Below are 144179 nucleotides of genomic sequence, written 5' to 3'. Positions count from 1 at the left end.
AGATACTCGAACAAAGGAGCATTATTATGAATAGTTTCTTTGAGGAGGGGCGAAATCATGGGAATATCGAAATTCGTTTTGCATAACAGGATGACGTCATAATTGCGCAAGTTTAAAATAAGTGGGATGCCAAATGTCATACAGATGCTGAATAAGCAGAGACATAGATAGTACTTTTATAGATCAATTTAAGGTTCGTAAGTTTGCAAAATTAATAAAAGCAGGACTTCGGAGTCGAAGTCATGGAGGCGGACCAAGGACGGATCCAGAAAATATTCAAGGAGGGGGCGATTGATTTCAGAAACTTACCCTTTTATAAATTTCAAAACCTCCGCCTCCCTAATATCATGGAAGATCGTCTCAAATTACGGTTTTTTTTTATTAGTTTGGAACTTCCATTTAAAAAAAAAAGTCATCAAAGTTAGCCTATAATTTCTCTTTTTGGACTTCAATTTCAAAAGCTTTCTAGGCGAATGCCCCCGAAACCCATCGTATGTCATCTAAGATAGTCAAAAATTGAGTTTTTGAGACTTCAAAAAACTTTCTGTGCAAAGTTCCAATCACCGTCACTTAAGTATTAAGAGATGTGCCACAACTACGTTTTCAGGACTACAATTCTGAAGAAATTCAGAGGGAGAGCCTTTTTTTACGTAACATTATAGAGTCCATTTATAGATCACTAAGATCGTGTCTAAAACTACGTTTTTCGAACTTCATATGCCAAAAGAAAGTTCCTACATCTCGGCTCAAGGTGGGGACGATCGCCCCTCTCTTGTATACGGCCTTGAGTCGGACTGATTTAGAGGTAAAGAAATCGGAGTCGGGAGTCAATGGCTTTAAAATTCCAAGAGTCAGAGTCTGTCATTTTTCCTCAGACTCAATTGCCCTGAAAAAAAGTACATTTTTACTGAAAAACTGATAAAATACAACGAAGTGATAAATAAGGATAGAGATTAGCGGTCGCCGCTCGCCACGTTGTCGGTGACTAAATAAAAAAGTGGCGACTAAAACTTTTTGTATCATTTCACCACCTCTTTCTCCAACACCACGTGTGCAACCGCATAATGTTTGTGCCGTTAATTAGTTATATTAATCTTTATTTAAACTGGTGATTTTTATGTTTTAGTAGCAAGTTAAAAGCTAATACGTTGCTTAGTTGCTTTTATGTTATGGTTGTCTTACGAAAAAATCTGGCAACTAATAAATTTGCTTTAATTTCTACTGGCGACCAGAAAGTTTTCTCAAGCTTGAGCTTCTGTCATAAACTCTTAATTTACGCATTATAATGTAAAAAAAAGTAGATAGATTCAATAATAAATAAATATCATATAAGTTTTAGTCTAGATACATAGAAGCTAGCATTGTACACTTATAGAGAACTAAGTTAAAAATGTAGCTCTCCCATGACGCTGTATATTTTGCAGTCGCCATGCCCACTTTGAGTTTTTCCGATGCCCCAAATAATTCTGAAACATTAAAATCCTCCAATGACATATTTAGCCCCCCCCCCCCCCCCTCTACTTTATGTCGAGCATCTATCCTGCAGAAACTCATTTCCCTAGGAGCAACATGCAGCTGCCTGCATTCGAAAAGCAATCATTGTTACTTTCTTTTCCAAGTACACTTCAGTCTCCAATTTGATTATTGGTGCTCACGATATTGCAGGGCTACCGGACATCCCGCGATCTGAGCACGTGACTCTTACTCTGTGGCACGTGGCAGGGGCGTGACGTCACTTCCAGTTGACCGACTTTCATTTTGATAAAAATTAAGTATATCGTTTGCAAAACTACATGCTAAAATAGGAAGCCATTTTTTGATCAGGACGGATAGTATGCTAAATTCTAAATGAGGTCATCCTTTCATCGACTTTCACTGAATTTCCTTTCCCATGAAGTTTCTATAGTAATCCAACTATCAAAAAGAAGAAGAAGTAGAAGAAACGCTTCATTTTGTTGTTATATTCAATGCTTTTGATTTTTTTGGGGCTGGTGGAGTCGGAGTGGGACCAGTTTTGAGGTAAAGGAGTCGGAGTCAAATGCTCTAATTTTTGTCGGAGTCGGACTAATTTTGAGGTAAAAGAGTCGGAGTAAAAATGCTCTAATCTTGTCGTAGTTGCACTAATTTTGGGGATAAAGGAGTCGAAGTAGAATACTCTAATTTTGTCGGAGTCGGACTAATTTTGGGTAAAGGAGTCGAAGTAGAATACTCTAATTTTTGTCGGAGTCGGACTAATTTTTGGGGTAAAGGAGTCGGAGTTAAAATGCTCTAATCTTGTTGTAGTTGCACTAATTTTGGGGTAAAGGAGTCGGAGTAAAATGCTCTAATCTTGTCGTAGTTGCACTAATTTTGAGGTAAAGGAGTCAGAGTAAAATGCTCGAATTTTGTCATAGTTGGACTAACTTTGGGATAAAGGAGTCGGAGTAAAATGCTCTAGTCTTGTCGTAGCTGCACTACTTTTGGGGTAAAGAAGGTTGGAGTACAATGCTCTAATTTTGTCGTATTAGCACTAATTTTGGGGTAAAGAAGTCGGAGTAAAATGCTCTACCATCTTGTCGGAGCCGCACTAATTTTGGGGCAAAGAAGTTGGAGTAAAATGCTCTAATTTAATCGGAGTAGGACTAATTTTAGGTAAAGGAGTTTGACTCAAATATTCTAATTTTGTGGGTGCCGGTCTGATTTTGGGGGCACAGGAATCGGAGTCACATGCTTTAATTTTGTCAAAGTCGCTCTGATTTTACTTTCGTCCTTTCCACTGCACAGCTCTGTTTTTACTAATTTAAATTTCCAGTAAACATTTGAATTAAAGCAAAGTAAATACTAATATATAATAAAAAACCCCATAAAAAGTGAAAATATTTACCAGAGACTCCGGTGCTGAGTAGGAAATGAGATTTTTTGCAAGCAATATATATTTCTGAAATTTAATGTTTTCTTTAAATAAATCATAAGAAACTTTCCGATCGAGAAAAATGTCATTACTGTTGACATTTCTCGTGCATTATATCAAATCTTGTGAAAAGCTTCAGGATTAGTCAAATGCTTTATTTACATCTCCTTCTCTTTCGAATCAGATAGCACGACTTTTGGGGGATTTTTCAAGGAAACCTTTGGCACAATTGACAAAATCCTGGCATGAACGAAATATGTTTGGGTGCTGTTCTTCTGCATCAAAACATTTAGCGTTAGTTACAAACCGCCAAGAATATCAGTTTATCGAAATCATTCTGCATTTTGTTTTAATAACGAAGCGTTCAAAGCCTGGTATTAACCGTAGACTAGACTTCTGAAGTGTTGTTTGGCTTTGCTCTAGGTTGTCCAGACAACACTGAAAAGGGGCAAATGCAAAATTGCGACTATGACAGATGATTTTAGAAGAACATTTTCACGTAGACTGCAACTATACTGTCTCAAACCCTTGATAGCTAATCACTTTATCAGGAGTTGCCCATGCCCCCCCCCTTCCTCCAAGATCAAGGTCGCACCCTCCCTAAAACACCATAAAATCCCCAAGAGCCAGACTCCTTCACCAAAAAATACCCCTCAAAGAAACCTCCTTAAAAACTTTATTGGCGCAGTCTGCGCCATGGTCCTGTGCCCCTCGGTGGGCACTCCTATCATATGGCTAAAGGTTGCTATATTCTTCCGGATTTTATATAATATGATTTCTTTCCTTCTTTTTGGGAGGAAGTAAACAAGTCGTTTTTAAGCTGATGTTTTGACGCTTCTGAACATTTGTTATGGTAAGTTTGTCAAACTTTAGGAACTATAATTTTTCTGAAATCAATTTTAATAATTGTGCATTCAATGTCATACCAAAGTTACCCGAAATTATAGGTACTCTAGAAAATACTTTGATCCAAAAATGAATACTTCAATAAAGAAATGATTTCAGTGGCGTTTCTAGAAATTTGGCAGCTTTGCTTAAATCGCCTGCCCCTGTAACTTCGTTTTTTATTTCTTTTTTTTTTCAATTTGACTAACATTCGTGTATATATTTTCCCTTTAGAACGCCTAAGAGTACCCCCTCTTTTTCCCTCTGCAATTGCTTTACCCATTTGCGTGTCAGAAAGCAGTCATTTCACTTCAACTCTCTAAAAGCAATAAATAGTTCAGAATGTTGGCATCACCGAAACTAAAATTAACCCATAAGAGAGAAATGTTCTTTCTTTACAGCCTGAAATAAGCAAAACTGAATTATTTATCTACTTCTGGCTAACCGCAAATCCGGTCGGCGCCGGATAAATTGCGGGGCATTATGGGTAGGCGGCACGTGGCTAGTAGACTGTATGCACAGGTGCTTAATAGAGTTCCTGTGCTAAATCTATTAGAAGGAGGGGAGAGATTATATAGAGTGCGATATGGGGCAAGTGCAGGGGCCGATTAGGGGTCGACTCCGGGGAAATCTCGACTTACCGACTTGACGAGACGAAGTATAAGTTGGTGTCTCGCGGCTCATGTGGTCTGAATAATTGAGTTCAAACATTTCTAAAGTAATATTGAGGTCTATAAATATTTAATTTTTAAGGTGTTGTTTATGGTTTTGTCAATGGTGTTTTTTTTTTCTTAATGTCCATTTGCGTTTTATGTATGAATCAATTAAAAGTAGGATTTTAGTGAAACTCTCTGCATCAGGGTACTATTAACCTATGCACGGTTGTTTTCTGGGGATCGGGGAGAGTTAAACTACACCTGGTTTCTGCTACGCTTTGATAAAGTATTCTAAATTGTCTAATTAGCTGAATGGAGTAACTGTTTTTCACTGAACAATCAAAAGTTTTGCTCTTGATAAACTTCTAAAACATATTATTTATAATGTCACATATTAGCTTTAAAAAAAAAAAAAAAAAAAAAAAAAAAAAACTCAAGAGCGAAATTTCTCTGGCATTCGATAGAAATCAGACGCGTGAAATTTCCCAACAGTCCTTTGTTTATAGAAGTCAGGAAAAGGTCTTTTCAATCTTGGGCCGCCGCACGCTGATGGTTCACTAACACATTCAGAAAGTCAAAAATCTAAGAAAAAATGCAATCACAACAGAAGAATCATTTTATATTGAAAATTTTTGTACACTTTCTGTAATAAAACACATCATTATCTGAGAAAACATTGCGTAAAAGCACAGCTTTTGATACAGTATCGCAATTAGCTGTGTGATTCGACCTAGAACGACTATTGGATACTCGACAGCAGAAAAGTGCCGCCATTTTCATTTTGGCAAAGCATCAAGATGTTTTATTGAATGGAAATTGCATAAAACGAACGATATCCACAAGTTTTTCGATTGACCAAGATTATTGTAGCACTAGCCATAGTTTTGATATTTCTTAATCTAGAATTATTAGTCAATGCTATTCGGCCCATGACCTACATTCTAGGAAGCTTCCAAAATTTGGAAAAATCTAAATCTCTATATCTTGCCTGATGCCTGGAACCGATTTGATGATAGTTTTTTTTTTTTTTTTTTGCACATTTTCTTTTGTTTATTTATTTATTTTTTCTATCCTCATCTTCTGATTGGCTATTTTCATCTATGTATTGTGATCACATCGGTTCGCTTCTATCCCGAAGCTTTCAGAACAAATCTTGAGGCTAGGTGTTCTGCAGGATACACACAATTAAATGCAGTAAGGAGGTTTCGTATCGTTAGTAGCAAAATTGTTAAAAAACATATTTACAAAGAGAGGCTTGAGGATTTGTGCTTTGCAGGATGCGCACACTTAAACGCAGTAAGATGGTTTCACAGCATCAGCAGCAATATGATTAAAAAAACATATTTACAGGGAAAGTGTATTCTGCGGGATACGCGCGCTTCAATACAGTGAGATGGTTTCACAGCATCAGCAGCAATATGATTAAAAAAACATATTTACAGGATGAGGGTATTCTGCGGGATACGCGCGCTTCAACGCAGTGAGATAATTTCACAGCATCAGCAGCAATATGATTAAAATAACATATTTACAGGGAGAGGGCAAAACATATTTACATGATACCCACGCTTCAATGCAGTGAGATGGTTTCACAGCGTCAGCAGCAATATGATTAAAAAAACAGATTTACAGGGAGAGGGTATTTTTTGGCATACGCGCACTTTAATGCAGTAAGATAATTTTACGGCATTTCGCAACAATATTACTAAAAAAGGGCTATTTACAGTAGGGAGAGTTCCAATCCAGAGCTTCAATACAGAAAGACAGTTTCATGGCATTAGCAACAGTATTACTAAAAAAACATATTTACAGGGAGGGGGTACTCTGCGGGATACGCACATCGCACATTTCAATGCAATAAAATGGTTTCACAGCATTAAATTTGAGACTCAGACAAATTAATGACGTCATTGACGGCAAATTTTTTTTATTATTTTATTTTAATAAATTAATTTTTGAAATAATTAATCAAAAAGTGTCTCATTTTAAAATCGAAACACGTTTTTGCAATTTTTAGTGCTATTTGGGTATTTAACGTAAATCTTGAAATTTTTAATTTTCTGCACTTTTTTTTACCTTATTTGTAACTGACAAGTTTTTCAGATGGAAATATTAATATAGTTTTTTGCTTGGCAACGAGGCTGCTGAAATTTCGCACAAACAATAATAATTTTAATAGCTTCAAAAATCTAGCCTTAAAAAAAAGTTGTTAGTGAAAAAAAAAAAAGAAGAAGAAGAAGAAAGAAAGAAAAAATGACTTTGTAAGAACGATTACACAAAAGTTCTCATACGAAATTCGTCATTCAAAAGAGAAACCGTTTCTCCTGAAACTCACTTCCCTTTTCTTTCGAGACGAACCGGGTAATAAATGCAAATGAATGACTAATATTTTAGTAATACGGTTCATTAGGTTACATTTGCTTTTTTAATTCTAAACGCCTTAAATCCGTAACCTTGTAGGGCGTTTCTTGACTCGAAGATGGTTGCAAGGAAATAGTGGAATAGAAGGAAATAGTGTAGGTGTCTCATGAATGAGAATGGCCCCTTTTTATGAATGAGAGGCCAAATATGTGTAGAGTAAGGAAGGCCATATTTGGGAACGTGAAACTACAACGTAGGCGTTTCATACTTACCGTGTTTAAACGTCACTGAATTTCGGTTTCGATTTGATCGAACAGCTGTTCAATATATAACTAATTTAAAATGTCTGAAGCCCATATACTGCTATAAAATACAAGTAATTTGAGAAGTCTTAAGCTCAAATATTCTGCCGTGGGAAGGTAAACGGCAGTATCTGCAAAAACGAGTTTTCGAGACATTTTAAGATCTAAGAAACGTGTTTTGGATTCAAAATGAACAATTGGAAAATGTTGGAATTAGACGGTAGCCCTCCCCCCTCCCCCCGTCCCTTTTTTCCGTGGAAACCAAATAAGAAAGTTTGTACAATAAAGTTAACGTACAATAGATGAAAAAATGCAAAAAAAAAAAAAAAGATAAATTTGCAGTTACTTCCCTTTTCTTGCCCAAGGCAGTATTGTTGTAAAATATAGGTCACTAATTTAAAAAGACTTGCACACTTTCGGACTCTGTGATTTCGGTAGGAATCACTGGGTCCCAAATGGTTAAATGCTTTTTTAACATATATCTTCCTTTAAATATAAGTAATGTAAAAAGTTTTGAACCCTTTTTAGACCTTGCAATTTCAATTGAAATTATTGAATATGCACTAAGAATATGCATGCCCGACTATAACACTTGACGAAACCGAGCACGAACCGTATTTCGGGCTCCCCCCCCCCTCCCCCTTATGCTATGCAGTCAAGTTTTAAACTATTTTGGCTTTGAAATTTGCAAAAAGGGTTAAAATTTTAAAGATACTTCTTTTTTTTTTAAATATGTTCACTTTGCTGTAGTTTAGTATGAAATTACTAGATTTTTTAATGATCATAGCTACAGATTCTGTACGAATAATAATAATTTGAATTGAGCTGGTTTTGAATAAAATCAATCTGTTTCTTCTCCTTTCTCCTTCCAAATTCTGTTAAGTTCAGGTAGTATTGAAGCAGAATATAGTCTTCACAGTAGGCTTCAGTGAAAACATGGATTCAGCTAGTTCTGAAGCAAACCAATCTTCTCTTTCTCACTTTTCGTTTCAAATGCGGTTAAGTAAGGGTAGTATTGCTACAGAGTACAGTCTTCACAGTAGACTTCAACGAAAACATGAATTGAGCTGGTTTTGGTGTAAACCGGGTTTTTAGCACCAGTTTCGATGTGACGAATCTCAATTCCCTCCAAGTCGCTTTGAAGCTGAATGGTAAAAACTACGTGTTCCAAAATGGATGTCGCATCACCCTGGAGGTACCGCAGAGAGAAGGTAAGGGTGTTACGAAGTGTTCATTGTATCAATATATAGCATTATAATAGAGAGGCTAGGGTGCCTTGAAAAAATTATATTTCTTCAAAGGGTACCACCATTGGGGAAAGTTTGGGAACCCCTGGTATAGATAAAGGTCGATCAAATAATGAAAACAAAATCGAAACATCATGCATTGAGCTAGTTTTGGCACAAAACACCTCAGATAAATATAAATATATTCACCCCAGGGGTGCAGCCAAGGAGGTTATTTTGACGGGCAGCTTCCCCCCCCCCCCCTCAGAACCCTTGATTTTAACTCATTACCAATATTAATATGGTAGTTTTTCACATGTAAGGACTGTTATGCCTCCCTGGGCTGCGGTGTCGGAGAGAAAATGACCAACTCCAGCTCCGACTCCGGCAAATTTTAAAGTTTCTGACTCCGACTCCGCAGCACTGGTCGAGTCGTAGATTCTCAGAGAAAACCAGACCGATTCCTTTTAAACCAGACACAGTCTGACTCCGACTCCGCAGCCCAGATGCATCTCCCTTTCCCCCCCCCCCCCCCAAGAAAAATTACAGCGGCGCCATTGATACTCCATTTTTGCTGCAGCCCAAATAGATTGTCTCTGCTCTAAGACTAATCCAGATTACATCATGGCGAAACATTTATTCCTCCTCCGTCGAGGCAGCTTGTGGTTGGGTGTCGACAGCCCAAACGATCCCGAGGCGACATTTACCGCTTGCGTGTTTCCTGAACGCGTTCTTTTTCGGACGCCCCCTCTGGAAGCCACTTGTCCGGCGGAAGTGAGTTCGCGGGATTGAGTGGGCGTTGACGTCCGAGTAGGCGCCGACATTCATGGAATAAGTGAATGAATGAACGTTGGAGTCCTCTGCCCACGCTACTGCTTCATCATCGAGGTTGTACATTTTGGGGCGAGTGACTCAACCGGCGGGTTTGTCAACAAACATCAGCTGATGTCGCCTTCTCCCCCGTAAATACCCTTTGACGTCAGATCTTGGACCGTCTTGCCACGCAAAACTCTTCTTTTCCTTTCAGGATGTGCTTTCGCAGAATGCCCTGCGGTGACAGATGATCGCGTTTTTTAAATCTGTTACCAAACAACTGGTTAATCTTGATATTTTCAAAAGGTTGGCGAACTAAGTGTTGCTTGGTAGATTTTTTTTTCCCCTTCTCCTTTAAAGTAAATCTATAAAAGCACTGAAGTTCAACCTTTTTTGCTCGAAAACCGCATCTCAAAGTAAGAGGAATCTCGCAAACCAAAGCAAATGAACTACAGTGGCCGCCGCTTACATGAATCACATTTGTTGTATGCAATTTTGATTCCATAAAGCGGCTTCTTTATCTTTACTAATAATAAAGCTGAAAGTCTCTCTGTCCGGAGGATGTCTGGATGTCTGAATCTCTGTGACGCGCATAGCGCCTAGACCGTTCGGCCGATTTTCATGAAATTTGGCACAAAGTTAGTTTGTAGCATGGGGGTGTGCACTTCGAAGCGATTTTTCGAAAATTCGATGTGGTTCTTTTTCTATTCCAATTTTTAGAACAAAAATATCATAAGATGGACGAGTAAATCACGAAATTATCATAACGTGGAACCGTAACATGGGCATAGACCAATTGGCGAGATACGAAATTATCATAACGTGGAACCGTAACATGGGTACAAGTCAATTGGCGAGAAAATTCACCATACATTATTTGTAAATATACGGGCGAACCAAAAGATCTTTTAAATTTTCTATTACGGGCAAAGCCGTGCAGGTACCACTAGTGTTCAATAAGGTAGTACTATTTTATTCTGTTTTTGACGATTTGATTCATTAAAGCGGCGAATTCAATTAACCGGCGTCCATTGTATAAATAATTTAACTTTTTTTTTTTAATTTAAATTTTTTACAGATAGCAAGGAAAATAGCAAGGTTCCCTAAATTTTGAACTACACCGATGGGAGACCTAAGAGTATCAAAAATGTCGACGGTGGATTAGTGGACCATGTGCAAATGCTTTTATTTTTATCTGTAGATTGATGGAAAGCTGCTGACGACAGTAATGCTATGGGGCAATGTATGAAAATTCAAGACTTCATGCTTAAATATTGATTGTTGGAGAAAAAAGTCGGTTTATTCTATGGAAATATTTTACGCATGAAGTTATTGAATGGTGACTTAAATTACATTTCCTGGCAACACACTTCGTTGCATAAAGATTGAAAAATGTTTGTTAACGTTCTCGCAACCATTTTAAAACGTTTACGAAACGTTTAACCATTACATGTTCCAGCCCAGGTACTATTCCGTTTTCTTTCTTTCCTGTAATTTTAAATTTTGACTTCCAATTTCTGTATTTGAATACAAGGAACTATTATGTGTCTTTATATGAAGTATCCACTTTCCAAAATTTTCTATTCAACTTTCAATTCATACGAGATGCAGGCCTGATCGTACGGTCACACCCGCAACACGTACATTATTTTTGAGACACGTACACACGTACATATTTTGTTGTAATTTTTTTGAAGCGCATTTTTTTTTTTTTTTAGGAAATTAATTCTTTATATTATAGTGAAACACCGAATTTAGATTCAGTGGCTAAGGCATGACTTAAAGACATAGAAATCAAAATCAAACACCAAATTACAGAAATCAGTACCAATAGAACCCTCACCAGTACATTAACAAGACTCAGGACGGGACATCTCAGGGATAAATATATAAAGACAGGACCAGGACGTACTGATATGCAGAAATTGCGCAGACACAGAAGTAACCACCCAACACCTTTTTAACTGTCCTGGCTCAATTGCAGCAAATAAGTGACAATCCGTGAGCAGACTTATACAGTAAAACCTGTATAAGTTGACCACTTGCGGTGCAGTACTTTGGTGGTCAACTTAGACAGGTGGTCAACTTATGAAAGGGGAAATGTTTTTTTTTTTTTTTTTTTTCATTTCTTGCACCATGTATTCATTTTTTGACTAATTGACACTTACTCTTTCTGTTCAACTCATTTTTATTGTTTAACAGTACTTTGAAACAAAAATTTTAAAATGTTACTCAAATATTTTTAGAGATAATTTTCCCAGAATGACGTATAATGTGTTAAAAAGTTACTTATTTGATATTAATAGTTTCTAAAAATTTATAGCTATTCAAAAAAAAAAAACAAGTTTTTTGCTTTATTTTTTTCTAATATTCATTTATAACCATGATGATCTATTGTTCAACAAAATAATTCCTTATTGAAGTTTGGTGCACTTATTAGACACTAGTTTTAGAATTTCCATATGTGTCAGCAAATTTTCTCTGGATTTCTCCCATTTCAATTAATTTTAATATTTCATACTTTTTATCGATCTCAAGTTCAGCTAACTTTCTTTTTGAAGCCATTTTATGTAAAACTAGAGCACAAAGAACATCAAGATGGACTCTCATAGTTCAAAAAGGCAGTTGAAAATGAAATGCAACTGGAAAAAAAAATGCTTTGTACTTTTCTACTGATACCTGTTTTCATTGAACAGAGAGTACAAGGCTGGTTATCTCAAATAGAACAACAAATGAAAAATAAGTTTGGAGAATAAAAGGGTTCTTAGTAGTTTTCATATGTGGTTGAGGTTTAGGTTTAGTTATGCTGCTGTTTTATTTAGTTGGTAAAATGCTGGTCTGGCATGGAAAATATTCTTGGAAAGCTATAAAATAAATAATAATATAAAATAAAATCATTTTGTGCATTAAGTTTAAAAAAATAAACCAAGTGGTCAACTTACAAAGGGTTTTTTACAATACTCCAAACCAAATTTGGTGTACATTAGTGGTCAAGATAGACAGGTGGTCAAGATAGAGAGGTGGTCAAGTTACAGAGGTTTTCCTTCATTATATAAGATATGATAAGTTCCGTTCCTGACAAAAGCAGTCAACATAGACAGGTGGTCAACTTACAAAGGTGGTCAACTTTACAGGTTTTACTGTACAAAGCAAATTGTCTTTACAACGCTGATGCTGTACACGGGACCATCGGTACTATTTAATTTTTTATCCATGACACGAAACCAACCAACCAACGAATCCCGATTTTACGTTCTCAAGGGACGGGGTTAAATAAGCGTAAAATATGGGATATACATAGCATCAAAACTGATGATGGGACCGGATGAAAAAACTTTAAATGCGGGGAAAATGTTGATTCGGTGGACGTAAAATCAAGGTTTCATTGTACTATACATAATATATTTTTTCTCCAAATATACAACAATTAAAAGCCAAAGTTTAAAAATTCCGAACACACAGTGCAAATATATGCTTAAAAATATCACACCCCAGCGAATGGATTGAGCAAGCATACAGATCCAACTGCTAATCAACAGTTTTCACAGTTAAAATTAGTAACTGTTGAATTGTTAATATATTATGTTCTATGAAAGATTAAAATAGAATGCTATGAACGAGATCACACGGGAGTTTGAGAAATGTCAGAGGGAAAAACAATTTGGAAGGCAAATCTTCGAATAAATCCCAAGTACACACCATCTTCATGAAAGAAAACCATCCGAGCGTTTTATTGATCCTTTTCTAAGCGTTAGTTGTAAGTAGCAAATTTACGTGTGAATGATTAAGATTCCTTTGCTGAACATAATATTTATTTAATCGATATATCCTGTGTTTCAAACTTTCGAAATCCGCATTTTTGTTCCGCCTTCGTGCTTTTCCGGGTCGCATTCCCGACAAGGTCGTTCGAAATCACTTCACTGAAGTAGCGAAAAAAAAAAAAGTCGTCTGCTGTGGGAAAAGGATCATAATTGCGAAGAAACAAATCTGGCAACAGAAATAAACGGAGAAGAATCCAGAGACGAATCGCGTGTTCGACTTTCCCACGATTCCCGAAGATGATTTAAGGAGATCAAAACGGGAAAACGTTTAGCGTAATTCCAAAAACAACTCCAGGCAATCTGTATCAGTAGTTTTGCACGAAAGGTTAGAAGTACGCGTAACCCAGTTTATTTACAATAACCTGCGGCTTCAGGAAAACACCGAACGCGCCGCTCATTGCAATTCAAAGTAGCTATGAATAGAACTCTGATACTGAGAATTGTTTATGAATGACTGTCAAAAATTACTCGCTTTTAGAAATCTCTTTCGGAAACATTATCATATTCAATCATCTTTTCCCTGCATTGAACTATATATTAAATCGTCTTAAATATCTGCTAGAATATGAAATGCAAATATTCGTTGTCTGAAAACAAAATTCTACGTAAGGGGCTTTCTACAAATGATGTCCCGCTTAAAAGGGGGGGGGGCAGGAAATTTCGACAGTTAGTGAGAAGAGGGAGGGAGGGGTAACAAGAAGGTCATTACCCCCCTCCCTCCTTTACCCTCTACGTCTTTTTTACAGAAATATGCTTTAGAAAAAAAGCGTGACATGTGACAAGGGGAGGAGTAAAGTGAAGTGTGACACTTTAAGACAAATGGGGGGGGGAGGAGGTTCAAGAAATGTTGGCAGTTAGTGAGAAGAAGGAGAGAGGGGATCAGGAAGTGTGCCATTACGTCTTTTTTACAGAAATAGGCTTTAGAAAAATAGCGTGACATGTGACAAGGGGAGCGGTAAACTGAAGTGTGTCATTTTAAGACAAATGGGGGAAGAGGTCCATGAAATTTCGAAAGTTAGTGAGAAGAAGGAGAAAGGGGGTCAGAAAGTGTGCCATTACGTCTTTTTTACAGAAATATGAAAAATAGTGTGACATGTGACAAGGAGAGGGTAAATTGAAGTATGACACTTTAAGACAAATGGGGGAGGGGTCAAATAGAGATTCAAAACAAGTGTTCCATCGTTTATGCATAGCTGCTGGTTCGTTTACAAATGATGTCACGCTTTGACTGTGGAAGGCGTTCTTGAAGTTGTGACAAAGGGGATGGATAGAGTAACAATAAATGTGACATCACGCATTTTTCATGACAATATGCTTGTGAAAAACAACGTGATGTGCGACAGAGGGGGGGGGGAGTAAGGTGAAGCATGTAACTTTGTGACACAGGGGGAAGGGGTCAAATTTTGTTGAAGAAAGTGTGACATCATTTATAGTTAGCCCCAAAGTTGAATTCTGATGTACACATGTGTGGGGGTGGGTCACTTGAACTGCTGCCCTGGACTAATGATATAGCACTTGCGAATACCTTAGAACAGTAGTGCCCAACCTGCGGTTCACTGGCGAGTTGTGGCCCGGGAAACGGATTCATGTGGTTGGTTGTTATATTCAATGTTTCCAATATGTTACGAAAAAAAATATTCTGGAACCTCTCAAAACAATAGATAATCTTCATTCGGTATTAAGAATGATTGTTCCAACAGAATGATTGTTTCAGCAAGGCAACAATACCCGACCTTCACTGCCCAAGCAACCTCTCTTCTACAATAGCTAGGCTACGCACTGGACATTTCAAGGACATGAAGACATTACCAACTAATAATAAATCCTATCCCATCTGCAAGCACTGTCCCCATTTACAACTCATCCCGGATTATGTTTTTAATTGTCAGGCCATTATTCGCTCCCTCCTCCAACTTGGAGCACCACCAATTGAAATCCTGTGCAGCCATCGGGCTCCAGAATTAGCAGATCTTGTTATCAAGACTTTTGGAAGCATCTAAACCTTTCGCACTCTGCACGTCGTTAGACACGACAACAACAACAACGATTGTTTCAAATTTGATTCCAAATACAGCCAAACTAGCTTATAACGAGCCCTGATTTAACGAGAATAACAAGAAAACCAGACATACTTATTTAGCACAATGTTAAATCTATGGGGACAGAACTTTCTTTTAACGAACCCTGGTAAAAGCGAGAAATATTTTTGTGATTGATTACATTTCCATTGGTTTCCACCTCTGAAGCGAAGCTAATCTTTTACAAAAATATATTCATCTTTCTAAAGCCAACAAAAAGTTTGTATCAAGTCGTAAATCCTGCAGAAAGTAATGATGGTCGATTTTTTTTTTTTTTTTTTTATTACTATGTAGTGCACTATTCTCGAGCCTATTGCATCTGAAATTCAAGCTGAAGCAGTTGAATAATACAATGAAGGAAACTCCTTTGGTTAAGTGCAGAATTAAAAAAAGTAATAATAATAGACTAACTATGTATGATATTTTCTGTTATTTTATCGAACCCGTTTTTACGAGCACTCGGTTATACCGAACAAATATCATGGTCTCTTCACGCTCATTATAAAAGAGTTCAACTGTAATTACGAACTGCTTTCTAAAAACCAGACGGAAAGTTTGTATATCAATAAAATAAGCATGTGGTAATTATAACAACAGTTCTTGACTTGTAATTTTCTTTTCGTTTTCTCGTTTTCCCATATTATCTGTAAAAAACATTTAAATGCATTAAAATTTTATTTTTAGGTTCTTCTTACTTTGTGCGTCCTTTAAGAAAAGAAATTAAGTACACCACTGCCTTAGAAAGCTAAGCATAACTGTTTTATGTGTGTTTTTCAACTGTATTGGGCATCAGTGTCACAGAGTGGTCATGCCAAGATCTGGAGCCGGTTGGAAAAAAAAAGGGAAAGAAACTTTTTACAGATCATTGGATGAAACAAAATTTACCTCTTGCAGTTGGAGGTTTTAATCAATTCATCTGTGTGCTTGTAAAGGTTATCTGACAAGCTTCCGGCAATAAAATTAACCTAATTAGAAATTGACGTAACATACGTTAAGGATAAAGTTAGTCCACTTAGTACTTCTCAAGAACATTACACGAAAAGGATTTTTTTTTTTGGAAGCGAGGGGGGGGGGGGATTAAAGGATCAAATTAACTGAAGTATCTAAAAAATATACTACATCAATAACCAGTGGCGTCCCTAGCACGGTGACACCCGGGACACCCGGGGCGATAATTTGCGGTTTCACCCCCTCCCGGCTACAAACGCAAAAAAAAAAAAAAAAAAAAAAAAAAAAAAAAAAAAGATTTTAGTGTTCTATGAAAACGTGAAATTCAAACAATTTTCAGAAACAACTATATTTGTGTTATGAAGACATTTTAAGTGGGTTAATGTACATAAGACAAATAAAAACTATGAATGCTTTCTGTATAACTTACCCTAGATGGATAAGTGCAGAGCCATTGCGATGTCTAAAAAATTCGGGGGCGCATGAAATTGATGGCCCTTAATTATAGTTTCTCAAACACAGGGGGGAAATAATGGTTTTCACTTCTTTGGTTCAACGGGAAGTAACTACTAGGTCTAAGTTTTATAATATGAACCTAATACTGAGTATAATATTCGTTCCATGATGTGGGATTCCTTCCCCCATTGGTTCCGGGGGCTCATCCCCGGCAAATTTTCATATTTGTAATCTTAAAAATGCATTTAAGTTTTATATTTTTCATAAACTTGCAATTAAACTTCGGGTGTCACCCCCGCTCCAGACGGGTGACATCCAGGGTGGACCGCCCCCACCCCCGTAATGACGTCACTGCAATAACTAATAGCCTTTTTTTTCCAATATATGATAATAAACTTCCTCATGACCTTATCAGTTTTCATATAAAAAGAAATATTGTTCCCTGAAATTAGCTGCTTGTGATTGCAAGCACCATGGAATACTCAACAGAGCATTTCGTCAAGATCTTTAACATCATCGTTTGTCCTTTGGAATGCTGAAGCGTGAAGGAATGTGGAGTCTTGACTACAGCTTTTTGTTTCAAATTGTTTTAGATATGGAGGTTTGTGTTGTCCCGAATTGTTCAAATACTTTAGCTGTGCGGAGCGCTGATCTGAAACAAAAGGAATTATTTACTGTTTAACTGAGACGGTCGTTTTTTGAAAGAATGTTTCTTTCGAAATCCTTGAAGCGGGGTTTCTTGTACATCGTCTGCGAATTATTCGAATCGGAAGTGACAGGATTCGGAGAGCTCTTTGAATCCACGAATTGACGAGGCACGGATTAAACCCGAGCGTCCCACTCGCATATTAGTGGCATTAGTGATGAGAAGTTTTTTTTTAATGAAATTAGTCGAACGTTAAGTGAAATTAATCGAACTCGCTTTGAACACTTTGTTGAATGATTGGAAAATATTCTACGCTGTCGAATATTAGTAGAGTTAGTGGTGAGAAAAGATACATTTTTATGAAGTTAGTAAAATGCGTTGTCAAATTAATGGATTCAGTTTAAAAACAATGCCGACGTATATTAGTGGTATTAGCCATAAGAAAAAGTAAAAATTTTATGAAACTAGTTAAACGTGTTGTGAGAATAATAGATTCTCGTTTCAAACCAAAACATTCTACGCAGAAGTATACAGTGGATTCCAAATATCCAATCAGAGTTTTTAAAATCACCCACAGTTTTTGCGTAATCACAGGTTTTAAGTGATTTTTTCCCATGTTTTCCTATATCACGTAATCATAAAAACTCATAATTAACAACTAAAATCTTCTCATATAGACTAGAAATGTGGAGATAGATAGTCAGGTTTGCTAGCACTGCATTGGTAACAGCGTGGTCAGTCTTAATGGCACCCATTTTCGTAATATACGCTACCTCAGTTGAATAGTCTTTTGTGTTTTTACAATTGAATGCAAATATAAAGAACTTATAGATTTTTACTCTAGGGAAAATGCTTTAGTATGCAGCAATAGTGTTCACTCTATGATGGATATGTTCGTATTTTAATATCAAACAGATGAGACAGGGTATTTACTCTTCCGAAACTAATTTAAAAACTATACTATTGCATGATTGAAACACGTTGCCTTCGGTATCACTAGCATATTCAGTCAAAGATTTGTAAGTTTTTTTAGATAAAAATTTTGTGTAACACATATCATAGGACAATTATTTCTGGCCAAAAACTGAATTAAATAAATTTTATGAACTGTTTGGTTTTGAAACAATGCTGCTTTTTCCTTTGCAAATGGGAAAGCAACGGCAAGAAGAATTTAAAAAGAAAAAAAGACTGGACCTATTATTCTACAGGCTTTTTACATTAAATTTTTACTTTTTACTTTAAGGCTTTTAAAATCTTCGTACAGACTTTGCAACGCTGGTGCTGTAATTTGATGAATTAAAAGCGGAATTTCTATGTATTGTATTGCTGTAATGTTAAATAAACGTATCTTTGAAGGACCCCCCCCCCCGCCTCCCCCCCCCCCCATTGTCCAAGGGAATAAATTATTGCTGATTAATGCTAGACAATTAAAAGGAATGTTTCTGATGCCAAATACAGAAAGAAATGAACAATTGCTAAGCTTTTGATCATCATTTTAAGGTTAATCATGCATGTGAATATGTGCATTTCTTTCAAACTTCAGTCTAGTGTTACAAAAAACCCGTGGGTGAAGTAAAAAAACTGTTTGCACATTTGAATTCAGAGCATCATTTGACACTAAGATCAAGTATTTTTCTCTATATAACAAAAAAAAAAGTTCTTTTTTGTAGACTAGTGTAATTAAAGCCATAGCGGAACAACTCGGAGAGAATAAGATAATTACAACATTAACGTCTTCAGTGGATAGGATACTTTTACTGTATACACAACATAAGTCGATTTTACATAGCGATTCCTGGCTACAGGTCCAGTTTCAAACGCTGACTCGAAAAATAAAAGTATTTCATGAGCATTTTTTGTGTGATTTTATGATGTAAGAAATGAATGTTAAAATAATATTTGTTTTATTGCAAGATAACTATTATTTTCTAACTCATTCATTTCATTTTTTATTCTTACTATTTTGCATATGTTTTTCACTTATTCACGAATATTTTACCTGCTGTTTTGCATTATGTTTCACAAGAATGATTCTGAAGATGTTCAAAAGTTTTTTTTTTTTTTTTTTTTTTTAGAAATACATTTTTTTAAAATTTAAAACGAGTGATAACTTTCGAAACAGGAATTGATCAATCAGTTGCAGTTTCCGTTTGAAATATGCAGTTGATTTTTCGGTCTACTATCGCCATCTATCGGGGGTACAAGAAGATTAAAGATTTTTCCTATTGGAATTTTTTAGCATCGTTTCAAAGATTTCGCTACTGTTAGAAACATGGAGAGATCCAGAAAGTATTTAAGGAAGGGGCGATTGGATTGAGAGAGCGAGAGAGAGAGATTTCAGATGCTTAAAACCACTTTATGAATTCCAAAACTCCGGTCCCTAACATCACTGAAGATTGTCTCAAATTAAGTTTTTTTTTTTTACTTCCATTTCTAAAAGAATCCGGACGGGTTCCTCACCCCTTATCTCAACGCCATTAAAGGTACCCTACAATTGCTGTTTTTTGGACTTCAATTGAAAAAACTTTCCAGAGCAGAGTCCACAAAATCCATCTGAAATCGTCTGAAATTGCGTTTTTGGAACTTCGAAAAACTTTCTAAACAAAGGTTCTATCACTATCACCAGTGGCGGCTCGTGCCTTGAAAAAGTGAGGGGGCCAGATCATGGGTGCACTTGTCCCCCCCCCCCCCTCGGTTTTTGAAAAGAAAAAACAATTTTTTTTTGAAATATTTTTTTAATATTGTAACTTTCTTAAAATAAATATTTGTGTTAAAATATTTGTGTTAAATAGAGAAAATTAAATTTATTTTAAACTCTATTTTGTCATTTTAGTACGTTAATTACTTGAAGACAAACTGTCAAGAAAAGAGCAAACTTTCTAACCTTGTGCAAATGAAGGCTTCTTTTTTATTGTATGTTGTTTATTTTACATAGCTTGAACATTCAAACTATGTAAAATAAACAGCATACAGGCAGGGTAACGGTCTCTGTGAATCCTGCTGTAAATATTGAGGTTCAATGCGTTGGTATTGATGAAGAAAAAAGAACAGATAATCCGCGGTAGCGTATGATCCGTACCTCATTAATTTTATACTTTTTTAACACATAATCCGCGGATTATGCGCACGAAAAGAGTACAATCCATTTTTTTTTAATTTCAAGCATGTACGCACAAAAAAAGGGAGGGGAATATATAAAAGTATAAATTATTGTCTGAAAATAGTGAGGGGGCCCAGGCACCCTCCGGCCCCTCCCAGGAGTCGCCACTGACTATCACGAAAGTGTTAAGAGAATTGATACAATTGCGTTTTCAAGACCAAAATTCAGAAAAAAAAAATTCCCCAGATCCCTTTTTTTTCGTAACATAAGCTAGAAATATAAGCTATACTTTTAATACGCACAACACGATCGTGGCTGGCTCTTGTAGTTTTGCCGCCCTAGGCGATGTTGACAAATGCCGCCCCCTGGTCTTAATAATATAGGAACATATTCCGTATTCAAACAGTGGAACAACGCAACATTTTGCAGTCTATGAAAATAAGTTCTTTTGAGGTTTCTCCTACCCTGTACTATTTGTTTCATACTTTCATCTTTTTGCATTATATCCTCTTTTATTTTCATTGCTTTTTGGTTTATTTTCGTTTTTATTATTATTTTATTTCTATTTATTTATTTCCACTTTTCTATATTTTGTACTTCCATATATCTTTTAAGATCTTTTTTCCTTTATCGACTTTTATCAGTTCTAGCAGAGGAAAATAAAAACAAAAAAAACTTTTGAAACTTAGTTTAAAAAAAATTAATTATTCATTTACTCGGTTGTATTTTTTCTCTCATCGGGTTACCCTATTCATTATTTGCGTTCACTTCGAGAGGAGATTTTGTCCGCCAGCCACCTCCGTTGGTTTTAGCACATATTGTTGATACAATACATAGACTGATTATTTGCACCTTGTCCCCTCCCTGAAACCTTAAAAATGACTCCTCCCCCCCCTCCCCCCGCGCGGAAAACTTTGAAATGCCGGGTCTGGTCGCAACATTGCAGTCGATTTTTTCTATCATTAACCATGTTACCAAAGAAGTAGCACTTTATGTTCTTAAAAGGACCGTGATCTCAAATGTTCGATCGCAAAAAATCGCCTGCCCTTTCTCAATCTTTTCCCTCAAGAGAGGGATTGTTTGCGTCTCGGCCAAGCAAGCGCGACGAACCTTGCTTGGAATTCGGTCAATCGAGCGCAAGCATGCGTAACCAGGCGATATTTTGCTCTGCAAAAAAAAAAAATGGCGAGTTGAGATTAAAACCTCCTACGAAATGGGCAGAAAATCAAATATGTTAATAATGATGCATCTTTCGGAAATCTAATACTTCCGGTCTTAATTTCAGAGGGCATTAAAGTCAAATAAAGTATACTTCTACTTTTAATTTCTTACTGAAACTTGTCAGTCTCTTTCCTTTTTCACTCCTGTAAAAAGGCTGATCTTAAAATTTCAATAATTGCCCGTAATAAATGCCGATTTTGTTAAAGATATTTAATTTTTAAAATATTTGCCGACTTCATTCAAAGCTTTTGAAATTGCACAGAATGGACACAACAGTATTAAAAAGGAAACGTTGAAAAAAAAAATGTCAGAAATTCATCCATACGTTTTAATCTCTCTCTCTCTCTCTCTCTCTCTGCCTCTCTGCTTTCCTCTTTTCTTTCAGTGGATCTCAATGTGTGTCGCATTTTTCGTCAACATAGCTCATATTTCAAAACCGTTTGAGGCAGGGAGAAGCAAAAGGATGTAAGTGGACATTTTCAAGTTTTGAGTAAAACGCGTTTAAAGATAACTTCCTAGGTAGGCTTCCATTGATTTTTTTTCTCTAAATCATGTTGTACAGCAGCACCTACCAGGGCTGCTAATACTATCTCTTGCCCCAAGACAGCGGAGAGGTTCCAGTACTATTTGTACTGGTTATCTCCAAATTTTTAATTTTGCCACTTACATCCCTTTGCTTCTCACTACCTCATACATAATTAATAAATGTGAGTTATAATGCGGCTGCCGGCTGCGCATTTGCTTCTCACTGTTTGTACACTTAAATTGCGTTCACCGAGAAGTGATAATGGAAGTATGGAAAGCAACATGAAACTTGGCGGTAAACGTTGTCTGCTTGACACTGTAATGTTGAAAACAGTGCCAATTCATGAATAGAATCGCCAATACAATGAGTATTTGATGAAGGTTGCAAATGTTTGCGCGAAACAACAACCCTTTTTGTTTTTTTCCGCTATAAATTCTTCCTGAATGCACTATAGCGCATTCCGCAACAGCTGTCATCCATTCTTTCATGTGGCGCCTCTATCGACGGATAGCCATTACCACGAGAACTTCAACCCCTGTTTCCCACCGATTGAATGCACCTGGGTTCTCTTTGATTCGAAATCGGACTAGGAATTTAATTTTGCCAAGAGTATTCAAGACAAAACGAATGATCAAGGGATTTTACGGCATAAACGATAACGATTTTCTGCATTCGGAAAACCCATTGTCTGGAGTCGGGTTTTGAACCCGCACCTTTGGGCATAAGAGCCCAACGCTTAACCACTATGCCATTATGTGAAATAAAATGATTTTCGTTGTTTATTACTGATACTAGTGGTACCCGCACGGCTTTGCCCGTAATAGAAAAATTAAAAGGTCTGTTGGTTCACCTGTATATTTACAAATAATGTATCGTGAATTTTCTCGCCAATTGACTTGTACCCATGTTACAGTTCCACGTCATGATAATTTCGTATATCGTCAATTGGCTTGTGCCCATGTTACGGTTCCACGTTATGATAATTTCGTAATTTACTCGTCCATCTTATGATAATTTTGTTCTTAAAATTGGAATAGAAGAAGAACCACATCGAATTTTCGAAGTGCACACCCCCATGCTACAAACTAACTTTATGCCAAATTTCATGAAAATCGGCCGAATGGTCTAGGTGCTATACGCGTCACAGAACTCCAGATATCCTACAGACATCCAGACATCCTCCGGACATCCAGGCAGAGAGACTTTCAGCTTTATTATTAGTAAAGACTACAAGAAATAAAGTGTTTTCCTTTGCAATCGTTTGCTACTGGTAATAAAAACCAAACAGCCAAGCGTGAAATACTACTTTTGGATCAAAGAAAAAAAATCATATTTTCAGTTTATTTTTCTAATTCTCAATTCGAAAGGAAAAAAGAATTTCTTTTTCTTATTTAATATTAAACCAAACAAATTTCAAAAAAAAAAAAAACAAGTTCACATTTTGTTGTATTTCTGAGTAAAGCCTGGAAAAAATGCATGTTTTCTTTTTCAATTTAACAGAGTCATTTTATTCTAGCTATATAGATAGGAGATGCTAAGCACGTTAACTTTCCACTTATTTTTATGTAGTCATGTAGCGCCATCTATTGATTAAATACTAAAATAAGGCGGGATTTGCGTGAACTTCCACTCAGGGGTGGCCAAAGCCCTTTTTTGGGAGGGGGGGGGAGGATTCTTAATTTCGGAAACTAGACCCTTTTTTTCCCCTTCCCCGTAAAAACTCATCAAACATGCATACAATTATTGATAAAAACCATTTTAAAGTTTTTTTTTTCAAATATAATTTTTTAGTTTTAGAATGTTGACAGATCAAAATTTTCCGAAACAGTAATCCAAAATTTTCGGAAATGTCGGAAATTTCGGATCACAAACACCCCTGATTAGCATACAATCCGGGCTTTTATTGAAAAATAAAAAAAAAATAGAATAAAAAATTAAAAATAAAATAAAATAAAAGAATAAAAAATAAACTTTTCATTCACAGGTTGAACTTCTATTTCAGGTTATTTCAGAAAATAGCGTTCAATAGCAATAAATAGAGGAAGGGGGGGGGGGCATTCACTGAAGCAAAGTTCCGATCATTGAATTCGCGACAAATGCCTCATTAAAAAACACACACGAATATCATTTTTAATAATGTTAAAAGAATTCCTCCGAAACTGTCTTTTTATTCTCGGAAGTCTTCATGATTCACGCGCCCTCCACCGGAAGTATCAGAACTTTGGAACATTCAAATGCTCGTCTTCCGGCAACTAATGATCGACATTAAAGTTCTGTTTGATTTCCATCTCACATTTTCCTGCAGGTATCGGCAGACCACGTGCAGACTGGTTGTGAGGAACTTTCGAAAACTGGGAGTTTAATTCTTGCCATTAAGAGCCGCCAACGTGTCCATTAAAATTTAACTGGGAGAAGATATGATTATTTTCTCCTAATGGCACTTATTATACCGCTGGAGAGCACCGTTCAGCGAATTCTATCAGCCTAATGGTTAGCAGTATTAGTAAAGTAAGTGCTTCAGAGAAGAGTCGCTTGGCTAAGTTAATAGATAAGTGTGCGATGAAATTTAATTAGGAATGGTTAGTTAGATTAGTTAACTAATGTATTGTTAGGGCATTTCTAAAAAGAGAAATAATAGCGATTTGGTTTCGAGAAAATGGCACAAATACACCCAAACCTGTTTTTATGCAGTGGATAGGGATGGCATAAAAAAATTGCACAAAAAAAAATCGAAACTTCACCAGTAGCTTTAAAAAGTTGTTATCGCAACAAAGTTAAAAAGTATTTTTTTTTTTTTAATGCGGTAGATAGGGACCGCATAAAGCAAGTCTCACGTGGAAAATAACTCCAAAACTTATCTTTAAACGAAATCAAAATAAATTATGTGATGTTAATTTTACCGTCTCCCAAAAAATTTCCCGAATAAGGAAATTTTTGTGAGGTCACATAGACTACCTATCGGGATGCCCCTGTCGTCACTCTAAGATACTACCTCGCACTCGTTTTATTACTAATTTCTAATTTCCGCTCGTTTTATAAATAATTTTCATGTACGGCACACACACAAAAAAAAAAAAAAAAAAAAAAAAAAAAATCGCTCAAAAAATCGCACAAAAAAGACAGCACAAATACAGGTTTATGTGTACTTACCGAGATTTTTTATATCAGTTTTACTAATTACAACTAATTAATCAGTTTTTTTTGCACTATTAAAAAAAATGCAAACAGTTTTCCGCTAAAAGTCTTCCTGCCTGAAATTACCCTAGAATCTTTCTGAATAATTCAGTCACTATCCGAGTAAAGCCAGTTGTGTCTCTGGAACCTTCTAAGAAAACTTTGTTAGGTTTAATAAAATGTCTCGGAACCTTTCTGATTTGCCTAGAAAGCTACAAAAGCATTATTGCGATCACGGCTAAAGCTAAGACAGAATTGCAAGCAAGTACCGTGAATCTAACTCGCCTGCATTGCTTGCAAAGGTACGGAATCTACAAACTCATTCGCTTTCATTTTTAGCTTTGTCAATTTGAACCGGCCGTAATCGAGCTGAAGCCGGTACATTAATTAAATATGCTCAGTTAATCTTTAAACTAGTAGTTAAAAATATTTTTCACAATAGCGAAGAGTACGCATTCGTGCAACTTGTAGAAATTCAGGAAACCTTTTGACAAAGATACTACTTGATTTGACCGAATTTTGAGTGAAAATTTTTTCGCGAATACAATGCTTCCTTTTTTGTAAAAGGAAGTAAAATACATTCTAAACGAATTCGTTTAAATGTCTTTATTTTAAGAAATGATTAAGTCAAATATGATTTAAAGAGTCACCATGCGTAATTACCGTGTCTAAGCGTTTGAAGCTAATTAGTAAAATAATATCGTATGCAGGACATCCAATCCGAAAGAAATTGCAAAAGAAGGAAAAAGTATTAAATAAAATGATTTGAAGAAATATCCATCATAATTAACTTTGACAAAAGGGGGAGCGGGAGAAAGGAAGTAACAAGGTGTGTGTGGCATCTCGCATTTCTATAGTTACATATGTTTATGAAAAGTAGAGTGACATGTAATAAGGGAAAGGGAGAGGGTTGGGTGAAGTGTGACACTTTGTGACAAAGAACGGGACGAGGTCGAAAATGTTGAAAAAAAGTGTGATATAGTCCGACCGCGAACAAATGAGGGGTTAAGCAGCATTTTGACGATTTGGGGGAAAAAAAATCTACTCTTAGTATATTTTTGTTAAGTGACTCGTTAGACCTGAAGCAGCCAGTGGCGGATCCAGACGATCCACTTGGGAGGGGTGAATGGCTAATAAACTATGGGGAGGGGAGTGACAAACTTTTTTTTAGTTTAAAAATTAATGTATGTCTTTTTTCATAATTTCTATTTTTTTTTTTTTTATATTTGTGATTAAAAGAAATGAATTGAATGTTACTAGTGCTTTGAGAATACAAAGAATGAAAAGTTAAAACTGCAAAAAAAAAGGGGGGGAAGGGGTAAAGGCGGCAGTATCAAGTTTTTGCTCGGTCTCATAAGAATCGAAGATCCGCCACTGGGCTCTGCCCCTAAAATTGTATTCTAAAAACGCAGTTTTCGACCGTCTTTGGTGTTATAAGAAAGAAGGAAGACCGTGAAGCTCTTCTCCAGAATTTGTTTTTGAAATTGAAGCTTCAACAATGCGATTGTTGGTCGTCTTTGGTGACTCAAAGGGAAGAGATGATAGTCAGTTACATTTCGATATTATAGTTCAGAAATATGATTGAAGAGGATCTTTAATAATGCTTAGGAAATTGAGGTTCGGAGACTTTTCCCAGAAAAAAAATGAAGGAAATGAAGTCTTGAATTGGGGGTAATGTGGGTCATGTATAGAGACATTAGGGAAAAGCATGGGTTTTAAAACTTTTCCTTTGAAATCTTTTGATTTTAAAGGACAAAAAACGCAGCAGTAGACAATTCGTTCTTAATTGAAAATTTCCCTCTTCCTATAAGTTTAAGCTTGAGGCGCCCTTTATGTCCTTTGCAACATCAAATTTCAACTTTTCAAGAGTCTGTTTTATCAAAGTTGTACGTATTTCATTTTCAAACTTTGGACACCTGGAGGAAGTTCCGATTTGTTCTTCATTTTCCCAGTGGAAAGTCGAAGAAAAGGTGCTGCCATCTAATGGTGTAAATTAAACTAAAGCTCAAAATAGAGGGAAGCACACTCCGAAGTTCTGAAGAACGTCATTAATCCTGACTAATAGGGGATCCAGAGGGTCTGAATTAATGAAAATGCTGATTAAACAAAAGAAAACTGTAAATTGGATCAAGGTAAGGTAAATAAACAAGCTACTGCACACAGTACAAACTTTTTTTTGCTGAGACTAGTGAGATTGACGTCATTCGATATCACCGACGCAGCATAACTTTTCTTTTCCTACCGTGTGCAAACACAGGCCTACCAAATACATTATTTAGGTATCTCACCTGTTATTTATGCCGTTTGTTTATCGAAACGGTTGTCCGGATTTAGGGAAGTCAGTTTTGATAGGGTCCTGATTTAATGGGATTTCACTGTATTAGAGAAAAAAAGGTATAAATGGTAACAATTGTCACAAAAAGATTTTTGCGAAAAATTTTTATTTATAAAAACAATTGTTAAAAACTCCTTTATATAGTGAGGAATTTTTTTATATTTCTTTATTGCACTAACGTTTGTCACCAACAATAATTTTTAACAACCACTTTCATATCCGTCAGATTTTTTATTTAAAAATCTTTGCTGCTTTGTAAAAGCAAGAGGTGCCCACGTTGGGGGGGGGGGGTACCTTAGAGCAGAGTAACCAATTGAAAAATTTGAGGAGGTGATTATTCATTGCTTTTGGTCTCATTTTAGGGGCCCCGTTCCTGGGGGACTCTCCACAGTGCATAAGAGAGTGCGCCATCGTCCTTCGGGGAGGGGAGACACGGAACAAATCTGGCTTTGCACACTCATTACAATTACACCCCTCCCCCCACCTCCCAAAGAGAGAGAGAGAGAAAAAAAAACACTTCAAAATAATCTTTTTCATTCTAAAAGTTTAAATTCGAGCTTGGTGTGTTGAGAACGAAATGTTCCGAGGAAAATAAAAGATGCTGCCATCTAGTAGTAAAAGTTAGGACTAGTGGTAAAAATTGAACGAAATCTATGGAAGAAATATGCTTAAAAATAAAAGAAAACAGTTGCAGTTTTTACAAAAAGATTCCATTCCAAACGAATAAAAGCCAATCTGTGACGTTAAAATATGTTTTGATTTTCTACAAAAAATTATAGCAACCGCTTTACTTTTACCCCGTTTTGTTTGATAAAAAATGTTTAAAATGATTACTAAATCACAACGTCGTGTTGTTATTTTGAACTTGACAAAACAATTAAGCCAGTGAAAAGCAAAATGATGTAAATGGACTTCTTTAAAGTTTAAACCTGGGATCATCAAAACGGTTGATATCGACCCCTTGGAGCAGGGCTTAATTTCTAGCAAAAAAAGTGTAGGAGCTCTGTAGTCTTCAGCCCGGTAGCAGAAATAGCGCGACGTGCAACGTGCGTTATAGATTCTTGAAAAAGTCTGCAGACTATTTCTTATCTGGGGGAGAAATAAAACTTTTGAATTTCAGCTAATGAAGATTCCTACCGGATCTAGGATAAAATCCACAGCAGCATGCACGTGAATTAGCACTTTTTTAAAAGCATTTCTCGGTGCCAATTTAGATTTTACGAGTATTCTTATGTCGGTTTAACTTGCAGACTATTTTTGTGTAGATGATCAGCCTCGCAGACGGTTGAAAAAAATTTTGCTACCAGGGTCTTCAGATATTATTTTTGCACGTTAATAGACTGAATTTCGTCTGAAATGTTTAAATTTTCATATAATTGAAAATAAGTGTCGGAATACAGCTGCTGCGAGCTCTCGCGCGTCAGTTTTTTAAACTTTTGTTAAAATTTAAGTATTTTTCGTTTTAACTTGTAATACGACAATAAAAAAAACGAGTGTTATAATAGCGTGAGTAATACACACTTAACAACCATGCATTTTAGTGTTGATATATAAGAATGATAAATTAAATTATAATGTTATTATATCAAAATGATAGAGAATTTTAATTATAAAAAAAATGATGTAACTTAATAAGACTATAATAGTAATCAACCCCTAACTTGTTTCTTACCTGTTGGTGTTTTTCCCGTGGTCAGGTTAAAAATTTTAACATATTTATTTTAAATTCGCGTTAAAAAAATGAAATCAGTTAATATCGGGGTTTACGAAGTAAAATCGATTTCTCCTATTGTTGAAGTCGGTTAAAATGTAGCCTTTGTTAATGTATGTCTATGATATGGGTCATAGTAACTATTGATTGACACATTATTCAGCAACATCAGATGAATAATTTAGGTACTAAGGTGGAATATACGTAAATACAAGCCTGTCGTACATAGACTGCTAAAATCATAACCCTTCCTTTTGGCTTCGCAGTAGTCGGATAAAAAAAGAAAGAAAGAAATTCTGTTGGTTGTGTTTATGAAAATACATTCAAAACCTACATCAGCGATCTCGTTATCCATCACATGGGGAAGAATTTTTTATAGTTAGAGCCAGGGCCCTCCCCCCCCGCCCCCAAGTTTAATGGCACAAATTCCCCCTCAAAATTTTTCTCAACATTCTTTCCTCTTTTTATATTTTAGCTCTCTTTTTTATTTTATTTATTTTTTAAAAATATTTTTAATTAATTAATTAATTTATTTATTTATTTTTAATTATTATTATTATTATTATTATTTTATTGAAAAATTTTGTGCTATGTCAATGATATATATACACACACACATTAAATCTTTACTAATAATAAAGCTGAAAGTCTGTATGGATCTCTGTGACGCTCATAGCACCCCGACCGTTCGGCCGATTTTCTTGAAGTTTGGTACAAAATTAGTTTGTAGCATGAGAGTGTGCACCTCGAAGCGATTTTTCGAAAATTCTATTTTGTTCTTTTTATATTCCAATTTTAAGAAAATTTTATCGAGCAAATTATCTCAACGTGGACGAATAAATTACGGAATTATCATAACGTGGAAAAGTAACATGGGCAAGCAAATGAATATAGCTAATTGGCGAGAAATTCATCATCTATTAATTGTAAATATTCAGCCGAACCAAATGATCTTTTAATTTTCTACCACGGGCAAAGCCGTGCGGATACCACTAGTAAATGAATAAAATACAGACAGAATAAAATAAAATAAATAATTCAAATTAAAAAAATGATAATAAAAAAATAAAATAAATAATAAAATAAATAAATTTAAAAAATCCCCCAAAAAAATTTTGATGGCACAACTTGCGCCATAATCCTCTCTGTGGGCACTCTTGGTTAGTGCTCTTCTGAAGCAGTGGTTCCGAAACTGCTCCGCTGAAGCCCAGGGTTCCACGATAGTTTGTTAAATTCAAAATAGTCACTCAAAAAATTAGTTAAAATATTTTTAGAATGAAGCATTCAATCAATATTTTCCGAATGAACAGCAGAGAAAATATCACAACGAATTGTGAGTTATAAACTCAATTCTTGTAAAATGTATATGACTTGTGATTATGTGAGTACGAGAACTCGAAATTTTTTACTGGAACGACATTTAATAAGATTAAAAAAAAATGATGGCAATAAGGATTGTTTAGATTACTCATTTTTTCCGTAAGTAAGCCATTTTTGAACGTTGCAATCAAACTATACCTACTATTAAAGATAGACCAGTGGTTTCGAGAAAAAAAAATGGATTGTAAAAAGGATTCTACTTCTCAAAGAAATTAAGATACGCTGGTCTAAAGAAATTGGAGAAAAGTTAACAATCCTTTTTTCACTTCCCTGGTATTGAGAGTTATTATTCCTTCAAGAAGCAGTTGATTTAAAAAGTTAAATACTTAAAATAAAAACATTTAAAAGTGGCAGATAAAAACCTTTATATATATTTTTTCATGTTCAAGTCCCCCCCCCCCCAACCAATTAAAAGCGTTTTATTTTGTCCTCCAGGTGTATGATAAACTTGTGCAAGAAGGGGAAAGGAGTCAATAGTATAGGAAGCAAAAAAAAGAGACATCAATTCACGGACAGCCATTATACAGATATGAGCTACTATTAGTTTTGTATAAAGCCAAATTAATGAATATAACGACAATTTAAAAGGTTAAAAATGAAACTTACCTTCGTTTTAGGAAATCCATATTCTTCAATTTGCAGTCATCTGAGAATTTCAATTGTGCATTTCTAAAATCCCAAACGTGATCACTGTAATAACACTAGTCACTTACACTAGAACCACTCTAGAACACAGGTCTGACTTGTCCGACATCTTGGTTCTCAAATAGAATTTTAGTTCACTTAAACCAGCTTTCTTTCAAGTTATTTGAAAACTATGTTACTATAGTAGTTATTTTGCTACGTCGTAAAGACAACTGATAAGAAGTGAAGTAAAACGCCACTTTGAGAATTCCTTAAATTTAATAATAGCTTGTTGGAAAATGTTTTCAGTTAAGAAAAACATACATTTTCGTTCCTCATTCGTTTTTAATTAGAATAAATGAAATCTTCTGCTTTTGTCGACTAAAATAGTCAAACATCAATCAAGCCACAGATGTGTACACTAAAAGAAAATTTACCCGTTTCCAAGAAAATATCTAGAAAACTGGACTTTCATTAAGGTTTCTAGTAACAGTACTGCAACTTCTCATTTTTTTAAACAGTCTGCAACGTTGATCAGAAATAAAAAAAAAATTGTCTGCTAGGTAACCGACATTAGAGTGGATTATATCTTGGAGAATACGGAACAAATCTTCATTAGGTGATATTCTTATTTCAGCAAAAATTTTAGATTTTATTTTCTCCCGCAAGTAAAATAAATAGTCTGCAACTTTCTCAAGAATCTGCGACGCACTTCACAACTTCACACTGTTTCTGCTACCGGGTCCTCTAGTCGCGCCATTTAAGATTAGTGGCACCCGCACGGCTTTGCCCGTAATAGAAAAATTAAAAGGTCTTTTGGTTCGCCTGTATATTTACAAATAATGTATGGTGAATTTTCTCGCCAATTGGCTTGTACCCATGTTACGGTTCCACGTTATGATAATTTCGTATCTCGCCAATTGGCTTGTGCCCATGTTACGGTTCCACGTTATGATAATTTCGTAGTTTACTCGTCCATCTTATGATAGTTTTGTTCTTAAAATTGAAATAGGAAAAGAACCACATCGAATTTTCGAAAAATCGCTTCGAGGAGCTCATCCCCATGCTACAAACTAACTTTGTGCCAAATTTCATGACAATCGGCAGAACGGTCTAGGCGCTATGCGCGTCACAGAGATCCAGACATCCAAACATCCTCCGGACATCTAGACAGAGAGACTTTCAGCTTTATTATTAGTAAAGAAGAAGCTATATTCAAGGTCGGATTCAGCTTCTGGTTTTGGAGGGGGTCATTATCGGAAAGAGGATCAAATTCTTCGAAATATGAATCCCCAAAATGCAGGCAATTAGGCAATACTTGATCGCTTTAGAGGGGAGAGGGTCATAACCTCCCTTACCCTCTTTCTGGATCCACGTCTGGTTGTACCGTTACTAGAAACCTTTATGGTAGCCCAGTTTACAATAGATATTCTAGTTTACGAACAGTTCTTTTTCTACACTGTAGCTAAGATACCAGAATATTCCAAAACGGCTCGGATGCACATATTAGTGGTGTCACGCGTTCTCTCTTGGAGCCATAATGTCGGATGAGTCTAGCCTCGAACGCTATCTGATCGAAATAAATTCCAATTGAATAGGATTCCATTTAACATAATTATACATATTGTGCACAAAAAGAATATATTCATCTTCAGCAAGAAATATCTATGAAATTGTAGCATCGCACTCCATAAAAGATTAGTTCTAAACTTCCATGTAGCTGTAGACAGTTCATTTTCTACTTTAACATTCGTAGTTAAACAATCCTTTTGAAGCTTTAAAAATCTTGCAAATTACCTGAAATTAAAAATAATTATTAATGCTCGACCCCTACAAACAGTTGCGAACGCACGCGCTCATTCACAGCCTGACCAAGTAGTTTCCTAGAGACATATCGCACACAGGCAAAAAAAGTGACTCAACTCAAAAAAAAAAAAAAAAAAAAAAAAAACAGCGTTATAGAGAGAAGAAAATCAAGGTTTTACGCTATAAGTAGTTTCATGTGATTTAGTCTCAAATATCTAAGCAGAAAAAAATTATATTGTGATGTTTACTGGTTAGTTTTTGTTGTCTTAATTAATAACGTATACTTAAAGTTTGTACATTTTTCTTCTAAATTCTGAAATGTTTATGATATGCCACAATTAATTATATCGTTTGTACGCCATAGCGCACCAGTTATGTAAGCTAGTTTTGTCCAAGTTTTGTGGCAGGAAAAGCATTACATTTAGATTTTATGGGGTCACAGTACCTGAAAAATGATCAAACGATCGAAAAATATTTTATAGCTTTTTTCAAAACTACAAATTATTCCAAACACAGGGAAAAAGTTTCATCGCTTTAGTTCAAATATTTAAAAAGTTATGAGTAGTTTTAGGTCATGCTCGCTATGTGTTCTTATACAAAAGAAAAATTTTAAATTGCTTTTTCTCGGTGATCGTTTTTTTTTTTTGTGTGTGTGTGTGTGTTCTCATGTCATTAGAATTCCTAAGGATTTTTTTCTATTAAAGATACAGCTTTAAAGTAATACTTTTTGCAGTCAGGATAATATATTAAACAAAACTGTGCATTGGATAAGCATTTTATAAATTACTCAAATGTTTAGAGCATGTTATACCTTTAAAAACAACATTTAAAAAAAAATACGATTTTTTACATAATTAATCACCGAAAATGTTCCAATACATATATAAACAAACGAATGCGCAGATTTTTAGAGATGAATATTGTGATTGCTTAGCAAAAATCTTTTTTTAAATAAGTGCAAAAACAAAAAAGCCTTAGGGCTTTTAAAAACTTTAAATTTCCCTAATTTCTTTGATTTTTTAAAAAATGTGGCCAATATATTAAGATTTGGAAAATAAATTATTGGTTCTGAAATGAGTGTGTATGTTATGGTTTCAAAGAAAAACACAATATTCATAATTTTAATAAAATGTTCAAAGGGTACTGTGATCCCTTAAACAAATAGTTAGTTTGTTTTCCCCAAATTTTGAGTCTTGTCCCTTTCCTTACCAAGGTGTGATATAGGGTAGTCCGCAAATGATGTCAAGCTTTGAGGGGAGAGGGGTTCTTGAAATTGTGACAGTTTTTGACAAGAGGAGGAAGGAGGTAACAAGAAGAGTGACATCACGCATTTTCTATAAGAATATGTTAAGTTAAATATAACGTGACATGTGAAAAGAGGGGTCGGGGGACCAAGAATGTTGAAGAAACGTGTACCATCATTTATGGACACTGGACAGCCCCATAGTGAGCAATTTATTATGGAAAATAAATAGTTTAAACTCGATTTATCTTTGTAAACAATTCTCAACAATTTTATTGTTCTTTCGTTTAAGCTCGCTTACATTAAATGCTGGATTCAGCTCTAAATTGAAATAGCTATAACCTATGGTAACGCTCTGTTAGGGACTACTAGCTCCTTAAAAATTGCATGGTTCATTCCTTAATTTAAAAAATAATAATAATAAGAGGAAAAAAACATGAAAAATACATTAAAAAATGCAGTTTATTTTGAAGGGTTCGAACAAAAAAAAGAAAGAAAGAAAGAAATAAAAAAGAAAACTACTCCGGGAGTGCCGACAGAAATGAAAAGTTCGACAATAACTTGTGTATTTTTTTAATCGTCAGGAAATATTTTATTGTGCAGGAAATACTTATAAATGAAGTGTTTTCTTATTCATTATTATAAACTAGTACTACAAAAACTACGTTACAATTTTCATGTAATGCGCTATAGTACATGAAAAATAATACAGGTTATTTAACATACAAAAAATGGCAATCTATTGCTTAAAATGTAAATTTACAAATACATGAAATATGAAATTTTATTATTTGGTATTCCTTGAAATGAATACCAATAAAACTTATGAATTTTCATCCACAATTTCAACAACTCTTCTATCATCATCATTATCTCGTCATCATTATCGTCATTATATTGTAAAACTGTTACTATAGGTTTATGGTAACTAAAATAGGAAACGAACAATTTTGCTTCGAATCGATTTAAATATCTTGTAAAGACTGCTTCAATTGTAGTTTTATATCTCGTCGTGCTAAGATTGTGATAATTGGACATTGTTAAATCAAATTCTCTATTTAAAAATTCAATTGATTGTAGATTTTTATCATCTGCACGGTTGATGTTGAAATCCCCATTCAAAATCATTGGCAAATCATCAAATATCTTCCCAATTTTAACTTGAAGTAATGCAGAAGCGTTTTTAGAATGTATAAATTAATTTATAAAATTTCTTGTATTGCGGTTATAAGACTTAGCCGATGAAATATAAACGGCAATTACATAGCTAGAAAATGTCTACAAACTTTGAGAAGGACTTGAGAAAGTAAAAGAGGAATGACTGAATGTTTTTTTTTTTCATCTCTTCACGCCTCCCCTGAAATTCCTTTACAGCCCCCGGGGGGGGGGGCACCCCCCCCCTAGGTTTACAATCACTCTAATATTATAGCAAGCTATTAAAATTGATTTGATGTATGAACACATTTACAAAACATCTGAGCGGACTTGGCACCTCTTAAATTGCGAAAATAGATGAAAACGTCGATTTTTCGATTTTTTGCTTGAAATGTAAATTGAAACTTTTTGACAAGGAAAAGTTTTGGAAGAATGCGATATAATACTAATATATAGCAAAAATGCTTTTAAATACTTCTACTGTCCCTTTTTCCTGACAGTTTTGTGTTCTTTAAGCAAATATTTTTTCAGATTGAATTTTTTCATAAAGTCATAGTCGAGTAAAATCTCGTTACAACGAATTTTATGGGCTAACCAATTTTATTTGTTGGAAAGAGAATTTCATTGCAATGAAATTCAAGCAGTGTAATAGTAATTAAAAATTAATTTTAAATAAAAAAAACCGCCTTCAAAAAATACCTACGAACTAAAAAGTAAAAAATAACTGATTACACTTACATACTATTTCCTACCCAAAACTAGAAAGGATTTTATTTCAGAATTCTAATACAAAAATCAACTAAACTAAACGCCCAATATAAAATTAACGCTGATTTCAATTAATATACGATGAATGATTTTAAATACCTAACTAATTATATGGGATCTCTAAATTTTTAATAACCTTTTGAAGTCGGGGTCTCCTATAAGCTGCTATCTAACGTAACTGACAACCCGCCGAATCTGGAATTAAACATTAATTTAACTAAACGCGAAATTAGTCCTTAAAACTAAACCTACTCAGTCTACCAGTTCACTAAGTGAGACGATATACTAAGTTAATGAAGTACAAATCGCTTTAAATGTGAGTATGATATTTGAAGAGTGCCCTCGATTTCATTAAACCTTGATTACCATTAGACCACCGGGGAAGTATACCGTTTCGAGCAAAAAAAGAATTCTCCTAATCGGTACAGATGTCTTCGAGTATTTATGGAACATTATACAAAGAAAAAAAAAAATCCGTCGAGTTCAGAACATCCTCCTTTTTTGAAGCCCGCTAATTAGTGTAACTCTTATTTCTAATTAAACTGGCGACATCGTGAAATAGTAAATCTAGAATACTAGTCAAACTTCAGAAATCAGACACCAGTTGCAATATATTATTAAGGAATATAAATTAAATCATCTGTGGAGGGGTGTTCTGTATTCAATTACCCTTAAATTGAACACTAAATATATTTGAAAACTGAAATATTGAAAAAAAAATTACACTGATGTGACTAAATAAAGTTATTATTTATTAGTAAAAAAAAAACTACGCTAATTGATACAACTATTAAAGTAACAAAATATATTTAACAAACTGCTTTGCTATGTAGTAACACCCATGATTAAAAATTAACAGGTGTCGCGAAAATTAATCATCCACATGTCGCGAGAATTAAATATCGTTCAAGACGAAGGCAAACCTTAGCTGTGAAAAATACACCGGTCACGGCAAAACCACGTGACCTGTGACGTAACCCGCCCGTGGCGTAAGCTGGATTTCGAAGCCACAACGAGTGAAATTTAAAGTTTCTTGGATTTCTCTGGGACCCCTAATCAGACCCAGACCAAATTACCATAGGACCATCTGGGAAGTATACCCTTCCAAATAAAAAAAGAATTTTTCAAATCGGTCCAGTAGTCTCGGAATAATCCGAAAACATACATAAAAAGCCGCAAGGCGGAATCATAACTTCCTTTTTTGAAGTCGGTTAAAATGGGACCGAACATTTATTCTGTTGTAACGGATATTTCGTTGTATTAATACTCGCTGTAAATAAATTCTACTGTACTCTCAAACCTGTTTTTGTGCGGTTGATAGCATAAAAAATCGCCCAAATTTACACTAAAGCACTCGTTTTATAGATAAACTAGTGGCACCCGCACGGCTTTACTCGTAGTAGAAAATTAAAAGGTCTTTTGGTTCGCCTATATAATTAAATAATGTATGATGAATTTCTCGCCAACTGGCTCGCTCATGTTACGGTTCCACGCTATGATAATTTGGTAATTTACTCGTCCATCTTACGATAGTTTTGCTCGGTAAAATGTTCTTAAAATTGGAATAGAAAAAGAACAAAATCGAATTTTCAAAAAATCGCTTCGAGATGCACACCCCATGCTACAAACTAATTCTGTGCTAAATTTCATGAAAATCGGCCGAACCGTCTAGGCGCTATGCGCGTCACAGAGATCCTGACAGACAGAGATCCGGACAGATAACCAGACAGAGAAACTTTCAGCTTTATTATTCAGTTGAGATCAGATTTGATTGAAATTTTCATATACCGCCAAAAAAAAAAAAAAAAGTGCGCAAAAACAGGTTTGAGTGTATTTAAAGTGCTAAAACTCCAAAATGAAGGAATTGAAAAAAGAAATAAATTGGGAGTTCGATACAATCTCCTCAACAGAATTTGATATGGCTTTAGCTTTATTTACGTTCTCCCACTAATGTAAACTTTTTGTTTGCTTCTTTATTTTTTCAAAAACTAATTCATTTATAGCTAAGTTCATCCATAAAGTTGTAAAGAAGGCTGTTATGTTCCTTTTGTTAAGTTTAAAACCTTTGGTAACAAAATCTGAATAAATGAATCGGGCTGAAGTGTTTCAAGTCGTCCATGTACTTGAACCACTATGGCGCTGAACACCTCAAATGAAAAACCAAAAAGAGTTTTGGAATCCTAAAATTTTAACCAAATTAAATTTTAATTTTCTGTTTAATTAATTTTTGTTTCTCACGTGAAAACTATGATCTTTAATAGTAACATTTAGTAACATAAACTTAACATCCAGGCCCGTTATTTCGAATTTTTTTCTGGGGGTAGGGGGGCAAAGGGTACTCAATGCAAATTTTATCGGAGAAAAAACAAAAACCACGCCCACTTATTTGTTAACAGATTCCTTTTTCAAAGTCGGGGGGAAAGGGCAATTCACCCCCCTGATCCCCGAAAATTGACGGGCCTGTTGGCATCAATAAATATTTCTATATAAAAAAAAAGAAAAAAAAAAGGTCAAACTTTAACAATTATCATTAACGTTAATAGAAGTAGAGAAAATTCAGTTTCAAAATGCATGATTTAAAAGAATCTCAAGAACATCATGGAAGCAATTTCTGCTTTATATGAGTACAGAGATATAAATATTCGAAATTGATCAATATTTTATATGTTTTTTGCACAAGATCAAAGCAAAATGGAAAATATTAAAATGTAATTTTAAATCAAGCATTAATGATTGCACAAAAGCATGTTACATATAGTAATTGAGATAAAAATATTTTTATACTTACACAAACGATTTATCCGTAGCGATCATTTGCACAGTTTTGCTTGTTTTTCTCTTTAGATCTTAGTATAAAAATGTGCTGAATTTCAAAGAGTTATATCATTAAAGTTTATAAAATTTATACTGCAGTCAACTCCACATTCAAACTCCCCCTTTTCAAGTACTTTTAGCACAAATTCGACCTTGACCATGAAACCCACTAGGTGCTTTGACAGTGGGTCAGTAGAGCTGATTACCATGACAACATCCCACAACAAACATCCCCACACTGCTGGCCCCTGATAGAATGCTTATTGCTATTCTGCGCAGCGATTTATGCGCAGGGGGTATGAAAGGGTTGAGTTGCATTGTTTTACTGCTCTCCCCTGAAATTCTAGGAACAATTAGACACGCTACAACATCGTGATGCCAAGGCCAAGGCCATGTTTTGCACAGGGTGGAGCTAGAGGTGGGTTTCAGACAGAACAAGGAAGTAGATTTTTTGATGGTTTTATACACATTCACTTCCTTTTTCGAATTTGTCTCTTGTTTTCAGGTTCCGACTATGACTTTTGAGAACACTAAGAAAGAATTTTATTTGGTGCCCCCCCCCCTCCCGACTTTTCTTTAGTCCTATATAGTGAGGTTTTCAATATTTCGCCTTCACTTGAAATCTGAAAAAAAAAAAAGGAAAAAATATTTTAAAAACATTTTTTGTTAAGATTTAATGGTTGCATTTTGCTATTGTTCAATATGAAATATATTCATTTTTTAAAAATGAAAGCAACAGATTTGGTACCCCCCTTGGTGCCTTAATCTGGTCCTGCTTGTTTCTTTTAAAGTAAAAAATAGAAGGTGCAGAGCATTTGGGAAGCTTGTGGCGTTTTAAAAAATTAGCTCATGCAGCATTCAAGGGCGTCCCGATGCAGGGGCGTACACAGAAATTTTGGTGCCCGTCACAAATGACTCTTATGGGCCCCTTCCATATTGTTTACCCCTACATCCCTACATATATTTCACCTATCATTTTAAAAATATTGGGCCTCTTGAAGCTCGGGCCCGGGCCAACAGGTGTTCCTTCTCCCCCTCTTGTACACGCCGCTTCTCCGATGGGAGGTCACGGAAGGTCACTGTGACCTCCCAAAAATTGCCTTATTCGGCAATTTTGTCTGACGATTCGGCGAAATTATCATCTTTCGGCAAGGCTTGGAGTTCTATTTGGTAAAATTATCATCATTCGGCAAGACTTGGAGTTCTATTTGGCAAAATTATCATCATTCGGTAAGACTTAAAGCTCTATTTGGCAAAACTATCATCATTCGGCAAGGCTTGGAGTTCTATTTGGCAAAATTATCATCATTCGGTAAGACTTGGAGTTCTATTTGGCACAATTATCATCATTCGGCGAAACGCGGATTTCCATTCGGCAAAATTATCATCGTTCGACAAAATTTAGAGTTTCATTCGGCAAATAGAGAATTTTTGCCCTCCCAAAAATTTAAGTTCGGGGCGCCCATGGCAGTATTTAATCTTTATTCCTTATTTTGTTCAAAATTATTTACTTATGCAAATACAACTGAAATAATGCCCTAAGTGATATACAGTTGGTTCTCTGTATAACGGCGCTCTATTTAACGACTTTCTCTATTTAACGACGGCTTTTCACGGTCCCAGATGGTCCACTATAATGTTAAAAGCATTCTATTTAAGGACGCTTTCTACTTAAGGACGTTTTTTGTGGTCCCTTGAAAGTCGTTAAACAGAGAGCCAACTGTACTTACAAAACCCGTATGAAGGGCAGCCGAACCTCGTTAAAAAGAACCCGAAGAGACCTCTGAAGTTAATTCATTTTAATGCTACAGGGGAACTAAAAATGCTGAAAATTAAGCAAAAGATCGAAAAAAAGAAGCTTTTTTTTTATTGCTATATCAGCCACTGTATTCAGGGCAACAAGATTTTTTTTTCATTCCATGCATTATTTAATGAAGTATTTGTTAGTTTTGTTTTGCGCATCCGTGATCGCATCCCTTAGTTTACATTTTGCAGCACGTATACGCTGCTGTCATTATTTGTATAAAAACATAATCTTAAAATGTTCCGTGCACCACAATAATTTTCGGATTATAATGAAACTTTGAGGAGACATTCGGATAATATCTAGTTATAGTTGTACGCATGAATTTCAGAAATGATGTTGATGTAAAATTAGAAATTCAACTCTTTTTTGTTGTTAAAATCCCCTATTTGCTGAAAATTCCATATAAATTCTCCTTTTCAGCCGTTTTTAGCCTACTTTCTAAGCAAAAGTCAGAAAAAGGAGAAAAAAGCATGAAAGAAGGCTTAATGCATCTTAAAAATATCGCGAAAAACAAAAAAAAGTCAAAAATAAATAAAATAATTAAATATCGAAAAAATTAAAAATTGGAAAGTAGGGTATTGAGATGGGGGAAAATGTCTGTCTGTCTGTCTGCCCCCCCCCCCCCCCCCAATAACTTTTGAATGAATAGTCCGATTCGAACAAACTTTTTTTTGTTCGAAAAATCTCGGCGAGGACATATCATTCCTATATTTCACTTTTTGATTTGAAGAATTTTTCGTTAAATTTTGAACAGTTCAAAAAAACTTAACATTAGCGCCTACGGGGAAATTCAATGTAATTCCGAACTGTGAGGCGAATTTGCTTCAAACAAACTTTGTAGGAAAAAATTTTTGATGAAAAACTTGTATATAAAATATCTTTTTGTTTGAACAATGTTCCGTTCAATTTTGAACAGTTCAAATCACTTAATATTAACGCCTACGGGGAAACTGAAAGTCAATGTAAATTCCGTACTTGAAGGCGGATTTACTTCAAACAAATTTTGATGGAAATAGCTCTTGACGCCAAACTCCAGACTCCGACTCCGAGAATTTGGGGTCACCTGACTCCGACTCCGACTCCTGTGCTCGACAATTTATCGGACTCCGACTCCCCAACTTCGACTCTGACGTCGTAGCTTTGGCAGAAATTTATACATGGAGGACAAATGACTGACTCCGATTCTTGGATATTCGACTCTGACTCCTTTATCTCAAAATGAGACTGACTCCGACTCCGACTCCACAGCTATGGTTTTAACTGTGAAATAATTATTGCTGATATGACTTGTTTTTATTTTCACACTAAAGTTTTAATTTAGATATTCAGTTTTCGGCAAAAAAACTCGAAGTCATTTATGTTTTTACATAAAGATATGCGCAGACGATTTTCTTTCTTTTTTTTGAGCAATCACGATTGCTTATTGTTCTCACTTGACAGTCCTTGATGTTCCGGTTCCTTTTTCAGCTTGGACCAGGCTTACAGCACCACCGTCCACCGGCGGCGGCGCAGCTGGTCCTGAGCACTGTCCCCCGGAATCCACTTTTGCTGGGCGGTGGCGTTCATGTCCTACACACGCATGCTCATACACAGTCGTCTACGCGCGCACGCCTTTACCCACATACACACGCCTACGTGCACACACGTAAGCCTACACACACACGCACACAACTATATACACGTAAGCACCCAGGAGGAGGGACATGCTTGGGCGGGGGAGCCATTTCTAGAAACAATAACTCTAACCAGTAGGGTCTTGTCGCAACTCGTGATTGCGAAAAACATAATTTGAATTCAAAGTTTCGGAATTCAAATTAGAGTTAATTTTTTTTTTTTTTTGACAATGAAAATTATTTCTTTAAGTTGACATTTTATTGTTTTTATTTATTTTGGTAAGTGCATACATTCATTAAAAAAATTATTTTTGGCAACAGGGGAAAAATAAACGATTTTTTTTTTTTTTGATATGATGTATTCATTTTAATGAGCTTATTAATTTTAATAATTATTTTTTCGTTGTGAAAGTTGTTAAAGTTTTTTTTTAATTTAAAAAAGTGTATTAGCTGCTTTGTTTAAAAGGTGCTGCTATTTTATTTGTTCGTTTTTTTCTCATAAAACATTATCTGTAATGCGTACATTAATGTATAAGATTAATAATTTCAACACAAGGGGAAATACAAAGTTTGAAAAAAAAAAATGGGGCACATGGAACAATTTAAAATTTGTGAATTGCTTGTTCATCCCCCCCCCCCCCCCCCCCGCCTTAAAAAAAGTATTGTATTCGCGAAAAAAACTCACTCAAAATCGACCTTAATTTCCATTTTGCTCGCCCCTGAATGAATATTGAGTTTTTTTTTTCAACCCGACCACACGTGGATATATGCCTAACAGCGTGTAGACACACGAAATACGCATTTTGACAATACCCGAGTTAATTACAAGGAGTTTTCTCGTGACGTCGTATGGTACGTACTATGTGCGTATGTATCTCGCATAGCTCAAGAACGGTATGTCCTAGAAAGGTGAAATTTGGTACGTAGACTCTTCGTGGGGTCTAGTTGTATATCTCCTTTTCTGATTGCATTCGGATGCTCTTTTGCACCTTTTTGGGGGAGAAATCATTGTTAATTTCAATGCAAACTCAAGTGGTGTTGTAATTTAGATAACACTTGGCAATACATCACCAAGCGTTCGGTCGCCAAGTTTTGTCGCCAACTTGGCGACAAATTTGGCGACAATAAAATTCAAGTCATCTTAATATTAAATAAATAGATTCTACATCGAATATTAGTAGGTCTCAATTAATATTTAAAATGTTAACTACTACAGCATTATAATTTTATAATAACAAAAATGATTTTTGACTCACTACAAAATATAACAATATGAGTGTCCATTTTTGAAAATTCCTTGTATTATGCTTTGACTTCTAGAAGTAACTTTTTCCTTGATTAAATTAACGAATGAATTAAATTAATAGATAATGAAATAATAAATGAGCAAAATAGTCTATTAATGTAGGATAAAAAAGAAATGAATGAATAAAGTAGTCAATGGATAAGAAACTTAGTGAATGAATGAATATATGATTGGATTATTAAACAAAGGAGTGTAAATGACTTAATCAACGCTTAAGTGATTTAGTTAATGATTGAATAAAAAAACGAAATGAAATATTTGACTTTGTCCCATCCAATTTCCCCGAATGCACTTGACTAATTGTACAAAACATTTAAAATTCAAGTCAGCTTAATATTAAATAAATAAATTCTACATTAACTGTACGTAGGTCTCAATTGATATTTAAAATATTAAAAACGAGCTGTATAATTTAAAAATAACAAAAAACAATTTTTAACTCAAAACAAATAATTAAAAATTGAGTACCATTTTTTGAAAACCGTTTGTATTATCAAATGCTTTGGCTTTCAGCTGCTTTTTTTTTTCCTGGCTGGAATTGTCTACATATGTTACTACATAGTAGAAATATTGCCAGATAGGTGGTGCTAAAAACAGACTAAATATTCCACCATTTCACTTTACTCCACATTCCCCTCCTAAGAAGCACTGAGAAATTACAGATTGAAACATAATCCTATTAGATATGAGGGTTTAAATAGGAAATTTATTTAATTTTTAAAATCAAACATTTCATATCAAGCGAATAAAACATGATTAACTTACTTTTGTCTTTGATTTCTTTGGTACTAATAAGACTGTTCCGAACATTCATTCCTTGTCCTCCAGAAGTTCTGTCCATATTAATCGGGAGTTACGCTATGAGAGATGAATAGGAATGAAAATCATACTCGCATAGGTAACCTTAAATTAACATGGACAATTCTGATTCGTTGCTAATCGCTATGGGCTATGGTTATGCAATTGATCTAGAAAAGACGAAAAAATGCGTTAAACCTTCTCCAAAAGTACTTATTTCTTGTAAAACGTATCAAAATTTTCACTTTTCACGTGAAAATATTTGCTTTTTTTTCCGCGGGACAAAGTGAAAAATAAAATATTTTTGTACTGAAATATCTTCTATTCAACTGTTAAGAATATTTTTTGTCAAATGAATGATTAAATGAAAGGTTAAATTAGTAAATGGAAAAAAATGAAATAATAAATAAACAAATTAGTTCGTATGATAAAAAATAAATGAAAAAATAAAATAGTGAATGGATAAGAAACTTAGTGAATGAATAAATATATATGATTGGATTATTAAACAAAGGAGTGTAAATGACTTAATTAATAAATCAACGCTTAAGTGATTTAATTAATGAATGAATAAGTAAACGAAATGAAATTTTTGACTTCGTCCGATGCAGTTTCCCCGAATGTACTTGACTAATTGTACAAAACATTGAAAATACAAGTCAGCTTAATATTAAATAAAAAAATTCTACATCAAACATTAGTAGGTCTCAATTGATATTTAAAATATTAAAAACAAAAGCTTTATAATTTTAAAATAACTAAAATAATTTTAACTTAAAACAAATTATTACAAATTGAATACCAATTTTTGAAAATTGTTCGTATTATCAAATGCTTTGGCCTTCAGATGCATTTTTTTTCTGGCTGGAATAGTCTACATGTGTTACTATATAGTAGAAATGTTGCCAGATAGGAGGTGCTAAAAACAGTAAATATTCCACCATTTACCTTTACCCCACATTCTCCTCCTAAGAAGCACTGAGAAATTACAGATTGAAACATAATCCCATTATATATGTGGGTTTAAATACGAAATTTATTTAATTTTTAAAATCAAACATTTCATATCAAGCGAATAAAACATGATTAACTTACTTTTGTCTTTGATTTCTTTGGTAGTAATAAGACTGTTCCGAACATTCATTCCTTGTTCTCCAGAAGTTCTGTCCATATTAATCGGGAGTTACGCTATGAGAGATGAATAGGAATGAAAATCATACTCGCATAGGTAACTGCAAATTAACATGGACAATTCTGAGTCGTTGCTAATCGATATTTGCTACGGCTATGCAATTGATCTAGAAAAGACGAAAAATTGCGTTAAACTTGCTTCAAAAGTACTTATTTCTTGTAAAACGTATCAAAATTTTCACTTTTCACGTGAAAATATTTGCATTTTTTTCCGCGAGGCAAAGTGAAAAATAAAATATTTTTGTGCTGAAATATTTTCTATTCGACTGTTAAATATATTTTGGTGAAATGAATGATTAAATAAAAGACTGAATAAGTAAATGGAAAAAAAAAGGAAAATGAAATAATAAATAATAATCAAATTAATTCGTATGATAAAAAAATAAATTAATGAATAAAATAGTGAATGTACTATAAGAAACTTATTGAATTAATGAATAAATTATTGAATTATTAAGCAAAGGAATGTAAGTGACTTACTTAATCAATCAACACATAAGTGATTCAATTAATAATTGAATAAGTAAACGAAATGAAATATTTGACTTTTGTCCCATCCACTTTCCCTGAATGCACTTGGCTAACTGTACAAAATATTTAAAATTCAAGTCAGCTTAATATAAAATAAATAAATTCTACATCGAATATTAGTAGGTATCAATTGATATTTAAAATGTTAACTACTAGAGCATTATAATTTTATAATAACAAAAATGATTTTTGACCCACTACAAAATGTTACAATATGAGTATCCATTTTTGAAAATTCATAGCTTTATGCTTTGACCTTTAGAGGTAACTTTTTCCTGGCTAGAATAGATGACATGTGTTACTACAAAGTTAGGTGGCGCTGAAAACAGAATGAATTTTTTACCATTTCACCTTGCCCCAACACCTATTTTAAAACTTACATACAATTATATGGGTTAAAAATTTAATATGCTACTTTCTGTCACGTTACTTGTGCATTTGTAAATAAAATTGTAGATTTTAACTAATTTATTATACATTTGCTCTACATTGCGTTATTTTTATATTCCTTTTATTCATTTTAGGGAATTTCAATGGTGTGGTTTTGAATTTATAGTCCCTGTCGTGTGGTCAATAGCGAGGAGCATTTTTTTTTTTTTTTTAATTCCAAATCAGCCAGGGTGAGAAAAGTTGTCCACCAAGACTTAACAATTACATAGGAAACCGAAAGTTGGTTAAATAAAATTTCTATGCTCTGCACGGCAGTCAAAGTTCGGAAATTGAGCCAAAAATGTAATCATTTCTTTAGAAATTAATTTATTTTTAACAATTTTTAAAATTGCCTAGAATGAAAAAAGTTACATAATGGGGTCAAATACTATGATGTAAAATTACGTCACAGTTCGATGACATCTTCATGCTCCTCATACGAGTCGAATTTCCCGTATTGAACCCAGAAATATTTTTTTTTTTTTTGTCATGAATGAAGAAATTTATCTTAACATTTGAAAACGACCACAGGTTGAAATGTTGCTTTGCCAGATCAAAGTAATTTGCACAAACACACAGGCCCCTTTAATTAACGGTGGTTAGGGGACGTTATTTTCCCCTCCTCTCCCCTCAGGTGCTTTGCGTGGCTAATTTTGAATTATTGTTTCACATGCTAAAACGAACTGATGTATTCATCACATGACTTCCATTTACTCCAATTTTAATGTCATTTTCAAACTATTGGCAATTTCAATGTGATTCAATAGTTTACTTTCTAAATATCACCACCAGTGGCCAAATTGAAACCAGATTTTTAAAAAAAATCGCCAAATTTGTCGCCAAGTTGACGACAAAACTGGGCGACCAAAAGACTGGCAATATATCGCCAAGTGTCCGCCAAATTATAACACCACTTGAGTATACATTGAAATTAACAATGATTTTACCCCAAAAAGAGGCAAAAGACCCCTTTAGAAACACCCGAATGCAACAAAAAGGGAGGTGCACAGCTAGACCCCACTAGAAGTCTGCGTACCAAATTTCAACTTTCTAGGACATACCGTTCTTGAGTTATGCGACATACATACGCATATACGCACATCCATACATACACTGGTGTGCAAAAATTAAGGACGAAGTCGAAAAATTAGCATATCAGCTGAACGAAGAGGCAGAACGGACAGAAAGACCAATCAGGAGATTAAGTAAGGTTATGTACGGTAGCACATGCGCAGATATGCAGGCACACGTAATGGGGGGGTGTCTGAGTAGTATAAAGCATGTTGTCTGTGTAAGATCAGTATTTCTGGCAAAGAGATTGCACGCCGTATAGCAGTTAAAATGTCTTACAGGCCAGAAGAAACAGGCGGCAGACAGTGGGAGAAATCGCTAGACACACGACACAGGCGACTGGACGACCGATATCGCGTTTTACCGTGGCCAGAAGACTGCACGGTGGTGGTCTGTTTGCACGACGCTCTATACAGTGTGTAACTCTAACGCCTGCCCATCGGAGAAGGCGTTCTCTGTGGTGCCGGGAACACCGGAATTGGAGAGACAATGAATGGGGACGAGTACTCTTTACAGATGAGAGCAGATTCAGTCTGAGTAGCGATTCTCATCGCATACTCATCTGGAGAGAGCGGGGAAGCCGCAATCATCCCTCGAACATTTTTGAAAGGGACAGGTATGGAGGTCGCGGTGTTCTCGTTTGGGGAGGCATCATGCTTGGTAGTCGTACAGACCTTCACATCTTCGACGCAGGTTCAGTCAACGGGACCCGTTATTATAACGAGATTCTTCTTCCATATGTACGTCTTTTTAGAGGTGCTATGGGTCCGCAGTTGTTTTTCATGGACGACAAAACACCATGTCATCGCGCAGTAGCTGCAGAACAGCTCTTAGAGAGTGAGGATATTGAACGTATGGATTGGCCGGCACGACCTCCGGATCTCAATCCCATCGAGCATGTATGGGATTTTCTAGGCAGACGCTTGGCAGCTCGTACAACGCCACAAGTAACGATTCGGGAGCTTCGATTGGCGCTGCAAGACGAATGGGCAGCAATGCCTCAACAACTCTTTGACACCCTCATTCTCAGCATGGGTAGACGCTGTGAAACCTGCCTAGCAGTCGGGGGAGATCATATCCCCTACAAAAGACCGGATGTTTCTTGCTGGACACCCATCACAGAGATGTTTCGGCCTTCAGTCGCATTGCGCTCCATGCTACTTTTTCAATAAAGCTTATTTTTGTCACTCTGATTTCTCTTTTAGTAACTGTTGCTTACATTACACATGTCCTTACGTATTGGGTATCTTACGGTATTAAATGTGTTGATTTGGAAAGCTTTTGTACAAAGTTATATTGAAAAAAACCGTCTCGTCCTTAATTTTTGCACACCAGTGTGCGGACGTACGGACGTCACGAGAAAAGTCGTTGTAATTAACTCGGGGAATGTCAAAATGGATATTTCGAGTGTTTATACGTTCTTAGGCACTTATCCGCGTGTGGTCGGGTTAAAAAAAAAACTCAACATTCATTCGGGGGTGAGTGAAATGGAAATTAAGGCCGAATTAAAAGTGAAATTTTTTTCGCGAATACAATACTTCCTTTTTTGTAAAAGGATGTAAAAATCAGAAAGGTCGTAGTTACATGATAAATATTACAGCTCTGTGCAGTTAAGTACGCAAAATTCAACCCCTCAGCCTTTATACTTTTTTTTGGGGCATTAAGGTAAAGGTAAAATTGCAGATTACTGCAGACACGTGTTTCGGAGTTGAAAGAAACCCTTTTTCAATGCAAAATAAGTGAGTTTATGGATGAAAAGACATCCGACAAAGGCAACCAAATTCATCCTTGCAACTACAGTGCTGGCCAAATTATTAGACTAAGACTTTTTTAAAAGCAAATTCTTTATTGATTATATAACTATAGACACATAACGAACAGTGAAATAATTATCTAATATTTAGTATGCATTCCCTTGTTCTTGATGAGCATTTTAAATCTTTTTGGCATACTTTTCACAAGGTTTACACCATTTCTTAACTTTTCCAAAAAGGAGGTAAAAAATTGTTTGTACTCACTATTATATATACTCACATACACATACTCACTAATTACCTAAAACTAACTTTAAATATAACAGAACACACTAATAAAAAGAACTAGTGAACTGTTTAAGCTGATTGAGGTTATATTCCTGTAGGTAGATGAACAAAGAACGTAAACAAAGCAGACAGTGCTTCCACCTGCAAACATTAAATTATGCTTAAATAACGTAATAATCAGTGTACAGTATGTACTGTACTTTAACAGAAAAATAAATAGTATTTTAGTACAAATAGTATACAAAAAAAAAACTCTTTACACTAATAATTTGGTCAGCACTGTAATAAACATATGCCGACAGTAAACTGCAATTATACGTCATTATTTCTTATTTTTACAATGCAAAGAAATGTTTATTCACTTTTAGAGCTTTTTCCTGTATTTCAAATTTTTTCTGAAATCTAAATACTATACCTCAGAGATAGAATGACGTTAAGTCCAAAAATTGGGATTTTCCGTTTATTAATGCATTGTATGTAGCAGTTTATTCCTCATCGAGCCATGTGAACGTAATTCCTTTAAAAAAGTCCTTTTCAATTTTTTACCTCGGTAAAAAGAGCGCGAGTCTCATTCTTTGCAAGCGCGAGAAAAAATAAACTTTCCTCTCTCCTGTAAAATTATCACAATGTGACTTACGTTTCTGCCTCTGAGGTACAGATATAGCGAATAATATCTATTGTTCTTGTATTTTAGATTGCAACCTGGTTTACATTCTCATTTTTGCATATGCTTACCAAAAAAAAAAAAAAAAACATAGTTTAAATGCGTATTTTTTACCATTTTTGTTTTAGTTTAAGGAACGTATTTATAGTTAACTTTTCTGTCAGTGGTCGATTTGAAAAGTTAAAAACCTAATGCCTTCGAGATGAAAAAAAATGTAATTTTTTTGTTCAATTTGTAAATTTTGACCGCCATCCGGCGCGTGAAGATTTTTTCTGACTCCGATATAATTTTGCATAAAGGTATCCCATTGGATATATTTCCCCCACCTTGACCTATTTAAAAAATTACTAAAAATTATTGTATAGGTTAGGGCAAAAAATAGCATTTTTGGATTCACTCCGTGAACTCTGACGTCATGCGGAGCATGAAGATCTTAACTTTCTAATTTGGAAATTTGATACCAAATTATTTAGTCACGATGGGCAACATTTCTCATCCTGCCCGATTTCGAATTTGAGAAAAAAAAACTGTTTTCTAGTAAATTTTGCTCCGTCTTAATGGACATTTAAGAGCAACAAGTCAAGAGTTTTTCAGATCTTCGTCATTTCTCTTTTTGTCAACGTCACAAGTGTCTATTAGCCCAGTTTACAACTCATTTGTGTTGATATTCTAATCAAATATATTAGCAGAAACACAGATAAACTAGTTAAAATACAATGACAACAGCATTCTTATTTTTAATATAAAAATTAACCTTTTTGTAACTTGTTCCAAATTTTAGAACTTTTGAGGTCTAATTGAGAACGATGAAACTTGGCGTAATTTTTATTAAAACAAAAAGCAATGGGAAAAATTCCAAAAAACCAATATTTTCCCCATTTTTTCTTTTTTTTTTTCTTTCGCGTCACTCGAATGCATGCATTAATACAGTTGAGCTCAAAACTTTTGGTACGCTTTGATAATAAAAACTTCATTTGAATTAAATACTATATTTTTTGCAAAGATGTGACTTTGTTTCACCCTTCTTTACACAGGGTGAAGCAAAAATTTTACACAGAAAAAAGTGTAAATTGAAGTTAGGTTTACTTGGAAATAATACGGCTTAAAACTAGCACATGGGGATAATGTAATGTAAAATAGGCGCATAATAAAGGGTGTCTTTTTTAGAGGTGTAGAACTTTAATTCGACAACATTGTTTGATATGTGTGCCAATTTGATAGCTCTCACTTGTTTTATGTTCAGTTTGGTTTGCTATTTCATCATGAATAGACAACAAGGCGGTGCAACATGCCACACAGCGCGTGTCACAATTGATTTATTGAAAGAAACGTTCGGTGAACGAATAATTTCACGTAATGGACCCGTGAATTGGCCTGCAAGATCATGCGATTTAACACCGCTGGACTACTTTTTGTGGGGCTTATGTGGAGTCTTTGGTCGTCACCGATAAGCCACAGACGATTGACGCCTTGAAAGAGAACATTCGCCACCTCATTACTGACATACGGCATCCGTTGCTGCAAAAAGTGAAAAAATTGGACTTTCCGATTGGACTTTCTCCGAGCCTGCCGAGGTGGCCATATGCCAGAAATCATATTTAAATAAAAATGGCAAAGAATCATCTTGCGAATAAAGCAACATTCATAACAATTAACAACATTTAACTGTGTTTTATTTGAACATAAAGTTCTCTACCTCTAAAAAAAACACCCTTTATTACAACATGTGAGATTTTTGTTCTATCTATAAACAACTATATTAATTTCTTCCAGAAAATAAAAAATAAATAAATAATCATAAGAGATATGCTGTTATCTTTTATTTAAGGTTTTAGGGCAGAATCTTTTAATTTATGTCTAATATTAGTTTATAGATTAATTTTTACAGCGAATCTTCAAACTGAACTAAATAAGAATACTTTTATTAACTGTCTTTTGTCCATCCCAGTTTTCATGCGGCCCAGTTTTCGATAAAACCACTTGTTAGATAAAAAAAAAAAAAAAGCAAGTGGGAAAAGTTATTCCTTCCCTTTCTGGTGTCTTTGTTCAGCTGATGTATTGTTGGTTTCCTGGGAGAGTTATTAACAAAAGGAGCAAAAAGCAAAACAGTAGTTTCAGATTTAATGGCTAACTTATGACGAACAGTCATACGGAAACCCTTTTTTTTTCTGCAACTTTTTACAAAAGGTGGATTCGGTTGCTCTTTTTCCCTCTCTCTTACGGATGTTTATTTTCTCCTGATTAAATGACATTTTCTAAATTGTTCTCTAAAATTTTTTAAACCTTAAGGGGAGTCAGTATCCCCCTATGCTGTCAATGTTAATTTGCACAGGTTCATGTACATTTTTCTGAAAATCTATTACAGATACAATTCTGAAATTTGTTCTGTACCTTAAGTGGACACTTTTCTCTATACTGAAATAAAATTTTGCAGTAAGAAACCTTAAGTTTTTTTTTTTTTTAATTCTGATGTGTATGTCACTATTTTTTTCAAAAAATGCAGCTCAAAAAATGCACGAAATCAGCTCCATAAAAAATATTTTTGGAGTATTAGAAAAATTTTACTTCAGTATATGCAATTAGATGTATGAAATTGGTGGTAAAAATTTCAAATCCTAGCACAATTTATTTTCTAAGAAAAAAGAACATTTAGTTTCAAAAATACCATTTCTAGATATCGCAATTTAAAGGGGAAAATCATACCTCATCAAATCATGTTCACATTTTTTTTAAAGCTTATTTTAACTTACTTCTAATATGAGCAAGATCAAGAAGTTTGTATCATTAAAAAGGTATTGAAATGGATTTTCAAAATATATCAAAATCAAAAAATCGAATTTTTGAAAGGATTTAGGGTACTGACTCCTCTTAAGGGGTCTCAGAACTTTTTTACCTAAAAAAAATCTATTTTCTGAGAGAAAAAAATATATTACTGTTCCTTCTTTTCTGAACAGTTTGGTACCAAACTTTTAAAGACTGTCAAGCTACTTCCGAAGTTTTTGAAAAAAATAGTAGAAGCTGTTCACAATGTGATCACACGTGAGTTTTAACTTTAAACTTGTTTTTCTCAAAACGTAAAAGTTTTACTGTTTGCATATTATATTTTGGGAAAATACTGTTCTATTGCTCTAAAATTGTGTGTATATATTTTTCAAGACCTATTCTAGGACTTGTATATCAATTTAAGAAAAAAATTAATAGAAAAATATTTTTCTAAGGACAAGTTTTAACATCACAACTATGATTTTTTATACAAAATTTTGATATTTATAGCTGTAAAAAATATTTACCACTTTTTGAACTTAAAAAAAAAATTGTGTAGCATTTTACTGTGACACTTAGCTGTAATTTAATGCCAATTTAGGAAAATAAGTCAATATTTAATTCAGAATGATGCGTGGAGCAAAATGTTAAATTCGTGATTTGGAGGAAATTCATATTAAGTATTACATCATAGTCTTAATTATTTTAAATGAAAAATCAATTTGAAGGTACTACATTATACTTATGATAGGTTTATTTGTAGTCATAAAAAAATCAACATGAGAAAATGTTTCCTTAATCAGATAAAAAATACTTGATAACTGAGCCGTTATCGCATGATCGTAAACGTAGAAAAGTACTAAGGCCCCTTGAAAAAATTCCTTCAATAATATCTTAAGCCAGAAATCTTTCTCAAGTTTCGCGGTAAGCTGTGAATATGTATGCTGCAACTTAAATACCTTGAATAATCTAGAAATTACCTTTATATCATTTGTTTAATTCCTGTGATCAAGATCAAGGTTGAGAATTTTTTCTGGTTGCCAATGGTAGAAGCAAAAGTTATTTTATTTATCCAAGGCCACAATGAAGTCGTTTGGCCATTAGGCCTTTTAAACTACAGGTTCTCCAGTATTTCTTCACATTTCTATACAATTTTTCTCTTGCCAAGAAATTGGAAATCTCTGGAAATTAAATTAACACCTCAAAACCGTGTCGTAAAACTAATTATGAGATTCACCATTACAAAAGCTATGACTTCTATTAGTGATGGGCATAATCGAGATCTTTTGATAATCGAGATCTCGGGAATCGAGTACTTCTGATAATCGAGTGATTGATAATCGAGACCTTTTTAAGTCGATCACTCGAGTGATTGATAATCGAGATCTTTTGAAATCGAGAACTCGAGCGATTGACTTCTCGAGATCTTCCGAATCGAGTACTCGAGCGATTGACTTCTCGAGATCTTTGAAATCGAGTACTCGAGCGATTGACTTCTCGAGATCTTTTGAATCGAGTACTCGAGCGATTGACTTCTCGAGATCTTTGAAATCGAGTACTCGAGCGATTGACTTCTCGAGATCTTTTGAATCGAGATCTCGAGATGTTTTAAATCGAGATCTCGAGATGTTTTAAATCGAGATCTCGAGATGTTTTAAATCGAGATCTCGAGACGTTTGAATCGAGTACTCGAGTAGTTCATTTTCTGAGCTTTTCCAAAATTGAGTTGACTGCTACGGGGGTGCCCACTAAAAGAGGGTGGGGCATGGCCCAGCCTGTGCAACTAAAATTTTTAGAGCCGGTTTTTTAAGAGGGTTTTTTAAATCTCATTTTCGGAAGTGGGGGAGGGGGTCCATGGCGCAGCCTGCGAAACCGAAATTTTTAGAAGCGGTTTTTTGAGATTTTTTTTTAAATCTCATTTCGGGAGGGGGGGGGGAGATCTGTTTTTAGACGGATGCTCCGTAACATTTGAGAGGGTGCGTCATCGCCTTGCGAAAGGGGGGAGGTGGACTCCCTTGACATCAGTTGAATTCCCGAGTTGTTTTGGCAGGGGTGCGCTCGAGATAGGAATGTGACATTTAGCCTACCATTTAGGGGTATAATAAGGGGTGAACCCTCCTGGCTTTTAGAAGTTTTAGGTTAAGTTGGGGGGGGTATTGACACCCCCCATTTAGAAGGGGGATCAATACCACTCCCTCCAAATTCCATGAAAAATTCTAGTTTTTACATTTAAGTGGGTTTAGTTTTTTGTTGTTTTCCGATAAAATGAGCAGATACACCTTTTGTCCCCTTACCCTCCGGTAAAGTTCGAAATGCAAGCTTGTTTTAGGGGGTCGTTTCGATAGATTTTAGTCTTCATTTTGGGGTCGCAATCCTTGGGGGATGCATGTTCGACTAGATTCCCTGTTAGCTTGTCAGAAACTAGGAGCTCGGCATTTGGGCGACTGAGTGATTTATTCGAACGGTTATGCATTTAAACTAATGATTTTCAGTTATCACGTGATTATTTCGAATGGTTTCGGACTCGCAAACACGAAGTTAATAATGTAAACAAGTAGGGGAATAAGTTGCTCTGCGCAAAAGTACTCATTCTTTCCTAGTTTATAGCTTTGCTTTTTTTTTTTTTTTTTTGATGTTCTTGTTAAGAGTAATTAAGTATATTTATCTGGCTAATATATGAAGAGGGAGGGTAAAATATTTCTGATTACGTTTTCCAGAGGATTGGGATTCCCGACTCATTGAAAAGTGTACAAGTGTGGCTTGAAGTGCATTGAAGTTCATGATTATTTTTTTTTCTTTCTTGATCCGCTCTTTTTTATTTTTATTTTTCATTCGTCGACTTTAGGAATATGCAATAACAGTAAAAGTGTTGGGAGTGAAGTTGAAATGTTTCTGAGTGCATTAAAAGGAAATATTGAAGCTTGTCGTGTGGGATTAATTTTATCTTCCACTCTTCGGCCCAATTTTTAAATAAAAACTACATTTTATACAGATTGTTTTTTTTTTTTTTTTGAAATTCCATACGCAAGATATTTGTGTCTTCTTGTGTGCGCAGCATTTATTTTCGCGTGGGTAGTTAAATTTAAGTATTTTGCTTGTTTTACTTGCTTCTGTTTATGTCATATTCCTTATAGTTTCGTAAATGTTGATTAGTATATTATTTACTCAACTTAAAAATTTTCAGTCAATTAATGTGCTGATTTTATGGGGTTTTTTTTTTTTTTGTAAAGTTGAGGCAATACTGCTGAAAATGCTTAGGCTCGCAATGGTCCATTTCGGAACTTAAGGTTCCGTAGCTACGTTTCATTTTCCGTACGCTGGTCCTCAAAAAGGTTAAAATTGATTGTCAAGTTTCTCTAAAAAGCAGATTACGTATTCTGTTTTCAAATCATCCGAGATGCTCGATAACCGAGCATACCACAACAAACAACATATTATACAAGAGAGAGCGCGGGAGAGGGGGGTAAATGGCGCAGACCGCGCCATTGAAGTTTTGAAGAGGAGAGGGTAACTTAAGCGGGCTTTAATTTATTTTAGGGGGGTTCAATGTCGCATTTGAAGGATGAGTGTCATCGCCATGGGGGGGGGGGCACCACTGCATTATAAACACCTTGCGTTTAAACATTTCATAAACGTTTTAACATAGCTGCCACAGCGTTAACAATCGCTTTAAAACGTTTACTCAACGAAGTGTGCTCTCTGAGTAACCCCATTCGAAAAAAAGCAGAAGCAATTATTAACCTTATAGAATGACAGGGATGACACATTTGAGAAGCAATTATTTGATTTTAAAACCTTATAGAATGACAGGGGTGTCCGTCCGTCCCTGTGAGCAATGGCGCGCTTTTTATGACAATCCCCCCTCCCCCAAGAAACGATAATCCGAAAAAGGGCTAAGACTACATTAAATTTGCACCCATAGGAATGAATTACACGAGAAGTTAACCACTTGTTTTATTAAGAAATAACTAAGTACCTTTGTGCCGAGAAGTAACATGAAATAATAAACGTTTTGTATCCCAAATGTACAGAGTACTGCAGAAACGTGTTTTGGAGTTTTAAAGTACCCTTTTTTCAACAAAATAGTAAGCTTTTACATATAGGGGGCCATTCCTTTGTTACGTATGGATGATTTTGTCCATTTTTGACCCTTTCCCCCCATGTAAGGGTACGTAAGGTTTTCCAAACCCCTCCCCGTATTCTTACGTAAGATTTCATTTCGTTTTTCGAAATAATGAAATAACTAATCTAATATCACTGGAATCGAAATTTAATTCACTATTATTAAATTAAACCTTTTTGTGTGAAGCAATATTTACTAAAAAGTTGGAATCTAGACTGAATGTGTTTTCGACATTTTTTTGTATATGATGCGATAGTAGTTAAAAATAAAACATGCCATACAATAGTGCAATTCTTTTATTATGTTTTACATAATTAATTCTTCGTAAAACAAATAAAAAAGTCATCCTAATACGTTTTTATTTTCCAGACGCAAATGAAACATCGGCTTGGAAAATACTGCGTAAGAATGCGTTTGAACCCCTCCCCCCCTCAAAGTATGTAGACATTTTTCCAACCCCACCCCCTTACGTAATTAATGAATGGTTCGTAAAGACATCCAGTAATGTCCTTACATCCACAATCTCACTATTTTGCGTTGAAAAAAGGGTTCCTTGAAACCCCGAAACACGTGTCTGCAGTGATCTGTATATTTGGGCTCTAAAACGTTTGTTATTGCCTAAAACACTTGTATCATTACCCAATCGTATAGTCGAAGGTGAACGTAAGGGGGAAGACGTCCCCTCAGGTTTTCAACTTTAGTATTCCCCCTTTTTACCTGAACTATAATTTTAATGGCTCTCAAGTTAGAACCTTATAAGCGCCTCCAACCTTTACTTCCAGCACCGGGACACACGACACATGTCTCCCACAGACCCGTCCATGTGTTCATTCATTAACACCTTTCGCTCAAAACATATCATTAGACTACCAAGCATCCCCAAAGAATCATTTGATAATCAAGCATTCAACAGTATACATTCAATTATAACACTATTCGAATGAAACATTAGAAAGGCAATTATTTGATTGTAATACCATTTAGATCGCAAGGGTATCTATTCCTCAAGTGTGCTGGCACACTTTTTAAAATTAGGGATCCTCTTTCCCCCTCAAGAAGGACACTCCATAAAAAAGTCTAACGTCCATTAGGAATTTCAATGGCGCAGTCTGCGCAATGACCCACCTCCCCTGTGGGCTCCTCAGCGCAGCCCGTCTTTCTGGGGGAAGGGTTAAAAGGTTTCAATGCAAATTTTTTCGGAAGACAGAAAAAAACCATGCTCATTCATAAGTAAAATCATTAACTTTAACCGCCTAAATGACGTATCCGCCCCTGTAACTAAAACACTTCAGAAGCAAGGTTGCCCACCCGCCCTGAGGTCAAGCCCCCCACCCTCAATATCGCAGAGACCTCCACCCAACAAATGAGAAAAATACCCCTTAAAACACCCCCTCCCCAAATGTCAATAGCACAGTCTGCGCCATGACCCCCCCCCCCCCCCCCCTCCATAGGTGGGCACCCTTGTCAGAAGTCAACTATATTGAGAGGTTCATTCGATTATCAAATCGATCGAAGATTACACTGCTCGAGTGATTGACATCTCGAGAACTCAATATCTCGAGAACTCAACATCTCGAGAACTCAACATCTCGAGAAGTTCAAAGCGAGAACTCGAGAAGTTCATCGCTCGAGAACTCGAAAAGTGATAATCGAGTACTCGAGAAGTTCATCGCTCGAGAACTCGAGAAGTGATAATCGAGAACTCGTGGTAATCGAGTTCTCGAATGATCTTGAATAATCGAGTGATTCGATTATGAGAACTCGATTATGCCCATCACTAACTTCTATGGATGTGTGTGAAACAAATAAACATTAAAAACTTTCTGACGTGTAAAAAAAACCGTGTCGTAAAACTAATCATGAGATTCACCAGTACAAAAGCTATGACTTCTAATGAATGTGTGTGAAACAAATAAACATTACAAACTTTCTGACGTGTAAATAAACCGTGTCGTAAAACTAATCATGAGATTCACCATTACAAAAGCTATGACCTCTATGAATGTGTGCAAAACTAATCTGGATCTCTGTGACGCGCAAAGCGCCTAGACCATTCGACCAATTTTCATGAAATTTGGCACAAAATTAATTTGTAGCGTAAGGGTGTGCACCTCGAAGCGATTTTTCAAAAATTCGATGTTTTTTTTTAATTCCAATTTTAAGAACATTTTACCGAGCAAATTACATGGGCGTTATATCTTGGGCGAGCAAATGAACATAGCGAATTGGCGAGAAATTTGTCATCCATTATTTGTAAACATACAGGCGAACCAAATGAGCTTTTAATTTTCTGCTACGGGTAAAACCGAGCGGGTACCACAATTAGAGTATAAAATTTAATTTGCATTTTTTTATTTGTTTGTTTATGTATTTATTTTTAAATTTTTAGCGTTCTGGGGAGTAAACTACTATTACGAATAATTTTAGCCACATTGTATTAAAAGCACAACATCTTAATTTTTTGGGCATGTAACAAAATATCAAAATCTCAGAAACTCAATTTCCATGCTACGATAGTTTGGATGAACATGATTTTTTTAAAGTAAAAATGTGTTTCATAAATGTCAGCTACACTTTATGAGAAAAAGAAATAAAACTCGTAAAACATTAAACAAGGTATTGGCTACATAAATACAAAAATTTTTCACCGATTTCTCAGTATTACCTGCGTTGTGCAAAAGCTACTAAGCACCAAACGTTTGAAACAGCGCAAATCTATCTGCGTAAACCAAATATCTTAGTCAAAAATATGTAAAATAGTCCAAAAAAAAAAGCTTTAGACTTAAAAATTTACTTTAAACTACTTGTTGTTTTGTGTTTTTTGTTTTAAAATACGTTCAGTTTTGCCATTCTGCGTTTTATATTTAAATGAAAATTAAATAATATAAAATAAAGAATCGTTTGGCGCAGTATAATCCCCAAGGGCTCTTGCGCCATTAAAATCAAATAAACCAACAAAAATATATAAATTCAGTTTGTTCGGAGCTTATGAATTTTTTGTCCTAATATTTTCACAATTAAATAACATCATTTTGCTGAAAATATATTTTAATCTTTGATCAAAAATAGCAGTTCAAGTGAGTCTACTATGTTACAAACTAAAAAAAATGTAATACTTCAAAAGACTTAAAGCGTCAAAAACAGTAACCAATGTTAATCGTAATTTTCAATAGTTAAAGCATAATTATTCAAAATGTAATATCGGCGACTATGAGCGATTGTGGTTTGTTTTTAAGGGCACTTAGCACCGAAACCACAAAATATATTTCTTCATGTTTCTTTTATTTTATTTATTTTATTATTATTATTATTATTATTATTATTTATGTTGAGTGACAGGTACTTTTCTTTAAGCAATTTCCATCAAAAATGACAGAAAAGAATTTCTTTACAAAACATTGAAAAAATTTGAAACAGCATCAAATCTATCTGCGAAACCAAATATCTTAGAGTCAAAAATATGTAAAATAGTTCAAAAAAAAGCTTTAGACTTAAAAATTTACTTTAAACAACTTGTGGTTTTGTGTTTTTTATTTTAAAATACGTTCAGTTTTGCCATTCTGAGTTTTATATTTAATAATATAAAATAAAGAATCGTTTGGCGCAGTATAGCCCCCAAGGACTGTTGCGCCATTAAAATCAAATAAACCAACCAAAAAATACAAATTCAGTTTGCTCGGAGCTTATGTATTTTTTGTCCTAATATTTTCGCCATTAAATAAAATCATTTTGCTAAAAAATTTATTTAATCTTCGACAAAAATTGCAATTAAATTGAGTCTACTATGTTACAAACTAAGATAAAAATGTAATACTTCAAAAAACTTAGTGCGTCAAAAATAGCAAGACACTGTTAAGCGTAATTTTCAATGGTTAAAGCACAATTATTCAAAATGTACTTCGGCAGCTATGAACGACCATGATTTGTTTTTAAGGGCACTTTGCACCAAAATTATAAAATATATTTCGTCATGTTTATTTTTTTTTTAAATGGGGTGTGACAGGTTCTTTGTATTAGGATGGGATAATCTAATTTTCATCTAAAATGACAGAAAAGAATTATCCGGAGCAACAAGTACAAAAGGTGTTTTTAAATTGGGAGTGACAGGTATTTTTATTTAAACATTATGATGGGACTAATTTTCATCTGAAATGACAGAAAAGAATGGGGTGGTTTCCTTCAGTCAAAAGTACTACTTTTAGTCATTGAAATGGATACAATGAGCAGAAAACATAATAACAAGGGCCCAGAAAATATTTTCATTTTCCTAGCAGTTTTTTTAAAATTATTTTTTTTAAATGTCCGATTTTTCAAACAAGGCGTGGTCTTTATGACGTCACAAATGATGCTTTTTGGCACATCTTTCTACTACGTTTCCACGTTATGATAATCAAGCAGCGAATTAAAATTGCACTCTACGCTTGTTATCAACAATATCGTTGCCAATACCATAAGTAAAGATGCGAATTAAATATTTAGCTCTTTGAGTGGCAACACAGAATGGCATTTCATCATTTGTGATGTCATCGCCAAGAAATGTAAACAATGAAAGCTCACTGATTTAAGTAACTTTTTAAAAATATTAAACTTAAACAAATTATTTAAAAAATGGTCAGATCCTATGTTTTTAAGCATACTGTTTCAGAAAAAAATACTTTCGAAATTTTGGAAACGACCCCATTTCTCTACTACACATTTAAAAACTTAAAAACAACAAGTTGGAACTACTTTTTAAACCTTACCGGTAAATGACTTAACCGATTGTCAACAGCAGGCGAAGCAACAAACACGAGATTTGACAGCATGAGCCACGACTATCGAAAGCACGAAACCAACTGAGTTTAAATAGTATTTGATGATCGACTTGATTCAGTTCTTAAAAAAACAATTTCCATGAAACTAAAGGTTATTGAACAAGCTATTTAATGGGGCAAAATTATATATCATTCAATGTAGGAATGAATTCTTTCTTCTGATATTTTCAAAGTTACCACACGGACTACTTATTAGTTTTCTTAGAAATACATTAAATACATCAATGTGGGCATGAATTCTTTACTCTGATATTTACGAAGATACAAAACGGACAACTTAATAGTTTTCTGAGAAATACATTATATACAACAAACAAACTTATGAGATTTCCGGTCCAGGCTGTATCATGACCGCAGCTTGTATAGCTTTCAGTTATAACAAATTAGAATATTCACCAATGTTTGAGTTTAAGGCCAAGGGTACTAAGTGATTCAAGGAAGTAGGGAGTAAACGTTTTGTTTCCTTGCATTGTGATGTTCTACGAAGTGACCTCCAGTCACAACTAGGTTTTAGCACTGACCCATTTTTTAATGTTAAGTGTGTGATGTTGAGCACGAGAATTGTGAGTAATTGATGGTTTTGCACAAAACTGAGATTGGTTATTGTTTCTCTCTTTTTTTTTTAATGCTGGAAACCCTCTCTAAAGAGTTTTTGATGCATTTCAGGAAATACTTTTATATTAGCTCTTTCAGACGTGGCGTCCGGTATACCGGACATGAACTTTAAACAGCTGCTAATCATTTATTAATTGAATAAATTTCTCGATTTCTTTTTTTTTTTTTTTTTTTGTAGTTAACTCTTTAGAGTCTGCTTATTATTATATGTGCCAGAATTTTTCATTTTGGGATTGACAACATTAAGAAATAGGGATTAGGAGAATGGGATTGGCTCATTTTCCCAAATACGGATTCTCGTCGCAAAAGTGAGGGGATTTTTTTTCTTATTTTTTAAAAATATATAATATTTTATTAATCAGTTCAAATGCTTATATTATGTTTTATTATTGTTTAGAGAATATTTTACAATGAAGTTTGTTTTATATTTCATCGTTTTTTAATCTGAAATATGTATTTCAATAATATTTGTCCGGTTTATTGGACGTGTCATAACTCTTTTAATTTTTGACCTATGGACTTGAAATTTTGTCTATAAGATGCTCTTTACCATAGTACACTGTCTACCAAATAAAAAGATTTTTGGTTAAGTATTTCAAAATTCCGTCTGAAAGGATTAGGATACAACAAAAAAGTTCGATCGATAATGAAAGATAAGGTATAGTTTCCAACCTTCATTTATGGACTTATCTTTATCAAAATTATATTTTTGAAAATTGATTCGGTTCCTCTTACAGCAATAATGCCAAAAGCACAATCCATGCAGGAAGGGAAACGAAGGGGGTTTGACCCGCTTTTTACAAATACATTTTTTTATTTTTTTTCTGACCGTTAGAAAATTTCCAAATAGACTTTTTTGTTTCCTTATGATGTCTTAAACTTGTTATATTATTTTCTTTATTTAAATATTACATTATTTTTTTTCTTTTGTAATTTTTTAAGAGTAATTTTTCAAACATCTACACTTAAGGGAGGTCGGACAAATCACGATTTAACCCACGGAAATTAAAAGAAAAATGCTGCTGAATTAATTACATGTCTAATGAGATGCTATTACAGGGTATCGGTAATAATTACATCCAAGGAAATACCATAAATTATCAAACGAATTAAATGTGAATCAGTAAAGATTATTACTGCTAGAAATGTCACAGTCAAATTTCATTTTCAAGCAATTCTTTCTGTACCTCTACTGATCATTGTATAAGAAAGTTTAATGACATCTGTTTTAGACATTGTTGCCATGCCTTTTTCTCCAGGACAAATAAAACAAAAGCTGCATGCAGCAGATTTTCTCAGAAAATTTACAGAAAAGTTTTATTTAGGAACCAATAAAATCCACGTAAGTTAAAATGGTTAAACATTTCACAAAAAATATCTTATTTCAATAATGCAATAGTTCTTTGGAAGTACTTGAAATAATCACATACATCACTTGAGATGTGAAATTATGTGATGACAAACCTAATCTTCTATTTTGTTTGTATCCTGCTCTTTTTATTAATGTTTTGGAGATGATTTTTTTTTTTTTTCATATTATGCATATATTCGATATTAGTTTTGGCAGGGGTATTCAAAAATTGATTCGGTATGTTTTCTACCACATTTGCCTTTTAAATGTCCTTATTTTATTGATTTTTATATTTTAAAATAAAAAGCACTTTAGTTACGATAAAATAAAAGACTAGCTATTAACACTGTGCGGAAGAAATACCATCAAAATTCTTCTAATATGTCTTGCTGATTCTTATGTAAAACAACCCCCTGAATCCAATTATGACCACCATTTTCCCCCTACACGTACCACTTTTCCGAAAATCTTTTCGGACATGGGGCTCATAGGAGTGAGTCCTATACTCTGGTTTAAAAAAATAAGTGAAAAAATTGTTAAACAAACCCCTAGGGAAAAAAGATCGGTTTTGATGATTTTCTAAATATTTAAGGGGGGAATACCCCCAGGAGTCTCCCAACTTGCTCGAAATGGTCATGCTTTTAAACTTTGTACTTCTTTAGTCCTTCAGAAGAGTGCTGATGGCTAATATAATTCTAATTTTCCCTCAAAATAATAATAATAATAATAATAATAATGGCTATGAAACTATCGAAAACTGAAAAACATTGGGGGACGCTGTTTCCAAAAAATGGTACGTGTTTGGGGAAAACGCTGTTCATATTTGGATTTAGGAGATCATTTTAAATAAGAATCAGCGGGAATTATGTCAAAAGCATTTTGAAAGTTTTTTTTTTTTTTTTTTTTTTTTTGCCGCACGATGTAATTAAAGAAAGGGTTGAGTATCCAAATGAGGTTTACTAACAAATCAAAAAACCAAGTTTCAGTTGTGTTTAGTTTGATCAGAATAACGGTAGAGCATCAAATAACTATCGAGGGACTGATTACAAGGTGAAAATAAAAATACTTTTTCATTTGAATTAAAAAATATTTCTTTTCAATAATTATTAAATTTTGTTAACAGTTTACAAGTTGTTTCAACATCAAATGAAACTAAATGGGGAGGTCTGACTCCTGTCAAACCTTTCAGAACCAATGTGAGTCAAACCTGGCCTTAATAGTTATTTCATCAATAATAATAATAATAATAATAATAATAATAAACACATTAATTAAAAAGTGGAATCGAATATTAAGTAGGCATACTTTTAGTATATTAATCTAAGTACAGAAAAAATTGAATTTACTTTTCTGTACGTTAATGACGAATAGTGCAAGAGAGATGAACTTGTAGTAAAAAAAAAGAAAACAATCTATAAAAAAACTGTTTTAAGTTTATAATTAATTTGAATTCTGAAATTTTGAATTCAAATTATGTTTTTCGCAATCACGAGTTGTGACAGGACCCTACTTATTGGTTACTACCCTACTCACTTGTTTCTAGAAACGGCTCCTGCACTCCTCTTGGGCGGTTACGTGTGTACAGTTGTGTATGTATGTGTGTATGCTTGTGTGTGTGCGTAGACCTGTGTGTAGTCACGTTGGCGTGTGTTTATGTGTATGAGCGTGTGTGTATGCGTGTGAATGTGCATGTGTATGTGTGTAAAAGTGCGTGGGTGTATGCGTGTGAGTGTGTATGTGTGTAAAAGTGCGTGTGTGTATGTGTGTGAGTGTGTATGTGTATGAGTGTGCGTGTCGTGTGCGCAGGACATGGACGCCACCGACCAGGAGAAGCGGCTACCGGGAGGAGTCGCGCCTGCAGAAAACGGTGGAGTTGAAAAAGGAACCAAACATCAAGGACGGTCAAGTGAAAACAATTAGCAATCGTGATTGCTCAAAAAAAAAAAAAAAAAAACTTTTTTCCTGAAAGAGACATTACATATGATCACTCTGTTTTTTTTTTTTATGTGTAGAAAATATAATCTACTAAAACTCTACTCGATGTCATGCTACCATATGATGCTCATCAGTTAAAAAAATATTTTAATATGAAAAAGAGAAGGTGGGTCAAACCTCCCTAGTTTCCCCTACACTTTTCTAGCTAAACAAAGAACTAAAAAGTTAATTTTTATCAGACTGAACTGGCCGCTAATGTTATTTAACTTTTTATCTCATTTTTAAAAATCCTTGAAAACATTTAGAATACGAAATATGGCTGGCTAAAACAATTTTAAATGCTGTAGTTTAAGTACACGTAGGTAATATGAGGCATAGATTGAAGAGTAAGATTTTCCTTAAATGGTACAGGAACTGCACAAATCGTAATCCGGCAAGGAAAATGACAGAGCCCTAACGCTACTGAATAAAGCGTAATGAGTGAAATAGTTCATAAAATTATTCCAATAAATTTAATGAAAAGAAAATTATTTTTTGAAAAATTGGTCATTGCTAGGGTTTACCAATCGATTTCGCTCGCCTTCTCTAGTGGTCAGAGGAGTCTGACCTCGATGAGGAGGTCCTAAGTTCAAATCCCGGCTCGGGTATGAATGCACTTTCTCTCTCCTGTCCTTGTTCTTTCTATGTGTAAAAGTGTTGCTGTGCTGTGAATAGTGCCTACCCTAGAGTAAGTTCGGCGATCTTGCCCCACCTAAGCAGAAACGTTTTTAAAAAAAAAAATATGTTAACGAAAATTAAAAGATAATACCTCCCGCCTCTCTTAATGTAGGTCCAGATGCTGTGTAAAATTTATCGTGGCCAAAAACTACGAATAAAAGTTTTTATTGCAAAAAAACAAAACTGCAGCTTTGGGGCATATTACCTTGACAGTCAGACAATTCGCCCCACTACACCAGGTAAAATGCCCCACTTGATCAGTGCGAAGTTCTTCTCCATTTTCATTCCATTCTATTTGTAGAAACAAGAAACCCAACTAGTACGGTTCTATAGCTATTCGTGATTGCGAAAAACTTAGTTTGAATTGAAGACTCCAAAATTCAAACGAATGCCAGAGGCTGGGTTCATTATACTTCTTTTTTTTTTTTTTCAATTGAAGATATCATGTCTTTAATAAACGTTTTAATCCATAAAATAATGCATTTGAACAAAGAAAAGAATGTAACAAAAAAATAAAATTTTAGATATTGATTAAAGTCAGTTTTGTTTCGCTCTTACCGTGTCTTAGAGTGGAAAATATTTATTGGTTCTTTTCTATGAAGTTAAAAAACAGACTCACAAAATACTAATGAACACATTTATTTCCGGTAAGATACATTTTTTTACAGACATGAAAGGGAAGATTTCGATAAATTGGAGTTTGGCGAACTTTATCCGATGCCATGAAATTTTTGGCATCAAACAGAAATTATCTCGAACTCGCATTAATGTTTCCATAAAGCAATATAGAGGTTATAAAAATAAAACTTTCATAGTGGCCAAAAATTTGATGACCGTACCAAACTCCTAGTTACCGAAATATCCCCGCATGAATCAAATGACTGAAACAAATATCCAAACCACTTACAAGAGCAAATTTTAAAAATTGATGACCAGAAATTAGAAGCATATAATAAGGTTTAGCTGTTAACTTTAATGTGACCAAAGAGGACCTAGCAAGAGGTAAGGTAGGGAAAAAAACGGTTTATTCTGTAGCTAATTATGTTACAGGTAAAGAAACTCATAAACATTTCAGTGATGGGTCACAGAGCGACACATAGTGCACAAGATTCGAATATATTTTGTCATTTTGGGTGCAATTTTGCTTTTTTTCTCAGTTTCAATATCAGCACTACATATTCATGTTATTTAAATGAGTTAATTTATTACTAAACGAATTGAGAATTTCTTTAATAAAATCAGCAAGTTAGGCAAATTGGTTTAATCTTCCAAAAAATAGTTTAAACCACAAGTCTTTGTACTGCGTTCACATCAATTTTTAACCATCAAGTAACTAATTTAACATGAAAAGCTTTAAAATATAGTGAAAGAAATGTGAAACGTATTAGGATTGAATCTGTACCTTATGTATGCTTTGACGATAGTAATAAATTAAAAAACTCCAGGTAACAAGTATCATCTGGATTACCGCTGGATCTGGATTTCAATTAAAAAATTGAAACGAGCAATTTCGGATAAACATGCTTCAAAATGAAAATATACGACAATGTAATGGGGTTAGTAATAGACGATGTTAGAAAATTTTCTCCGATTTTGTGATTAACAATTCGCAACAGTAGCAACAGAACGAAACAGAAGAGCAATTTATAGCAATATCAATATTATGAGTTATTTAGATAAGGTCTTTAAAAAAGAAACATTTAATGACGGCATCTTAACGAGAAGGCCGATGAGCTCGCAAAGGCATCCCGTAATCCTCCTCAACCATCCAACTCCCTAACCCCATCCAACCCGCCAACGCTGTTGCTGACCGAAGACTAACCGGTCTACAAGCGAAAGGAAACTCCATTCCGGATTTGAACTGCGACAGAGTCATATCGACTACCATAACCAGACTTAGGACAAATCACTTAAAGGGGATGAGGATTTCTGCGGACAGAAAGCGTAGTTACACCAACTTTTGTCCTCATTGCCCGGATGACATCCCACTGTCTCGTCAACACATCTTCAGCTATCCAGCAAGCCAGGCCAAACATTTTAACATCGGCTTAGAAGAACCAGTGGACCTACTCTATGCATATAAGGCTGTCGAAGTTGCAAGGACTGTCTACGACACCTTCGGAGCCATATAAATGCACATTATCATAGACACGACATCATCATCATCATTATCTAAATGAAAACCTCTACGTCACAAATTATCATCTTTAGTCTTAAAGGATTCAAACAAAAGCTTTGATTCATAGCAGAACATACTTATTTGGTGGCAACCAAACGAAACTATGAAATAGGTTTAACGATGCATAGCAATATCAATATTATGCCATATTTGGATTTGATCATCCAAAAAATATTAATGTTGTCATTTAACTGAGAATTATTGTGTTATAAACTAACATCTTCAGCTGAAATACACCGCCAGCTCAGTCATTTCCAGCCGAGGATTGCAGTTTCGTGCTTATTAGCACTCATCAGCCCGGCACAGGAAAGTGGGTGAGCTGGAGATGGAAAACCTCTTAAGGAAGCCAAGAATGCCAAACAAACTGGTAGCTTATATAATTAGCACAGACCAGACGAGTGACCGAAGCAATGGTTCGGTTCAACTCGAAGATTGAAGGCAAGGCATGTAATTTACTGAATATGCTTTCAATCTTTGAGTTGAGCCGAACCAATGCTTCGGTCACTCGTCTGGTCTGTGCTAATTACATTAGCTACCAGTTTGTTTGGCACTCTTGACTTCCTTAAGAGGTTTTCCATCTCCAGCTCAGTCACTTTCCCGTGCCGGGCTGATAAATGCTAATAAGCACGAATCTGCAGTCCTCGGCTGGAAATGACTGAGCTGGCGGTGTATTTCATGTATTTCTGCTTTAGCCCAGGCTAATGGACGGTAATTTACTGAATATAACATCTTTAGCGTTCAAGGAGTTAAACATAAGCTTCGATTCGTTACAAAAAATACTGTTTTGATTGTAAAAAGCTAAACTATGGAACGATAACACTGTCAATACTATGACCTATTTGGATTTGCTCTTCAGAAAAGTATATATGTTGTCACTTAAATGAGAATCATCGTGTTAAAACTAGAAGCCATTAGTCGTAATAGAATCAAAGAGAAGCTTTGATTCATAACTAAAGATAATCATTTGATTATAGGTAGCAGTCATACCTAGCAATATCAATATTATGACCTATTTAGACAATGCCTTCTCACGAAAAAATGGTAACTTTGCCATTTATATGAGAATAATATTGTTACAAATTAACATCTTTACAACTTTAATCTTAAAGGTGTCAAACAAAAGCTTTGATTCATGATGATAAAATTATTGATATAATTGCAACAAAACGAAACTATGGTAGAATAGTATACAGAAGTGTACTACCGTGGGCAGGTAAAGGGCCGAACTGCGAATTTTTCAGTTTTCATGTTTCGCATTTTTGTCATCTATTGTACGTTAGCATTTGTACAAGCTTGTTTGTTTGGGTTTCGCTGAAAGAAAGAACGAAAAATGCGTCTAATTCCAACATTTTCCCATTGTTAGTATTGAATCCAAAACGCGTATCTTCAAATTAATGTCTCGAAAATTTATTTCTGCAAGGATACTGTCGTTTACCTGCCCACGGCAGCGTAAAAGCAATGACTTTGGAAAGTTTTCCAAAAAACTATTAACGTTGTCGTTAACGGGTCACAAATAAACACTTGAGTCTTAAAAGAATCAAACAGAAACTTTGATTCATAACAGAAAATATAGAAAAGAAGTTCTTTAGATTTTCACTCTTGCCCTAAAACAATCTACTGATACTAAACGCGATGATCAAACTTCCAAGAAGGCAAACGAAGGACACTGTTGAATGCGGGCCAGCAGCACCTTTCCTGTATCCTTTCACGAATTTGGGGTGTGGCTCCGGCTCGAAACCAGATGGATAGGTCACTTCTGTCGGTTCGTTAGGATCTACTGTTGTCCTCTTGATGATGAGTCCTTCCTTGCTGTAAGCAGGGTGGCAATAGGCGTTGATGCCTACTCGCACGACATCGAAGAAGATCTCTTTCGTCAGCTGGAATGGCTTTTCGCCACAATACTGCAGAGTCTCTTCGAAGCATTGGGTGGTCTCGGTGACGATGCTTTAGGAAGAAAAGCAACAAAACCATTTTAGCACATCATTCATAGTTTTATTAAAATAGGTCATTCGCACGAAAACACCGTAACATCCCGATGCAACGAATACTGTTTGACCGCGGATTGTATGTAATTTGGCAATCTGCCAAGTAAAGACTATTCCATCTGAATGAATCTAGCAGGGGGGAAGGGAAAATAACAATGGGATTTTGGTGCACGCGTTTTATAATGTCACTAGTGCCTTATTCATTTATTGCATTCTCTAAAATAAAATAAGGGAAAACAAAAATAGTTAAAATGGAAACAAAAAGAAAAGAAAATATTTTCATTTCGTTCAGGAACGTAAAAGCAAAATGGTAAGCTCAAAACTTTGTTGTGAATAAAAAAACAATTACATTTTGCCGTGAGAATAAAGATCGAATATACTTTAGATTAAAAAAATGTTGCTGAGAGCAAAGTTTTATTTTTACAAAACTAAGGCTAAATAATACAGAGGCAAAAGTGCACATCTGTAACAAACTAACTAATACCCCTATAAACTAATAGATACGTCCATTTACGCATATAAACCGGATATTAGCCTTTCCATGTAATCGATGGTCAGATAGTACCAATACAACGAAGTGCCTGTTTCAACGAAATAGATTTTCTCATTCCTGCGTTAGATTCCATTAACTTCCTTAAATTCCATTAAAACGGACGAAATTTTCGATCTGTTGAACTTCGTTGTAACGGGATTTCCCATACCTTAAACTTTTGAATTTTGTTTTTCAATTTTAATACATTCTACCTACTAATTGTTTTTTCTATTGATTCTCCGTTTATTTCCGTGTAATCAAGTATCACTGGTCTGAACTTAAGTAATTTATGAAAGGTTTTAAAATAGTTTGATCACTTCGTATAACAGAATGTGCACCATTAAACCTTTTTAAACAAAGCATTTTATTTTCTGTTAGTTACCATTATATTTTCAGTAAGTCTGGTCAGTGGTAATTCTATATTAGCTATCAGTTTGTTTGGTACTCTTGGTTTCGTTAAGGGTTTTCCACCTCCAGCTCAGTCACTTTCTATTTCGGGCTGATGAGTGCTAATAAGCACGAAACTGCAGTCCTCGGATGAATGACTGAGCCGTCGGTGCATTTTATGTAAACCATTCTATTTCTAAAGAAAAGTTACAATTACAGAGCAGCTGAAATAAACCAATGATTCTAAAACTTATTCTGCTTGGTATTTCCAAGAAAATAAAAGCTTTTTTAAAATAATAATAGTACATATGTTTCAGAGTAGACATTCAGCAGTTCAAATTAATTATCAGAAAAGAAGAATTAGACTTGTCTTGTTTGTTGACTGTAGAATTCCAATTGGATAACTAAACACAGAAGCTTTACTACTTAGACTTCGAAAAATATTACCATATTCAATGTAAGTGTTAGTTTTATTTTCGAAAAGGCTGTTACTGAGTGGACATCATAGAAAATGTTACGCCATAAATAAAAAACAATTTTTCTCCCATAGGATTTTTTTTTTATTTTTAGTTACACAATTATTTTTTTCTCAAAGATATAATTTAACTGATATTTTACACTGCTGTCGCATTTAAGCACGATTTTAGATTTCAATATGAGCCCTAAATATTTGAGACACTTAATATTCTTCTTCTTATTCCAAAACAAAACTTTTTTAAGCTCTTCATAAATTATTTATGTACAAACTATTGATTCTTGATTACACACAACTGAATGGTGATGAAATTTTTTCAAAAAGATTAATTGGTGGTCTTTATTATATTGGTTGATAAAATTTAAGACAAAAATTAAGTCGAAAGTGTCGGACATTGTTTATACCATATTCGTGAGGAAGACCTAGTTATGCAGCACTTGTCAAGTACGGAGAATATTAAACTGGAAAAAAAAGTTATGGTTTTTATAGACTTCTATTCTACTTGCTCTTCCCTGAAGTCAATTTGTTGGGGGGGGGGGCAAACTTTTCGATCCAAAATTAATTTAATAATAGTAGTTAAATTAAAATTAAAGTTAATAATATCAATTTTAAAGTTAGCTACTCATTAAATTACAAATGAATTTTAAGGCTGGAGTTCAACAGGCATTGGATTGAAATTTTACAAGCTTTGCAAATAATCCAGGTTGTCAAGTCTTCCTTCTTCCACGCTTTGCAAATAATCCAAGTTGTCAAATCTTCCTTCTTCCACGCTTTGCAAATAATCCAAGTTGTCAAATCTTCCTTCTGCTCGATGTCATCAACTAAAAAACTTTTCTGTCCTTACACTTATTTTTACTATCTTGATTAATAATAAAGCTGAATGTTTGGATATCTGTGACGCTCATAGCGCCTAGACCGTTCGGCCGATTTTCATGAAATTTAGCACAGAATTAGTTTGTAGCATGGGGGTGTGCGCCTCGAAGCGATTTTTCGAAAATTCGATTTTGTTCTTTTCTATTCCACTTTTAAGAACATTTTACCGAGCAAATTATCATACCGTGAATGAGCAAATTACCATAACGTGGACGAGCAAATTACCATAACGTGGACGAGCAAAAAGAACATAGCAAATTGGCGAGAAATTCATCATCCATTATTTGTAAATATACAGGCGAACCAAATGACCTTTAATTTTCTACTACGGGCAAAGCCGTGCGGGTATCTCTAGTTTCTTTTATAATTGTCGTTTTGGTATACGAACGCATCTAGAAGTTACCTGCTGTGGCAGAGGTGGGATTGGGTACGGCAATCTACCTGAATCAGTTTTTTCATGTTTTTAAACAACCGTATTAGGAATGGCAATATGTGTTAAACCAAGGGCTTTGGAGGGTATACTCTCTAAAATCACCTCTCACACAAATCCGTAGTGAGATATACATCCTTTTTCAGTAATTGTTTTTTAAAATTCACGACATTTTGATCAGTTTGTCTATGGATATGCCCTTAGAGTTACATGAAAAAAAAATATATTCATTTTTTAAAGCGATAATATTTTTAAGAAATGAGCTAGAAAATCTATTGACTTAACTCGGCAAGCTATAAACAATCATATTTAATTAATACAAACTCATAACTAATTAATACCGACTTATAAAAAGTGATTGCTCCCCATTCCCATCTTTTTACTTCTCAAAAAGTTGTGTTGCAGCACAGCGATCTTTACAAAACAAGATAAGTTTACAAATTTAGAGGAACCGGCACCAAAAAACAATTAAATTTATATTTTTTCCTTTCAATTTTTATATATTCAAATCAAGAGTTTTCAAGCGACACCGAATTCATGTTTCTATGTAGATTAAAAGTAACAGGTCATTTTAAATACTAAGGGGGCAGAAATGCATTAAAACGTAAGTACAGTTTTACTTTCAAACGCGATTTTTGGAAAACGTCAATTTTAAAAACGCATGTTCCTCTTTCTAGAAAACTACTAAGTTGAAATTTTTAACACATTTTATTTATACGCTCACAATGGACTTCTTTCCTTCAGTCAAAAGTACTACTTTTAGTCACTGAAATTGATAGAATAAGCAAAATAATAATAATAATAATAATAATAATAATAATAATAATAATATGGATCCCAAAAAAAAAAAACTAATTTTTCACAGTTATTTTTATTTAATTTTTTATGTCCGACTTGGAAATAAGGCGTGGTTTTAATGACGTCACAAGTGATGTACTTTGACATGCTACTCTATTAACGCCCTAAATGTTTACGCTATGCTGTCAATCGCGTCGCCAGAACATGATAACTTGCGCTGTGCGGTAATTCATCAGTGAATAGCATTTCTTCACTTGTGATGTCATGTGCAGAAGCGCAAAAAATGAATTTGGGTCCGCGCACCGATTAAAATAATTGTTAAAAAATATTAAACTTTCAAATCATTAAAAAAAAATTGTTAAATCCTATGTTTTTAAGCATACTCTTTCAGAAAAAATACTTTTAAAATTTCGGAAACAACCAAATTACTCAGAAGTGAAACTGCTTCTTTAAGACTGCAACTTTTTCCGAAACAGCTGTTTTTATGATCAAAAACGACCTTTTTGTTTCATTTGAAAAAGGACTATTGGTTAAAATTAAATGATTTTTAAGTATGAAATTAAGTAGAATTTTCTTACAATTTCACTTCAGTAGGCTCTTAGTTAAGTTCATTGTTACTTTGAATCCTAAGGAATAATAAAAGCAAATACAAACCTACCCTGGAAACGGTTTAAGATTATACTAATATTCAAAAAGAATCGTCTCTCTAACAAGGGCGTGCACATAGGAGGGAGAAGAGACACCTGTTGGCCCGGGCCCGAGCCTGAAGAAGGCCCAATATTTATAAAACTAGGCGTGAAATATAGGGGCAAACACTATGGAGGGGGGGGCGGAAAAGTTATTTGTGATGGCTCCAAAATTTCTGTTCACGCCCCTGCTCACGAAGAGAAATTACAAATAGCTATATTAAAAGAAAAAAAAAAGAAAGAAAAAAAAAACTACACACATACCAAAAAAAAAAGGATTTATCCAAAAGCAGCACTTATAGACCCAATTATTTGAAGATAAGGAGTTGAAAGTAATTACAGGAAGTGTTGTATCGCACACTAATTAACAGTTCCACCGACCTGCATGAATTCAGAAGGAGTACTCGCAACTGCAGGAAATTTGTGCACAAAATTAGTTCTAGGCTTTGTAACAAGTTAAAGGGTGTATTTATGTTTTTTTTTTTTTTTTTTTTTTTTTTTTTTGAGATCATTGGGGGGGGGGGGGGGTCTTTACATTTTTGTACCTCAGAGCAAGAAAGAAGTAAGTTTCATTGTGATAATTAAACAGAAGAGAGGAAAAACTATTTTCTAGGGCATTCAAAAGGATAGGACGCGCGCTCTTTTAACCCTGATAAAAAAAATGAAAAGGATGAATTACGTTTACATGGCTAAATGTGGAATAGGCTTCTACATGCAACAAACGGAAAATCGCAATGGGGTCGTTTCCAAAATTTTAAAAATATTTGTTTTCTGAATGAGCATGCGTAAAAACATAGGATCTGACCATTTTTTAAATAATTTCTTTAAGTTTAATATTAAAAAAAAATTACTTAAATCGGAGCTCTTTCATCGGCTAACGCTTCTGCTGATGACATCACAAATGATGAAATGCCATTCAGTGTTGCCATTCACGGTCCAAAATATTTAATTCGCATCTTTACTCACGTGTATTGGCAACGATATGGTTGATAACAAGCGTAGAGCGCAATTATAATTAGCTGCTTGATTATCATAACGTTGAAATGCGGTAGAAAGATACGCCAAATTGCATCATTTGTGACGTCATAAAGACCACGCCTTGTTTGAAGAATCAGACATTTTAAAAAATTAATTAAAAAATAACTGTTGGGAAAATGAAAGTATTTTCTGGGTCCATGTTATTTTTTTGCTCATTCTACCATTTCAATGACTAAAAGTAGTACTTTTGACCGAAGGAAACCACCCCATTTTTGAACTTAAGTCCTTCTGGCTCTGAGGTACAGATTTGTTCCTTCATTTTACGTTTTTTCACAAAAAATTTTCATATATATGGCAACGAAACAATATGTTTTTTATCATTTTTTGAGAAATTTCTAGTACCTGTATTAATACCGCTATTCCGGTATCACTTTTTAGAAAATACATGATAACGGTATTATTGCATTTTTTGTCCAGTATTACAGTCACTAGTTACGCCCCAATAAGTAATATATTCACCTGCAAGTAGTATTTCTCTTAGCGTCTGTAAGATGCAGGGTTAATCCAACGTGAGCCAGATCAATCAGACGCTTGCTGCACATAATCAAGTGAATCAGTTGATCATGGACACACTGAGCGAGAGCCACGAATCCTGCAAAGAAAATTCACATAAATAATAAAACATAAAATAAAACTAAATAACTGCATAATGAAACTAAAAAATTACTTTTCGTTGGTACAATTCATTGAGTTTAATAGACAGTATGGTTTCGTGCATAAGATGTAATGTTTGATTTTATAATATTACATTTGTTAATTGAAAGCAGAAAATACCCCCCCCCCTGCCCCCCCCCCCCCCCCCAAAAAAAACTATAACCAAAATATTTCATTCACATACGTTTCCAAACAGCAAACTTCTATTTAAGCTAGTTTGAAATTGTTATTTAATGAATAAATTGCTATAAATAAGAAATGATCAATATTCACTACTACTAACTCCTATTTATACTTATGGAAGGTTTGTAGTTACATTGCTCAAATAATTTTAAAACTGCTTCATTGCGAAAAATTGGAATAATTTATCACAAAATGTTTTTCATTAACAGAATTTTACATTGACTTAATTAGAACTAAATAAATATCTTCCTCAGCTTATATTCATGTCGTTTTGTTTTAAAACTTAATATTTCTTGAAAACAAAGTTTCATATTTTTTTCACTTTTACCTAAAAGTTCTTTTCAAACACTTTTGTTCGTTAAGAAAACAATCCGCTTTTAAATTCTCACACACTTTTGAACTTAATTTTGAATATTCACTTTAAAAATAAACTTCTCTGATGTATATATAGTTAAAAGTTGCCACAACATCCAACAGATGTCGCTGGAGTCTGACCTGGTTTTTTTGTTTGATTGATTGCTTTTAAACTGCAACTTTTGTTGAAATGACTAAGCCTGACAAGACGTGTATCCAGTGAAGTCTTGGTCTTACAAGTAAAACAGTTAAGTTACCGGATCCAGTTGAGCCTTGTCAAAATAAAGCATTTCTCTGCATGTCAAATATTACCAAAACATATAAAATTATCATGCCGTGGCGTGAGTTTCATTGTTGAAACTCGCGGGTTACTCGATCATTGGCTATTATATATATGAGGATGCTGAATAAAGATTTTTTGGGAGGTCACAGTGACCTCCCGTGACCTGCCATCGGGGAGCTCCGGTAACCCCTCCAAATCTAGAAACCGGAACCACTCTTTTTTACTTGAACGACTGAACGAAAAATTAAATCCATTATGATTTACGAAATCGAGATGACTCCATGTGATGGAATCGACTACAAATTCATTCGCTCTAAACGGATCTTTAACAAGCATAAAATTCAAGAGGCTAAGGTAAATATAATTTTAAGCATTTCTATCGTTTGCACTGTTAAGAACTACAGTAAACGAAACTTTTCGAACATCTATATAAAAAAAAAACGCTCCTTTCGAATAGCACAACCAACTTTTCTTTCGATACAACTGATAAAGAAAAGGTAGCAGATAAGGCATTGTGCAACCACAGTTACAGTTACCTTGCGGAGTCTAGTAGTTTTGAGCAGTTGAATTTCAAAGGCATACTTACGGTTCTTATCTACACATTGGGTTCCAGAGCAGTGTCCGGGAATTCTCTTTGTTATGGCGAAAATGATTCCTTGGTAGAATTCGTGAACTACTGGTGGAGTGCAGTTCTTCACACAGAAATTGGCAACTTCTAGCTTCCTACAGGAAAAATTTGAACAATCTGAGTAAATGTAAAATATTTTTCTCACCTTATTATTAGTTTTGCTCGCAATTTTAGAACTGTCTTGTAATTTTTAAGTTTTCCAAAAGTAAGCCAATAAACTTTTATAATTAAATTTTTCATATTTATATTGAAACGTTTTTGCATTAGAACGAATAGCTAAAAGTAGGGTAACGACCCCAGCAATTGGCACTTTAAGAGTTTGTCCTTAAACTTACCTCAGTTTTCATTACTTAGAAAAAAATATTAACTTGAAAATATTTCCACATCAAAGAATGCACATCTATGCATCTACTTAGTTCAATGAAAACAAAAATATTTGCATTGATATTTTTATAAAAATATGTGCATAAAAAGTTTCCAAAATCACCAGTAATTGGCATCTGATACCCCAGTGTATGACACCTTGTGATCCAATAATTGGCACATGTTAATAAAACTGGAAAATCACTTTATTTTTCACTTACAGATTACATACAAATTTCATCATCATAAGAAACATATTAATGTTCATTTAAAGTAGGCAATTTTACATAAATTAATGTTAAATCACACATCCTGATGTTGAAAAAGTAGAGAAATAAAAGTAAATTTGGAGTGTTATCCGTGTTAAAATAAACATAGAAAAAATATCGAGATTATTACTGTTTCATTAGTCGGTATGCAGTTTTGATTTTACGAAGCTGTTTCCACAGAAAAAGGAACATTAACTGATTCCTTGAATGAACTGATGATTCTAAAAGGCCATAAAAAATAAAACGGTTCTCTACAGTCGCAATATCTGACTGATGGCCAAACATATTTGTTTTTTATTGTTTCTCTTAAAAATTTAGCAGTATATTCTGTAAGATTCAAATCAATAGCAGAACCCATATAATATTGTTGGTGCAAAAGTATCATAAATCAATTTAGTGACACATTGCACAACAAATTAGTGAATATAGGTTCATGTGCCAATTACTGGAGATTAGCAAAATTGAAGCACCAGTGAATGGTATCCATCGTTACTTCAAAAATTCAAAAAGGGACAAAAATATAACTCAAAGTAACACTTTAACCCACTCAAAGTAACACTTTTCAACTAAACAAAACCTTTGACAACCAAAATTTAAAATATATTTTAAGTCAGATTTTAATGGGTTGATGTGCATGCTTCCCTTAAGCCAGAGAAGAAGCTTTTGCAACAAAAATGGCTGATTTGACGCGAGCTACAACGATTTCTCTTTTCTATGCATTGCTACCATTTAGTAACATGAATTAAAGTTATAATCTTCAATGTAAATGTACATTCAGTTAGTGTATAGCCTTCTACTTTTAAAAGATTGGGTACAAATCTTATTTTAGGACATTTTTGTTGGATGTGCCAAACACTGGTGACCTGCCAATTACTGGGGGTGTTACCCTAGAATAAAATTATTTTAAAACAATTTGCACAACAGTACCTGAATAGCTTAGCAAAACTAAAAGATTCAAAACTAAGTAGTTCAGCTCCACATATTTTTAGGTTGCACTTTAAATCATCAAGATCCACCTCTTCTGCTGAAGATACACTTCCTGAAATATTAACAAAATCCAACAAGTTTTGGATAATGATGATACAAAGATTTAAGCAAAAGGGAAGGACACTCTCACAAATTCTTTCTAAAATATACGGTAATTTCACCGGCAGCAGTGACGAATCTTCGTTTCTTTTTATCATTTTTTTATTAACCTACCAAGATCAAGATTGCTTAACGATCTCACTTTGGGGACCAAACCCTACCATTATATTTCATGGCCTCGTGATTTCTATTGTGTTGGTGATTGGTCGTACCAGTCACATGACTCTTTAATTTTATTTGATATCAAATCCGCAGAACCTTGAGTTTTATGTTCATCAGAAATTTATCCTTATTTTTTGACTTTAAAGAAATGAAAAATTTGGTCAAGAACTTCGAGGATTTTGAAAAATTAACCAACTTTGACATTTAAAAAGAGACTATTGTATCAAAGGCAAACTTTAGTCTTTTCTTCTTTTTACCATAAAACCATACAAGAGTATGTTATAACTAGGGATGTGTCGTTCATGAACGAACGAGTCAAAAGAACGAATCCTTAAAATGAACGGATCCGTTCGTTCACTTAAAAAATGAACGACCGTTCTTTTGAACGGTGAGCAGTTAGAAACCTTGCATTGATGCACTTGTAATAAAACCGCATTTTCTTCTTTTGAAATACATTCATCTTCAAATTTTTAACTCATTAATCAATCTCAAATTTCCTTTTTCTCATTGCAGTACAATATATTCAGTTTGAACCTGTTTACTTTTTCCAGCTACACTACTCTATGCATACATGCCAATAGGTATAACAAAAAAAGTAACAACAAATAAATTGGTAGCTCAGCCGGTGTACCGGATAATTTAATTTAAAAAAAAAAGACTCGCCTAAGCATTAGGGAGCTTCAAAATTATTCCACAGTACTAATGAGAACAGAAACACACACACACCCTAAAGGTTGCTACGAAATTCACAAGGAATCTGGGGTTGAGGAGCTTGTAAGATAGGTCGTTGTTCCGTTCTGCAGTTCTTAAATTCCCCCAAGTTTATTTCACATCTTAGTTGCAACCAGTAATACAGTAAAATCAGTTTCAAGATATCCATAGTGTCAGTTGATTATCATTCCCAGTCTTTTCAGCTTCCGTGAAAATCATTCAAGTTTAGTAGATTGATTTTTTACTTTTATCTCGATTACATTGTCAAAACGAAAAACCCCTAGTGTTGCGGATCAAGTTGAATAGCCGAAGGAGGAAGAAGTATGTAGGCGCAACAATGTCCTTTCTGGTAAGTTTAATATTTTCGCAAGCAGAGTTTCTGCTATTATGAGAAATCGGAAAACCGTAATAAAAGTACTGAAACTTACAGAAAACTCACTCAAAAACGTGAAAGGGCATTACAGTTGGCCAAAATTAGCTTTAGTTTTAATGACTTAGGAGATTTTTATGATAAACTAAGATCGTTTCAACACATCAAAATTTCTATGTATCGATTTTTTTTCCGGCAATTTGCTACTTCGATATATAGAGGTTCGACTGCAATTAAGCAAAATATATATTTTGCTGCAAACCGCAAATAGCTATTGTTTGTCACAAGTATTGTTAACTGATACAACTTCGGGTATTTATTCTAGTTAGTAATTAAGCAAAATATATATTTTGCTGCAAACTGCAAAGAGCTATTGTTTCTCACAAGTATTATTAACTGGGGCAACTCCGGGAATTTATTCTAGTAAGTCAGTCGAACCTCAATGTATCGAACTTCCACATATCAAAATTTTCTCGATGGAATAATACAAGAAACAATTTACAATAGAAAAAATTGTTCTGTAGATCGAAAAAATCTCCACCCATCGAAATTTTTTCGAGACAATGGTAGATTTTTTTTCCCATTTTAGATTTTGTTTCATAAAAAATGAAAGTTAGGGGAGAAAACTATGCTCACACACACACAACACTTTTTTAAATGGGGGGGGGGGGATTAGACAGTGGTAATCCTTATTTAAAACCTCTGGATAATGGAAATGGAATGTAAAACTAAGCGACTTGGAAGTAATAAACGGTCATCATTTTTCTTTAACCGTTGCAGTTCTTCATTTGCAATTTTCCCATGCATCCATTAGTAATGTTTTGTGTAACTTGTTTGGTCCTTCTCACACTTTGTGTCGCGAAACTTATTTCTAAAAGTATATGTTATCACTTTTCTGGTGATCCTTTTGCCTTCTATAACATCCCTCCTATCAAATACCATCTATATTCTATATTGATTTGACTTTATTTTTAACTTGCTTGGCGACTTCCAAGTCGCTTAATTTTACATTACATTTCCATTATCCAGAGGTTTTAAATAAGAAGGATTATTACTGTCTGATTCCCCCTCCCAACCCCCATTTTAAAAAGTGCAGTGTGTGTGTGTGTGTGTGTGTGTGTGTGTGTGTGTGTGTTTTCTGTTCTCATTGGTACTGTGGAATAATTTTGAAGCTCCCCAATTTTACGTGAGTTTTTTTTTTTTTTTTTTTTTCAATTAAGTTAGCCGGTACTCCGGCTGAGTTACCAATTTATTTGTCGTTACTTTTTTTCGTTATACCTATTGGCATGTATACAGTAGTGTTGCTGGAAAAAAAATTGAAGAACCGCACCTCTTTCTTTTGAGTAGATGCCATGGTTGTCAGATGTTCGTTTTTGGGTCAAAAAAGGTCAGTTTCGACAACTTACGCCAGTTTTTATGTAAAAAGCAGACGTTTTATGATTATAATACTTTTGTTAAACTTACGTTATTTAAGGTACATAGTTTTAATAAACATTTCTTTATTCTCGTGATTAATATGGTAGCCCTTTTTTTTTTCTTCTTCTTCTTTTTTTGTAGCTATTTATTTCGTGATTTATAGTTTTGGAAAAATGTAACCAAAAATACAGATAAAAAATTATTTTTTGTTTTATTTTCACCTGTGACCATACTAAACTTTTGGAGATCTGATATTTCTATTTAGAATTAGTGCACTGTTTCACGTAAGTTCAATTTTGCAAATTTTCTTCCGTAACAAACAGTTTATTTTTTATATAGTAAAATTTAATAACTTAATTTTGTGACGTGCTGAAATGGAACCTGCGATTTTTGGAATGGAAAACATATGTTACAATTTAGCAACAGAGAAATATCTTACAAAATGAACTTTAATTTCGTTTTACATCTAAACCTGAATAAAGTTTTTTTTATTTATTTTGTATAGCAATATTTTCCTACTTTTAGATGATTTTAGTTATTTTTCCTTCAAAAAATTTTGCTGATATAATGAAACATTTCGAATGTACGTGAGTATGTCGTGCAGAGAGACCACTTCTAACTTTTTAAATGAACGAAGTCGTCGAAACGAAAGAGTTAAATGAACGGATCAAAAGAATGAATAATCCTCTGATGAACGGTTTATTAAAAAGAACGACATTGCTCACCTCTAGTTATAACACAAATCATTTCCGAAATTTCAATTGATCAACATATCCAAGTTTCAAAAAAAAAAAAAGAGCTCAATTTGTTCTGCAGTTATTTTCAAATAAAATTACACATTTATGATAAGAGCATCGTTCTTATTCAAAACTTATTGATTCTCGACTGTTTCTTTTCTTTCTTTTTTTTCAAAAACAAGGGAAAATTTTTGTTTCAAAAACTTTCTTTGCTCACCCCCAGAAGATTGTTTCGCATTCTTATTTGTTTAGCGAGGCTTTAAATAGTATATTAGAAGGAATTAGATTAAAATATACGTTACGATTAAAACAAAACAAAAATGGCCCTCCCCCTCCCTTAGAAAATCGAATTTAAGTAAAGAGCTCATTATAATTAGAACAACGTTAAAATCCCGCGCCCACCCGAAGACAGGACGAACTTGATTAAATACGCAAAGCCAAATTATTAAAAAAAATCGCATTGCACCCTTTCCCCGGATTCCAATTAACTTGTACCAACTTGCACGCAATCAGTGCAAATTAAAATCCCGTGGAAACTCAAAGATAAAAAGAACTTGATGGAAATGCGCATGACCAAGGTATTATTATTATTATTTTAATACTTTGAAGAGCACCCTTTCCCCGGATTCCAACCAACTTGTACCAACTTGCACGCAATCGGTGCAAATTAAAATCCCGCGCCGACTCAAAGAGAAAAAGAACTTGATGGAAATTATGCGCATGATCAAGTTACTATTATTATTATTATTATTATTATTATTATTTTAATACTTTGGAGAGCACCCTTTCGCCGGATTTCAACCAACTTGTACCAACAACTTGCACGCAATCGGTGCAAACTAAAATCCCGCGCCCACTCAAAGAGAAAAAGAACTTGATGGAAATTATGCGCATGACAAAGTTACTATTATTATTTTTATTATTATTGTTAGTATTATTGTTATTATTATTATTATTATTATTATTATTATTATTATTTTAATGCTTTGAAGAGCACCCGTTCCCCGGATTCCAACCAACTTGTAAAAACTTGCACGCAATCGGTGCAAATTAAAATCCTTGCCCACTCTAAGAGAAAAAAAACTTGATGGAAATTATGCGCATGACCAAGTTACTATTATTATTATTATTATTATTATTATTATTATTATTATTATTATTATTTTAATACTTTGAAGAGCACCCTTTCCCCGGATTCCAACCAACTTGTATCAACTTGCACGCAAGAGGTAAATTTCGCGCCCACCCGAAGACGAAAAGAACTTGATGAAATACTCATAACAAAGTTTTTTTTAAAAAAAATAACTTTGTTATGAGTATTAACTAACTTGTACCAACTTTCACGGCTACGGGCGCTAATGCTCTCTTGAGCATTGCAAAACGGCAGTTTTGTACGTTTGAGTACTAGTTTTTTGACTTATGGTCTCTAGTAACGTTTTGCGCTTTAGTTCGTTGATTGAATTGAGTTTGCCTAGCTTTCGCGAAAATAGAAACCCTTATAAATGACTTTCTAATGAGTAGAGAAAACTAGAACAAGCTTAGTCTCTTACAGAAAAAAACTCGTTAGAATAACATAGAATGTTAAGGGGTGTGAGAAATCTTCCATCCTTTAAATAGATAATTTATGTGAAATTTTAGCTAAAATATTAATACCCAAAAACATTATTCGAAATTTAAAAAGAGAAAAAAAACCTCTCTGAGGTGCAAACCACTGGGGCTCGAAGTAATTTTGTACCAAATTTCAAGTCTGTAAGAGCTATAAATTCTCCTGACGCAACCACGGAATAGACATCTTTTCACAATTTGTTTGACGTTACAATTTTTCAATATATAGGACAGCTTACATGAGCAAAAGAGTTCACTTCAAGTCAATGTAAACTATTGCGAAAAGTGTACAAAGGTTTTTGTCAATCCATGAACTAACAACAGTGTTTAATCTGTGAATGAATAAAAGATCTGAAAAGTACACAAAAATGTATGCAAAATACTCATCTTTTAGTTTACTAAATTATTAGCTGGTATTCATTTCATTGTAAATACAATACAGGATACAGGAGTACCTTTAAATTAAAAGGAGGCAGCGAGAAGCAAAGGGTGTAAGTAGATTTTTGAAGGTATCGAATTCAACGCTTTTAAAATTCAGATCCTAGGTAGGCTTTCAATGAAATGTTTTTCTAAATCATGCTGTATACAGGGGTAAAAACAGAAATAGTTTCTCGAGAGGGCTCTAAAAATTAAAAAACTCCCCCCCCCCCCCCCCCCCATTTTCAAATTTTCATACCGAAGTTTTCATGAATTTATTTTAATTGTTTTTTTTTTTTTTTTTTTCCAGGATCCCTCAGAGCCAATTGATCTACTTTTAAGTATATAAATACTATTTACTTTTCTACCTGAATGTGAACGTAAAAAATATTTAACATTTCAAGTCAATTAAACACTAATCGCTATATAATTTCACCGAGATGCTGTAAAATGAGCGGATTTAATTAGGAACAATTTCATAATGATTATGTCACGAGGACAGGGTTATTAAATAAACTCATCCCTCATTTGAGTTTTTTTAAACAAATTTATATTTCAACTATAAAATATTATGTAAATAAGAAAATTATAGCTTTATAATACATAGGTTTTATTGAAGAATTCAGAAGCTACTCCTTGCGAATTTCAAAGCAATTGCTGACTTGCTAATTTGTTCTTAAAAATTTAAAAACTACATGCCGTTTCCATTAATATTATGGTTTTGCCAAGAAACTCTCATGTGATTTATTTCATTTTGCAATTTTTTTTAATAGAAGCTCAAAAAAAAAAAAAAAAAATCTATTATTTTGCAAATAGCTTCTTGGATTGAAATGACCTTTCGATTCACGTCCCCACACATTTTTTAAAAAATATAAATTTCTGATTCCATCAAAGAAGAATTGATAGACGAAGTACATTCTTTTGAGTTCCAAACCAGTAAGTTAAATGTCTCTGACTCCAGTATTACTTCTTTAGCCAACAGAAATGCTTTAATTCAAATAAGATTTGCATTTTTTGTGTTCTTTTTAAATAACTGTAAAACATTTCTTCATGTTGTGTAGAGAAGTCAATTTAAAAAAAAATGAGATAGTTAAATTAATTTTTCCTTTTGGTGGGGAGTAACCGGGCCTCCTGACGCCCCCTTTAAAATTCGCTACTATGGCTGTATAGCAGCACCCACCAGAGCGAGTAGTACCATCTCATGCCCTAAAACTGAAGAGAGGTTCTCCTATCATTTGTACTTATCATCTCTAAATTTTTCATTTTGGCACTTATGTATTTTTGCATACTTCCTCACTGTCACACTGCCTCATATGAAAATTATAAGTCAAGTGAAAGTGTCACACTTCACCTTACCGCCTCCCCATGTCATATGTCACGTTAATTACACAAACAGATTCTAATAAAAATGTTTTAACTCCAACTCAAAATGTGTGATGTCACATTTCTTGTTACCCGCTCTCCCACCCCCCTGTCACAAACTGTCACAGTTTCACGAGCTCTCTTCCCCTTCAAAGCGTGATATCATTTGAGGTATTGAGAAGTAAAGGGATGTAAGGGGACTTTTAAACTTTTTTATAAAACGCGTTTTAAGTTCAGATCCTAAGTAGGTTTTCATTTTTACTTCCTTTTACAAAAAAGGAAGTATTGTATTCGCGAAAAAAATTTCACTCAAAAATCGGCCTTAATTTCCATTTTGCTCACCCCCAAAGGAATGTTGAATTTTTTTTCGACCCGACCACACGTACATATGTACCGAAGAACGTATAGACGCCCGAAATATCCATTTTGACGTTTCACGAGTAAATTACAACGACTTTTCTCGTGACGTCTGTATGTACGTATGTATGTGCGTATGTGTGTATGTGTGTATGTATGTCACATAACTCAAGAACGGTATGTCCTAGAAAGTTGAAATTCGGTACGTAGACTCCTAGTAGGACCTAGTTGTGCACCTTCCCTTTTGGATGCATTCGGATGTTCCTAAAGGGGTCTTTAGTCCCTTTTTGAGGGGAAATCATTGTTAATTTCGATGCAAACGCAAGTGGTGTTATAATTTGGCGGACACTTGGCGATATATCGCCAGTCTTTTGATCGCCAAGTTTTGTTGCCAACTTGGCGACAAATTTGGCGATTTTTTTTTAAATCTGGTTTTAATGTGGCCATTGTTGGTGATATTTAGAGAGTTAATTCTTGAATCACATTAAAATTGCAATAATGGAAGTAAAAGGAAGTCATGTGATGCACACATCAGCTCGTTTTTTTTTAACACGCTTTTATTAGCTTCACCTGTATGTATGTATCTTGTAATGGAATCTTGCAGCTCAAATTTCGCCCACTTCCTGCGATCGGATTCTTTTGAAATTTGGCACGCGATCTCAGACCCGATGACAATGCAATATTCTATAATCAAATTAATTAATTAACCCTTTTAATTGTTAGTTTCCTCCAATTTTAATCAATATTTTGGCATAAATCCAACAATGTGAAAAAAGAAAGATTTTAAAAAATACATCAAAAAATGCTCGCAAAAATTATTTAAAAATATTGACAAAAACCTTTAATTTTTCTGCATCAGACAAAATTTGTTCCAATGTTCCAAGGTAATTAGAACATGAAATATAATTGTTTTTAACTAATTTCATGCCAAAATTTAGGTGAGCCTTCAATTGGAAATTCATTGCTGATCAGACCATTGTTGAACAAAACTTTTATTCAAATGCATCTCAAATTTTCAAAGTAATATATATATGATTTCTGCAAACATACATCGATGACTCACAATAGCTTCCCGTCGGGGTGCCCTTGTCTTAACTTTATGATATTACCTCGCACTCGTTGTATAAATAATTTCGTCGCTTGATAATTCTCCAACATAAGACTAAAAAGCAGAAAAATAAAATAATAGTTTAAAAAACTAAAAAAAAACACGCTTTCGTAGCAAAATGAACTAAAAAGTGAAAAATAATCTTTGGATGATAGTAGTTGACCAATCACTTAATTTTAATATAATACAAAAAAGCGTGGGGGACTTCTTATCAGTTGTCTTGAATTTCTTCCATTTGTTGTCCAAGCAAAAATGTAAATAGACAGCACCCCACGCTTTTTTGTATTACATTAAAATTAAGTGATTGGTCAACTACTATCATCCAAAGATTATTTTTCACTTTTTAGTTCATTTTGCTACGAAAGCGTGTTTTTTTAGTTTTTTAAACTATTATTTTTCTAAATTATGCTGTATTGCAGCACCTAACAGAGCTACTAGTACCATCTCTTGCTCTTAAAGCAGAGGAGAGGTTAACCTATTATTTACACTGGTTATCTCCCAAAATTTCAATTTTGGCACTTACATCCCCTTGCTTCTCCCTGCCTCATTTGTTGACGACCCATTTTGCACTTTAAATGTGCTAATTTTTGCATAAAATTTTTATTACGCATCATGAAGGAGGATTACTTTATAGAGTTGTGATATGAGGTAAGAATTAGCATATTAATAGAATTTATAAAATTGAAAATATTCTGGTAATTAAAACATTTTGTAGTCATTAAAATATGACCATCAACATCTGAGAGCCCACCATCTGACCTCACCGATAATTCCTTCTGATTCTACAATTGCATCAACAAGTTCAGTTTTTCCCCCTTTTTTGTTTAAAATAACCTTCAGTTAACGACTCAGTATTTGTTTTTGTTTTTTAAATTACCCGCATTGTCTAATTGTTGACAGATAAAATTAATTTTGATTGAGCTAATTTTGAAGTAAATCGACCTTATTTTGTTTTTATCCTTTCATTTTCCATTCAAATTCCCACTAAATTGCTGTAATTTCTCACAATGTAATGCTCAATCAATCAAAAATGTGAGTTGATTAAGCAATTTATTGTACAAATGTTGTTGATGTTACCCGTGCGTTTTTACAGTGTCGATGTGATAAAAGCATGGATTGAGCTCAGAAGTAAAACGGGTTTTTGGCAGCGGCTTTCAACCTGGTTGAGAAAAAGTTCTTCCCAAATCACTTTGTGGCGTGACAGAAGTGATGTAGTGATGAATTGATAAATTGTTTGTGATTAAGACAGAGAAAGAAATATCAAGTTATGTAAAAAAAAAAAAAAAAAAAATCGTGAAAGCTTATAAATTGAGCTGATTTCGATACTGAACGCCTGCAGTGTTCATTTTCTGATCGAACTAACGCATGTTTTAAAGCATGGATTTCGAGAAAATTGAACTTTTTTTTTTTCATTGTACAAGTTTGTGCGTTCCGATATTTAATAATATCGGTGACGCATAACCGCAAACAAACTAATTTCTATAAGCATCACCGGTGTGACTTCTTTAAAAAGAAATCATCAGATCGATATTGCCTTGTCACGAGTCATTGAACTTCGGCACTAAATGAATTATCATACAATATTTTTCTTTCGTATAGAATATAAACACGTATACATGATAAAACGGATAATCATTGTGCCCCGATCAAAAGCTTTTGGGTGTGGGGGGGGGAGGAGAATTTTCAATTTTCCAGATGAAAACTCCGAATTTTACCGAATGATAAAACGAGTTTATCATCATTTTCTTTCTTTTTTTTAATAGCAATTTAGCAATGCTATCTTTAAATTTGCCGCAAAGAAATTAGAAATTACCAATACAAGTTTCCAAATCGAAAACTTTACATTAACTATCTCCAAGAGTTGCAAGCTACATCGGGGAAACTCAAGTTTAAGATATTTATGAGCATACTGAATTTTAAAATTTTCTCTTACGTTTCAGTATTGTCATCCATGAATAAAAATGGCGAAAAGTTAGAATATCCCACTTCAATGATAGCATGTCATCATGAAAACTACTGTTTCATACAGAACGGAATCAATAAACAAAGGAAATAAAAAAATTTAAACTTACCAAAAATAGCCAAGCTTACTACTAAACAAAGCCACAACATTTTTTAAACGGACGTTCACGTGCAAGCGAAGCTATATTCCCCGTCTCAAAAAGACTCCACCCGTAGATAAATGCAATCAAAACGCGCGGAAAACTTTCCCCACTCGAAAAGTAACAGGTATGTTCAATTTTTCGTCATTCATTTGTCTGTACATTTGCTATCTAGGTAGGGCAAAGTAACAACGATAAAAAATCAATAGGGTTTCTAAGATAATAAAAGCCAAGTAGAAGAAAATCGCTTACACGGAGAAAAATTAATCTAACTGTCTACTGATTTTTTGCAGTCATTAAACAAGAGGTTTCAATACCTTTCGAAAACTTTAATATTTCTTGCTAGACATATTTTGTTATTTTGTCACATTTCAAATTTACTATTTGTGAAATGGTGTAAATTATTTAATTTTTCCAGGATCATTCCCAAAATTTCCGCTCTTGATTTTAATTCTTTTCTTAATGGGGTCCTTTTCGAAATCTTAAAAGTTTTTTTTTTTTTTTTTTTTTTCTGAAAGAGCATGCTTAAAAACATAGGATTTGACCACTTTTTAAATGATTTAACAAAGTTTACTATTTTTAAAAATTATTTAAATCTGTGCGCAGGCTCAATTTTATTTTTTACGCTTTTGCGCATGACATCACAAATGATGAACTACAATTCACTACTGCCATTAGCGTAGAGCGCAATATTTAATTTGCATCTTTACTCATATGTAGTAGTAACGATATGGTTGATAGCAAGCTTAGAGCGCAATATTTAATTCGCTTCTGAATTATCATAACCTGGAAACGCGGCAGACAGCAAGCCTAAACATTCAGCGTGTCAGTGGAATACGCGCCAGAGTTCATCATTTGTGACGTCATAAAAACCACGCCTTGTTTGAAAAATCGGACATTTTAAAAAATTAATTCAAAAATAACTGTTGAGAAAATAAAAGCATTTTCTGGGTCCATGTTACTTTTTTTTTTTTGGCTCATTCTATCAAGGTCAGTGACTAAAAGTAGTACTTTTGACTGAAGGTAGCAACCCCATTTCTAGCGTTTAACATTCATTATGCTTCAAGCACTCAAAAAGTGACTTTAAAACAAGTTGTTATTCAAATAAACTATTGGAGGCACTGCAGTCTCTGGCTAATGGCGGCTGAAAAGCAGACCAATCCACTTCAGTCGGATATGACCAATCCAACGACACACCTGTCTTGTCCGCACAAAATCGAAATGTTTTACTGCTTTGGTTAATTTCTAAATTGCTGCAAGGTGGCACATTCAAGTTCTAGAACTGCAAAAATATTATGTCTTTTAAGCATCTTTTAAGCTTCTGTATCAACTTTTCTTGAAAACTTCACATTCTTCACTTTTATATGCAATTACTGTGTGTATTAAAATTCTTAATTTTAACTCTTTCTTTTTTGTGGTACCGGAAAAAAAAATGAAATAGGTAAAAAAATATGATTTTGATACTAGAACATCTGATGGAAATTTTAGCTCTTTTTACTTCCTTTTACAAACAAGAAGTTCCGTCTAGAACTAGACGAGCCTACTTTCCCGTATACCCATACTACTTTCTAGTACCTGATCAATATTCTCAAAAATAGCTAAAATCGCAAATTTTTTCAAACATATTTTTTTAAATATTTTAAGCTGATTTCTAGGAATAAAATATTCCTTACTTTTCTTCAAAAAAAACGAACAAATAAAATAGCAGCACCTTTTAAACAAAGCAGCTAATACACTTCTTTCCATTAAAAAAAATTTTTAACAGCTTTCAAAACAAAAAAATAATAATAATAAGTTCATTAAAATAAATACATCATATAAAAAAAATCGTTTCTTTTTCCCCTGTTGCCAAAAATAATTTTTTAAACGAATTAATGCACTTACCAAAATAAAAAAAAAAAACAATAAAATGTCAACTTAAAGAAATAATTTTCATTGTCAAAAAAAAAAAAAATCGTCTGCGCATATTTTTCGAGTTTATTCACCGAAAACTAAATACCTAAATTAAAACTTTAGCGTGAAAATAAAAACAAATCATATCAACAATAATTATTTCACAGTTAAAACCACAGCAGCGGAGTCGGAGTCGGAGTCAATCTCATTTTGGGATAAAAGAGTCGGAGTCGAATATCCAAGAATCGGAGTCAGTCATTTGTAATCCGTGTATAAATGTTTGCCAAAGCTACGAAGTCAGAGTCGAAGTCGGGGAGTCGGAGTCCGATTAATTGTCGGGAACAGGAGTCAGAGTCGGTGTCAGGTGCCCCTAAATTCTCGGAGTCAGAGTCGGGAGTAGGTCGTCAAGAGCTATTTCCAACAAAGTTTGTTTGAAGTAAATCCACCTTTAAGTTCGGAATCTATATTGACTTTCAGTTTCCCCTTAGGCGCTAATGTTAAGAGATTTGAACTGTTCAAAATTGAACGAAAACTTATTCAAATCAAAAAGATATTTTCGATACATGTTTTTTATCAAAAGTTTTCCCCTACAAAGTTTGTTTGAAGCCACTTCGCTTCTAAGTTCAAGATTTATTTTTGATTTGAATTTCCCCGTAGGCGCTAATGTTAAGTTTTTTTGAACTGTTCAAAATTGAACGAAAAATTGTTCAAATCAAAAAATGAATTATGGGAATGAGATGTCCTCGCCGAAATCTTTCTAACAAAAAAAAAATTGTTCGAATCGGACTATTCATTCAAAAGTTATTAGGGGGGGACAGACAGACAGACCGACATACCGACAGACAGACCGACAGACATTTTTCCCCATCTCAATACCCTACTTTCCAATTTTTAATTTTTCAATATTTATCTAACTATTTTATTTATTTTTGACTTTTTTTTTGTTTTTCGGGATATTTTTAAGATGTATTAAGCCTTCTTTCATGCTTTTTTCTTCTTTCTCTGATTTTTACTGGGAAAGTAGGCTAAAAAGGAAGTATTGTATTCGCGAAAAAAATTTCACTCAAAAATCGGCCTTAATTTCCATTTTGCTCACCCCTGAATGAATGTTCAGTTTTTTTTTTTTTTTTCAACCCGACCTAGAGATGTAAAATTTCCGGAAATTTTGAAGTGGTGAAAAAACCGGTTTTTTACCGGTTAATTCGGGAAAAATTGATTTTTTTATAACTAAAAATACGATTTCTTAATAGCTCTGTGTTTCTTGGAGCATATAAAGGGTTAAGCATTAAAATATTTCTGCAATCCACACGTCTTCTTTTTCTGCTTTACAATAATACACATAAAGGTAAGTTTAATTAGAAAAAAAACTTTTTGCTTTATAACAGAGAGCTTTCTTGATCAAACACCAGAAATAAGTCAAGTCGTCTTTCAGTCAATAATATTATGTAAGGTGGGTCTAACCATAACAATTACGTTTTCTATTTTAGACTGCCTTTGAATCTTGAAATAATAACTGCATTTTTTGACTTTCAAACTTTTCCATCTCCAGCTCAGTCACTTTCCTATGCCGGGCTGATGAGTGCTAATAAGCACGAAACTGCAGTCCTCGGTTGGAAATGACTGAGCTGGCGGTGTATTTCACGTATGATTGATATTGTTTGAAAGAAAAAGAAGTATGATTTCCCTTAATTACAATGTAACTTTACTGTCTGAAAATGAAAGCTATTGAGTTTTGATTTTTTTCAGTCCAGTCTAAGTCAGAACTAAATTGGTTTTCCTTTCTAACAGGAACCCCAATCCAAAACTGCATAATGGTTTCTAAAGCTGAACCAAAACTTAAGCTTCAATTTATTCATACGGCCGTTTTAAGAACAGTAGTAAAAGTAGTCATACCTGCACTTTTGAACAAAACTGAGTTATTACAACCAAGTTTTTCTCTATTTCGCATTTTACTTAATAATAAAATGTTTTAGAGTCATTTGATCAGGAACTATTTTTTTTAAAAAATCTTTTTGAGTGACTTATTTATTTTTGTTTCTCACTTTATTAGAAAATAATTTCCAATCTATCTCCTAGTTTATGTATTGTTTTTTGGTTTTCTTACATTTTAAGCAAAAGACATCTTATTTTAAAGTTGTTTAACCATGTAGAACGACAGTTCGTTTGCCTGTTGTGCCTCGGCAAACAGTATTTGATGCAGTATGCCGCATCAAGTGGCTTGGAAATGATAGTCGATGTCCGGAAAGTGTACAAAATCGAACAGTGAACCGTTCAGTTAATCGTCAGGTCATTCAAAAGTGAGTTCAATGAAATCCTTGGGTTTCCAGGAGAGTACTCGTTCCTAAGATGGGAATTTGTGACCGATAAGGTCAAAAATAACTCAAACTGAAGTTTTATCAGTTCTAAAAAGTTCAGGCATTCGTATGACCCAAAGATGCCAGAAACGTTTGAGACGGGCCGCAAATCCACGCTGGAAAAGATACCTTTCACTGAGTTACCGTTCAACCAGCTCATAACCTCCAGAACAATAGGATTTGGTCTATAGACACTCCAAGCACCTTAGAAAATGTTAAACATCACCAAAATCAGAAGTCAGGCCTTTGTCTGTGATTGGTCTATAGACACTCCAAGCACCTTAGAAAATGTTAAACATCACCAAAATCAGAAGTCATTCTTTGTCTGTGATAGAATCAGCACAAACGAGAAAAAAAAATCTCTTTTTTTTTGAGGATGAGGGCCCTGAGATGAATCAAAAAGTGTACCAGAAGGACATTTTAGAAGCTGTTGCACTTCTGTGGACCTAAGAGCCCTTCAGCACAGCAATGTAGACTGAACATTTCAATTTGACTTCACACCAGTTCATACGGCGAAAAAGACAAGAGTGGTGCAAGCCACATTGTTTCTGCCATGACAACAACAAATGAAAACCAATTAATCTATTCATTGCTAAAGATCTTCTCATATTATTTTTTTGTGTTTTGTTACTTTATTTATTTTTAGTAAAGTTACATGGAAAATTGCTTGCCAGTTTTTTTTTTTTTTTTTCTGCCGCACCCTGTACATTTGGTTCGCAATCAGCAGAAACAAAGTTCTGTGATTAAAGTTATGTTTGTTTGTTTTATGAAGAAGGAAAATAAATTCTTCTCTAAAGATATTGGTCTTTTTTTTTTGCAAAAAGTATTAAATGTTTTTCGATCTATATGCAAATTATATTATCATACAACAACTTGCATCATCAAAGTTAGACAGTATTTTAACATACAAGGAGGGGGGGGGGGTAGGAAATTGTATCAGAATTTAAGTATGAGAAATTTCTAATCACTTTTTACTGAAAATTTCAATTAAAAATTCCTAAAAAGTTGAAAAAATTCATTTTTTCAATTTTTCCGGAGTGAAAATAAACCCCTTCGGGAAAAACTTTTTTTCCTTTTTTTTTTCGAAATTTTCTGGTTTTTTACCGACTGTTTTCATTCATCATCACGTGGATAAGTCCCTAAGAACGTATAGACCTCCGAAATATCCATTTTGACAATCCCTGAGTTAATTATAACGAGTTTTCTCGTGACGTAAGTATGTACGTATGTGCGTATGTGTGTCACATAACTCAAGAACGGTAGAGGAGACTGGGGATACTTGATCCCCGCTTTAGTTTCAAATTTTTTTCTCTGCTCCCACTGAGAAAATACATAGCCTTTTCATTAGATCGTCAATTTATTTATGGATTTTAGTTTTCTACGTAACGTTTCTAAAAAAAAAACACAATTTCTAATTTTCTTTATTTGATTGTGATTGTTTATTGATGTGAACACAAAATAACATAGTTTCAAATTTTACTAGACATTTGCAAAAAGAAATGTACACAACTTTCATGAACTTATGATGCTTTTGATCAGTTACTTATTATCCAATACAGTTGTGAACAAAAAAAAAAAAAAAAAAAACTGTATTTTATAAATAAAACTAACAATTTTTTTAAGTAGCGTAACAAAGCTAAAATTACGACAAATAAAAAAATAGGATGACAAGCACGAAAATCATCTTATTTGCTTCTTGTCTTGCAATAATAAAATTAAGAGTTTCACCATTTGAATTAATTTTTAAAGAGAGGGAAGAAAAATGTAAGTATCAGTGTACTCATAAAAAAGAAAGCATAGCTTATATGTTTTCAAAACCTGAAAAGTCAAATGCAAACAACTCGTTTGTTGAAGTTCTTTAAGTTCCTCTCAACCCAGCTGGATGATTGCACATTTCATCAATTTTTCTGGAAAAATAGATTGATTAAACATATTACCTTTTCACTTCAGAAAACTTATTTCAAACTCTAGAAATCCAACTTTGCATTCTATCCGCTAATCGGTCAACATAATGGGCAACTCACTTTTTTTGTTGTAAATCTAACTATAGTAAAATCTTTTTTTTTTCTTTCAAACAAAGAGTTGACATCTATTTCAACTTGTTCAAGCTCATTTGGCTGATCAGAACATAATTTATTGGTAGAGTTAGTTTATGTTTAGATGTTTGAGGTGCTATGTGGGTTACAAGTGTGAACTGATATTTCAATTGTTTAGCATATTTACAGTATAGTGATTGTTTAAATCTATCACTCAAACTATGACAAATTTTATTATGTTAACATGGTTTTGAATGTTTAATGTTAATGTCAACTAAGTAAACAACATTTATATTGTTTTCATTGTGTTTATATTGCCATATGTGTTTATATTGCCTGGGATCATGTATCCCTCTAAACGAAGAGATCAAGTATCCCTAATATGCGATTTTTTCAAACATACTTGTTCTATTATTAACAATCAGTGGCAAATCAATTTACTAAAAATATGTCTCAATTATTAAAGACTGTCTATAATTTAAAATTACACTTGAGAAAAATTTTTAAAAGTTGTACTTAACGGATAATGTAAACTTCGAAATGCATTCCTAAAAAGTTTTTAAAAAAAAACTTAAATGTAATTTATAAGCTTGATTCTCATAGTGGATGATAGAGCATTTCATATTCAATATTGAAAACTACAATAGAATGCATTGAATCTTGCTCAGATTAGGGACCCTTGGGAAGTTGCAACTTTTTTATTCAATTCCAAAGTAACAGAATGGAGAATTCAGAAAACAGTAACAGAATACAAATAACATAATCTAACAGACACAGAAGCAATCTTAGGAAGTTCATCCTGTGGTTAATAAGTAAAATTCAATTGACGTTGAGGAAAAAAGATGCACAAATATGCGGCAGAGTATAATCGCACCTCATTAATTTTACTTCTTTTTTTGAACAGATAATTGCCGGAAAATGCCTAGGGAATTAGAGTACTTAATTTTGTATAGCAAAAAAAATTTTTTTTTCTTCATAAAATCAATTTTCCCTGATTTTTTGTTATTTTTCCGAAATTTCCTGATTAATAAAATTCCCTGATATTTTCCCTGATCCATCGCCACCCTGTTAAAGCAAACAATTAGTGACTAAATTTAAAAATTATATGTGCAAGAAATAATCCAACTCCATTGAACAGAAACACAAAGCAAACTGTTTCTTTGTACTGGAAGAACAAGCTAATGCTCAGACCACAACACAAGATAAGCACTATAAAAATAATTATTACTTCGCACCTGGGGACAACCCATTCAAATTTTGCTCCAAATATGATTTTTAAACCAAGTTTATTTTTGGGTTCTAACTCAACACATTTTATTTATTTTATTTCATGCTATGATACCTTTCACCCCCCCCCCCCTCTACCACAGAACAGCAAATTGAGAGAAGAGGAAATATCCCTCCACCCCCCCCTCCCCGGGTTTAAAAATTTTTCATTTGTTTTCTAAGGGGAAAAAATCAAAAATATCATATCCTATTAATTTCCCCTAACTCCTTTTCTGCAACTTTTGCTGTACAGCTGTTTTTATTTTCTTTAATATTTTATTTTTATATATTTTTCTTCCAGAAGAGGAACAACTGCAAGAGTTAAAGTATAGATAAATCAAACAGCTTTATATTGAGAATATGTTTTAGTTAACTACATCCTCTACCCCTTCTCCAGAAAAAAAAAGCTGCAGCAGCATAAATTTTTCTCTTTCTTTTTTAGAGAAAATTTCTTAGAGGCTTTATTTTATTGTAAAATACAATGGAGCACCATTCATACGTTTCTCTTTTATACGTTTTTATCAATTACGTTTTTCAAATTGGTCCCTGCAGAGTCTAATATACATTAACGTTTACCTATTAAACGTTTTTTTTTTCATTTATATGCTCTTTTCATACAGTCCCTTCAAAAATGTATAAACGGTGCTTCAATGTATAGGCATATCATTATAAAAAGTTTCATTTTCAGGTTGAATTTTATTTTTCTGTGCAAGTAGACAAAAAAATAATGAAAATTTTAGGGATTTTAAAACAATACTGAAAATTTTAGGACAAAATTTGAAAATTTAAGGAATTTTAGGACAACTCCTACCCCTGAAACTAGCATTTAGGCTTATTAACGTTGCAAATACAAATATACACTGCTGACTGCTGAGGAGGGGCCAATCAAGTTTTGTTGCAGGGGGGGGGGGGCCAATATGTATAGATCTGGGTCTGTACACGTGAAACAATATTTTTTCCATCATTGCTAGCAATCGTGTCTAAGGACTTTTAAGGACTGTGGGAACTGAAAAATTATTAAAAATAAAATATAATCAGTGCAAAAAAGTAAAGGTTCGTATAAAGTGGAACCCCGATTTTATGCACGTTGTCTGTTTCAAAGATTACCCTGTGCCTGATGTCATTTTCTGCTGATCCATGAAAATTACTACACTGGTTGATAATGATAAAACTTCCCGGATTTTACGTTACCCTTTTTCAAAAATCACAATATGTTTTTCTACCAGCAGATCAAAATCATTTTTAATCTACAGGACTCAAACTTTTTTTTTTTTTTTTTTGGATGCTAAATTTATTATACAGCCGTTTGAAGCCACTGCGGCATAACTTTATTCTGGATTGGTATTTGAACAATTGGAGGAAACTCCCCTCACATGCAGTCTTCTTTCACGAAAATTGAGGAAAAGAACTGCTTACCGTATTTTCCTGCGTATTATCCGCGGGCGGCTTAACGTCCGCAGGTCCTAAAATTGGTCTGAAGAAAAAAAAAGCTTCGTATAATCCGCGGATAATACGATGGAAAAAGATAAAGTTTGAATTTAACATACCATTTGAGCAACTAAACTAAAAACGTGAAAAAGTAATTACTTAGAAGGCATAATCAAAATTAATCTGAAAGATAATCTAAAATATAATGATTTCTTTTTGAAATATTGATTATAGTTCGCTAATTGCTTGAAAAGCAGAGTTAAGTCAAAGGAGCAAACGGTCTAATCTTGTGCAAATGGCTACCTATTTCACTGTAATGTTGCTTATTTTACATGCCCTGAATCGCAAAAAGGAACATTCAAGCAACGTAAAATAACCAACATACAGGCAGGCAGCGATGAAGAACATGCATGCTTCGTAAAATAAACAACATTCAGTCGGCGTACGATCTCGATCGGTGAATCCTACTGTAAAAATATTGAGGTTCAATGCGTTGGTGTTAAGCGGAAAAAAAAAATCACAGATAATCCGTGGCTGCGCATAATCCGCACCTCATAAACTTTGCCTTTTTTAGCAGATAATCCGCAGGAAAATACGGTACTTTCTTCATGAAAATCTTGCAGAAGTTGATAACCCATGTGTCAACTCATTACATCACAAATTCCTTCAATATCGGATTTAATACCCACTGGTGATAATGGATGAAAACGAAGAAATAATGGAGGATGGTCTCACAGCTGATCAAGTGATTCAATGCATAAAGTCTCTGAAACAATTGAAGGGTTTGCAGCAAAAGGGTTAACTCCATTTTTTGATTGTTGGGGAATCTCCTGGAGTTAACTCTATGTTGCTTCAAGGGAATAAAGCAGCTAACTCATGCTAGCGAATAACTTGAGAACTATCAACCTGAGATAACTCCACCTTGAACCAAACGACCAAAAAAAATGTAGTTTACTCTTTGTTGCTGCAAACCCTTCAATTTTTATTTTCAAATGCCAACCAAAAAGCCAATTTACAACGAAACTAAGAACCAACGCAAAACAATGTTAGCATAGAATGTACTTTAGATAAAGTTTATGCCAAAAACGAAAGATTTTGGATGTTTCCACGTAGCATGTTTCCTTTAGTTTATTTTGTAAATGTCTAATTTTAAACAATATGCTTTGATATTCAGTAAATTACCGCCCATTAGCCAGGGCTAAAGCAGAAATACACCGCCAGCTCAGTCATTTCCAGCCGAAGACTGCAGTTTCGTGCTTATTAGCACTCATCAGCCCGGCATAGGAAAGTGACTGAGCTGAAGATGGAAAACCTCTTCCATCTCCAGCTCAGTCACTTTTGTACGCCGGGCTGATGAGTGCTAATAAGCACGAAACTGCAGTCTTCGGCTGGAAATGACTGAGCTGGCGGTCTATTTCATGTAATATGCGTTGAATTCTAATCCTGCTCTGATTTTACGCTTATTCTCGCTTGGTACTTTTTTTTTATCACTAGTTGAACGAAAAACTTATATCAGGGTTCCACTGAATGACAAAACTGTTTTGTGATGACTGTGGAGTCGGACTGATTTTGGGGCAAAGGAGTCGGGGTCGATCGAAAACATACCGACTCTGGGTTTCTTTTTTTTCTTTAATTTTCACCGACTCGCCTTGCAAATTTCAAAAAAACAGACTACCAATCAAGTTCATTACATGTATAAAGGCCTACTAATAAGAAAATAACTGTCATTGTGGCAACCAGCTGGCTTGATTGTTACCATCAAACTTTCTGTAACAGCTACCTACGCCACAGTCCCCTAGTTTGCTTATTTTTTAACTTTATTTTTAACTGATAGCAACTGTCAGCAAACAGTTTTGTTGCCTAATATTTTCTAAGTAATCACTTTTATATAAAAAATAACATATTTTTGTACCTCGATCTCAGTTATAAAATAGTAAAAGGAATGTATCGCTTGAGCAAGTCGGGAAAACTTCTGACGGTGCTTGATAAATTCAAATAAGTGTTGGCACGAAAGCGCAAATCTAAAAGACTCCATAAAATATGTTTTTTTTTTAATAAAAAGACTTTATCTAAGAAAGCTTGGTTATCACTACACAGTACAAAATAAAATCAGTACATGATTTATCGGTTACAACACTCAATAATTGTAGTTAATCCTAAAATCTTTATTCAAAGTTAATTCTAAAGCTGTGAATAAAATTAAAATTGAGACAAGAAATGTTGGTATAGTAAAAGCTATTCGTACAAAGCTGTATACCACTGCATTTTGTGTAAAATTTGCTCCATACGTACACGAATTCTCCCCACAATATAGGGCAATATTTTCGTTGAAATTTAAGATTTATTTTTGAGACATGCATTTCCTTTGCAGCAGAAAAGATCTGTGGTATGAGACAAAAAGTCATCAAACATAAGAATGCAAATTTTATTAGTCAAATGCAGAATTTTGATTTTTGTACAGAAGATTTATTTTATAAAAGCATTCATGGATAAATCAAAATACAGAATGAAGTGAAATATCTCTTCTGATTTGCCGTTTAAAAAATCAATGATGATACACTAAGGGGAGAATAAATGCCTTCATAATAATTAAAAAATAACATACTTGGAATAAAGATGAAAACATCACAGTTATTACAAAATAGTGCATAATAGTAAATGTAACAATTCATATAAAAACAGAAAGATGTCTCCAACAATGGAGATTTTTACAAGATCTTTATGAAATCTAATGCAATTTAAAAGTTACAAATGTCTATTGATGTATTTTCTGGAATTATTAAAACCATATCAAATATCCTCCACCTGCAAAAAGAAAAATAAGTATGAGAAATAACATTAAAAAAAAAAAAATACAAATTATTTACCTGTTATGCATGATATGATTTTAGTTTTTGCAATTTATAAAAAATGTTGAGAGCTTTTTCGTACATAATACAGTAGGCGCCACTTAATGTGATCACTTTGGGACAAATATAGTTTGATAACAATAAACGATTGATAACAGTAACCGAATAGAATCCGGGACACACAAATTGATTTTTTTTTTCAATATTGCATTGATTAAATTTACAATGACTCAACAGAATGCAGTTTCAGATTATAGCTGAATAAATTATAGCTCTTTTTTCCATCCGTTAAACCATCCGTAATGATCTTTAGCTTACAAAGCAATGGCTGAGAAATGCTTAGTTGTTCTGCAGCATTTGCTGCAGAACAACTAAACATTCCAAACAACAGTGATGAGTCAGGGACTCATCACAATCGTCAAAGCGTTTCAAAATGTCAATTTTTTCTTTGACAGTTAAATCATTGTACTTTTAGTTCACCTCTAAAACATTTGACCATTTAGAGTGAAGTTTTCAGGATAACTAAGCAGGGAGAAAAATACTTCTGCTTTTCTGATAAAAAAGATAACTTGTTCTCCTGGAAGCTACTTCTCAGGATTTGGCTTTGTATTTCTGTTGATTAAGGAGCAAAAAAGTGGAAAAATTGAAGTTTATGGAAAAGTGATAACAATAAATGAAGGCACTGATTACAATATCCGATTTTTTTTAACACATGTTAATATACAAGTGTTCCCGGAAATTGCGATTCTGATAACATTAAGCGAATGATAACATTAACTGTGATCACATAAAGCAGTGTCTACTGTACATGATACTCAACAAGTGTGACATTTTATTTTTAAAAGCATAAAAAATTTTACATGTTCTTTCAATCACTATTTTACTCGCGATTTCGTCTTTCCAGCATTTTTTTTTAAATAAAAAAAAAAAAAAAATTGGGACAACCCACAATGTCCTACTAGAATTTTCAGAATATCAAAATTATTTGAACAATTTCAAAATCACCACACATAATTGAAAACTTATTCATTTTAAGTGGAGTGCTACTCTACCATACAGAGATCTTCAATTGTAAGTTACTACATGTTTGGAAGAGGAAATAAAAAAAAATTGAGCTAGTCTTTTATTGCTTCTAAGTCCTATGGAGAAGTTAACTAATGAGCCTATAAAATTATCTGCTTTAAAAAAAAGTAATGATCTTGCTTTCTTTTAATGATATTAGTAGGATAAATTTTTATTTTCTCTTAATTTTAAACATATTATTTATTTTTTGAGAAGGGTCGGGGTCCATTGATCTACGGCTTGCGCCACATGTCACACATTTTGTTTCACCTCAAAAAATTGAAACGGGAATGTAATTTAAAACAGTAATGTTCCGAAATTTGGAACTTCAGACATGCTGAAGTCCTGCGGATTTTGAATATGGGGCTTGTATTTATACCTGCCTCTTTTGAAAGATTAACAGTAAATTTTACTTTGAAAGACAGTAGTTATGCACCAAAAATTAGGAGAGGAAAAAAAGGAGAAATAGTACACTGAAAATATTTTAAGACCTATCTATAAAATTTAATTTTTATCAAATTGAAAGTTTAAATTTTATTCTTAACAAAACTTTTATTGGAAAAAAATAAAAACCAAGTTTACCGAAATTAAGAATGTTTTCGAAAGCATTCCTCAACAAAACAAATTTTAGTGAACAGATATGATTCTTTTATAAGTATAGTCAAACTATTAAATAAATATTATCAGAAATACGTAGAAAAATTAAACTTAATAAAACCCTTCTTGACACTTACATGACATCAAAACACAATTTTAGTAACTGCAGTATTAAAAAAAAATTAACAAAGGCAATAGCCGGGTTTATGTGTCAAACCTATCCTTGCTGTTTTTCTAGAATAGCACTTGGGGGATCATTTTGGTGTTAAATAAAAATAATTTGGCCAAATTTTCAGCTCTAACCCAAACGACCTTCAAGTGTTTCAAAAACACCTGTTTTTTCTATTAATTTACTTTTTTCATAGTAAAATTCAAAATTAATAAATGGTGATTTTCCCCCTTATTCTTAGGAATAAAATACATAATTTACACCATCTGAATGCAGTAGCACGAGCTGATTCATTAGCTGATTGTATCAGTTGAACTCATTAGTTTTGATCTAATCCATATTATTTTATGCAATGTCTTAGATTTTATGGCTTTCTTTACGTTTTTTATAAGGTAAGATTATATTTTCGTAAAAAAAAATCTTTTACAAATTTTTTAGCAATAAAAAGATTCAAATTTGTTTAAACACAAAATTATGAAAAGACAAAAAAAAAAACCTTGTAATTTTTTTGGTATTGTTCCACAAACTCAAAAAATTTGTAGTAGTTTAGTTTAAATGTATCTTAATACCAGTATTCCCCCTTTACAAATGAAAAGTTTCAAATACAAATAAACTTTTAACGATTCACATACCGTACAAACGGGCGACTATGGTACATTGTTAGTACATTTCTGTCCATAATTACTCAACATTCATTTAAAAAAAAAAAAAGTTGCATTATAGTCGAGTCCCGACTGACGGGAGGGATGAGCTCCAAGACTCCTCGTGTAAGTCAAAATTTTGTGTTGTGGAAAAAACATTTTTTAGAAACATGCCAAATATTTTAGACATTTGTAAGCACCCCTCAAACTGCTTTAAAGCATTCCTCAACTATACATTGCAGTTTTTTACATAAAAAACTCAACTTTTGCTGTATTTAAAAAATAAAAAAGCTGTTTTATTCAACATTAAATAGTTAAAATGCACAAAATAAAATAACTAAATGGAAAATTCACTCATACTTATTGCGTTGCTACCGTCAACGTTTGGTAGTTGTCTAAGCATATCGAGAATCTTAACTAATGGGATGTAAAAACATTCACAAAATATATATTTAGCTGTCAATAACGAAGCCGCTACTTCCTTCTAAAGAAATTCATGTTGTGGACAAGGAATTCGCTCGCGTCATTTCTAAAATTCGTAACTTGTGGAAAATTCGCGTTTTAGCCATTTCGCGTAAGTTGAATCGCGTCGTAGCGGGAGTCGACTGTATTATTATAGTTAAGGATCTGGGCTTTCAATTCCGACCCTGAAATAATTTGGAGCTTTACCCACATCCCTTACACAGCAGTTTCCCTCTCATTGTGAGTGAGAATGGTACAGCACATGTTTCTGTACAAGTTTTGGTGGTTTGTACCATACTCTACAACTCTTATATTTTAATGGGAGAGTTGTAGATGTAAGTTATGCTGAAAATTGAGCTCTGGTCAGTCAGGTACATCTAGTGATGTGGATCGGGTAAATACCCAGCGGGTAGGTAAATTTTTTTGGGTATTTACCCAAGGCTTGGGTAAATACCCAAAAACTGGGTATTTTACAAAAAAAAAAATGCAAATGAGAAATATTTTTTTTAAATCTAAATATGAAATAATTTGTAAAACTGATACGTACATATGTATTACACAGTTTATAATATTTTTTATTGAAAGACTTAATGAAATTATGAAAGAAACATATGGTGAACCAAAGAATCTTTCTTTTCAATGTCATAATTGGAGAAATATAAGCTTTTTACTTTTTGTTTAATTTTGTAACGTCAATGTTGAAATTTGGCTATCAACATTGATTAGGCATATTCAACACATTTAATGTGAATATCATATTAGATTGCTGAGTTGTTTCACACAATAATTCTTTAAATATGTGATCAAAATACAAATTTTAGAGAACAATTTATTGTTTTGAATATGGCTGGTTATACAGGGTGTTCCGTTTTAACCGGCTTAGACCTTTATTTTTGCAGCCGTTAGTCCTAGATGCATATTTCCAATTGCAAAAATATTAAAAAACAGATGCGGAGTAAAGATATTGAAAGTTTGAAGCAAAAATAAAAAGGAGTCAAAAACTACAAAATTTAACTTTTTATACAGCCCTCTAACTTATATTTAGAGAAATGATCTGCATTTAAAACTTACTGACACAAAAAAACTTGACATTTGTGCAATCAAAACACCAGGAGATACTCCATTGGACCATGCAGAAGATGAGATTAGAACTTATTACCCTTTCAGAAAAATGACAGGTTGGCAAAGTTAAAAACACAAGGTATTTATATTTTTCATTTCTATTCAGAAATTCATGCAAATGTTATGCCATGATACGCAAAACACGCTGCAAAACCTTGAACAATTTGAAAAACCACACTCTACACACATATAATTTTATATAAACACTCATTAACTGCTATATTTCCCCCCAAAAGATGTTACTGACGGCGAGTGTAAAGTGGTGTAAGTCACAAAATGCTGCATTTTATATCTCAGTGAACATTAGTAGTTCTAATGTCAAGCTTTTTTTTGTTGGAATTGTTTTTCAATCAGGGGTGATTGTGAGTTCATCAAAAAATACCTGAAAGTTTCAAAGCGAGAACGGGGGGGGGGGGGGGGGGGGGGGGATCTTTGGCTCCTATTACTTAAGTGCACCTATGGCATAGTATTAAATAGTTCAATAGTCAGAGTTAAAATAGTGTGTGTACATTTGATTAAAATTTTAATGGGTTACAAAGTTACATTTGAGCTGGTGTTATACAAATTATCTTGACATTTGTACATCTTAAGGGATAGGTGTCCATCTTAAGGCTCTTACAGGTATATTTGATGAGAATTATAAAATTAAAAGAAATTGCGGAGGTAGGGAGATAAAAGCACAACAAAAAAAAAACATAATTCCGGTATTTTCGGACATAAAAATACCGGAAATACGTCCGAAAATACTGGAAGTTCGGTAAAATACCGAAACACAATCGCCCCTGTTCAATGGAGATTATTTCCCTTAATATAAGTTTAATATAAGTCCGAGGACCTGGGGCCTGTGTAAAAAGTTAAAATTTGTATTTTTTCTTTACGCATTTTTATTTTTACTTCAAAATTTTCAATATCTGCGTCTGATTTTGAACATTTTTGCAATTGGAAGTATGCATCTAGGACTAACGGTTGCAAAAATAGAGGTCTTGAAGGTTAAAACAAAACACCCTGCATATATACATAATGGAATGCATACAGAAAAGTATTTTAGTTGAATATAAATTTTTGAAATAAATACCCAGGTAAATACCCATTTTGGTTATTTACATGGGTATATACCCTGTGGGTATTTACCCCTAAAAATAAATATCCAGATATTTTACATCACTAGGTACATCATAAAATAGAGATAAAAAAAGGCTTTATTTTTTTCATAATTTTTGAAGATGAATACCAAATCTTATCTTTTTCAGGCCACTGCCAAAACTTACCTTGTTTCAATATTGTTGAAACTTCAAACTCACTTGCATCTACACTCGTGATTTTTCCTGGGGTACTTTTCCCCGATAACCTAACGTATCCTCCAAAACTTCGACTAATTTTTGTACCACACTCCTCCACCCTCCTCCGCCCATTGTAAACTTTACACATTTGTAACTGTAGTACCACCAAAATATTTTATTTTTGAATGAAAATTGAAGGTTACTTTATTTAATATGAAAGCGAAAGGTACTTACAAAATTGTGATTCCTCCTGCACTAAAAGTAAACCAACATTAATTTCCGAGCTACCTACAAACATATAGCACCAGTTGCTCACAACAAATAACTTCACAATCACCAGGTTATTCATCTTGTGGGCTGTTTTGATAGTGATAACTCTCTCATTACCAGAGAAGGTTGCACAACAATTCCTATTGAAGTTGGGGTACCCCAGAGTTCACTACAAATGCTTATTACGTCAAAACTGGGGTTTGTATCATCTTCACCCACTTTTACGGTACATTGTATTTGTGTGGAGCAGGTAAAATCACTCAAGTTTAGGATTATAAGATACCTTACATTTAAAAAAGAAATACTCACATTATGAAAACCTCAGATGAAAATAGATGGGATGATTCTATATTAACAATTGTCAAGAAGCAGATGTAGTAGGTATGGGAGATGCTTCCTCAACTGCAGCGCCATTTATCACATAGGAAGTTCCAAGTCCATATAAATGACCGCAATACTTTGCATCATCAATGTTATCCTCAAAAAACATCTGCACAAAAGGAAGAAAATGTGTGAGAAATAATATGCAGGTTTTCCGCTACGGTCGCATTTTTCGCAAAATGCGAAAATATTATCTAAGTTGTGAATATGAAGCAAGGCATTTTTGCTCAAATAAGGAAAAAGAAAAAAGATCCGAGAGCATGGTGACATTCAACTTAATTGTACTATAAATCTTAACTAACTTGTTTCAACTACTATTAAGTTCAACAATACTTTGTCTTAATAGGCATTAAGTCCCCCAATAATTGTGTTACTATTGGCCTTTTAAAAATCAAACTTATGATCCCAACTCTAAGTATAATAATCTTAATTTTTTTAAATTTCATATTAAATAAAAATAACTACTGTGTATTTATTTCTTTAAAAATGCCATGGCTGAACTTTGAATTTAGCTTTCGAATAGAGATGCATGATTACTGCATTCTAGTATTAAATATAATTTTTAAATTATGCATGACATTGATGAACTACCTTAGAAAATAACAGGATGATATTACACAACTATACTGCTGTGCTAAGCGCGAAAACGTCGCATCTCAAAAATTAGCGATTTTCAGTTATGCCTTTTTTTGAACTGCCACGAATGAGTAGTATATCTCTGCAAGACTTGCATTTCTATAACTTTATATTGCAATGTTAGACAGCAAAAGTGTCATATTTGCATTTCCAAAATATTCTTTTCAAGGTATGTCACATATTTGGTTGTGCTTGTTCCATCAGGCATGAAACATCTATGTGGTTTAACGAAAAATGGTATTTATTCCAAAAACAGTATTGTACACAAAATAAGATCATTTTTCATTCTTATTTTTTAATTAAAAACACACCATTTGTATTTATATTGGTAATATAAGGAGAACAATTTGCAACAACAATATTTTGAGATACTTCAAATAGTATCTTCGAAATTTAGTGCAAGAACATTAAAAATAAAACGCAACTTTTTACACTTCTTCATGAAAGAGAGAAAACCCACCAGATTTTCTTGAAAAAGATCTCATGTGTAAGAAAAAGTTCACCCAGTGGCTAGAAATAAAGTTTTACTACATGATATCGTAGTTGCAATTTTTTAAAGACTGCTCTCCTGTAAAATAACGCTGTTTTAAATATGACGTTGTTGAAAGAAGTGAGTTTTGTGCTTAGCACTGCAGTATACTAAAATGCAGTCAAGCCTGCTCTTTGGAATATTGGTTAAAAAGTAATAAATGCCTTTATGTAATACATTTTCCATGTAACAGACCAAACTTAAAACGCAGATAATGTAATATCCCATTTATGAAAAAACTTCTGCAGCAAATTGACCATTCCATTTAGAATGAGACTTAAACACCATTGAAACTAAGGCAGTCAAAGAAACTCCTCTCCACCTTCCCAATTTAGTTTTTGCACTGAAACACTTTATGGACTTTCAATAACCTGATTAAGACAAAAAGAGAGCAAGCGTCTTTAACTTTAGTTTTTTTTAAATACATATGTGTGTGTGAATAAATTGAATGTTGGGAGTTATTTCAGGTTAAATTTTGACCAATTTCAATTTAGGTATTGCCTCTCTTGTACAAGAAAACCAGTATCAAAAATCCCATTACGGTTTATTAACATAAATAACTTATTTTTGAGTTCTACTTCAAGATTTTAAAGTTAGTGGGTCTCAAAAACTTTTGTTTACAAAACTAAAAATATCCAGTTCAATAAAATACATTTTCAGCTACAAATTATTTGAAGTTGCATTACTTGAATTTGATAACAATGAACATAACAGGACAGGGTTCATACACTCGTGCAAGATTCGAAAATATTATATTTTTGAAAATATCCAATATTTTGATATATATCGGATATTTTGATACATATATCCGATATTTTCAATCAGTACAAACTAAAGTAATCAAAATAGTAAATGCATCCTCAAATCATTCTTTATTTTCTCATATTATTATTTCCAGTTAAAATAATCAGTTTTTAGCACATAAACATCTAAATCAAATAGAACTAAAAAAATGTTCTGTAGATAAATTTTTGCATTTTTCCAAAAAATAATTACGAATTAACTGGAAAAAAGGTACATTTTTTAAGTTTTATTTTGAGCTTTTTTCAATAGTTTGCATAGCAATAAACATCTAATGCTGTTTTTGGGAACTTAGGCATTTAAAAAGTCTTGTGTACTTCCATCTTGGGAATGACCAAATATGGCACGTACGCAGAAAAAAAAAAGGAGGAATTTTTTGAATTTATAACCTGAAAACAATTTTAAAAATTATAAATTTTCATAAAACTACAGTTCAGTTGAAAAGTTTTTAGCTCGTTCACGTCCAAGGCAATGAGGATAAGATTAAGTTTTAAGAACAACATTTTTCATTTCTCAAGAAAATTTAAAATAATAACTAATAAAACAATTTGCAGCACATTTTGTCTAATTTTCATTAGTTTGTAATTAAGGAAAACATCCAATTCTGCTTTGTTTTTGGAAACTTAGGTTTTTAAGGATTGTGTTTACTTCCATCTTGTGAATCACCAAAAAAGGCGACTACGTTTCACAAGTAGCTGAAAAGACTTTCCGATAAAAAAAAAAACGATTTTCTCAAATCACCCCCCTTCCTCCCTCCATCTTCAGGCTTGTGCTTCCAAAGCAGTAAATTATCTTCTTCCCTGTTGAGTTTGCATAATTCCTGTTCATTCAAAGAACCATTTTCTTGCGAACTATTAAGAGTCAAAAATGGCGGCAGTCGAAGTTTTTTTTTTGGGACACCACTTTTTTTAATGCCAGAGCCATTTTGCTCCGAAAATTTTACAAATTTCTTTTTAGGAAATATCGATAAAAATGAAGATTAGATCTTCTGAAACAAAATTCCCGGGGGAAAAAATTTCGGGGGGGGGGGGGCAATTTGGAAAATTCCCTGACATTTTTAACTGTTTCATTTTCCCTGACAATTCCAGGTTTTCCCAGAGCGTACAAACCCTGCATGATTTCACTGTACGTGAAATTTTAGACACTGAAAATTAAGTAACACAAATTAGAATACACAGGTCAAACACAAATTAGAATACACAGGTCACATTGGGGACAAGTTTAGATACAAGTAGTGAAACACAATATAGTACACTTTACCTCTCTCATTTTAAAAAATGTTGCCCCAGTCAATAAACTATCACTTCCAGCTTGATGTTGTGGTCCAATTCTTTCCAACTAAAAGAAAAAGAGAGGTAAGACTTTTGAAAATAAGTTGTGGCTCAGAGTTGATTAATTTTCATAAGACACAGAAAGGTCTACTAAAGTTTTTAAGAGAGTTGAAATGATTTTTAAAAATCTACATTTGTTTCCGATATTTCAGGTTAAACATTTGTAGTTGCTCCTTGATACTTTTTACACTCCTATTACAATTTTTTAAAATCATATCTGAAAAGAAAGGATTATGACGTTCAGTCACTGAAACATAATGTACACATAGCAAGTGTAATTGTACATATAATATAGTACAAATGATTTAAGCAAGATTGTCACTCAATTCTGAGAAAAAAAATTCTCGGTGTTTTCCCTGTATGGGTATGCAGTCTTAGGAGCAAAAACTGATATTTGAAAAAGATGTATGTAAAATAAAAAATTAATAATGTTTGCTTTTATGATTGAAGTTTTAATATTTAACTAAAAAGAAAAAAACCTTTAAAATTACACTTTTTTATTACATTTTATTTATGAATTTTATAATAATAATATGTTTTGCAGTTTATATGTGTGGACACTGATTTTTGTAACTTCAATTTAAAAATAAATAAATTCCAATGACTTTCCAGGTTTTTGAAGAAATTTTCATAATTCCCGGTTTTGTTTGTTGATTTTTGAGTTCTCTGCATTTTCCTGTTTGTTCAGGTTTCACTGTGGCATGACAACCCAGTTAAAGGATTCTTGGAGGTGCAAAGAACAAAAAAAAAAAAAAAAAAAATGCTGATAGTATTTTGCTTAAGACTTTTAACATTGTCTATATCATGGATTAGAATTAAAGCTTCTTCAGGCTCCACTGATTAAACCACCACCCAGTCTCGCTCTCATGCCGCCTCTAGGTCATCAGTCTTTCTGGTAGTCGGTCGTTGTGCATTTGTTTCACATATATGTCTTGCATTTATCCTGATATTGTATTATTTTACAGTTGGATCTCTGGATTCCGTATAAAAATAACAGTATTGCCATTACCTTATAAAATTTTATACGAGTTTCTCTTTGTGTTTAACTTTTTAGGATTCTTTTCAAGGATCCACAAATGTGTTGGAATTTATGTAGTTTATTTTCTAGATCTTTGTCTTTATTATATGAGGTGTCACATCCCAGAATATGAGGTGTCACATATCAGAACATACAATAAAACTAAAATTTTTTTTGTATAGTATACTAATGAGGAAATGAAAAGTATTATAAACAAATTGCGGGCAATAAAAGTGTTGAGCAATTAAAACAAAATGCCAATATGAAGTATGACATAGAAACATTAAAACAAGCTGTGTTTTCAACAAGTAATAGCGGAATGTAAACAATTTTAAAGATTGAAATACAACTGTAGCATTAATAAGTTGCTAATTCACATAAAAGAAATCAGGCTTAAACATTTTTCTATTTAAAATGGAAAAATAATATTTTAATAGAAAATTTTTAAGATGTGCTTTACATGCCCTTCAATGGAAAAGGCAAGGTATTATGGAAAATAAATACTGTATTATTTTATTTTTAATACTTACATCTAATTGTTCTGCAACTTCCTGCAACCCTCCTTTCAAATTTTTACAACTCTTCATCAAATATTTCACATCATAGATTGTTGGAAAGTAAAGCCGCAACATTTCAAAAAAGTCCGATTCCTCTGCAGGTAAATTCTTCTGTGTTAACAACTTCAACAAGTACCCAAAATCATAGCCACTATAAAAAAGAAATGTAACATTACTCTCAGAAATACAGAACATCTGTTAAAGGAAAGATAGGTATAATTTGTAAGCAGTTTTTGAATTTTTTTTTACTTTGGTGACTTAAATAAAAACACATCCAACCCATTTATTTAATGAGAAAATTAAAACATTTACATATATTCCCCCCCCCCCCCAAGTGATATGGCACGCTATTTGTGATTTATGTCAGAGAGAGTGGTAAGATTGGGGCAAGGCCTTGAATCAGTTACCACTAATTTCTATAAAAATCCTTTGTGAAAAAAAAAATGCATATCTTTGGTGCCAATCAATAGCAGTTGCAATTCAAGTAACTTCATAAAAGTATTATTTTTAAGCTTGAGGTTTTATTTCATTCATTATTATTTTTTCCTGAATGAGCATAGTTAGATAAGATGTATCAAAACAATATGATCATTTCTCTAATTACTTTAGGGAACATTTTGTATAACTGTTCAATTATGTTTTATAACCATTTTCTTAGGGTCGAATAGGTCCCAAGACATGGTAATGAATCTTCGGGTTACACTGGGAGGAACTTTTCAAAAAAAAAAAGCCAAAAAAAAAGCCACTTAAACTGAATTTTTCATTTAAGTAGTTTTGAAGTTTGTAATAATGCAAGAAATCCCTATATTTTCACTGAACACAGGGATTTCTAAACAAATTATTACAAATGTAAAGACATCATTTCCATAATTAATTAGGGTTCCCACTTCAAAATGGAAATCAAAAAGAAGCACTTAAAAACACACTTTTTCTTCAATTTCATGGATTTTTTATATACTTGCTTAAATCATAGCATTTATTTTCAGAGTTAATGTATTATCGTCTCTTTATACCTGGTTCTCGAATATTCCAGTAACAAATGGAAAATTACAGACAAATTTTAATAGAATAAAATTTAAAAACTAAGACAACAGCAAAAACAAATTTTGAGAATAAAAAAGGAAGTTTAAAGCTTAATGCAGATTTGTAATTGTTAAACAAAGGATCCAAGAACAATCTACGGTAGTTTTTCAATCCGGTGCAGGAGGACACAGACTAGAATTTTAGGTCTGTTTAAAAACGCAAATTGCAGACAGGAAAAATGGTTATTTATGAGATTGCTTAAAAATGCTTGCTTAATGAATTTTGGCGAGAAATGTGAAACAAATCAACTTATTTGCTGAGTTTCAGTTTTTACAAATGGAAACAAAAGAAAACAGAAATTGCATGCAAGGAAAGCTTTTTGAAAATTATTGATAATTAATTTTGAAAAAAAAAAAAAGAAATTATTAACAACCTTAATAATTCATTAAGGAACCTTAGTAAGTCACTGAAATGTCAAATTTCATCAACAATGGATTTGAAAGAGTAGAAAAAGAGATGACTGGAAAAAATTGAGATAATTTTACATTTTAAAGACTTGCTTTAAAAATCAAAATTACAGCACCTTGTCAAAATAATAAAGCATTTCTATTCAAAATAAAGCACTTTAAAGCATTTTTAAGGACCTATGGGTTAACCTACCCTGTTAACAAAAAGAAAGGGGGAGGGGGGACATCCAGTACCAACCCCTGGCATTCATTTTAATTTTGACGCCTTGATATCCAATTATGTTTTTTGCAAAAACAAATTACGAAAAAACCCTTCTCGCTCCTACAAATTACTAATAAGTTCAATGAAATGATACTGGTTGTAGATATCTGATCAAGAAGGCAAAAAAAGTATCAAAATCAGGTGTTCAAAGAGCAATTAAGTTCATCAACTGCAAGATTGATTTCGGTTTTGAGACAACAAAATAATTACCTATGAAAAGACAACCACTTTACATTATCCATTAGAACTACACCTGATGACATGAGTAATTCCGCAAATTCTATAGGATCAATTCCTTCTTCATCATGTTTCTTAAATTGGATTCCTGAACTTGTCAGAAGATCTATAGAATCTTGGGCATACATATCCTCCCTAAAGAACAATTTAGCACATAATTAAAAAATATATATAAATAAATCATACAGAAATTCAAACACTTCTTTAACAAATTAAACCAGGGATGACCATTGGCCAACCCGCGGCACACTAGCCACTGTGCAAGGGGCAAAATTCAGTGAAACATGGCAGCCATGTTGCACCAGAGTTTAACCCATTAAGCGCCAAAGCTCCCATTGCGGGAACATCTACTTAAAATTTTTTTTCTCTAAAGAAATCCAAGTTATTTATAAAAAATACCTTCTATGTGAATTTTAACAAAACGGTGTATATTATTAAAAAAAAATCAGTAAAAAATTTGAATTTTATACATTTTTCTACATTTTTTCAAAAAACAGATCTTTGCTTTTTTTACAAAAATGTAAAAAAACTAAAAAAAAACTAAATTATTGGATTCTTAATTTGTTTCAAGTGCTCTGCATATTTAAAGCAAATATTCTAACAAACAACATGCGAAAAACCCGGAATGAAACGATTAGTTTAAAGCAATGCTAGAAGCGCTCAAAGTTTTTGCTCCCGGAACGGGAGCTTTGGCGGGGACCGGTAGTATTCTTCCTTTTTTATGTGCGAGGGCTTACAATGAAGAAAGAAATGCTGCTAGGCAGAAAGGAACAACCTACGTTACGAAGCACGTGTACTTCTTTCGGGTCTTTCGAAAAAGGATTCTTGGAACTATGTTTTGTTAATGTTTCCACTATTCTCAAGATAGTTTGACTGATAAGAGAGAATATACTAAAAGACTGCCCATTCTGTAAAAGTACGTTAACAAATGAAGGAGTGTGTTTCGAATCCGTTCAAACTCTGAGAACTTCAGTGTGTAAAATGGAAGGATAAAATAGTATGTTTAGCTTCGAATTTTGAGACAGAAGCTCCCTTAGTAATTGTCAAAAGATGGTATTCTGAAGAAAAAAGAGAATGAATTTGCCTCAACACCGCCTTTAATTTCCTCATATAATAAAAATATGGGTGGTATGGTCTCTTAGATCAATGTCTAAGTACATACAGGCCTCGCATCAAAAGAAAAAGATGGTGGTGGCCTTTTTTTTTACGAATACACGAAATATGGCTGTGGTAGCAGCCTGGAGAATGCACAAAAAGTTCCAGGGGGAAATGACGCAACTAACATTTTTAAGGGATATAACTATAGCTTCAATGAAAAGTTCAAAGGAAGATTACGTAAATCCCCAGTCAGGGCCTTGCGAACCAGTAAACTCTACTGTAAGTTTTGATGAAGTAAAATATTTTATTATAAGCGCGAAAAAACAATCTCGATGTAAATAGTGTAAAAAGAACACTTTAACTCAGCGTAAAAAATGAAATGTAATGCTGCATCAATACTGTACCGGATTTTTCCAAAAAAAGAAAGTTGATGATGAATAAATTCAGTAATTTTTTTTTATTTATATTTATAGTTTGTTTACTTTTAGTGCTTCTCTTTTTGCTTGAAATGCAAATGAAATATAGCTCCCATTTTGGAATAGATTATGCACACATATACCTATGTACGTAATTTTTGTGATGGATTTCTATATTTCTTCATAAAAGAACAAGAATATAATAATTTGAGACGCGGCTCTTTCAAAACGCGATCGGAAAAAAGAAATAGAAACGAAACCGAACGCGGTAGAAACGCAGTTGAGTCAGCGGATGTTTCCCCCCTTCAAAAGCGCCAAAGCTCCCACTACGGGAACAACCTATAATTTCTAAATGGTTGCAGTTTTTTTGAAAATTTCAACTGCACTGTCCTATTAATATGTATCTTTTATAAAAATAGTAAATTTTTCTAGATTTTTTTATGTAGTTTATATAGCGGCGTTTAATGGGTTAAGCTGAGTTCAAACATTCTTTCATCTTAGTTAAAAACTACATTCAGCCATGACATCTTAATGCCAATAATGCAATTATTGGGGGGAAACATAATGCCTATTAAGACAAAGTATTGTTGAACTTAATGATAATTTAAACTTTGTCAGCCAAAATTTATAAAAAGATGAGGTTCAATATTACCATGCTTGCTTTCTCTCTCAAATAATGCATTTTTTCTTTTTTGATCATAAAAGCAAAAATACCTTGCTTTAATTTTTGTAATTTACAAAGTGTTTTTGCATTTTGTGAAAAATGCCACCTGTGTTGCACTGAGTTAAAAACAACAATGAACACGAAAACAACATTTTTGCATCAGAAATTTCAATTGGCGCAGACTGTGGTCCCTGTATGGCTGCCAAAAAAATACTTTTCCTGAAAAAAACTAGTCTAAGGTATTTTTTGCAGACTCAGGAATGAAACTCTTACATCAACAAGAAAAATACAATACATCAGTTTAAAAGATCCCGTAAATGATCAAAATTTAACTAAATTAATGAGGAAAGTTTTTCATTATCTATCAAATTTCTTTTTCTTTAAAAAAAACCACTGGAAAATTACTTAAACAAATTCTGAAATCAATAATGTGAATACTAAGGGTAAAATATCTAAAAATTGTACATGCAGCCTTGTTCATTTTTTAATTCAAAAAAGGACCATATATTTGTTAATTTATCAACATGTTTAAAAACGTAAAAAACATATAGGGTTGGTTTTTTTTTCTTCTGAAATAAAAAGATAGAAAATAAACAGTTCAAAAATTCATTCAACAGCTTTTTTGTAAACCAAAGAACAAAACATGATCAGAAGACTTAATTACAAATAAGAACATAATTCTGGGTAGAAATAAGATTCCTATATACCAAGATAAATGCATTCACACAATTAAAGTTAGAGATATTTAAAAGAAGCCTATACATTTTGTTTTAAGTCTTTCTTGAGAAAATACACAAAAAAAAGCTGCCACAATTACATTACTTTAACATTATCTACTTTTCCTCTTTGTAACATAACAAACAATAACATATTGAACATGACTCAGAACAGAAAAGAAAATCTGCTATTTGAGTAAAAATCACATTATCAACAAATAATTGAGGCAGTGAGAAATGAAGGGATTCAATGTCAAAATTAAAAATTTGGAGATAACCAGTACAAATGGAAGGTGAACTTCTTCTCTGTGTTGATGCAGGGGATAGTAAGTAGCCCTGGTAGGTTCTGCTACAGCGTGATTTCGAAAAAAATTTCAATGAAAGCCTACCTAGGACTGGAGCTAAATACGTTTTAGGGTAGTTCTCAAAAGGTGGGAACAAAAACACTTTTGAGCCATTTTTAAATTTTTGGAATTTGAAATCAATTTTGCTTTTATTGCAAAGTATGTACACCTAGAACATCATACACAAACATAAAAAGACAGCAGGTATTTATAAAAATCAATAAATAGCAAATTTAATGATCAGTCTGTAGTAGTGATGGGCATAATCGAGATCTTTTGATAATCGAGATCTCGGGAATCGAGTACTTCTGATAATCGAGTGATTGATAATCGAGATCTTTTCAAGTCGATCACTCGAGTGATTGATAATCGAGATCTTTTGAATTCGAGAACTCGAGCAATTGACTTCTCGAGATCTTTGGAATCGAGTACTCGAGCGATTGACTTCTCGAGATCTTTGGAATCGAGTACTCGAGCGATTGACTTCTCGAGATCTTTGGAATCGAGTACTCGAGCAATGAACTTCTCGAGATCTTTTAAATCGAGATCTCGAGATGTTTTAAATCGAGATCTCGAGATGTTTTTAATCGAGATCTCGAGATGTTTCAAATCGAGATCTCGAGACGTTTGAATCGAGTACTCAAGTACCTCATTTTCTGAGCTTTTCCAGAATTGATTAGACTTCTACAGGGGCGCCCCACTATAAGGGGGAGGGGGCATGATGCGGCCTGCGCCATTGGCCGGTTTTTTCAGAGTGTTTTTTATCTCATTTTCAGGTGGGGTGGGGGCATGGCGCAGCCTGTGCCATTAAAATTTTTAGGGCTGGATTTTTGAGAGGGTTCTTTAAATCTCATTTTCGGGAGGAGGTGGGGGGTCCATGGCGCTGCCTGCGAAACCGAAATTTCTATAAAAGTGGTTTTTTGAGAGGGTTTTTTAAATCGCATTTTGGGAGGGGGGGAGCTCTTTCTAGACGGATGCTCCGTAACATTTGAGAGGGTGCACCATCGCCCTGCGAAGGGGGGGGGGGATACCTTTGACTTTTGGAACAGTTGAATTCCCGAGTTGTATTGGCAGGGGTGTGCTCGAAATAGGAATGTGCCATCAAGCCTATCATTTAGGGGTATAATAAGGGGCGAACCCCCCTGGCTTTTAGAAGTTATTGTACTCATATAAATGAAATTCTTACTCTTATTCGGCATAATATGCAACTCGTAGGATACTCTTTAATCCCTCCTCCTCTCTTGTAAAGTTCGAAATAACGGCCTGCCCCCCTCCCCCAATTCCTTGAAAAAATCTAGTTTTTACGTTTCAGTGGGTCTAGTTTTTTTGTTGTTTTCCGATAAAATGAGCAGATACACCCTTGCCCCCTTACCCTCCGGAAAAGTTCGAAACGCAAGACTGTTTTAGGGGGTCAATTTGATAGATTTTAGTCTTCATTTAGGGGTCGCAATCCTTAGAGGATGCAGGTTCGACGAGAATCCCTGTTAGCTTGTCAGAAACTAGGAGTTCGGCATTTGGGCGACCCGGCTCGGACTAGTATAAACTTTTATAGGTTTATTGGTAGCGGCTAGAAAATTGGCAATGTGCCCTTTACTGTTGGTAGCCCTCAGGGGATGCCCCGTAGCGATTGAAATGGTATCACCCCCCTCCCCCTTTCATTTCAATTTCTGTAACGGATTGATTTCTCTTTCTTTTTTTTTTCTTTTTTTTACATTCATTTTGAGTGATTTATTCGAACGGTCATGTATTTAAGCTAATGATTCTCAGATATCACGTGGTAATTTCAAATGGTTTCGGGCACTCAAACACAAAGTTAATATTGTAAACAAGTAGGGGAATCGTTGCTCTCTCTGCGCAAAAGGACTCATTTATTCTTATTTATTGCTTTGCTTTTTTTATGTTCTTGTTATTAGTGGAATTATATTTATCTGACTGATACATGTGGAGGGCGGGTAAAATATTTCTGACTGCGTTTTCCAGCAGATTGGGATTCCCGGCGCATTGAAAGTTATAAGTGTTGCTTGAATTGCATTGAAGTTCATGATTTTTTTTTCTTTCTTGATTCGCTCTTTGTTATTTTTCTTTTTCATTCGCTGACTTGGGAAATATGTAATAACAGTATAAAATTGTAGGGAGTAAAGTTGAAATATTTCTGAGTGCATTAAAAAGAAATATGGAAGTTTGTCGTGTGGAATTAATATTAGCTTCCACTCTTTGGCCCATTTTTTTAAAAATAAAAATAACATTTTATACAGATTTTTTTTTCTTTCAAATTCCATACGTAAGATATTTATGACTTTTGCGCGTAGCATTTATTTTCGCGTGCGTAGTTGAATTTAAATGTTTTTCTTGTTTTACTCGCTTCTGTTTAAGTCATATTCCTTATATTTTCAATGTGATATTCCTTATATTTTCATAAATGTTGATTAGTATATTATTCAGTCAACTTAAAAATTTGGAGTCAATTGATGTGCTGATTTTATGAGATTTATTTATTTATTTATTTAATGTAAAGTTGAGGCAAAACTGCTGAAAATGCTCTGGCTCACGACGGTCCATTTCGGAACTTAGTTTCATAGCTGCGCTTGATTTTCCGTGCATTGGTCCTCAAAAAGGTTTAAATTGATTACCAACTTTCTCTAAAAAGCAGATTACGTATCCGGCTTTCAAATCATCCGAGACGCTCGATAACTGAACATTCGACAACAAGCAATATATTAAACAAGGATCCCCCACGATTGAGAGGGCAGGGGGAGGGGGGGGGGGTTCATGGCGCAGACCATGCCATTGAAGTTTTGAAGAGGAGAGGGTAACTTATAAGAGGGCATTTAGTCTTATTTTATGGGGCTCTCTTTCGGTTCTCCGTCGCATTTGAGAGATGAATGTCATCGCCAGGGGGGGGGGGGGGGCACCACTGCATTTTAAACACATTGCGTTTAAGCGTTTTAACATGACTGTCACAGCGTTAACAATCATTTTAAAACCTTTATCTCAACAAAGTGTGCTCTCTGAGTAACCCCATTCGAAAAAAAGCACTTGAGAAGCTATTATTTGATTCTGAAACTTTAGAGAATGACAGGGGTGTCCGTCCGTCCCTGTGAGCAATGGCACGCATCTTATGAAAATTTCTCCCTCCCCCCTCCCCCTAAGAAACAATAATCCGAAAAAGACCAAAGACCACCTTAAATTTTCAATTACACTACTGGTTACTTACTGGTTCAATATATTTTTAAGTTTAACAATTCTCAAGTTTAAACCTGCTAGTGTCGCCCAAAGACCCGCCCATATTATCGTTATCCCTCACTTTTTAATAAAAATTGAACATATTTGATCTTAATAATTGTCAAGTTCAAAACAGTATGGAAAGCGTTTCTATACCCTTTGTTTCAAGATTTCACTACCGGATCACTAAAGGGCCGGATACAGAAAACCATTTTTTGGGGGGAGAGGGGGCTCATGTTGAAGAAAGCCCCCCCCCCCCCCCCCCCCCCCCCCGCCCATGAACGAAATTCCCGTTTTTGGTACGAAAAATGTCTGAATCTGTTTGGGAGTCAATAAAGCACCAAATCGGTCAGGAATAAGGCACCTGATTGGGAATAAACGTTGCGAATTAATTTCATGAGCAATGAAACGAAGTAGTAGTTCAAATATCTACTTTGAAAAATAATTAATGAGATGAAAAGATACTGTCATCGTTGACATTTTATGCATGAAGTGTTTGAACACAATGTGTACGGATACTGTTGTCGACAGTTTAGGGTGGGGGGGACATGACCCCCATGATTTTCCCGTTGTATCCACCACTCACACAACACACACCCCTCCATAAATCCGCTCATATGATAATAAACAATTTTCGTTCGAAAAATATCGTTTGATTATTAAGGAATCTCACAATTATCGAAAATTCGACGCCAAACATTCAACTATAACCCTATTCGAATAAAGCAAGCGAAAAGCATTCATTGTATTTTAAAATCATTCCAAATCTATCCATTCCAAGAGCGAAGGCGCACCACCTATGAAGCTCTTCCCCAAGAGCAATACCCCCAAATGAGACAAAATCCCCTAAAAATTACAATCCCGCAGTTTGCGTCAAAACTCCCCCCCCCTCCCCTCTTATTTGCACCCATAGGAAGGAATTACACAAGAAGTAAACCACTTGTTTTATTAAGGAATAAGTAAATACCTTAGTGCCGAGAAGTAACATGAAATAACAAACGTTTTGTATCCCAAATATACAGAGTACTGCTGAAACGTGCTTTGGAGTTTTTAAGGTACCCTTTTTTGAACAAAATAGTAAGCTTTTGCGTGCAAGGAGCCATTCATTAGTTACGTAAGGATGATTTTGGCATTTTTTTGACCCCCCTCCCACCATGTAAAAGTATGTAAGATTTTTCAAACCGCTCCCCCTATTCTTAGGTAAGATTGATTCCATTCCGTTTTTCAAAACAATAAAATAACGAATCTAACATCACTGGGAATCGAAATTAAATTCACTATTATTAAATTAATCCTTTTTGTGTAATGAAATATTTACTACAAAATTGGAATCTAGACTGAATGTTTTTTCGACATTTTTTTTTTTTTGTGTATGATGCGATAATTATTAAAAATAAAACATGCTATGCATAGTGCCATTCTTTTATCATGTTTTACACGATTCATTCTTCGTAAAACAAATAAAAAACAGCTCATCCTAATAAGTTTTTTATTTTCCAAACGCAAATAAAATATATAATTCCCGTCAAACCACTTGACTGCACAATTTCAAATGTAAAACATCAATTGCGTGAGAATGGGTTTGAAGCTCCCCTCCCTCTCGGGACCCTTACGTAATTAATGAATGGTCCCTAAAGACATCCAATAATGTCCTTACATCCACAATCTCACTATTTTGCGTTGAAAAAAGGGTTCCTTGAAACCCCGAAACACGTGTCTGCAGTAATCTGTATAGTTGGGCTCTAAAACGTTTGTTGTTGCCTGTTACACTTGTATCATTACCTAATGGTATAGTCGAAGGTGGACGCTAGGGGAAAGACTTCCCTCAGGTTTTCAACTTAAGTATTCCACCTTTTTACTTGAAATATAATTTTAATTTTAATGCCTCTCAAGTTGGAACCTTATTAGCGCGCCCACTTCCACCAAACATATCATTAGACTACCAAAGCATCCCAAATAATCATTTGATAATCAAGCATTCGACAACATACATTCAATTATAACACTATTCGAATGAAACATCATTAACTTTTCAAAGCTAGCCCTCTGACCCCCCTAAATGACGGATCCGCCCCTGCAACTGAAACTCTTCAGAAGCAGAGGTGCCCACCCGCCCTGAGGACAAGGGCACCCCCCTCAATATCGCATAGACCACCCCACCGCCAAAAAAAAGCGAAAAATATCCCTCGAAACACTCCCCCTCCCCCCCCCTCAAAAAGGACATTCCCTAAAAAAGATTAACGTCCATTGAGAATTTCAATGGCGCAGTCTGCGCTATGACCCACCTCCCCTGTGGGCACCTCAGCTCAACCCGTCACTCCAAATTTTTCTGGGGGAAGGGTTAAAGAGTCTCAATGCATATCTTTTCGGAAGGCAACAAAAATCCTGACCATTCATAAATAAAATCATTAACTTTTCAAAGCCAGGCCTCTGACCCCCTAAATGACGGATCCACCCCTGCAATTGAATCACTTCAGAAGCAGGGGTGCCCCCTGACGTCAAGGGCGCACCCCCTCAATATCACAGAGCCCCCCAAAAAATAAGAAAAATACCCCTTAAAATACCCCTTCTCCCTAAAAATGTCAATGGCGCAGTCTGCGCCACGATCCCCACCTTCCAAGGTGGGCACCCCTGTCAGAAGTCAACTATATTGAGAGGTTCATTCGATTCTCAAATCGATCAAAAATTACACTGCTCGAGTGATTGAGATCTCGAGAACTCAATATCTCGAGAGCTTAACATCTCGAGAACTCAACATCTCGAGAAGTTCAAAGCGAGAACTCGAGCAGTTGATCGCTCGATCACTCGGAAAGGACAAACGAGAACTCGAGCAGTTGATCGCTCGAGTACTCGGAAAGTGATAATCGAGAACTCAAGCAGTCCATCGCTCGAGAACTCGGAAAGTGATAATCGAGAACTCGAGAAGTTCATCGCTCGAGAACTCGAAAAGTGATAATCGAGAACTCGAGATACGATAATCGAGAACTCATGATAATCGAGTTCTCGAATGATTTTGAATAATCGAGTGATTCGATTATGAGTACTCGATTATGCCCATCACTAGTCTGTAGGTAACAGATTTTGGACATCATAATGAAAGTTTCAGTTTTTGAACTTTTCCAATGAGAATTTATCTATTTTAAATTGTACAATGAAAAATAGAGGATTTATGAAGTACATGAATGACCTTATATACTGATCTTAAAATAAGAAAATTTTGTTATGGTTTCGTAGAATCCGAAAAAACCCCATCCATTTTGCCAGTGCAGGTGATAAAGTCGCCAAAACCGACGCTGTTAGTGAAAACCTAAATTCCTCTCTGGTAACTTTTTGCTTTTCGTACGTTGCGAGTTTTCGCCAATCGGGGTTTGCTTGGCGATTTTTGCCACCTTTGTTTACTATTCGTTACGATCAGAACTTGAGTTTCTACTGTTATTTATGTAATGTTCAATGCATAACGTATTGTGCAAAATACCAATTGATTAAAGAAATTAACATTATAATAGCCTTTTTTATTAAGGTTACAAGACAGAAGATCATATTATAATGTTGAATAAATGGAGAGAATAATCAGCGTCTAGATTGTAACGCAATTTGGACATTTTACATATATGTTTAAGAAAAATGATTTTGCTTCAAAGATACTGTATAAAAACATGAAAACACTTTTAAATGATTAATTGAATTTGAGGATTGAAAAAAACATAAATCATATATAAAATACTCAAATACAGTGAAACCTCCGAATAGCGGACAGTCAAGGAACTAGAAGTTTTGTCCGTTATTGGGAGGTGTCCGCTATTAGGAGGAACTACTTAGTTTACCTTTTTCAAAATGGGCTGTTGTTCCCTTTGTAGAACACAATCGAAACAATTGCGAAAGGTTTACTACATTTTACGTCAAGCGTAATTAATCTGTTTTTTCCTTATAAAGGTATACTGACAGCACACACTTGTCTTAAAAAGCATTTAATCAATTAAAGTAATCAATTAAAACAGTTTGACATCTCTTTTTTGCATTACCAACGGCGGCGATTCGGCAGAGCAACCCCCTTCCCCCCCACTTTTTATGGTTAATTTATTTATTTTATCTCGAGTATCACTATTGCATGATTGACAGTTGGCAATATGACCTTGAATATGAGCAAATCTTTTTCATGTCTAAAAATTAAACAACCCAACGACCACGGCGCCATAAAGCCGACTACTACCGGCGCCGGTCTGCTCAATTGCATCTCCCGAGAGCCCCATTTAGAAAAAGCGCCCAGTTTCCTCTTTTTTATCTTAACTTTTGAATAGTTATTGTGTACAAAATTCATTAAAAACGTGCGTCAATTGTTAGACTGACATCAGTTTTCACTTATCTGCTTCAATACTCTAAAAACTAGCTGTTACAAAATTATGACTTTTATTTTCTTTTACATTTTTTGCTGCTCGCAAAAAGTACCATGCCTTTTAGTTCTTTTTTTTTCTGCCCCCAACTTTTAAGCCCCAATCGCTGCCTCTGCCCATTACCACCCTTTTAATTCCAAGAAACAGTGATAAGGAAATGACCGCGGGGGGGGGGGGGGGGGGGGGTGGAATATCAGTTGTGGAGGATGAAAAGCTTTGTAAGGCAAGCAGTTACTAAGATATTCTGTGAAAAGAAAAAAACCGGAAGTGCTACGATCGCAAGGGAATTTTTTTGTGAAATAACTGTCCATTATTCGGAGTGTCCGTTATTCAGAGTGAATTACATGGAATGGCCTATATTGAGGGACTGGGACTTGCAAAAATGTCCGTTAATTAGAGGTGTCCGTTATTCGGGAGTGTCCGTTAAGGGAGGTTTCACTGTAATAGCATTGTCAAGATTGTAACTTTTGGACATACATGAAACTTCCAACTTCCTTTTTTTCTAAAAAATTTTACACAATAAATAATCTGTCTTTAATTTTTTAATTGTAGAAAATGTTCATACCCTTAATTTTCTTTTAAAATGTTTGGAAATACTTAAGAAAAATTTTTTTTTTGATGGTACATTTGCTCAGTTAATGGTTTGAAAGTCAAAAATTGTGCCTTTTAGCAAAGAAAATATTTTTTAAGGGTATTTGAAGAGCATTTTTTTTTTCATAATTTATGTCAATTCTTGTCTCTATACAGTATTATTATTTTAAACAAAAATTTTTGAGTCAATTAAAATGAAAGTTATTTGGTGTTGAAACTTCAAAGTTGAGGTCTGTGTTTGCTCCCACCTTCAGAGAACTGCACTATACTCAAAACTTGAAAATGTCCACTTACATCCCTTTGCTTCTCACTGCCTCAATTAAGCTTTTTACTTCTATATATTTTTCAACATGTTGAAAAAATTGAAGTTAGTGCCACACATTTTTTTGCTTCAAAAAATGGCACTCTTCCCAAAATGGTTGGCCACTCCTGAATTTTACAAAAAACAAGATGCGTATTAAACAATTTCATACAATTAATTCTGAATTTACTATGACTAGTTTTAGCTAATGTATCAATGAGATGAACATGAAAACCAAGCATTTATGAATTGCTAGACATTAAAAATTAATATGAATAATTGAATAAATAGTCCTTAATTGAGTATAGCTCAGAGATTTAGTAAAACAATTGATGTAATATCAAAAATGTCAAACTTTAATATTTTACCATTATATTCAACCTGGGCAAAAGTAAAAAACTCAAAAAAAAAAAAACATTCTGGTGTACAGAAACTTTTATTGAATTTTTCTGTAACGTACCGCCTGTGTATATAAAGCCATAACAGTACTTAATGTTGTCATTAATAATCTTTGGTTACATTAATTCCCAAAATTAATGAAATTAATGTCTAACAGTCAAAATATGAGTTCAAAACATAATTCTTCTGCGTCGAAATCCAAATTTCAGGACTTCTACCCCATTCAAGTATTTTGAGCAGGAAAATAGAAAATAACAATTTGTTTGGCCATAGGATACTTATTTTTCCCATCAATAAAAGATGTCCAACACAGTAACCTTAGTAAACTATTATATTATCCATACAAAAGACATTTCCCGATAATTTACTAAAAGGAAAATTGTTCAAGGATAATTTTTCTGCTGTTTCTTTTTATGTCCAGAGTAATTTGAAGTTTCTGAATGAATGATTCCTACAAAAATTTAGCACAGATTGCACCGTGAACAAAACTATCTAAAAACAAGTTTAAAAATATTACACATTTTCCCACTACTTTGTTGGATAAGAGTCAATTTTAAACAATTTGCTTTGATTTTCAACACAGTCCTGCTTTGAATGCTTTTTATTACTGGTAGAACAGAAAACGTAAAATCGGGGATCCACTGTACAGTAAAACTTTGATAAGTCGAAGTTGCAGAGAATGCAAAACAATTTTGAGTTATTGAAAATTCCGCTTACCAAATACGAAAACAAAACTACAACATAAAATGGAATACCACCACTGACACTCATTAAATTTATAATACAAGTAGAAAAGTGATAGAATAATGTGTATCAAAGATAATATTGTCACCTCAAAGCAACAGTAGGATATCTTACTGTCATTCATGAGTCTTACTGTTGCTCTGAGGAGACAATATATACTTGAAGTAATTAATGTATAGCTCTATAAATTCAAGAGTTTGTATCGGTTGGAAAATAAATATATAATGTTATGTAGGATATAACAATTTTTACTTACTAGAAAAAAGATTTTTTAAACTGTTACCTAACATTGCATTGAGCAGAAATTTCTTTAAGTAGTCCTTGGATACCTTAAGCATCAAAGAGGGAGTAGAGAATATTCGGACGGGATTCTATTAAAATGCACAGCACATACCTGCTGCTTTTCTTGTGTGCGTGGTTTTTTTTTCACCGCCAATTGAAACAAATTTTCGATTTTTGTTAAATTATTGAAAACTTGGAAGCACATTAAACTTTAATGCAATTTCCTTCTTCTTTGCTGCACCACAATAAAAAAAACTCAAACTTTTTCTTGGTAGCATTACATTTTAAATATTCTCTAGTCTATTTTAAAGTTCTATCTCAAACTTTTAGGAATCAATAAAATGGCACCATAAACATTAGTTTTCCATGACAATGAAAGAAAAAATCCAGTCTTGGAAAGACCAGCAGCTTAGAAGAATACCACGAAATTCCAATAAAAGTCTTATAACCTCAACCCTCCCCCCTTTGTCAAAAGTAGAATTACCCCATAATCCCGAATATACACACCCATTCCTGTAATTTTTTCCATCCAATGTGGGTTTTGGTTTCCCCTCAGCAGGTTTTTCTTTTCTACCGAAGGAAATGAAGTTGACAATAATTTAGAACAAAAACAAATTGTCAAGTGCAAATAACCAGTTTAAAATATTTATTTGATTTACTTTGTCTACATGCTTTTTGATGCAATGCAATGGCGCAGATTTAATTCTTTTTATAAATATTTTTTGAGGGAAAAAACACGATTATGATCTGTAGATGATTGACTTAACGTTAGCAAGGAAACATTGGCGACAGTCATAAAATTCGACTTATCGAATGTTTTGACTCAACAAAAATTCGGTTTGTAGGAAAAAAATAACATTAATTCTCCATTCAGTGACACAAAAATCAATATTCACTTCGGTTCATGGAAGTTCGACTTACTGAAGTTTCACTATATGTATTAATGTAAACAAATACAAGGGAATAAAAGAAAAACTTACGTTAGGTTAAATTTAAAGTTAAACTGCCATGTAGTATAACCAGGTGGAGCTTTACCATTTTCATCTAAAAAAGTCAATCCTAGTTGAATAATCTTCAGCAAATCTACATTGCATCGTAAAAGTTGATACTGATAATCTGCGCTACTCCGAAATTCTCCGATGGGTCTAGCTACTACCCCCGGGAACTCGGTGTCCTGTAAATAAAAGCAAATAGAGAATTATAAACTCAATGCAACATAGAATGCAACTACGATCTATGTTCAAAACTGAATACACAGTCAAATTCAACATTATTTCACCCTTTTTTGCAACGCATAGCTGCCAACATACCAACTTTAAAAATCTTACAATGCACGCTGAGTGTGTATTTGTAAACTCTTTTTAACCAACACACAACAAACCGTTAAAACTAAAAACATTACATTTTCAAATCTTTACTTGTAAATAATCAGCACAGAAAAAAAAATCTGAATTTACAAAAGAGAAACATAGGATTACAACAAGCAGTTAGTTTCAAAAAGGCAGGCTTGTGCATTTAAAAATTTAAGAATGCAAGTGTGCACTTATATTGTCTGATATTTTTCTGTAAGATGCATCATTTAATATTAATCTTTAAAAATATTCTTTTGGCAGAAACTAATAACTTGCTGTATTATCTTACTTTTTCTTTCGTAAATTAATGCAGTCAGCTGCTTTTGCTGAAATTACTTGAACTGGAACTTAAGCTTTCTTATGTTGCTGACTTGGCAACATTCAAAAATTTTATTTCAATAACTTATACAAAACAAAAGTTTCTTTTTTATAAGTTCTTAATGATTAAATTAAGAACTAATATTAAATGTTTTTTTCAGTTTACAATATTTGGCAATTTTTTCCTTTTTTTGTCAAAAAGAAAATTATTACATCACTTTTTCAGACCCAGAAGGTGGGGTAGGTTGGTCCGCTCTTTGTAGGACACGTTGGACCGGACCAACCTACCCCACATAATTTTAAAACTTATTTTTTCTCTTAAACCTCAATAATTATAATAATATTTTAAGTGTTTGTATATTATACATTAATTGCATTTCATGTTACACATATTTCAAAATAATAATAATAATAACTTAGGGCAAAACAAGCTAAGATATATTTTATAATTATTTAACAAAAATTATTATACTAAATTAATTTTACCAAAAGGCAAAAGGTTTATTTCATAACTACACTTTTTTACTAATTAATTTTAAAATATACTTTTAAATTTTTGCAGACAATTGTTCTCTAAGAGTAAAATATGCGATACAAGTTATAATAAAAGTTTCTGTATTAAACAACATTTTTCTTTGCTAAACAAGCATTTTTCATAGAAACAAAATAAAACAAAGGATCGATTAAAGGAATAAAAAAGTATACTTTTACTTAAGATTATTTAATTTAATTTTTGTATTTGATTTTAGAACACAAAGATATGCTAACTTAAAGCTGTCAATTTTATTGTTATTTTACTTTGAAATATATGGTATTAGTATAGCAAGATTCTTTTCTTTTTGGAATTGTTTCATGCAATGCAATGAAGAAAAAAGAGCTTTTTCCCCCAATCAAATATTGATGCAACTTTGCATTTGTGTACTAATGGTGAATGCTTACTTATTCCTGTTCTTAATTAAAGATGACTTATCAATTCATTTCCAAAAAAAAAATCTATGGTGTTGAGAAGCGTTTAGTGAAACTAATTGTAGAAAATCGAACTGCTCATAAAATTTGTTGATGCAATAAAAAATGACGAGTAAAAAAGCGGACCAACGTGCCCCTCCTTTCCTTACACTTATTTGTAACACTACAGGACAACCAAAAGAATAAAAAGTGAGTAACATAAAAGCAAAAAAATAAATCAATAAAAAATAATACCATAGCAATGTAGTTGTACTTCTGAACAATTTGTCTTATTATCTTGAATTCATCTTCCATATTGTTGGCCCAAACATCTCGTATGCCACAGGCCTCATTGTTATTCATATGATTGACACTGTTGCTACCTGGTCCAGGTCCAGATGCGGCTGGCATTGTGTCCGAGCATCCACTGTTTAGTTGTTTAGAAAGAAATAATAATGCTGCTTCAATGCTGGGGAATTCCTTCTTCATTACATTGAAGTAAACATGCTTACATGATAATTCAGTTGTACTCTGCAAAAACAAATATAAATCAAATGTATTGTATTTTATAATTGATTTTCTACATCATCATTAACAAAGGTACCTTACTTGCCAATTGATAATTGAGTTTACTGTAGTTAATTGCATTGTAAGTAAAGCATATAAAAATTGTAATGTAATAAGACAATTGACAATAAATGTAACTATCAATAAAAATTGCAATCAAGAAAAAAAAAACCTTTAAAAAGCCAATTTTTTTTTTTCAAATACAAGAAGAAATGAAGAACAAAACACCTTTTCACAAAGGAATAAAAATTGCTCTTTTAATCATTTTAGTAGCAATTTTGAATTTTTACAATTCAGTGGCAGAAGTATATTTTGTGAACACAGATGTTCCTTTGTTTCCTACTGTTTTATAGCACATGGAATTTGTGAATGTAATGATAAAAGGTAGTAAGCTTTGGAAAGAGCAGTTTATTTTTAAATAGGAAAAATTAAAAATATTTAGTTTTTTTATGGTTAAATATCTTGATAGCTAAAAAAATTTGTATGTTCATTTTAAATTAACATCTTATTTGCACGATTAAGATTGCTTAAATCAAGAGGATTTTTAATCAATATTTAAAATATGCTGTTCCTTTTTTTAAGTCAATGTAAAAGGTTTTAACCCACATACCATGTATTATTGTGACATATGATGTAAAAAGATGCAAGTCATTATAAAGTGCACTGAGCCCCATTTTTACACAGATTATTGTCATGAGCAAACTTATTCTTTTTAATGTTTGGATCTTACATGATGCTAGCTTGAATTCCTTGCAAAAGTACAAAATCTTTAAGCAATAAATACCTTTTACTATCCATCTTGCACGGTAATAAGCACGAGGTGAACTAAACATACTACAAGGAGCAGCATCACCAAGAGCAACCAGTGATAGTTCCAAAAATTTTAAATAATCACGGCAAAGTTAGATTTCCTTATTTAGTAGTTGCCTAAATAACTGTACATTATCATTTTGATTATTCTATAACCACTGCTTTTCATTCTCTTATAAAACATATTTAGTTGATTCAGTTTTCTCGGTTTATGAAATGCCAAAAGTCTTTAAATCAAGCAAAAATAGCAATTTGTGGTCCTGATGATAGAAAGAATAGTTCAAACATACTAGTAGCCAGGATTTCTAGTATGTGATGCCTAGTTTAAAAAATAAGAAATTCTATTGAAACTCCTTCTGAATTAAAAAAAAAAAAAATTAATTATAACTTAAAATGAAACTTAACTATAAAAAAAAGGAAGAAACTAAATCAAAAATGAGAAGAATGTAATCTTTAGTTCTTGTACAAAATGCTAACATGCAATAACTTAAGAGCTACAATAAGTCAATCACAAAATGGCAGTGTTCTGCGTTATAAAATGGCGGTTAAAATTAAGAGGTTCAGAGTTTTGATAACACTAAAGTTAACCAGAACTGATTGCTTTTATTGTAAAAAGCATCATGTTTAATGCTTTATTATGCTTTAGAACAAATTAATGAAAAACAAAAACATTTTTCTGTTTGATATTTATTACATCATGCCCATTTTGTATGGGAGAAAAAGCACAAAAAAAAATGACTTTGGATGCTCATGAAAGGTCTGTTAATTTTAAAATATTTGGTTAAAATTTTCACCACTTTGAAAATGTCATTTGCCACAACTTTAGTTGGTATGCGTATTGATTTTCGATTTTCTTTTTTTTTTGGAACAGTCTAGTGAAGACAGGTTATTCACAGTACTTATAATGCTGCTCAGTTAGCTTTGTCCCAAGTATAGAATTAAACAGTGTCAGGGCAACCATAATCTATAAAAGTCTCCTTTTAAATCTTAATCTTGATTTCTTGGAAAAAGTTTAAAAACCACCTTTCAAAAATGTGGGTCAAGTTATTGGATTTAGAGCGGGGCAATACAATGTAAAAAACTGGTGTACATCTGACATCATTAAACCGATGTAGGATTTTTCTCTTAACCGATGCATCAATATATTGCATCGACTACAACCCCAATACCAATGTACAAATACTGGTCTCTTACTGTTTCTGTTTTAATTTCTGATTTTTTACAACAATGTTGAATTAGTAACATGCCAAACCCATCCGGCTTAATAACAATGGTGTGTAGAAATCGCTACAGGAAAATTTAAAAGCCAACACTGATAGAAGTATCATTAACAAATAAGAACCTTTACTTCTTTCAAAACATGCAGGAATTGCAAATTCTATTTTAGCTCTTGACTAAACTTGAACAAAGTTTAACATACATTCGGTCACAAAAAAAAGAAAAATAAAAGCAAAGTTTAAAGTTCTCAAGGATAAAGTAACAACAAATTACAGCCACACATTTTGGTGTTACAAGGAACTACTAACTACATGCAAGAGGACGTGAGCTTGTGCATTTTATTTTAAAATAACTTTGCTTTCAATAATCACATCTTTTGGCACTGAAAAATAGGTTCATTACAATAACAAACCACGTCTGGAATACTTAACACTATCTTACGCTTTTAACTCCTTTTTTTTTTCTGATAATCTCTTGATGGTGCTAGAATTTATTTTTAATTTTCTCACATAATGCAATATACATACTTTTAAATCTTATATATATATTTAGTAAAATTTAACCAAGTTTAGTAAATCTTTAAAAAAACTTTCTTGTATAACATCGTGATGCAGTGAAATATCAATCTGTATAAGATTGACTATGCATCACGATGTAGAAATTCCTATAACGACCAGCCCTAATTGGATAGACCTTTGAGGAATGTGATCTCCATAATAAATTAATAGACCAAAACTAATGAACATGTAAAAAAGGTAATAATGTAAGTCTACTGTAGAATGTTCAAGCGTATAGGCAGGTGGCGTTCAGCTGCAGAAATTTTCAGCCCCACCCCTTTTTAGCGCATGGGATTTAAAAAAAAAAAACATTGAAAACATCGGTTTTTGAATTTGGCTATGGTGAATTTTTGAATTTCGTCAATTTCTTAACAATATCTAATAGTCGAAACAGTAACATTTAATAAGTTAATACCTACCCATTGCCCTATCCCCAGAGCAAATTAATGTTTTTTTCACATACATTTCTGCTTAACAATACAAGCTACAAAGAGCATATAAACATGCTACTAACGATGAAAAGTTTGCATCAAATCTGCTGTAGTATTGAATAATTTTGTATTTTGCAGCATATATATATATTTTTTATATATACAGTTGGCTCTCTGTTTACAGTTCCGGTAAACAGAGAGCCAACTATATACATTTTATTAAACAATGTTAAATAATAATCAATGACCAGCAAAAAGTCACCCTACTGTCGCAAACCCGCAGAGAATGCTAATCATTACACTGAATCGGAAAAACAGTGACCACCCTTTAACTTCAGAACGATCGTTTATTTACAGCAATCTATTTCTACAAAACTCTTATGAATAGGTATAAACCACGAATCTTAGTAGAAATTCCCTTTAACAAACCAAATCTTAGTTGAAAAACATTGAAATAAGATATCAGTTACTTCTATTGAAAATGGGATTGCTAAACGAATTAACCACTGAACTTCCGATCGTTATTACATGCACTTTTAGAAACGTAAGGAAATACCCATCTTTCATTATTTTTTTAATTCCCCAATTTAAGCGATTTTCTACATGAAAATGATGTACGCATTCAATTTCTCGACTTGTTCATAAAAAAATGAAAAATTGTATGGTAAAAATAGCCGGCAAAAGTTTGACAGCACCGCTGCAGATTTGATTTTGAAAAATGGTAAAAAGTTCAACAGTTATAACTTACTTTAACGAAAATCAAAATTAAATCATAACTCTTTTCAAGATGGCTACAAACTTGAAGGAAAAGGACTTGAATTTAATTATAACCCTACCAAAACTTTGAGGCTGTAAAGTATTATTCAAATAATCTTATCTCAAAACGCATTACACACATTCCCCATGCTTACTACAAACATTTACGACATCATAATCACACCAACGATTACCAATGTCCACTCCACCAGTCCCACGCTTTACTTTACGTTGCCATTTCAAAAGAGAAATATCTACTCACGAGTCTTTTCTTTTTCTATGCTCTTTTTTCTTACGAGACGCGACTTTGATAACAGGTGGATTTAGGTGGTAATATCATTCAATTTATCCAGAATTTATTTGTATCTTCTCGTGTGTATGGGTAGTATCTTTGGGTATGTTCGGATAGAGTAATCGTTTGGACCGTCCCCAGTCCATGGTCTCATGACGTCATGGGTTGCGTTCGATGAGCTCAAACGGTAGTCACCGGTTAATCGATCACGTGACAGCTAATGATCACTTGCAGCAATTAACCAATCAAGAGCTTAAAATGTTAACTGGTAGATAAGGCTGCGTTCGGAAATGATCCACCGGTTACACCGCATGGTTAGACCTATAGTCCCTTGGGACTCTAGTTAGACCGGTGTGGTTATGACGTATTTTGAATTTCTCTAGGAAGCCTGGTAGAACAGCTGTGTTTCCGAACGTTCGTGGTTACACCGCAGTAGTTCTAGTTCAGCAGCAAAAGACGCTCCAATCCTATTCATATTCCTATTCAGAGTCACAACTGACTACAACTGTATTTTATATCGAGGACTGCATACTAAGTGCCTTGCCTCCATTACTTTATCTACCGATAGATGGCAGCACCATCACCGGATCGAACAGTTATTGAGAATTTAGAACTAGTCCAGGAGCTAATAGCTACCTAGTACTAGCACCCCCAGAGGTATCGTTTCACTTGGAGGACATTGTAACCACGAGCATATTTAGCGTCGCCCAGTCACCATTAATGACGACGGTGGGTCTTCGACCAGTGAGGATCGAACCCGAGTCCAATGCCCTACCGATCAGGTTACCACGGCCCCATCGCTCCAATCAAAGCATAACTTTCGTAATGGGGAAAGTCACGTGCTTTACGATCAAAACATGAAACACTACCGAATTGGCCAACACAGACTTTGTGACGTATAGGAACTCTAATTACTAGCCGGTCGCACCGGTGCCACCGCAAGCGGTCGAAACGGTTGAGTCTCTAATTGAAAACGCATTGCGACTCGAACGTTTCCGAACGCTAGCGGGGGGGGGGGGCGGGCACCGGTGCCTGTTTCCGAATGTAGCCTAAATACGAACAGATCCTCAGTTAATTATGTTGTTAACTGCAGCCGGCAGTGCGTTTTTGTTTACCGCGTTGAATGGTTGAAGTTTAAAAAGTGAGATTAAAGTTTCGAAGATTTTTGACCTTCGTTGTATTAAATTAGTGTTTCTTCGTGCAAGTAACCTAATGTGAGTGATAAGTTGGTATTAAAACTCTTGGAATAGATAATAGTATTCTTGAATGCTTGAAGAATTGTCCCTAGAGGAGCTAAAAGTTTCTCTACTGTGAACTTTATTGTTTGCTTAACACTTTCATTGCACTCTTCCAAAATAAGTAGGTTTTACTTTTAAAAGTTACCTATCTATCTTCCAATAACTTTTATATGTGTTCTCAAATGCTCTCATAATTAAATTGCTGGGGCGTTTTTACCAGTTCGCAAGACTGAATGGTTGTGTACGACAGGATTTATACGGTACTATTGCAATGCGGATTTTTAATTAAAACATTTTTTTTCTAGGTAGAGCGACCATGTCATTGGTAGAATTACGGTAACCGGGTCGCGTTGCCGTATTTTTTCAAACACAGCCAAATTTGGCACCTACGACCCAATGTAAACAAAGTACTACTTTGCAAACGAAGGAAACCTTCCAATGAGAGACACTCAAAGAAAAAGGGCAGAGCTTCGGATCGCTCAAACTATCGCATTGGTAACTAGAACTGTTTATTAATCTAGCAAAAATATGCAGTATAGCAAAATTTTCAGAAACTTATCATAAAGCCTAATTTTGTATAGAACTTTATTAGTTTTCTTATTTTAAAATTAACTTTGCAGAATAGACAAGTGAGAGGTAACTTTTTTCAAGATGTTAACATAATCTATGTGGGAAGATCAAGCGCATAAAACGAAAAGGTTCATGACATAAATAATGTTACACTTTTTATGTTTGATTTCCTTAGGAACATAAAGATGAAACATACATTTCTAGCAAATTTAACAATTTTAAAAGTTGGATAGAAAATGACATTAGGCTGAAATAGTTCGTCAATAAATAGAAAGAGCCCTTAAGGAAATTAATGTTCAACTAAAACTTAAAACGATCAACTAAATAAGTTAAATCACATCAAAAGATCCATCCAGAGAATGTTACAACTAAAATTTTAATTTGAACTTACTGAATAAGTTATCACGATAAGTAATGAATTTTAAATTGAAGATAGAACAATAAAACACGAAGGATATTACTTACTGCAAACAAATTCCAAAAAAGTATCCAAAGATATGAATAACTCGTTTTTAAATCTATAACTTAAAATAGTTAAAAATGACAAACATTCCATGATGTAAAATTTTATAAAATGTTTCTAAGATCTAAAAATTGAAGAAACACAATTTATGTTGCCAGTTTTCAGAAAAAAATCACCTTTGGGGAAATTAAAAATCTTGTTCTATGGAATTAAAATAAAAATATTTAGTAGACAAGTGAATTACAATTTAGTGTTGTGAACTCTGAAATGGTTGATTGGCCAAACGAATAGCAAATAAGCTTTGGTGTAGGGATGCCGAAATTGCTCCGTCGCCAAGGTAAGGTAGCGGGTTGCCAGAATGAAATATTTATCGCCGCGATCCGGTTACCGTAATTCTACCATGTCATTTAAACTGCTTTGCATATTGGAGTTAAATTCTTTTTCTACAGAGGGACAGAATTTTTCCTTTTTTGTTCTTATGATGTGTTTTTTAATTGTGGTCTTAATATTGGAAGGAATAGGAAATGGGAGAGAGCGAGGTTTTGTTTCCACGTTTTAGTTTAAAAATTTGGATCACAAATAGATTGGACTTCGCTTTACTCGTTTATCGGCTGGGTTTGGGTAATTTGATCACTTGCTGAGATAGGCGATATAGCGTTAGTGGATTATAATTTGACATTTTGAAGCAACTGTTAATGTAATTTTGTGCTTTTTTTTCTTTGAAGAAACGTGTGGAATTGCAAAGGAGCTTTTACTAAGGGAAGCATGGACATTACCATGCGGGTACAACTAGTGTTAAGTATTCCGCATTTTATGAAGTTTCTTTTCAAAAACTCTGCTGAATGCATCTTTCTGCAAACAAATAAAATCATTTCTGAGACGCATATTTTTCGTTTTTTTAAATATATTAGTTTAAAAATTCGGATTGCAAATTGATTGGACTTAGCTTTACTCGTTAATCAGCTGGTCTAGGGTAACTTGGTGGTCACTTGGCAAGATAGGTGATATGGCGTTGGTGGATTATTTGACATTTTAAAACAACTGTTAATGTGATTTTATTATAACTTGGATAAAACATGGACCTTGAAAAACATCTAAATGCTGATGTATCACCAATGTTTTTCGAAAAAAAGGGAGTAAAAAGCCAAGCCCTTTCGTAGACCTACATTTAGTGCGGATCTCCTTTAAAAATAGCCCTTGTCACAAATAGAGTTTCCAATCCCGCGCTGAATTTAGTCCCACAGGATTTCAGGACTGTAAAGAGCCAATCCCACGGGATTCGCTCCTTTATTCTTCTAAAAATTAAATTTTTGTGTCAAATAGAAAAAGTTATTCTGTTTCGAAAGGATGACTTTTATTACTTGAATTAATAGTCTTCTTAAACAGACCTAGATAAAATTTAAAACTGTCTGCAAACTCAAGTCAGTTCTTGAAAATGTTCTGCAAAAAAAAACGCGTAACTCCACTTGAGTCTTATATTGTGGCCTACAAAAAAGTCAAGTTGAAAGTGAGTAGAGTGCTACTATGTAATCAAAACGCTTTTTCAATTATTACTCCTTTTATGATGTTATTAATTGGGGATTCTCAAAATTGGAGATCAGCATTTGTTTCAGTAATAAGTGTTTGGTGACTTTGTTAATTTGACCTTTCACTTTAAAGAGGAATTCAAAAACATGAGCAACTTCATTTACTGCACTGTCATGCAAGTAAATAATCAGACAAATTTGCAGATTACTGCAGACACATGTTTCGGCGTTTCAGAGAACACTTTTTTCAATGCAAAAGAAATTAGCTTGTGGTTGAAAAAACATCCGACAAAGAGCCTGCTTTTGTTCGATGTCTTTTCATCCGTAAGCTTACTACGTTTTGCATTGAAAAAGGCGTTCCCTGAAACGCCGAAACATATGTCTAGTAATCTGCGAATTTGTGCTTTTTAGATGTTGTTACTTTACTATGTCAGTCTGTCTGTGAAGTACAGAAATGACAAAGCTATTGCTTTAAATAATCCTTCACAGTTTATTATTTTTAGACTTTTTTGGTTCTCTTTAATCAAGTTTATTTTTTACCAGGATATGAGGTAAGCCAACCTGAATACAGGGATTTTGTCTGAAAACCAGTCAGACCGGGACGAATCTTGGCACAATTTCAGACTATTTTTGGTGACCTACTTTAAGAAATGTTTTGAAATTGATGTCCAAAAAACACCTAAGTAAATGCCTTTTTAAGGACATATATTTTCCATTATCACACCAACCGAACAACTAAAACTTATTTTAAATTTCTCGCAGGGGACAAGAGTTAAGGAGAGAAATATTTTGAAGACCCTTCTTTTCAGATTGACTAGAAAAAAAAAAAGGCAAGAGAGAGTGAAAGAAAGAGGGAAACTTAATTTGCTAAGCAATAATCTGTATTCGCAAAAAATTTTAATTTAAAGATTTCTTTTTGAAAGAATTGATATTTTTTCCCCTTTTGCTTTTCTTTTTGTTAAAATACAGTCGGACCTCCATATATCGAAGTAGCAAATTGGCGGGAAAAAATTCGATATATAGAAATTTCGATATATAGAAACGATCTGTTTTTATCATAAAAATCTCCTAAAATATTAAAATTAAAGCTAATTTTCGTGTATGAAACCCAATTTTTAATTTTTACGAGCATCGGATTAAAAAGTTAAGCATTAAAAAATTAACAGAAATTACACTTTTGGGCCTTCACACATCTTCATTTTTCGGCAATTCAACTTGATCCGCAACATTAGGGTATTTTCGTTTTGACAATGTAATCGAGAGAAAAGTAAAAAACCAATCTACTTAAACTGAATGATTTTTACTGAAGCTAAAAAGACTGAATATGTTAATCAACAGACAAAAGCGATAACTTGAAACTGATTTTACAGTGTTACTGGTTAGAACTAAGATTTGAAATGAACTTGACGGAATTTAAGAACTCCAGAACGGAACAACAACCTATCCACACACCCCTCAACTCCGGATTCCTTATGAGTTTCATAGCAACCTTTAGTGAACATAATTTTCTCCCTTAACCTTCATTTTGCATGAGACAAACAGTCTAAAGTGGAAAAAAAAAAATCTACGAATGTCTCGAGAGAAATTTCGATATATAGAGATTTTTTCGATATATAGAAACAATTTTTCTATGTAATGAATATGGAAACGTGCTGGAATTTCGATATATAGAAAATTTCGATATATGGAGGTCCGACTGTAACTTTGTTTTCCCAAGATACGTTATTTTCTTGAGTAAGGGATATGGATTCCCTGCCCCCTTCTGAACAGCTTTGCCTGGTGCCCTCTAACGCAGGATTTACAAACTTACGATGTGCATGACACATTGAAGAATAAGAATTTTCTCACTTCATCGTAGTCTAGAAATATTCTTACCATGGGCACTTTGCGGCACCACTTGCTGCAGCACCCAGTTCGAAAAACCCTGATCTAACTTATTATAATTATTATAACTACTTTAATTTTTTATTTATTTTATTGGTGCTAAAATTTGGGCAATTATTTGTGAGTCAACTACCTTTATTTAAATTTTTATCATATTCATATTTGGGGGAGAGTGGAAGCTTAGCCCCCCCCCCCTATATAAGCCCTTGCTATGTTCATCCCTGCACTCCTGACAACATTATACAAAATTTCATGATGATCGATTGAGTGTTGAGTAGCTAAGGCGTATAAGGTAATAAACAAGCAAAGTCTTTTTTTTTTTTTTCATTTCCATTGGTTATGTAATTCAATAGTATTTTTAAATTTATTTATTTACTTTTTTAATTTTTTTTTAATAGAAAAGGGGAAGATGTTACTTATTTTGAATGTTGAAAAATGTTTGGGAAATCAACCCATCTGGATATGTGAGTTGGTATTGTAGCAAGTTTTTGTCAAACTCAGATATGCACCTCATGGTTTCCAGATGTGGCTAAAATTATACAATCTGGCCAACTTTAGTTTATATGTACTTTTCATTATATCGTCGCCTCAGAGCAACAGTAGGATATCTTAGTGTTATTATTGGGATTAGATGTCTTACTGTTACTCTGAGGCAACAATATATTAAAAAAGGATAATCCAATTTAGACCTGACTAATAACAGTTTAATTTGTTAGTATCAAATATTGCTTTAATACATTTAAATTTCAAAAATTCTATTTAAATAAAAAAAATGATTTAAATATAAAAAAATCTGACTAAAATTTTAAAAAATCCAATTTATTTAATCAAGATTTTTTATCAATCCTGGTCTTAGTGAAGGATTTGAGATGGTTGTGGGTTTTTCTTACATTGGAAAATTAAAAGAAGAATGTTTGATGTACAATATTTGAAGAAGAAATTCCATTTCTTTGTCCTAATGATTTTCTAAATGCAACTGCACCTTGACAAAGTCACCAGTCAATATATCAAACTCCCTGCATTCCTTGAGAAAATGGAACATGATACAGGTATTAAGTACATACTTGTTTAACATATTCCTACTAAGTCGGTTGATTTTTCTGCTCTGGACTATTTTGTCTTTAGATTGGTCTGCTGAAAAGAGCTCTTTTCAAACACAATTAGCATTGATGGACTTTGGAAAGTTTTGGATCAGAAATGGCAAGCCATACCTCAAGAAATGTTACAAAAACCCTTCCATCATGGAAAGCATGATGTAGATATACAAGGTGTGTTCGAAAAGTTCGGTGAATTGTGCCACAAAAAGAAGGAAACGAGAAACAAACAAAATAGCTTTTCAGGCCTTTTAAGTATTAGCTATTAGCTGTAATACACATTTGACATCGGGTGTAGGGGAAGCTGCTGTACCTACGAACGGTTGTACCTAAGGACGTTGATCGGGAAATTCTGGGTATTGTCGAGAGAGTTGAGATGGGGGTTCAATGTGTGTGTCTCAGCTCCAGGCCCGGCTCTTGGGGTAGGCAACCTAGGTGGCCGCCTAGGGCTGCAGATTTTAGGGGCGGCAAATTTCAAAATTGTTTCTTTTTTTTTTAATTTTTTAATATGAATATTTGTTTCAGCATGTTAAGATTCACTGCTTCAATGCTAAATAATAATAATATTAATGATTTTGAGTGTATACCAGTGCTTAGATATGCAAAGCATAGTTAGGAATTAAACTAGAAATTCAATTTACTTTTAGAGGCGGAAAATTGCGTGATTTAAAAATCATTTGTAAATATTAATATCTGTTTCAGAGCCATAAGATTCACTACTTTAACGTTAATAAAAATATAATTTTAAGTGTGTACCAGTGCTTGGGTATGCAAAACCCAGTTTGGACTGTAACTAGAATCTCCCTTTAATTCTAAACATTCAACTATTATTTTTATTTTATTAAAATAGCATTATTTTACATTAGTATTATTATTATTATTCAATGGGATGGAGGGGCACTTGTCAATATATTGCCTAGGGCAGCAGAACCACCAGAGCCGGCTCAGCTCTCTCCAGTACCTTAGGAGTTTTCAGCTCCATCAAAGGAACAAGTAAGATTTTATTACATTTTTTTAATTTTAGTAGGATCTAAGTTAAAAAAAACATGTTACTTTTTTTTTTGCACGTTGAGGATTGTATTATTGTATTTGATGTAGGTATCGTGTTTCCCTATGTTTTGAAGGTTTTGTTTCTGATTTTTAATGTTGTAAAACTGGTTCTGTCGATGTGACTGCCTTGCAAAACCAAAATGGCGTACCTTTGTACCCAAGGATACATAACCATGTTTACCAACGGACGGCAATTCTTAGTGTCCTTTGGGCACACCTCAGTCTTCTTACAGTGTGAAGTACCTCAAGATGGTGCCTTGTCATCAACCTCCGAAATTTGCTTTCAATTGATGATTAAATTGAAATAAAGCTTGAAGATATAGCATTGAAGTAACCCCCACCTGTTGTAGGATCTACAGGCCATCAATCCCAGCTGTTTTCATTTCAAATCGACTTTTTTTTGGTTTTTATTGGGTTAATCTAAACTGAGTTTTTTGTAATGGGTTGGTTTTGTTAAATGTTTCATTTCAATTTTCATAAAAATTGAAGTCATATAGGTACATAGAGAGCCATACTAATCATGTATCTAGTTTTTTTTTCTTTGAGCGTATTAGGCTTGCTTAAGAGTAATTTTTTTTTTTTTTTGAAGAGTTTACTGATGTTAAAAATTAAGGATATTTAAAAAAGGGAAGAAAGCCTTTTGGTAAAAACCAGGGTTCATTGATTTAAATCAGCTTGATTTAAATCGTGATTAAAATCATGATTTAAATTAAGTGATAAAAAAAAAATCATTGATTTACGTCAATTGATTTGAATTAAGTAATTTTTTAACAAAATCACTAATTAAAATCAGTTGATTTTAATTTTATAAATTAATTTTGCATTTTTAGAATGTATTGCTCTAAATTTAACTACACTGCATTATACTATATCTTAACTTCAGTAGGTAAAACTACATAGATCCCTTTCTGTGCTTGTAACATATTTCCATTCTATTGCTTTTACTCCAAAATTACTGTTTAGAACAAAATGAATATATGGAGTTTTTCTTATACACCATGACTAATATA

At 33.7% G+C, this 144179-nt stretch overlaps 2 protein-coding genes across 2 annotated transcripts; both read right to left on the bottom strand.

The window, feature by feature from the left end:
- Positions 1-69586: 69586 nt before the first annotated feature.
- On the bottom strand, positions 69587-90366 carry LOC129224249 (uncharacterized). Its single transcript, XM_054858676.1, has 5 exons — positions 90230-90366; positions 79754-79865; positions 78153-78289; positions 76552-76684; positions 69587-70832 (listed from the first exon to the last, which is right to left on the bottom strand). Exons 1-5 carry the CDS (start codon positions 90267-90269, stop codon positions 70493-70495), a joined length of 762 nt encoding a protein of 253 aa, XP_054714651.1. The 5' UTR covers positions 90270-90366; the 3' UTR covers positions 69587-70492.
- Positions 90367-101652: 11286 nt separating this feature from the next.
- On the bottom strand, positions 101653-135257 carry LOC129224112 (CCR4-NOT transcription complex subunit 7-like). The gene is made up of 8 exons (XM_054858521.1): positions 135045-135257; positions 130969-131244; positions 129079-129272; positions 114904-115065; positions 112915-113092; positions 111296-111373; positions 107998-108178; positions 101653-102041 (listed from the first exon to the last, which is right to left on the bottom strand). Exons 2-7 carry the CDS (start codon positions 131200-131202, stop codon positions 108050-108052), a joined length of 975 nt encoding a protein of 324 aa, XP_054714496.1. The 5' UTR covers positions 131203-131244; positions 135045-135257; the 3' UTR covers positions 101653-102041; positions 107998-108049.
- Between the last annotated feature and the right edge of the window lie 8922 nt (positions 135258-144179).

This window comes from Uloborus diversus, chromosome 6 (genome assembly GCF_026930045.1).
Source record: "Uloborus diversus isolate 005 chromosome 6, Udiv.v.3.1, whole genome shotgun sequence".
Lineage (NCBI taxonomy): Eukaryota > Metazoa > Arthropoda > Arachnida > Araneae > Uloboridae > Uloborus > Uloborus diversus.
The sequence above is the reverse complement of the archived record's forward strand: the minus strand, read 5'-3'. Positions and strand labels throughout refer to the sequence as shown.

Coding starts and splice junctions, on each gene's coding strand:
- LOC129224249 (XM_054858676.1), bottom strand. CDS start 90,269: ATGTTGTGGCTTTGTTTAGTAGTAAGCTTGGCTATTTTTG. Junction 78,290..79,753: donor AGTTTTGCTAAGCTATTCAG/GTACTGTTGTGC, acceptor TTTTTCCTGTAG/GAAGCTAGAAGTTGCCAATT. Junction 70,833..76,551: donor AAGAGAAATACTACTTGCAG/GTGAATATATTA, acceptor TTCTTCCTAAAG/CATCGTCACCGAGACCACCC.
- LOC129224112 (XM_054858521.1), bottom strand. CDS start 131,202: ATGAAGAAGGAATTCCCCAGCATTGAAGCAGCATTATTATTTCTTTCT. Junction 129,273..130,968: donor AGTACAACTACATTGCTATG/GTATTATTTTTT, acceptor TTTTATTTACAG/GACACCGAGTTCCCGGGGGT. Junction 113,093..114,903: donor AAGTGGTTGTCTTTTCATAG/GTAATTATTTTG, acceptor TCTTTTTTATAG/TGGCTATGATTTTGGGTACT.